Source organism: Pseudophryne corroboree, chromosome 2, assembly GCF_028390025.1.
Source record: "Pseudophryne corroboree isolate aPseCor3 chromosome 2, aPseCor3.hap2, whole genome shotgun sequence".
NCBI lineage: Eukaryota > Metazoa > Chordata > Amphibia > Anura > Myobatrachidae > Pseudophryne > Pseudophryne corroboree.
The window spans coordinates 548,003,479-548,147,657 of NC_086445.1; the positions used below are offsets into that span (position 1 = coordinate 548,003,479).

At 44.7% G+C, this 144,179-nt stretch overlaps 1 long non-coding RNA gene across 3 annotated transcripts; it reads right to left on the reverse strand.

Moving 5' to 3' along the window:
• Nucleotides 1-26,433: 26,433 nt before the first annotated feature.
• On the reverse strand, nt 26,434-105,185 carry LOC135035180 (uncharacterized). Of its 3 annotated transcripts, none has more exons than XR_010230270.1 (6): nt 105,067-105,185; nt 74,454-74,561; nt 52,115-52,504; nt 50,226-50,404; nt 44,536-44,620; nt 26,434-26,636 (listed from the first exon to the last, which is right to left on the reverse strand). It is a non-coding gene; the product is annotated as an uncharacterized LOC135035180 (long non-coding RNA). The 3 variants fall into 3 exon arrangements; XR_010230258.1 differs by having other exon boundaries at nt 26,434-26,663; XR_010230264.1 differs by having other exon boundaries at nt 26,434-26,663; nt 50,226-50,407.
• Between the last annotated feature and the right edge of the window lie 38,994 nt (nt 105,186-144,179).

Consider the following 144,179-nt stretch of genomic DNA (forward strand, 5'->3'; position numbering starts at 1 on the left):
GCATAGCAGGGCTGCGTACGCTTGTGCAGCCCTGCTATGCAAAAAGGATTTTGTGTAAAAGAAGACCAGGGTAAGAGTTACTTACCCTGTGGGATCGATCCAGCACTGCAGGTCCCAGAATTGATGTCAGACATCCGCCCTCCAAACGCCTGGACACGCCTGCGTTGTACTCACCACTCCCCGAAAATGGTGAGTTGCCGCCTGGTTCCACCTTCCTCCTGTCAATCTTCTTGCAGTCACCGCTGCGACCGCTTTCCTCACTAGCGGCGTCGCTGCCTGGTGACGGTCGTCGCCGGGCAACGATGCCCCTACGCAATCCGGTCGCCGCGCATGCACAGTTCTGAACCGATCGCACGGCTGCGAGGAAGCACAGCATGCGATCGGGTCAGAATGACCCCCAAAGTATGTTAAATAGCAGTGCCAGCAATTTACCATTCAAAATTATGTTAAACCCTAAAACTCGCTGATAAATGTGACCCTTAATATGTTTTTCCAAAATTGTAAACTTTCTTCAGGCCATCATCTGTACGGTGATTCACCAGCAGTAAAACACCAAAATAAGTAGAAACTCCAAATTTATATTTTATACTGCATATTTTTTCTTTGTTAATAGTATACAGTACTGTAGGTAAACAGAGAAAAATATAACATCAACATTACCTACAATTTGCCTTTGAACCACATACGTTATTTAGCATGTATTTATGTCCTAATAATACTGGCAGTTTGTTTATATGGTTACCAATTTTAAGAACTGGCACTGCGGGATGTAAACTCACAGAGAAACCATACATAATGTATTATGCAAATAACAGCTTATATCACTATTATTTCATGGCTTACAAAGGCTGCATGCCTCTCTTCCCGTTGAAAATCCCACAGCTACTGAATGACAAATTCATCTTTGGAAAAGCAGATTTTGGTCTTTTTGGACTGTGTACAATGCCAGATGCTAACTTTTGCTTGTTTACTGGTTTATGTTTCAAGCTACTGTTCTTTTGACTGTCATCCCACTAAAATACAGTCTAGTAAATCTTGTGAAAATCTACTTGCAAGCTAATACGTTAATGGCTTTGTAAAATTTTTGTTGGGTCAGTAGGTGTGTTCTGTATCGCTAAATATTGCAGCCATAAAATTTTTGGCGCCTTTTGATGGGATAAACTTCTTAAAGGAACAGCAAGCGCCTTCCACAAAAAGGTGAGTGCTCTCACAAGAAAGGGGCATGGCCAGACAACTTTACTCCAATCTGCAGTGACAGATATATAGGGGCGTGGCCAGATAATCTGCAGTGCCATATACCCCAAGCGCCAGATACACATATGTCCCCAGTGCCAGATACATATATGCCCCCAGTGCCAGATACATATATGCCCCCAGTGCCAGAAACACATATGCCTCCAGCGCCAGATACACATATGCCCCCAGCGCCAGATACACATGTGCCCCCAGCGCCAGATACACATATGCCCCCAGCGCCAGATACACATATAACTCCAGCGCCAGATCACATATTCAGAAATGGATAACACAGTTAGATATTTCGCGCTCACTATTACCAAAGTTCACATATATATTACATCCGCAGTCCTTGTTCAGGATAATCCGAAGAATATGTGAAATTTTCGATTTTCTCTGGGAATGTCAAATGTTCAGAAATATTCCAGAAGGATACATCCTCAATATGGTGCAATAAAAAGAACAAAAAGAAAAAGAACGATATAATGTAGTATGTTCAAAAATCTAAATCGGATCTTGCAAAGAGATAGGCAGAGGTGATCTATGAGAGACTTCTCCAGCAATAGTTGAATTAATAGAGTATTGTACCATACTCACACCCAAGTGAAGTAGGGTACACACATAAAGGATTTTTTATGGTCCATCACAGCAGGTGTTCGCTATAAACCGCTCTTTTCTGTAGAAACTGTGCCGAAGAATAGATGGTCAAAAAAGGGGGCGTCCCAACTTACAACGTAATCAGCTGTAAGCTGCTCATCTAGGTTTCTTTTCTATGGCGAGGATACTCCTCTATACTTTTTCAATAATCCCTTTGTAGATTCCCGTGTAAACAATGGGATATGTAAGGATAAATGAAGGTCCCAATCACTATATGACTTCTAAAAACTTGATTTATTGCTGACACGCAGTATATAAAAAAACATAAAAAAGATTTTTGGGTGATATACACACTATTATCACAACCTGGTGTCAAAGAGCTGATGGCAACAAAAAGTCTTTAAAAACCCAACCTGATGGGGTACAAAGTGCGGACTAGGCCCCTGGAGTGGTAAGTATGAAGTCTTTGGTAAAGATTAAACAGATGTGCATCACCCTATCCACCAACACGTTTCGACAATGTGTCTTACTCAGGATGTCGCCAGATATGCATATGCCCCCACTGCCAGATACACATATGACCCCAGCACTAGATACACATATGACCCCAGCGCCAGATACACATATACCCCCAGCACCAGATACACATATGCCCTCAGTGTCAAATACACATTTGCCCCACTGCCAGATACACATATGCCCCCACTGCCAGATACACATATGCCCCCAGCCCCAGCAGTGCTGCTTACTGCTGCTCACCAACGCCGCCGCCCAACGGGCTCTGCTGTTCCCATTGCTGGGCTCTGCTGTTGCTGCTCTGCTGAGAGGGTCCAGTCTCTGGAGTCGGGTAAGGTGCCAGTTTGTAAGCCAATCAGAAGCCGCTGCGATGTCTGACTCCTGCTACCGGGTGGCCTCCTCAATGTGGGGCCTTACTCAGCCGCATACCCCGATTATGCGTCGGGCTGGCCCTGATTGCACCAATACAAAACCCAGTTTCTCTATAATTTATCAATTTGTAATGAAGTGTTCTTCATTACTAGTTATAGTGTATATCGTGGCTACATGGTTGTACTGGTAAGTATTAATACTGAAGTTTTTTTAATATGATGGTCCTTTGATATTTTTGATGTCACGGTCTATAATGATTACATTTTTGTGGTATTTTTCTTATGTAAGACAATGGAATTGCTATTTTTTTATTCTGTTCAGTTTTTTCTGGAAAATGCTGCCATTTACATTTTAGATTAATCCTACAGCCTAATACTATCAGTTTGTCTGTGCGATCAAATATTTCAGAACACCACTATTTCTCCATGTTTTTATTGAAATTTAGGCAATTGAAGTCCAATGAATAAATCCAATGAACCTGAAATGGTACAAAAATAATCGTTAAACTGCTAGAGGCTAGGGTGTAGCTACCATAGGTGCAGGGAGTGCAGCTGCTATGGAGCCTAGAGCTGAGCGGTACCCACCTTCCCTGTCACAGTTACATGTGTTTATATACATATTTCACCATTGGGTGGTATATAGGGGCCCTTGCAAACTTTTCCTTGGGGCCTACAATACATCTAGGTATACCCCTGGACCTGCTCATTGTAATGTAGGGATGTGCACTTAAAATTTTTCGGGTTTTGTGTTTCGGTTTTGGGTTCGGTTCCGTGGCCGTGTTTTGGGTTCGAACGCGTTTTGGCAAAACCTCACCAAATTTTTTTTGTCGGATTCGGGTGTGTTTTGGATTCGGGTGTGTTTTGGATTCGGGTGTTTTTTTCAAAAAACCCTAAAAAACAGCTTAAATCATAGAATTTGGGGGTCATTTTGATCCCATAGTATTATTAACCTCAATAACCATAATTTCCACTCATTTTCAGTCTATTCTGAACACCTCACACCTCACAATATTATTTTTAGTCCTAAAATTTGCACCGAGGTCGATGTATGGCTAAGCTAAGCGACCCAAGTGGCCGACACAAACACCTGGCCCATCTAGGAGTGGCACTGCAGTGTCAGGCAGGATGGCCCTTCCAAAAAATACTCCCCAAACAGCACATGACGTAAAGAAAAAAAGAGGCGCAATGAGTTAGTTGTGTGAGTAAGCTAAGCGACCCTAGTGGCCGACACAAACACCTGGCCCATCTAGGAGTGGCACTGCAGTGTCAGGCAGGATGTCCCTTCCAAAAAATACTCCCCAAACAGCACATGACGCAAAGAAAAAAAGAGGCGCAATGAGGTAGCTGTGTGAGTAAGCTAAGCGACCCTAGTGGCCGACACAAACACCTGGCCCATCTAGGAGTGGCACTGCAGTGTCAGGCAGGATGGCCCTTCCAAAAAATACTCCCCAAACAGCACATGACGCAAAGAAAAAAAGAGGCGCAATGAGGTAGCTGTGTGAGTAAGCTAAGCGACCCTAGTGGCCGACACAAACACCTGGCCCATCTAGGAGTGGCACTGCAGTGTCAGGCAGGATGGCCCTTCCAAAAAATACTCCCCAAACAGCACATGACGCAAAGAAGAAAAAAAGAAAAAAGAGGTGCAATATGGAATTGTCCTTGGGCCCTCCCACCCACCCTTATGTTGTATAAACAGGACATGCACACTTTAACCAACCCATCATTTCAGCGACAGGGTCTGCCACACGACTGTGACTGAAATGACTGGTTGGTTTGGGCCCCCACCAAAAAAGAAGCAATCTCTCCTTGCACAAACTGGCTCTACAGAGGCAAGATGTCCACCTCATCATCATCATCGTCCGATTCATCACCCCTTTCACTGTGTACATCCCCCTCCTCACAGATTATTAATTCGTCCCCACTGGAATCCACCATCTCAGATCCCCGTGTACTTTGTGGAGGCAATTGCTGCTGGTGAATGTCTCCATGGAGTAATTGATTATAATTCATTTTAATGAACATCATCTTCTCCACATTTTCTGGAAGTAACCTCGTACGCCGATTGCTGACAAGGTGAGCGGCGGCACTAAACACTCTTTCGGAGTACACACTGGAGGGAGGGCAACTTATGTAGAATAAAGCCAGTTTGTGCAAGGGCCTCCAAATTGCCTCTTTTCCCTGCCAGTATACGTACGGACTGTCTGACGTGCCTACTTGGATGCGGTCACTCATATAATCCTCCACCATTCTTTCAATGGTGAGAGAATCATATGCAGTGACAGTAGACGACATGTGAGTAATCGTTGGCAGGTCCTTCAGTCCGGACCAGATGTCAGCATCAGCAGTCGCTCCAGACTGCCCTGCATCACTGCCAGCGGGTGGGCTCGGAATTCGTAGCCTTTTCCTCGCACCCCCAGTTGCGGGAGAATGTGAAGGAGGAGATGTTGACAGGTCGCGTTCCGCTTGACTTGACAATTTTCTCACCAGCAGTTCTTGAACCCCTGCAGACTTGTGTCTGCCGGAAAGAGAGATCCAACGTAGGTTTTAAATCTAGGATCGAGCACGGTGGCCAAAATGTAGTGCTCTGATTTCAACAGATTGACCACACGTGAATCCTGGTTAAGCGAATGAAGGGCTCCATCCACAAGTCCCACATGCCTAGCGGAATCGCTCTGTTTTAGCTCCTCCTTCAATGCCTCCAGCTTCTTCTGCAAAAGCCTGATGAGGGGAATGACCTGACTCAGGCTGGCAGTGTCTGAACTGACTTCACGTGTGGCAAGTTCAAAGGGCAGCAGAACCTTGCACAACGTTGAAATCATTCTCCACTGCGCTTGAGTCAGGTGCATTCCCCCTCCTTTGCCTATATCGTGGGCAGATGTATAGGCTTGAATGGCCTTTTGCTGCTCCTCCATCCTCTGAAGCATATAGAGGGTTGAATTCCACCTCGTTACCACCTCTTGCTTCAGATGATGGCAGGGCAGGTTCAGGTTTTTTTGGTGGTGCTCCAGTCTTCTGTACGCGGTGCCTGCACGCCGAAAGTGGCCCACAATTCTTCGGGCCACCGACAGCATCTCTTGCACGCCCCTTTCGTTTTTTAAATAATTCTGCACCACCAAATTCAAGGTATGTGCAAAATATGGGACGTGCTGGAATTTGCCCAGATTTAATGCGCGCACAATATTGCTGGCGTTGTCCGATGCCACAAATCCCCAGTAGAGTCCAATTGGGGTAAGCCATTCTGCGATGATCTTCCTCAGTTGCCGTAAGAGATTTTCAGCTGTGTGCCTCTTCTGGAAAGCGGTGATACAAAGCGTAGCCTGCCTAGGAACGAGTTGGCGTTTGCGAGATCCTGCTACTGGTGCCGTCGCTGCTGTTCTTGCAGCGGGAGGCAATACATCTACCCAGTGGGCTGTCACAGTCATGTAGTCCTGAGTCTGCCCTGCTCCACTTGTCCACATGTCCGTGGTTAAGTGGACATTGGGTACAACTGCATTTTTTAGGACACTGGTGAGTCTTTTTCTGACGTCCGTGTACATTCTCGGTATCGCCTGCCTAGAGAAGTGGAACCTAGATGGTATTTGGTAACGGAGGCACACTGCCTCAATAAATTGTCTAGTTCCCTGTGAACTAACGGCGGATACCGGACGCACGTCTAACACCAACATAGTTGTCAAGGCCTCAGTTATCCGCTTTGCAGCAGGATGACTGCTGTGATATTTCATCTTCCTCGCAAAGGACTGTTGGACAGTCAATTGCTTACTGGAAGTAGTACAAGTGGTCTTCCGACTTCCCCTCTGGGATGACGATCGACTCCCAGCAGCAACAACAGCAGCACCAGCAGCAGTAGGCGTTACACTCAAGGATGCATCGGAGGAATCCCAGGCAGGAGAGGACTCGTCAGACTTGCCAGTGACATGGCCTGCAGGACTATTGGCTTTCCTGGGTAAGGAGGAAATTGACACTGAGGGAGTTGGTGGTGTGGTTTGCGCGAGCTTGGTTACAAGAGGAAGGGATTTACTGGTCAGTGGACTGCTTCCGCTGTCGCCCAAAGTTTTTGAACTTGTCACTGACTTATTATGAATGCGCTGCAGGTGACGTATAAGGGAGGATGTTCCGAGGTGGTTAACGTCCTTACCCCTACTTATTACAGCTTGACAAAGGCAACACACGGCTTGACACCTGTTGTCCGCATTTCTGTTGAAATACTTCCAAACTGAAGAGCTGATTTTTTTGGTATTTTCACCAGGCATGTCAATGGCCATATTCCTCCCACGGACAACAGGTGTCTCCCCGGGTGCCTGACTTAAACAAACCACCTCACCATCAGAATCCTCCTTGTCAATTTCCTCCCCAGCCCAAGCAACACCCATATCCTCATCCTGGTGTACTTCAACACTGACATCTTCAATTTCACTATCAGGAACTGGACTGCGGGTGCTCCTTTCAACACTTGCAGGGGGCGTGCAAATGGTGGAAGGCGCATGCTCTTCCCGTCCAGTGTTGGGAAGGTCAGGCATCGCAACCGACACAATTGGACTCTCTTTTGGGATTTGGGATTTCGAAGAACGCACAGTTCTTTGCTGTGCTTTTGCCGCAAGTCTTTTCTTTTTTCTAGCGAGAGGATGAGTGCTTCCATCCTCATGTGAAGCTGAACCACTAGCCATGAACATAGGCCAGGGCCTCAGCCGTTCCTTGCCACTCCGTGTCGTAAATGGCATATTGGCAAGTTTACGCTTCTCCTCAGACGCTTTTAATTTTGATTTTTGGGTCATTTTTTTACTGATCTTTTGTGTTTTGGATTTTACATGCTCTGTACTATGACATTGGGCATCGGCCTTGGCAGACGACGTTGATGGCATTTCATCGTCTCGGCCATGACTAGTGGCAGCAGCTTCAGCACGAGGTGGAAGTGGATCTTGATCTTTCCCTATTTTTTTAACCTCCACATTTTTGTTCTCCATATTTTGCGCACAACTAAAAGCCACCACAGGTATACAATGTAGATGGATGGATAGTATAGTATTACTTATACTTATGGACGACGAGTGACGACACAGAGGTAGGTACAGCCGTGGCCTACCGTACTGCTGCTTAGTGCTTATATATAAATATAATATACTGTATAACGGACCTGGTGGACAGTGTCAGCAGCAGACTGCTAAACTAGTATGAAGAAAGAAAAAAAACACACCACAGGTATACAATGTAGATGGATGGATAGTATTACTTATACTTATGGACGACGAGTGACGAGTCGACACAGAGGTAGGTATAGCCGTGGCCTACCGTACTGCTGCTTAAGTGCTTATATATAAATATAATATACTGTATAACGGACCTGGTGGACAGTGTCAGCAGCAGACTGCTAAACTAGTATGAAGAAAGAAAAAAAAAACACCACAGGTATACAATGTAGATGGATGGATAGTATTACTTATACTTATGGACGACGAGTGACGAGTCGACACAGAGGTAGGTACAGCCGTGGCCTACCGTACTGCTGCTTAAGTGCTTATATATAAATATAATATACTGTATAACGGACCTGGTGGACAGTGTCAGCAGACTGGTAAACTAGTATAAAGAAAGAAAAAAAAAAACACCACAGTGTTTTTCAGGCAGACAAACGTATACTGGACTGGTGGTCACTGTCAGCAAAACTGTGCAGTGTGCACTGACTGTACTCCTGCTATACCTGCTCCCCAGTCCCCACAATTAGGCAGTGTGAGCAGTGCACTCAGCACAGATATATCATGCAGCAGTGCAGCACACTGAGTGAGCACAGATATGGATTGGTGGAGCGTTTTTTTTCAGGCAGAGAAACAACGGATTAAACTCAAAACCCTGCACTGTACTCCCTAACAGCTGCTCCCCGTCCCCAATCCTCCCCACAATTTATAACTAACTAAGTTCTACTATAACGGAGAGGACGCCAGCCACGTCCTCTCCCTATCAATCTCAATGCACGTGTGAAAATGGCGGCGACGCGCGGCTCCTTATATAGAATCCGAGTCTCGCGAGAATCCGACAGCGGGATGATGACGTTCGGGCACGCTCGGGTTAACCGAGCAAGGCGGGAGGATCCGAGTCTGCTCGGACCCGTGCAAAAAAGGGTGAAGTTCGGGCGGGTTCGGATTCCGAGGAACCGAACCCGCTCATCACTATTGTAATGTTGTATAAAATGAACTGGAAGGCATTATAAGTTACATAATATGAACAGGGGCACTGTATGTGGCACAATATGAAGTGGAGGCACTATAATTTTAACTAGGGGGCACTGTGTGGCATAATGTTTACTGGCAGACCTACAATGTGACAAATTAGGGAACTACTATGATTCGGAAAATAAACTAGGGCACTATTATTGGGCATAACATTAACTAAGGCACTAGTATGCTTCAGAAAATGAACTAGGGCATTACAGTGTTATGGGGCATAAAATGAACAACTGCTGCGAAGCGGTGTCTTTCTAGAAGTATAACGACCCACAAAGTTCTGGCTACACCCCTCTCTAGAGGTTAAAAAAAAAATTGTCTAGCAAAATCTGAAAAATACATTTTAGAGTTTTAAATAAAGGCCTTTTTCCTCAAACAAGTAATAGATTGAGAACCTATAATTGTTATACAGCATGCCTGGGCCATTAAGCACCGCCAGTTGACTACTGAAAACGTGAAGAAGGTCTTATCATATGGATCAGGGCCGGCTCAGGGTCTTTGAGCGCCCCGGGCGGCCATAGGGGGCGTGGCTTCATACAGGGGGCGTGGTCAGTTACGCCCCCTGTACAGTAGTAGCGCCGCTGAAACGATGTGCGGTGCGCAATGATGTCATCGCGCACAGCAAAGGTCCTCTCCATGAAGGAAAACTAGACGCTATGCGCCTAGTTCCCTTCGTGGAGAGGACCTTTGCTGTGCGGTGCGCGATGACGTCAACGCGTACCGCACATCATTACAGAAAAGGTCCTCTCCACGAAGGGAAACTAGACGCATAGCGTCTAGTTTCCCTTCACAGCGGGTAGCCCACGAAGGGAAATTTCCCTTCACAGCGGGGCAGCGGGGACAGCGGGCAGCAGGGGGCACAGCAGCAGCGGATCTTGCCCTGGTGCGGCGCCTTCCGGCGCCCCGGGCAAAAGTCCTGCTTGCCCGTGGCAAGATCCGCTACTGATATGGATCGATAAATCCAAAAATCTTTCATTAATTTTAGTAAACATACCACTGTGACAACAATTGCAAATATGGAGGAGGAAACATAATGGTATAAGGCTCTTACACAGAGTGAATGGCAGCCTAAATCAAAAGAGATACCATAGCATTTTGCAATGCCATATACCCTCTAATGTATGCCTCATCCTACGGTGAGATAATAACACAAAACATTCTTCCAGTCTATGTTAGAATAGGTATGGGACTCAGGGTCGACAGTGTCTAGGTCGACACCCATTAGGTCGACATCTATTGGTCTACAGTGGCTAGGTCGACACTAGAAATAGGTTGACATGGCCATTAGGTCTACATAAACAAGGTCGACATGAAAAAGGTCGACATGAGTTTTCATGTTTTTTTGGTGTCGTTTTCTTCGTGAAGTGACCAGGAACCCCAATTAGTGCACTGTCCCCTTGCATGGCGAGCGAGCTTCGGGCAAGGTGCCTTGCTCCGCTACCACTGTGCTCGTCACAGGTTACCATTCCCAGTCGTAGTCCACGTGGATCGTAAAGTATGAAAAAGTTCAAAAAAACAATAAAAAACAACTCACGTCGACCTATTTGCATGTCTACCTTGTTCATGTCGACATAATGGCAGTGTCGACCTATTTCTAGTGTCTACCTAGTCACTGTCGACCAATGGGTGTCGACCTAATGGGTGTCAACCTAAGTGGTGTCGACCCAGAGTCCGGATACCGTTAGAACTGCTTTTGAGTAATCAAGCTGGTTAGGGATGACCTGAACAGTCATTAATGAGTCATTAATTCCAGGCAGAGCGGCCTTAGCTATAGGCAGGCTAGGAATTTGCCTAGGGCATTCAAGCATGTCAAGGGGCATCCAAGCATGTCCCTGCAGTATCTCATGCTGAGAGGGACAGTCCGCAAACTAACTGTTACTTTCCAAATGTATTCAATCAGTACTTGTATACACTGCTGTTTACATTTGTCAAAAAAAATGCACACTGTGCCTTAAACTTCCTCTGACATGCTTGAATGCCCCTGACTTGTGAGACCTCAGACAGACAGCAGAAGCCCAGTAAATGCAATTCCTGGACCTGTGACATTTTTACTGACTATATAAGGTTATTACTGGATGGCTTCTTATGATAACACATGTGTATTTTGGAAGACTGCTTCACAGAAACCTGACATCACCTATACTGCTTGTGCACATGGGGGAGGGGGACCCTGCCATCCTGTGTGTGTCCCTTATCCCTGTGCAAACCCCAGGTGTCTGCAGGGACATAACATGGGCAGTGTTCTCCCCACACTTTATTTCCTAGTCAGTCCATACCGTAAAATTCCCCTGCCTTCTAGCACTGTAACGTGGTCAGTAAGTTGCGTTGTGCTATTTCTAAACATCAGTGCAGCGTGACTTTCGGACACATCAGACTGGAGGGCAGAGCATTTAGCTCCCACAGCATAAAGTAAAGGGCATGCAGTTAACGTACAGACACCAGCAAACACACTGAATAGTGAAGAGAATGGACAGTTTCTACATGTTTGATACTGATCTTTTTGTATAACCAGCAAGTGTGGCAGTATATGTGTATTATGGGCATTACTAATGTGGGGCATATGTGTAAGGTGCATTACTGTGTGGCATTATATGTGTATTATGGGCATTACTAATGTGGGGCATATGTGTAAGGTGCATTGCTGTGTGGCATTATGTGTATTATGGGCATTACTAATGTGGGGCATATGTGTAAGGTTCCTTTACTGTGTGGAATTATATGTATTATGGTCATTACTGTGTGGCATTGTGCAGAGTTGAACTGGCCCACAGGGTAACCCCCCGGTGAGCCCCACTACCTGAGCGTTGCAGGTACAGATGCAGAACTAGCGGCGGAGCTAGGGGGCACCAGACAAAATTTTGCCTAGGGCATCAAATTAGCTAGGGCCGGCTCTGATTCCAGGCATTGCCGATTCTGCCCAGTGAGGTCCTATGTAGTGCAATTAAAATGGCTGCCTCATCTGGATCCTTCAGGGGTAAGATGATCATCCTTGGAACTGATGAACCAAAATGGCTGTCTCACCTTTGAATTATATTCTTGGTTTCTGTATTTTATGCAGATCTAAACTTATGTAGTATGTTTTATTATTATTATTATTATTATTATGTCGGTCACTGTGATGTTCTCTGTACAATATTATAATCTGGGCATGAACAGAGGGCCTAATTCATATATTGTATGCAAATTCAATGGTTTGAGTATAAATACAATGTTTGGGGGTCTGCACAGGTGCATGTGCAGAACAGGTCTTGCGATGTCGCTTGCAGACCCCCATCAGCCACAGCATGTTTGATAAGTTTTGGATGGTGATAAAGTGGATGGAGATAAAGTACCAGCCAATCAGGAGCTGATTGGCTGGTACTTTATCTCCATTCACTTTATCTCAGTCCAAGGCTTAGTAAATAGCCCCCAATAGATATGTCTCATTTGATACCACTAATGGTTACATTTGCAGTGCCAAGTGTAGCACATGTTTTTCTTTATTTCATCCTCATTACATTCTGGTCCTTCTATCTCTTTTTGCTGTAGAATGTATCAGCCATATATACAGTAATCAAATACTATTTAAAACTTGATAGACAGCAACAGTGTTAGTAAACTGCCAATTCAGAAGTTACTATATATTATTTCACAGCACATTGAAACACAAACTCTAGTTTCAGCTTCTGAGGAACAATCTGGTGCCTTCTGTTACTAGCTTGCATTTATTTTCAATACCATTTTTATTTTATTCCCCCCCACCCCCCCCTTTCCTCAATCCCCCGAACTTGGAAATGTTCACTCTTGGATCACAACGCAACAAAACTGCCTTTTTGTCAGCTTTGATGAGTGTCAGCCAATCGTAAGCCAGTGGGTGGGTGGAAGCAGATACAAATGCCTATTCATGATGCAAGCTGCCTCCCCCACAGAATCAAGCATGATCAGCTTAAAACAGGCAATGTAGCTTTTCCCTTACATATGCTTCAATTTCTATTGTGTTTCTCAGTACTTATTTTTCTTCAGAGATGGAACAGCTCTGCATAACACACACGACAGTCTCTTGCATTGTATGGAAGGTCTGTCCCTCCCTGAGCTCAGCAGTGCTGCCACTGGTTATGTGCTGTAGGTTATACCATAAACTCTCCATAACACATGTACAGTAAGGCTGGCAGCTTGCTTCTTTAAGCAAAAAGTTGCAGTTAAACATATATAACAGAATAACTTAAGTATAGTAATTACCTTTTGTGTTGATATTATATACAGTAATTTCTCTCAGCAGATTGCAAAGAATAGTGTTATTAATTAGTCTCTACTCCACTGGCGTATTTATAATGGATGCGGTGTGTATGGTCAACACGGGCCCCCGGGGTCCAAGGGGGCCCACACAGCAAACCCTGCACTCATTATTTTTAATACTTACCCTCCGGAGTCCAGTGGTGCAGCAGCAGTGCTCCAGAAATCATTGGGAAAATGTTGTGGTGCCATTTTCCCGGTGTTTCGCGCATGCGCAGTAGAAAAATCACTGGGAAAATGGCCACTGTGTCATTTTACCAGAGATCTGCTACCGGCTAGAGAGGGGGGGGCTCTGACGTAGCCTGCACGCGGGCTTCCTCCTCTCTAGAAATGCCCCTGCTCTAAACAACTCATCCCAATGCAGCTAAATCACCCATATGTGCTCCATGGACTGGTTATAGTTATTGAGGTCTTGCGCCATGTTGTAGTCAAGCACTACACAATAAGTGTAATTTATGAATGCAAAATTGCAGACATGCACAGCAAATATAGTTTCTTTATTTATTACTAATGTCAAGATGGTGGCAACTGCAGGCAAAATGATAACAGTCTGATTAGAGTAGCTTGGCAGTTTAGGTGATTTCTTGCTGAATGAAAGTTCAATTATGCAGGTAACCAGTGGTGAATTACCCATTAGGCACCTGAGGCACCTGACTAGGGATACCACTTGCTAGGGAGCGGCACTTGGATGCTTGTTTTTTTACTGTCAGTCTGAAATTTCCCAGTTATCGTACACCATCTTGAGTGAAGTGTTGACACACAGGACATGAGCAGACTGCACCTGTAACTATCACCCTTAGTAAATATGTATACATAATTAAAAATAAAATTGAAGTGTCATAGCTGATGGTTTGTTTTATTATATACTAGACTAGCTGAAGTATCCGGCATTGGCCGGGTTTAAATTTTCAAGTTCTTAAGTTATCAATGAGTTGGATGTAACTGTCATCATTTTAAAAAATGATTTGCAGTTTAGCAGCTCTTCCAACACACAGGTGGAGCTGGAGCCTGTAGATGAAGGGGAGAGGGTGACAGGTAGGCAGTGGTTGACAGAAAGTTGCAGAGGGTGATGGGAGAGGCAGATGGTAATAGATGAATGCAGTGACTGGAGGAGGCAGAGGGTGACAGGGAGAGAGACTCCCTGTCTGGCCCTTACTATGGTGATGCATGTATCCCCTGTGCCACCTGAGGCAGCCCTGGACGGCATGGACCCACCAGGTGATGCCTACATATCTTCTTACCAGTTGCAGAACACAGATGCTGGAAGCCCTAATAGCATTCTGCTGTAGAGCTATTCTCTACTGTCATCCTTCCCACTGCCTTGACCATACTCCTGACTCCACCCCTTGTCTCTGACTTCAGAGGGACATACTGGCGGCTCCCTACTCGTTGTCTATTGTATCCTGTGGAAATGGTCAGGCAATTTGGGCCAGGGTAAACAGATTTCTGATCGATGCAGCGGCGCTGGCCGGCCCCTTAATTCCCACCTGCTGCAGCGCCAGTAGTTCCGCCCCTGCCTACTGCTGCCTGCATCATCAGGCAACATAAGTGGCTGGCCCTGGGGAAGGTCCTGACAGTTGTTAGCCAAACAGTCTTACATGCCACTTATGCCAGGAACTGCCAGTGCCAACCCCTGATCTAGCTGTCAGTAATCACCACCCTTTTAACAATGACAACCTGCTGTAGAACAGTCAGAGAGAATAGTGGATATATTCAGTTATGTATAAACACACTACTTACTGTATTTCAGGTACAATATTTATCTCAGTAATGCACAGTATTTCATATATATTAATGTTATGTATTGGATTTGCTTACTCGTTACAGTGAGTCTTTAAAGCTGGAGGGTATGGTGGCAAGAGCCAGAGATTGGATGTGACATTTATTACTTTATTCAAAGAAAATTTGGAGGCTTGTAGATATCATCAACTGTACTGTCATGGAGTACAACTAGGATGCATCATACACCTTATGCACACAGCCTGAATGTCATTTATTTTTACAATAATTTATTATTTTAGTAATTTTGTGCATGAAACACACATACATTGAACCCTCAGAAAGCAAAGGTGTCACTTTCCCAGTCATTCTCCAAACATTTTGGATTTTGGATATTGGCTTTTCTTATATGGGAGACGCAACCTATATACAGGTGAAACTCAGAAAATAAGAATATTGTGCAAAAGTTCATTTATTTCAGTAATTCAACTTAAAAGGTGAAACTAATATATAGAATCATTACATGCAAAGTGAGATGTTGCAAGACTTTATATATTATAATTTTGATGTTTGTGATTTACAGCTTAAGTAAACCCCAAATCCAAAATCTCTGAAAATTAGAATATTACATAAAATCAATAAAAAAAAAGGATTTTAAATACAGAAATGTCGGCCCTCTGAAAAGTATAATCATGCATATGTACTCAGTACGTGGTTTGGGCCCCTTTTGCATGAATTACTGCCTCAATGCGGCGTGGCATGGATTCTATCAGCCTGTGGCACTGCTGAGGTGTTATGGAAGACTGGGATGCTTCAATAGCGGCCTTCAGCTCTTCTGCATTGTTCGGTCTCATGTCTCTCATCTTTCTCTTGGCATTCACTGAAAGCCCTTTTTGTCTCTTCTACTTTCCAACTCACAGCCACCCCCCCTTCCTTTCAATGTCCACCTCACAGCACCACCTTGCACCTTTAATAAACATCTCACAGCACCCCCGGCCCCTTCAATATCTACCTCATAGCACTAACCTCATCCCACAGTTTACTAGCACCCATGCGCAGCACCTGCAGTGGCTGCAGCCTCAGTGTCTGGTGCTTCACAGGGTGAAGTGGCAGGTGATTGTTAGGTTCCTGGTGCTCAGAACAAGGGAGATGTTGCGTAGTGAGTCCAGAGCATCAGAACGTGACGCTGAAATAAGGTGTGGTGTGGAAATAGCCCCTAGCACCCTACCTCCACTGTTTCACCCGTGTGGTCAGTTCACGCCTGAGTGACTATGGTTTCTTGGGCCCACGGCAGCCGCGTTTGAAGGGCGGATTAGGTCTACCCAACTTCAATGCCCCCAGGTCTTATAGTGAGACAAGGCGTGAACCGAGACAGGATAATAACAAGGGGACCTCTTACTAAAGCAAACAGAAGGCTAGGGGCTACTAACAACCCTAAAACTAAATATATGTGCGGCACGCCGCCAAAGGAAAAGAACAACAAAGGAAATGCTGTCCACACGCCGACACAATACTGTTGTGTACCGGCGGTGACAGCATAAGCAGAACCCTCTGCAAAACACCAGTAACAAAATATAACCAAAGAATACTGCGGCCTAGGCCGACGGACGCGGCAAAGCCACTACACACGGAACCGGTACAAATACTGGCAAACTGACAGGAACCCCCAATGCAGCCGACACAGACTCTCAGAACCGGAGGACACGCAGAATCCCAAACGACAGACCGGTGGACACCAAGAAGCCAGACACTCGACCAGGCACAGACAAAGCCACAGGACTTCTGGACAGGAACGCTTCACGGCAGGACACGGGATCCAACACTGGAACCGACACTGGAACCGACACTGGAACCGACACTGGAACCGACACTGGAAGCAGCTAGACAGACACTGCTAGACAGGAGCTCAGGAACTGGCAGGGACTAGCTCAGAACTCAAGAACTCTGGAACTATCACCAGCATCTGTGTATTGCACTCAGCCAGAATATAACAGAGAGTCCTAATTAATTATGTCGTGCAGCTGCCCTGCTGCACAACTGAGAGGTGCAATTAACAGACAGGTGAGTCTGAACACATGGGAACAAGCTGCAATTACGCAGTCTCACCACCGGCAGCAAACAAGAGTCTTCTTAAACCAGAGCAACGGGAAATCCTGGCCTGCAAGACAACTATAAACATAAAATAGGAATGAACCACTACCTGTGGTTCATAACAGTACCCTCTCCTTAAGGGTGGGCTCCGAACACCCCATGACACCCACGGGGAACAGAAACAGAAGTAAAACATAAAATACATAACCAAAATGCAAAACAGGAATGAGCCACAGCCGTGGCTCATAACAGTGATAAGGTGAGAGAATTTGTGGTGCAGGTCTGGAGGGTGATAGGGTGAGAAAATCTGTAGTGCAGGTCTTGTGGGTGACTAGGTAAAAGAGTCTGTAGGGCAGATGTGGTGGGTGACAGGGTGATTGAGCATGTGGGGACAGGAATGGTGGGTGACAGGGTGAGGGTCTAGAGGGGCAGGTGTGGTGGGTGACAGGATGAGAGCGTCTGTGGAAAAGATGTGGTGAGTGATAGGTTAAGAGAGTCTGCGTGGCAGATGTGGTGGGAAACAGGGTAGAGTCTATGTGGGCAGATGTGGTGTGTGACAGAGTAGAGTCTGTGGGGCAGGTCTGGTACAAAACCCCCAGCCTTTTCAATTACCACCTCCCACAGCACTACTCCCCCTTCAATAACCACATCATAGCACCCCTGCCAACAAACGTACCTTCTTTATTTTTGTCAGTCCCTTGGCATTGGCTTTCTACCCTACAGTGGTGCGGCCATGAAGCAGCTTGTCCTGACATGACATAATGTCATGATCGCTCATGTGCACAAGAGAGAAGAGCTCAAGCAGGTGTTATAGCACATAGCGGCTGTAGACTCGAGTATCCTTCCGGATTGCCTGCCTACCCCAGTCGGCCATGTGCATCCGTCTGCAGGGATGGCCCTGGAGCACTAAAATTGTACCGTCCTTGGGAACAAGGTGCTATCTGCCAGCCCACCATTGCTTGTGCCCAAGCTCTCAGATTCTGATTCTCATGTTGCTGCCTTCTAAGCACTTCTCTTCCCAAAAGCAATACTTGCTCTGCCACTGCATTTGACTTTGCTCAGTTCTTTCTACTCTCTATTTCCTCTATATGTAGTAAAAAATATTTAAATTGCTATAAATTAATTAAAAAAGAATCAGCAATTTTCAGAATAAAGTGTGACACCTTGCTTGCAACCTGGAACCCTATTGTCAGCACCAACCCTGAGGATAGGCAGACTCCTCTGCCTATGATTTCTTGAGCGCAATAAAATACTTTCATTTACAGTTTGAAATAGAACGGCATACGCCAAACTATTATAAAATCACATTAGCACCAATTGTAAAAATCACAGAGCTTAATAGATGGAATAACAACTTCAAGAGCCACAGTTACAAGGCTCATTACACATCTTGATACAATGCTGATTTGTACATAATTCAATTCAACTTCATTTAAGATCCTTAAGTGACTACCAGTCACATGTAAACACAGCTCCAGTTTCATCGTTATTAACTTGGGTCATTCTCATGCAGTCACTGCAGTGCAGAAAAGCTCTCTTTCTTCTTTGCATATTATACTGGAAGTTATGAAGGAGATTCAATTCATTCTGAGGTCAAGTTACATGTTTGACATTTGTGGGTCTAATACACTTAAAAATATGCATTCTTCAAAATAAATAAAGTCAGATGCTTTGTAGAACTTATCAGTAGTAAATAAATTAAGTTTAATACTATATACTTGCATCAATAGCTGGATGTAATGCCACCCGAGTTCGGCGGCTGTGCGACTTGGACCTTGTAGGTGATTGCCCATTTAAAAAAATGTCCGAGTTCAGTTTAGCCCTGTAGGCTTTAAAAAAAAGTCTGCGTACTGCCGGCATCCTGCACAGCCACCAGACCCGGGCGGCATTACATCCAGTCATAGTGTTGATACTGTGTGTTGGGTATGCATGACTGGCGGTCAGGAGACCGCTGGTCTCCATACCGACAGCGGGATCCCGGCAACGGTATGCCAGAATCTACTTGCTGCTGGAGTGGAGGGGGCCCGCAAAAGAGGCTGCACGCGGGCCCCTTCCTCTCTTAAAACGCCCCTGGACTTATGTATAAACAAGTGAAAATGTGAAGACTACATATATAGAAAGCGGATCATTTTTATGCATCTTTTGTTACACTTTCAGGATCCAGGAAGCTCTTAGGTCTTATGTGTGCAACTATGCTGAGGTGAGCAGCAGAGTGAAGGCATAGGTAGAGTTTCTAATAGACTGATAACAACGGATTTAAAAGAAGACCTGGAAAAATCGTTTGCTTTTTTTATTCTTTTCGAAAATCTGATCAGAATTTAAACATTTGACATTTTAAATGCAGTCAATGGAATTTTGATCTGTGGAGACTGTTACATAGAATTAGCTCCTGCTAATAAATGTTGCCAATCTTAAGGCTCATCACATTCGGTATCATAATATCTCTCGAGGGCTGAACTGATGCCGGAAGCATGCACAAGAATGAACTTTGCCAATTGTTGGCACTGTAAGCAGATGGCTCCTGTGGCTACATCGGGTGGTCTACTGTATGCCGAATGTCGGGATCCCGGCGCACAGTATACCGGTGCCGGAATCCCGACACTCGGCATACCGACAAGTATTCTCCCTCGTGGGGGTCCACGACCCCCCTGGAGGGAGAATAAAATAGTGTGGCGCGCGTAGCGCGCCACCATGCCCATAGCGTGGTGAGCGCAGCGAGCCCGCAAGGGGCTCCTTTGTGCTCGCCACACTGTCGGTATGCCGGCGGTCGGGCTCCCGGCGCCGGTATGCTGGTCGCTGGGAGCCCGAGCGCCGGCATACCATACTACACCCGCTACATCAGAGGTGCTAACTTCTGTGAAGAAATATTGGGGCAGATGTATTACCTGGAGAAGACATAAGGAAGTGATAAACCAGTGATAGGTGCAAGGTGATAAAGGAACCAGCCAATCAGATCCTAAGTGTTAATTTACATATTGGAGCTGATTGACTGGTGCCTTTATCACCTTGCACATATCACTGGTTTATCACTTCCTTATGTCTTCTCCAGGTTAATACATCTGCCCCATTGTTTTGTGTCTGGATGAGCAGGACAGACAAAAAGGTAAAAATGATAAGAAAAAATCTCCCTTGGTTTTCACAGAACAGCTATTACGATTGGCGGTTATCCAGGTCAAAATATGATGGTTGCTGCTACTGTAAAGAAGTATTGTATAGATTGCGTAGTATAAGTAACAAATCCAAAGAAATGTTGGAAGCCTTATAGTATTGGTTTGCAGTATTGGTTTGGTCATTATTGTTACATACAGATTAGTGAAACAATTATAATAAAGGATGAACTTGATGGACATTTTGACTTTTTTCAACCTCATTAACTATGTAACTATGTAATTCTGTTTTGTTTCACACAATAAATTACCATAATTTTCACTGCAGTTTCATAATACAGAAATGCCACAGTAAAATACAGATAATATTTGTTTGAGAAGACAAAAGTTTGAGTAATGTAAAATCCCTTCTAGGCCCAAAATTCCTGGTCTCGTTGGCAAGGTTGCACTTTTTTGCACAATACAAAGATAAGTCTAGTAACCAGCAATATTGTTTTGCCTCGGGATTTCCCACTTGCATAGGCTGTTCACATAATTGCACATAATTAGATAAGCTTCTGTAACTCACAGAATTTAGGAGAGCAAGGCTCATTGCATGGCCACTGCTTTTGAAGTAGTTCACTCTAGCAAGTGCAGAGCAATAGCTGTAAAAGATTAGTACATTTATTCAAATCTGACAACAAATAATTTCTGAAAAGAAAAGCTGTAAAGATCTATATAATTAAAATTTTCATAGAATATGTTGATAGATATTTTGATGCTTTTTGCAGAAAATGTATTTCTTTGCATCATAATGCTAGAACTACTAAATCACATGGCTCAACAGTAGTTGAACAACCAAGGCCAGTGGCTGTCTGGGTGACAGGTACATACATTTCATATCCATTTACATATTATAAGGGGGTGTATGAAACTATATGGGGATGTTTCTCTATACAGGTAAAGTATTAACAACCTGAAAGCTTGTGACACATTGGCTATCTAGTTACTATTAGATTCTAGTAGAATGTGAGACATTGCAGGCATATTGATTACTTGCAAGTGAGGATACATGGAAGTATATTAACTATTTGGGGCATATATGGGGCAATTCATGTGTTTTTTGGGACGCCCAGATCAATTCAATTTTTGCTCTAATCAGACGCCCATTAGTTATGCACCCATAAGTGCTGGCTTTAACCGCGCAAACTGGCAAAACCCGACTAAAATACTGTCCGCAGCGTGAAAGGTCCTGTTACACTTTTTGCTAATTTCATCTTGCCATTTTAGGAGGGAGGGATCTCAAATGTGTCATCCTCACCCCCACAATTGAATTGTGGCAGCTATGTGGTCAAACAAGTGAATCGCTCCAACTGACCCAATAACTATATAATTGAATGATTCCAATAAAGGGACACTTGTTTGGCATGTACATGGTACAGTATTTCATTTGTTTTTATCATGTGTATTAAATTAAATTTTCACTCTACTAAATTAAAAATAATTTGTACAGGAATGATTACGTCTGTTAATAAGTGTTCCCCTATATACCGTAATGCTCAAATAAACATTTTATTGTCAGTTAATACAGAGGCGGAACTACCGCCAGTGCAACCAGTGCATTGCCCTGGGGCCCGCCACTGTCCAGGGGCCCAAAGCATGTAATGAGTCAAACTGACTCATTACATGCCGCTGTGTGCTGCGGGCAACCTCTGCCCACAGCACACAGCCGCCCGGACAGAGAGGAGAGGAGCGCAGCGGTACGGGGGAGAAGGAGGAGGAGGGAAGTGGAGGAGGGAGCCGCAGCAGCGCTTTACTACTGGTTGAGGAGATGCTGCTGCTGTCCCTCTGCTTCACTATAGGCTGTCTTCCGAGAACAGCCTATAGTGAAGCAGAGGGGCAGCAGCAGCAGCGCCTCCACCAATAACACAGCGCAGCTGCGGCTCCCTCCTTCACCTATCTCCTCCTCCTCCCTCTCTCGTTCCCGGGAATCGTGATCAGAAGCTGCACCAAGGAGCCTGAGCCAGCGGAGAGGGTAAGTATAATTCTTTCTTTCTTTCTTTCTTTCTTTCTTTCTTTCTTTCTTTCTTTCTTTCTTTCTTTCTTTCTTTCTTTCTTTCTTTCCTTCCATGTACAAAAAGGGGGACTGCCTGCCGCAATGTGTAAAAAGGGGGAATCTGCCTGCCGCAATGTGTAAAAAGGGGGAATCTGCCTGCCGCAATGTGTAAAAAGGGGGAATCTGCTTGCCGCAATGTGTAAAAAGGGGGAATCTGCCTGCCGCAATGTGTAAAAAGGGGGAATCTGCCTGACGCAATGTGTAAAAAGGGGGAATCTGCCTGACGCAATGTGTAAAAAGGGGGAATCTGCCTGCCATAATGTGTAAAAAGGGGGAATCTGCCTGACGCGATGTGTAAAAAGGGGGAATCTGCCTGACGTGATGTGTAAAAAGGGGGAATCTGTCTGCCGTGATGTGTAAAAAGTGTACGCTGTCTTCCGCTATGTGTAACAAGGGCACGCTGTCTGCCGTTATGTGTAACACACTGAGGAAGCCGCCGAAGATATACCAAGGCGGAGAAACGCGTATGTGGACAAGTGAGTTTATAGCCGGCCGGCTAAATCATTCATCAAGTGATTGCCAGACATACTCTGCATGCTGTCTCACTAACTTACTAACGTACTCAGTACCCGGACATCCGGACCCCAGTGCTAAGGGGGAATAGGGAGCACGCTCTCGCACCTGAGTATTATTACATCTTATCCAGAGGCAGCTTTGACACCCTAGTGCTAAAGGGAAGGACATATTACAAGCTTGTCATAATTGCACTAACAATACTGCTTTGCTGACTTACGATCTATGGGACAGTTCATAACCAGTGACTGGAGCAACATTTCGTAAATTCTTTGCTGCCATAGAAATAAACGGACATTATACAAAATACCTCACATTGCAGGGACGCCTGCAATGCTATAGGAGTCACCTAACGGCAGTTATTATAGTCAGTGGAACGACCACATGTGCACTAATTTCTTAATGTATGTTTTTAGGAGAAATTTTCTCTTTGCATAATAGCTAGGTGTTATAGAGGCATTAAATGTTATATTCTTGATCCGTGCAATATATGAAATCTGGCCGGTGATTGTATAATCATATACATTTTATATATATTTTTATTGTGGGAATGAATAAAATCTTTAATTGAATGCTAAGCGCAGTTCCAGTTTCTGTTTTTTTTTGTTGCTGTATTTAAGTGGTGGCAGAGGAACCAAGCCCCAGGAACGTGCGGCTAACATTCGATTTAAACATTAGCGCCCAATTCTGTGTTTTTTTCTTTGCTACATAAAAAAAGGGGACGCTGTCTGCCGCTATGTGTAACAAGGGCACGCTGTCTGCCATTATGTGTAAAAAGGGGACGCTGTCTGCCGCTATGTGTAACAAGGGCACACTGTCTGCCGTTATGTGTAAAAAGTGCATGCTGTCTGCCGCTATGTGTAAAAAGGGCACGCTGTCTGCCGTTATGTGTAAAAAGGGGGACGCTGTCTGCCGTTATGTGTAAAAAGGGGACACTGTCTGTTGTAATGTGTAAAAAGAGGAATCTGTCCGCCGTAAGGTGTAAAAGGGGCTCTACTTGGTGTAGTGGTGCTACTGTGCGGCGTAATTTGAATAATGGAGACTACTGTGCACCGTTTTATGAATTGGTATTATTTTGTGGCCACACCCCTTCCCCACGAAGCCACGCCACTATGTAATTTTGCGCGCACCTACAGCGCCCACTGCCCCTGTTTTGCATGCAGGGGTGGGGCTCCAATGCCGTTTCTTGCACACAGTGCTAAAATGTCTAGTTACGGCACTGCTGCTAGGTATCTATTTCTCTGGCCCTGAGCAGGTCCCCCTCACCAGATCCTCTCCAGGGGTGAGGGGTTGGACTTGGATGGGATGGGGGGCCCAAAGCATTTTGTCGCACCTGGGCCCACCACTCGCTAGTTCCGCCACTGCATGTCCGGTATATAACATTGCAATGTATTTCTGTAATCAGTGCAGTATATATAGTGCCTTAAAAAGTATTCACACTTAAAAATCTCACAGACCACAATTTTTCTCTATTCATACAGAGAATTGTTCCTGGGTTACAAATTCATTTTTCAATCCTTGCAAAAAATAGCTAGTAGTAGACCATACAGTTTTAAATGTTTTTACAGGTATATATCCAGGGGTCACCTTATGAGAGGACAGGGCTGTTTCTAGCCAATTTGGCTCCCAGTGCGAGATTTAAAAATGCGCCCCCCATGACATAAAAAATGTGTCCCCCCCCCCCCCCCACACACCTAGATGAAAAAAAAAATTGTGCGTGCACCCGGCAAGGGGGCGTGGCCTCATCTGAATGGGTGTGGCCTCATTTAAATGGGCATGGCCTCGTCTGAAAAGACTACCTCACAATCCAGTTTTTGACCCTGCTCCAACAGATCACGACCACCACAGGAAAAAAAAATTCTACCATATTAAGCCCCACGCAGTAATGCACCCTGCACCATATTATGCCACACACCGCAATGCCCTTGATACATTAAATCCCCACACTACGGCAGGCAAGAGTCCCCATTTCACACATTACGGCAGGTGTCCCCATTTTACACATTGAGAGAGAGAATACTTACAGAGGCGATTACCGCTCTTCGGCCCACCTCACCAGTCCCTCTTCCTAACTTGGATCCCCCTCTGTACTCCGCTCGGGGGGGGGGGAGTTTCGTGGAGTGACGGGGTTGCGTCGTGACGTAACGACGCAACCGCGTCATTCCGTGAAACTCCGCCCCCTGAGCGAGTAACTCGGGGAGAAATACGAGGGGGAAGCAGGGAGCCACAGTTAGTGCCGCGGCGGGCGCCCAGTGCGGTTGCACTGCTCGTCTGCCCCAAGAAACGGCCCTGTGAGAGGAGATGGCCCATGTGCAAACTCCAAACACCTCCCCCCTGCACCAGTGCATGCACAGTGTAGATTATGACAATGCTTGAGCATGGGCGCAGGGCATGAGTGGAGAGGAGCCCAGTGCATCCTGGGAGGCTAACAAGCTTAGCTGGTCAGTGCCGCTCCTTGTCTCCACCCAGCATTCCCTGAAGAAGAAAATGTGTTTATCTCATCTAGATCTTACTCTTTTGACGCCCTTGTTGTGAAATTACTTTGAGGTTGTATTTTGTCTTTCATTCCATTATCATATCAGCAACCTGATCTAGGCAGTGTGTCTGTATTTAGTTATTTTTACACTGTTTAAACAACCGCACTAATCTTTGAGAGATGCTACTAATTTATTATTGTTTGCTTGTATAATGCCACGATATTTTGTACTTTTTAGACAATATTTACTTATTCAGTTCAGTCCCTGCTTGCAGTCTCAGTTTTCTACCGCACAAACACACACTACAGATCTTGTGACAAGTCAGATGTCACCTGCCAGGTGTTAGTTAACACATCATAAGTCAATGCAGGGAGCTAGGAGGGAATAAACACCTGGCATGTGCACTAAGTGAGGTGCAGCAAAGGGATGTGAGGGATTGGTTCAGCCAACCACGGCTACATGGTGAAACTAACAGAACACCAGCTGGCCGGGAAAGCAAGGTGTGGTTCTGGCTGCAGGATGGTACACTTTCCAAAAGTCAGGGGACCAGCTGGGGCCTTATGGAGTTATGGGCAGATGTACGCTGCACAATTTTGTATTGAAACAACACCAGACAATTAGACTTTTGCTTCATTGTGTAACTTGCATCCTCATTAAAATGAATTGATGATGAGCTAAGGGTATGGGTCACTCGGTCGACCCAACTTAGGTTGACACTCATTAGGTCGACCAGTGAAGGTCGACATGTGTGTTAGGTCGACATGTACTAGGTCGACAGGTCAAAAGGTCGACATGAGGTTTTTGACTGTTTTTGGTGTCGTTTTCTCCGTAAAGTGACGAGGAACCTAAATTAGTGCACCGTGTTCCCTCACATGGCTCGCTTCGTTCCAATCGAAGTCGACATGAATCATTAAGTATGAAAAAATCCAAAAAAATTAAAAAACAATGTGAAAAACTCATGTCGACCTTTTGACCTGTCCACCTAATGCATGTCGACATAATGGCATTGTCGCCCTTCAGTGGTCGACCTAATGAGTGTCGACCTAAGCTGTGTCGACCTAACGACCATAACACACGAGCTGATATGATTTGCACATTTGAGTTACGTTTAAAAAAAAATGATCAATAGATTTTCAAGAAAGCACATATGACATTGCTTTATTTATAGTTTTACTATATACAGTATATATATTTATTTACTTCAAAATAAGAATATTTGACATAAAAAAAACAGGACTCATTATTGAAAACTTATGATGATTGGCAGAGAACAGGAAATAGAATACTTTTTGCTAAGATTGATTATCCTTGAATACATAAAACATATTTGTCACAGAAAAAGAGGTCAGCCTTCTTCATTTGCACTACATGTGATCACCATCTGCAGGATTGATCCTTGGTTCTCGAAGAGTTAAGGCTGTCATGCTCTAGAAGAACAAAAAGAACCAGGAGTCCTGGAATGATAGCAGTACAATCTTATAGTTTAAAAATGCAAGTAGAGCTCGGAACATATGCATTGCAAGATGTGCCGTGGACATTAACAAATCCCCAGTATACAGATACCTACAGAGAGAAAGACCCTATTTATTTTAACAGATGCACTCTCCTAATACAGGCTCTGGGATTTCTGTCTCATTTCCATGACACATGAGCATTACTATAGGGTAAGAAAGTAATATAACATGATATAATATCTCTGCACCTCATCAAACTCTCCAGCTCCCACCACTTTCCCCCCTGATTTACAGTTGAGATCGTGCACTTCTATCAGACTGTGATGTCAGGAGAAGTGATTATTTTTCTCTAGCTATAAAAAAATGTTAAGGAGCCAGAGGGTGGGGGGGAGAAATCATTTTAAACATAAGTTTAGTAGGTGCATATTTTTTGAGATCACAGCATATAAGCTAACGATGGCTACTGCATGTTAAAACACTGGTCTGTTGTCCTCTTAATTGAGTTAATCTTACTAACCGCTTCATGGAAGCAAAATTATTTAATAAAACATTACAGCTAGTTGTGATTCCTATGAAACAAAAATCCCATAAGAAAGCTTTTCATACAGTCAAAGTATGTATTAGGCATAGCGTACGTGGAACAGAACAAATCATCAATAAATTGGAAAATGTAAATCCCTACCTGAGTACAGTGGTTATCTAATACCCCTTTCAGACATCCTCCAAAATTCCAGATTGTGCACATGAACGCACATCAACCTAGGATTTTGGCATGTCTGAAAGGCCTCAACCCAGGGTTTATCCCGAGATTTAAGTCCCGGGTAGACAACCCGGCTTAGGTCTGAATGGTGCAACCTGGGAATTTACTCCCATGTCGCACCTTGATGCCTCTGATTGGCGTGTGTACTGCTGGATGGGGCGGGGCTGTCTGGAGGGGGCGTGCACCGGCTGCTGCAGTCCATGTTGTAGTGAGTAGCCTAACAGAGAGGCGGCTTGTTGTGGTGAGGTCTTGGCTGGTGTGTGTGTTTGTGTGTGTGTGAGTTTGGCGTGTGTGTGTGCGTGTGTGTATGAATTTGGCATGTGTGTGTATATTACATGTATTCTGTGTGTTTGAGTGTGACGTGTGTATGTGTAAGATGTGTGTGTGTACGTAAGACATTTATGAGTATGACGTGTGTGTGTGTGTGTGTGTGTGTATGTGACATGAGAGTAGCCTGGTCTGCCCTGGCTGCCAGGGCATAACAGGCTTATGTCTGAAAGGGGTTCACCCAGGAATTTCCCAGGTCTCAGGTTAAGTGTGAAAGGGGGTCTCCAGCAAAAACCCAGCAATTTTCAGATATGAAAACCCGGGACTGAGCAGGGAAATACGCGGGTCATATGTCTGAAAGGGGTATTAGTAGATATACAGCAAGCTCTTAGGCAGAATTTATACTGTATGGTTGAAAGAGGAAACATACTATAGATTTTCCAGAGGCAACTTAAGTGGAGGATATAACAAGTTGTCAGAGGAGTTCAGTTCATCTATGTCACAAAACAAATAATTTGTCAAGACTACCATTTAGTCTTAGATTACTAAACCACACTCATTATTTTTCACCTTTTGGCTATGATCAGGTTTAAAGGCCAGCTACCTAAAGATCAAGGTGCTATGTGCTCCTGCTGCTACCTGAGCAAGTGGTGCCCAACAAGTAACAGATGATGGTGTCCCTTTTGACATGCAGTTAAATTATATAAGCTGTCTTTACAGTGAGTGCTATTGTGCATGACTCATTAGCCACAATAACATCACATGTCTAAGTCAAGGACAGGCTGATAAGACTACAGGTGCATGTTGTTTACATGGGTCTATAAAAGGGTCTGGATATGTCCAAGCCTCTCACTGTGCTATTGGAGTGTCCCAGTGCTGTACAGCTGTAGAATACTTAGCCCAGGAGAGATTGATACCATATCATATTGACTGCTATTTATCTTCTATCACCTGTATCCTGTTACCTTTAATAAAATTTACTCTGGTTTAGTATCAACTTGTAGACTAACCTCCACTACAATGGGAGATTGAAGCACGAACCTAAGGCTTTAATAAAAAATAAACAAATGGTTGATGGGTTCATTGAAATCTTAATATTTTTTTAAACCTTACCTTCCGTCTTAGCACTCAGTAAGAAAAGGTGGCAGTAATTGGGGAAATGAGGACACATATTTATCTATCAAGAATTTAAAAGATGGACAGTCCCTGCATTGCATTTAAAGGCAACAGCCAACTCCACCTAAAATAATGTGTACAGAGGACCTTCCTTGACACAATCTGAATGGAAACCACCCCCTTGGTTAGGCATTGTACTTGTCCCTCCACAACGTAAATGCCTATGGTGGCAAGCTTGCCCTGGTTTTAAAGGAAATAACCCGCAACAATCATTTTTATTTATTTTTTGGCCACTGAAGTAGCAGTAGCAAACAGAAAAGATGTTGCATAAAGATAAGCCCAAATCCCCTTCATTAAGTGCACTCTGTTGAGCCTACAGAGTACAGTAATTTTCCAATAGCAGCGTGCATTACCATTCACAGCCTGCAGAGTGCACAACTAACATCACTCTGTATTACCATTCACAGCCTGCAGAGTGCACATCCAATATCACTCTGTATTACCATTCACAGCCTGCAGAGTACACATCCAATATCACTCTGTATAACCATTCACAGCCTGCAGAGTGCACATCCAATATCACTCTGTATTGCCATTCACAGCCTGCAGAGTGCACATCCAATATCACTCTGTATTACCATTCACAGCCTGCAGAGCGCACATCCAATATCACTCTGTATTACCATTCACAGCCTGCAGAGCGCACATCCAGTATCACTCTGTATTACCATTCACACCCTGCAGTGCGCACATCCAATATCACTCTGTATTACCATTCACACCCTGCAAAGTGCACATCCAATATCACTCTGTATTACTATTCACAGCCTGCAGAGTGCACATCTAATATCACTCTGTATTACCATTCACAGCCTGCAGAGCGCACATCTAATATCACTCTGTATTACCATTCACAGCCTGCAGAGCGCACATCCAATATCACTCTGTATTACCATTCACAGCCTGCAGAGTGCACATCCAATATCACTCTGTATTACCATTCACAGCCTGCAGAGCGCACATCCAATATCACTCTGTATTACCATTCACAGCCTGCAGAGTGCACATCCAATATCACTCTGTATTACCATTCACAGCCTGCAGAGCGCACATCCAATATCACTCTGTATTACCATACACAACCTGCAGAGTGCACATCCAATATCACTCTGTATTACCATTCACAGCCTGCAGAGTGCACAAACATTCCAGTGTGCGTTTCCACTCATTATCAGCAGTACACATACCTGTGTTTTGCTGACACACTTCACCTACAGAGAGCACTTCTGTTACACCTGTATTCAACACTTTCGGCTAGTGCCTGCTACAACTGCAGGGCAGGAAACCAGTTCTTCAGCCTAATATTTATATCAGGTCTCCTTCCTGTTCAGTTATCTAACTATCCAGAAGGTACAGTACTGAAAAATCAACCTTAATCCACACCCCGACCCACTTCATAAACATAGCGCTGCCTTCGCTATACTTTACTGGTATTTAGTAACAACAAAACCAGCCCCTGGTACCTTGTGGGCTTACACTTAAGAAAATGGCAATTAATATAAGTGGATAAATGCTAGGGGACCACTTCAATGAAATCCAAAGACCTTTGGCCAACCACTTTGTGGATCTTATATAACATAAACTGGTCTTATACTAAGTTATTGTCATTTATTAAGATAAAAGCAAGATGGAAGAGTCTAAAAAAGCTCATTAATCGAAAAATCTCCAAAGGATATGGAAAAAGCAAGCTAAAACCCTTCCACAGCCACCTTGGCTGCTGTCTCAATGACTGAGTGCAAGAGAGCAGTATATACTGTATAGGCCTTCCTGTGTGTCCAACTCTGCAACAACATCGACAGTAATATCCTGCTTGGTTAGATCCACCCTGCCATAACTTCATCAGTAAAAACAACTTGATTGGATCCTCTCTGTGGTACAGATTTGAAAAAGCAGCTGACATTGAGGCATTATACCACCCTTTATGATCAATTAAAAGATAACAATTACTGCTGCACTTCCTTATGTAATTGTTTGTGCTTCTCAAAATAATTCTCCCATTCAAGTATGAAAAGCTCCATCCCCAAATCCCATTACAATACAAAGAGTCTTGTCAAAAAACTGGTAAATGAATTGACAGTCAGTCAAACAAAAACTTTGGTTATTATTATTATTATTAACAGTTTCTTATATAGTGCAGCAAATTCCGTTGCGCTTTACAATTGGAAATAACAATGATATAATAAACTGGGTGATAACAAACAGTCATAGAGGTAGGAAGACCCTGCTCGCAAGCTTACAATCTATAGGGAAATAGGCATGGATACACAAGGAAATGTGCTATCTATTGCATAGTGCGCCAGATTGAAAAGGTTCTTGGTGGGCTGTATGATATGGTCACACAGCAATGATGAACCGGGTTTGAGAGGAAGGGAAAGTGAAGAATGAGAAGATATGTGAGGATATGTGTGGACTGTACAGAGTGGATGCAATTTGATAGGAAGGTTTATGAAAGTTACTGTATGTGGGCGGTTCTGGAATTTGATAAGCTTGCCTAAAAGAGGTGAGTTTTCAGGGAACACTTGAAGGTTTGGAGACTAGAGGAGAGTCTTATTGTGCGTGGTAGGCATTCCACAGAGTGGGTGCAGCTCGATGAAAGTCCTGCAATCGTGAGTGAGAGCGAGTAATGAGTGTGGATGAGAGACGCAGGTCTTGTGGAGAGCGAAGAGGTCTGGTTGGGAGATATTTTGAGATAAGTGATGTACGTTGGTGTAGTTTGGTTAATGGCTTTGTGTCAATGGCCTTGGTTAATGGTGATAAACAACAGGTGATTTTCTTAGTAGCAGCGCTAAGTGGGGAAATGCAGAGACTCTCAATTGTCAGGTAAACAAAAGTGTCACATACTGTATACACTATAAACACACTTTGACCTTTCCCTTGCATGCAACCACTCTCGGCAGATGGTGTGCCCTCTATTCTACAATACAACCTGGTGTTAACCTTGTTGAGATTGGAGAGGAGGTCAGGGTAGGGGTTCAGGGTGTATATCATAAAATATTTGAGCCCCAAACTTAAGCAGGAAAAGTGTATATGAGCATATCCTCAGCTTGACCCATCAGAAGATGCATCCAGCTCTTATGCACTAGCATATGTGTCACATTCATAGTAAAGAGTATGCTTACTCACCACTATAGTGAAAAGAAAGCAGAAGGATAACATATTGATAAAGATAATGTAGACACAGGGTAGATATGTGGCGTCAAAGCGTTTTGTAGTTTATGCTAAAGTAATATTACCTTATTTGTACACAAAGTAATAATAATGTAATGATGTATCAAATACACAAGAAATATAGGGGATATTTCAGACCTGATCGCTAGGCTGCGTTTTCTCACAGCAATGCATAGGCGCGTCCGACTGCACCGGGCATCGGTGCAAAGCAACTGGATGGTGCGAAAAAAGCGATCGCACGGTCAATCGCAAGAAGATTGACAGGCAGAGAGTGTTTGTGGGTGGAAACTGACTGTTTTCAGGGAGTGTCTGGAAAAACGCAGGCGTGTCCAAGCGTTTTCAGGGAGGGTGTCTGACGTCAAATCCGGTCCCGGACCGCCTGAAGTGATCGCAGCGGCTGAGTAAGTCCTGTGCTGCACAGAGACTGCACAAAATCAGTTTGTGCAGCTCTGATACACATGCAATCGCACACTTGCACAGCTCAAATACTCTCCCCCTGTAGGCGGCGACTATCTGATCGCAGGACAGCAAAAATCGCTGCATAGCGATCAGATCTGAATTAGGCCCTTAGTACCTTGAAGAGGTATTAAATGTGAAAATCACATTTAAAAATCACATTTAACATATAAATTATCACTGAAAACTAGCACCAATGCAAAAACAAATACAAAATACAGTTGAATAATATATACATACCTTGTGTTCTCTCCTATAATATTCAAATTGAACCTTCTTTTCTGATTTCAGTACTATCAATGGTACTTTTATGACATATCTGTCTATTCATGAAGCAGTGAAAAGTGTGAAGAAGTGAGGCCCATGACAACCAATCAGCTGCTACATATATTTTTATAGAATGCACTTTATAAATGTTACCTCAACACTGACTGGTTGCCATGGGCAACTTCTCCACTGACTCACTTCTTCCCTCTTTTCACTGCTTCATGAACAAACCCCATAATCAGAAAATCTGAAGTGGCTAGCTAGCGTTGCCGTAAGTGATACGCCTCATTTGGTGCACTTATGTGAAAACACGATCACTGTTCTTAATTTGCCCTTTCCCAACCTTTCCCACTTTCTGTCTGGCCTGCCGGACCACATCCTGTGGCATCCTTTGGGAAGAGCAAGTAAAGGGTTGGGAATCAGATAACTATACAGAATTATGCACTGCATTTTTAGTGTGCTTTTGCCGTGTGGAAAAAGCGTATTTTATGCAAAAAACAAACAAACAAACAAACAAACAAACAGATGTATGTACTCTCTACCCCTAGGTGTTTCTAGATGCAATCATATAATAAAAATTAATAAGAATCATGTAAAAATATTGTGTTATTAAGTTTTGGCTCCTTCAGTTCCCAATGTATCATGTTAGTTTCAGAAACTTATACCTAGAAACATATTTAACTGAAACCTTTCTAGGAGACTACAATATATTTACGAAGTGCAAACTGATACACTGGGACATACAATTTGTAAATAGAATTAGGAGAAAATTACATATATTTCCCCATGGTACCCTGACTCAGTACTCATCACTAACTGCTCCGATTTGGAACATTATCCTGAATTACTGGATTTTACATAGCTGGAGCATACACATTAGGAACCATTCATAAATGAAATAATACAATGGATTATTCAGATATTGTTATAGTATGGTGGGAATTCCTTGAGCTACTTAGATGACAAGATGTATGTTCTTTGTACTAAAGTAAAATATGCTTTTTAATGTACAGTACTGAGATATTATCATTTATTTCCGGAATAATTTTTTTTATCTGATATAACAGTAAGAGTTTATTTTACTTAACATTTGTTATAATAACAGTGATAGAGGTTGAAAAACTGTAAATACATGTATTTTTTGTGTGCGATTTGTTGTACTGACTTTCTGGTGCTACAGATTCCTGTGGCTTGCCCTAATATCCCTCTAATCCGGGGCACCAATTCAAGCCTGCATTTTACCTGGTTTTAACCAGCCATAGAACCTTTGTACATCATAGGTGTTCCGGATTAAAGTTATATTATGGCAAGCCTACTTACTGTATAAATAAAAGTGATGATGATGATGATGAAGAGCAATTAAGGTTTTAATAAAATGCTAATATATGAATTAGGTAGTTTTGGTTATGCTATAACTTCTATCTGCTCTGAAAACTTTCCTGACATCATTAGCAAACTGGTACAAGAATATCCCACTGTGGTGGGTGTGGAGAGTTAATGCATGGGAGGGGTCAATGAAGTAATTTGAGCTGAAGGGTAATGGCCATCTGCCAGAGGAGGTGTGTCAAGCAAACAGGAAGCCATTTCCAACCACCAGAGTGGTCATGGTCAGCCCATGGTAGTCATGTAACAATTAAGAAACTACAGCACATGACGAATAACAGAAAAAGCCAACATACTGTATGTGCACTGTAGATGGGACTCAAGTCTACAATAGACTTAATTATGGACCAACATGTCTTCCCGCAGAAGTACACACCAGGAGTGAAAACCCCCCAACAATATTAAGGTAGGGGGATATCCAATTAGCTCCAGTAATTTACTGGGGCTAATTGTCGCACCGGGGGCTATCTAACTAGCCCCGATAAGCGAGCACAAGACCTGGTTAATCAGGGATTTTGTTTCACCTGCGAAGCAATATCCCCTGAAAACAGCACCGTTTTCGTGCTTAAACGGGGCTGTTTCATCCGAAAACACACAGGTTTTACTGAACCAGTGTGTTTTCAGGAGATCAGCTTTTTTTTTGATGGGTGATCCATTTTGGATAGCCTGTCAAAAAAAAAATTGGTGAAACATCAGAAAAAAGTACAAAAAACGCCCGTTTTCGGCCGTTTTTCTGACCCAATGTTTTACTAGGGATATTTGGATATCCCCCGTAGTCTGCATTCCTAAATACAAATTAAACTTTAGCATAAATAAATCTTATTATTTTGATATTAAAATGTGTCTTCCTGTATCAGTAATTCTATACATTAGTCAAAATCTAAAAATATCCTGACGTTTATTATGTACAGACAATTACAACACTAAAATATGGGTTTCCAATGACCCATTAATTGTCAAGCTATCACCTCCCATATGTTATGTTTTAGATTATTAGGAGGTATATTAAAAAGGATAAGATCACACAATTCAACACACAGTTTATACTTTATTAAATAATCTAAAAAATGCCCTCTCTTCCCTTTCCGCAATAAATTAAATTGGTGTTTTGTCGCAATGAACCTTAATATTATATTAACAAAGATCTAAGATATACTATCTCACTCAGTAGAACAGTATCATTCTTTGAGAACTTCCTACAAATTAAACATTGTAACTATATTGTTAATAAATGAGATTATTTATAAAGAATAACTGTTACAATGTCAATATATCTCATTAAATTATTAGCTCAGAGGTTCAGTTATTTCCTCTTTCATTAACATCTTTCTAATTATAGCTTGTAATTTAAGTGTCAATACCACCTCGGGAGAGGAGAAGGGAATGCGTATTGCCAGTAAGCCTTATGGGGAATCTGTGCACAGCGCAGGCCAATACTTACATTGTACAGTTTCATTAAGCTGTATTAATAAAGGGGATCATGCTAAGTTGGGCACAATTTGCACCTGATCGCAAACCTAAAAATTATTTTGTCAAAAATGTGTTTTGTTACCCATAAAGAGCGCAAACGTGACATGTGGCCATCTTAGCATGTCTGACAAATGTGCCTCCTTAATCCTGCAAGCAACAGGAGCAAATGTAACTGGAATATAACAGGAGAGGTAACTTCACAGTGATAGGAAATGTACGCTCAAAAATCAGTAGACAATGCATACGGATTAAAGTGAATGGACAGCCAGTGTAATTATTAAATAATAAAGCAGTAGAGAGCAGCCTTTATAATGAAAGGCTAACGCAGCTCCTCACCCCTATAGGGGGAATTCAAGTGTTTGCATACTGGTAGCCACTAGATGGTGCCTGATGAAGCAATTCAAGTATTGCTATATTACTGTTATGTTGTTTATTCATTTTGACAGGCTGGTAACTAGTGTAAAATAAAAGTAGAAGAAACGTGTCTAAAAAAGTTTCACTGTAATTCAGTGAATTGCACCAGCCATATTATAGTACTTGAATATTAGTATGATTCAGAGCAGTGGATGATTTTACCTATGGGCTGTAGGACTGCAGACCCCCCAGGTATAATCTTCCCCACAGCTCAGTGTCAGTGAAGTCAGATGCAGTCCGTGACTGCACTGGCTTCACTGTGACTGGCAGTGACTTCCTATTGGAAGTCCTACTTGTCAGTCACATACACACATGGCAGTCCCATTGGGAGCGGTTTCCCCCCTCCAGGACTGCCAGACTGGGCTGTGATAAGCAGAGAGCTGGCTTCTTATAGGAAGCCACTCCCTGCCTTTCGCACAGCTCAATGAAGCTTCTATGGGCTGCAGTTGGTGCAGTCCATAGAAGTTGGGGGTTTGGCATGCACAGTCGCACCACTGCATCTGTGCATGCCCCATTGTGCAGGTGCAGGAACCCAAACATAAGTAAGAGCCACCGCTGATTCAGAGAGATTATGGGGTCTATTTACTAAGCCTTGGATGGAGATAAAGTGAATGGAGATAAAGTACCAGCCAATCAGGTCCTAACTGCATTGTTACAGGCTGTGTTTGTAAAATTACAGTTAGGAGCTGATTGGTTAGTACTTTATCTCCATCCACTTTATGTCCATCCAGGGCTTAGTAAATAGACCCCATAGACATATACAGCCTAGCAGATGCAGTCACCAGTCATTATCATTAGTTTCAGCTTGTATCAGGGGTCCAGCACTGGCAAATGATAAGTCTCCAACAGAGTTATACGGGTCTGTTTGGTACTCACCATTGGGTGCTCTTTGTATGAACACAACCTTTCTGCTACTCATGCACTCTCCCACCTCCTTTGTACAAATGGTAATCATAAGTGCATATGTGTTTCGGTTGGCAATGCATATAGCAACATGGAGCATATGTGCAATGCGAAAAAATTAATCTTATGGATAAAAAAAAGCAAAATTCTCTACATGTGGTCCTAAGTGTATAGTGGATAGCTATTGCCAATGTATACATTCTCCTTATACTGTATTTGTTCTTTATAGTGGCTCAGGCTAAAACTGGTGGCTGACTATACTTTTGATAAAATGCCCTACAAAGGTGTTATTTAATGCAATAACACCATGTATTATTCTACCGTAATATCTGTCATAGTTCACACACATAAGCTGGTTCCTGTGTTGCTGTTAGCTCCCATCTGATCATGATTTGAAAGTTTCATTACTATCACTGGAATAGAGTTTAAAAATCAAGAGAGAGTATACCCTGTGTATAATCTCCTGACAGCTGCGTTATATAACTAGTGGCAAAGGCTACTGAGGGTGTGGATTATTAGATCTACACTAAAATGGTGTACAATCAATAGGTCTACCACTAATGGTAGACATGCATTAGGTTGATAGGGTCAAAAGGTCGACGGGGTCAAAATGTTGACATGGAAATGGTTGACGCAAAAAAGGTAGACACAATTTTTTTGGTGTGTTTTGTCACTTTTCTGCCACAAACAAGTCCTATTAGTGTACCACGTTCCCTTGCATGGTACCTCACTCCGCTACCGCTGCGCTCGCCATAGGTTGCTATTCCCAATAGTAGTCCACGTGGATGGTAAAGTATGAAGAAGTTGAAAAAAAAAGTGTGGCTATCATATGTGTGTTGACCATTGTCATGTCGACCTTTTGACCCTGTTGACCTAATGCAAATGCAAGTGGATTGGTATAGAATTTGGCGCTGGGATTTTAAGTGATGAAAGAGGAGTATTGATAGCACCCTTACCTGAATGATTAGTGTTTGGTAGCCATGAGGATATGATGAAAAGAGTGTGTATTATAATAATAACAAACAAAAAAAGGTTATATTTATCCCATGGTTGATCAATGTGTTTTTATTGTTTTCCTCTTTTTATCTGTGATGGTGGTGCTATTTCCTCACAATGTTGTCAGTACATGAAATTAAATTGCAAAAAATGGTAGTGGTTTAACGTGGATTCTTTAGGTCCCCAAATATGGTATTAATCACTTTTTGCAATTCTGTTGGAGTTTTGATGGTATTGATTAATCTTCCTAGCTTACATAATAAAAGGTGTAAAAAAAAACTCATCACGGTTTCTTTTGACTTTAAAAATACCAGTGTTAATGCATGTCTACCATTAGTGGTAGACCTATTGACTGTAGACCTTTCTAGTGTAGCTCTATAGTCCAGATACTGCCTAGGGATCTGTTACAATGGGGGTCATTGTGACCCGATCGCACTCTGCAGTTTATCGCACTGACATGCGGGGCGGGATAGCCCTGTGCTGGGCGTCCCTCCGCATGTCTATGGTCATGATCGTAGCCCTGCAAAATTTTGCAGGGCTACGATCAACTCGGAATCACCCCCAATGTTCTAAGGCAGTGGTTCCCAAACTTTTTTGAATCATGGCGCCCTAGACTATCTGAATTTTTTTCACGACACCCCTAGGCCTAAAGTTTCTAATTCAGAAATTTAGAAATAAATATTAAATTAAGTAAATTGTCTTTACATGTCATCCTTAGGTTCAAATATGTTGTGAGGGACAAAATTCACTTCTGTTTGTCCACATAGTTTATGATTGACAGCCACCAGCACTGGTTTTGCCTATTACATTGACCATAAATAATTTGAATTGCTCCTGGACCTCCAATCCAAGGCCCCCTTGCACACAGTTTGAGAACCACTGTTCTAAGGTAAAGAAAGAGACAACATTCTATATCTGGGCAGCTGAAAGCTTAAGCATGCTCTAATACTGGAGATGGATGTTGTCGAAGTGGGCTGTAGCTATGGTCAGGTCATATGTTGTTTCAACAAGCTATGTGCTGCTGCTGCTGCTGCTGCTGAGGAAGGAGTATGTGGCTGCATTATATACACATAAATGCTCAATAGAGGCAACATATTATAATTTTATGTGAAAAAGAATGCTTAACAAAGAACAACTTGTCAATAGGGGTTGGGTACAAAATCCTGTCAGTCAGGACGCTGAGAGTCAGGAGACTGATAGCGGGATCCCGACAGCCAGAATCCCAACACATCCTGGTAAGTATTTTCTCCATACCCATACCTGCCCCTAACCCCATCCTACATCTTCCACAGCTTACTCTAACTGCTCCCTCCAACAGCCGCCCATCCCCCTACAGCTTAACACTATCCCCCACCCCTGCAGACAAAGCCAAACTCCCCCTAGTGCGTAACCCTAACCCCGACCCCTGTACTTACATCTGGAATGTGTTGGGATTCATGTCGTCGGGATCCCGCTATTGGTCTCCTAACTGTCTGGATCCCAACTGACGGTATTTTGACCGCATCCCACCAAAATCATTATGTAGTACCAAAACCCACAGTGGAATACACATGCCAGCTATACCATTTCATCAGCAGGGAGTTAATTGAGGCAGAGTAGGGGCAATTGAGCATCTCCATCAAGAAGCTGTAGTTAATTTTGGTTATTATTTATGATAGTGGCAGAGTTGTAGCTTGCTTCCAAAATTAGGCAATATTTGCCTTCTGGCTGCACCACCTTGTTTTTGTCTTAGAGGCCTATTTATCATTATTTCAAAGTTATCCCTCTTTATTAGTATTCCTTATTGCCATTTATCACGGCAATAAAGAATGTATTTTCATACCTACAGTATTTAAAAATCTCTTGCCAACACAGCAGCTTTGGACTGGAGGGGAGGAGGAAGTTGGCGATAATACCTCCATTGCCAAAAAGTGTCTGCCACACAAACTGAAGATTGTATTAGCTAATGAGGGCCAAGCTCCAAAAAGATAAGCTTTTCATAGCTTAGTAAATATTGCCATATTCATATCCTTTGTATTAGGTTATTTAATAGTGAATATACCTAAATCATGCAGAAAAAGCTGTTTGCACATGACTTTAAGTTGGAAGCTGCTAAGACCTAATAGGCTGTAAACCAAACCTATGGGCACAACAAGAAATGCATCTATAAGATGTCAGTTAGAATCTGTAATGGTAATACAATTATCGCTCTATTGCACTAATAATAGTGCCCTTCCGGATCCAACTGTTTAGATTTGAGAAATCTGACATCTTCAGTGTCTTCCTACAGAAAAATGTAGGTATTTCTTGCAGGGCAATTCAGTTTTGTGTGGTCGTGATGTGCACCTATACACATCACCGGGAATTATAATTCCCCAACATTGAACATTTCCCTGTACACCGATATGGATGGTGAGGAAAATGTGCTATACTGGTGGCCACGTGTGATTTTTTTCTCCAGCACTTTGTGGCCAACGCTGATAACTGAATTGCCTCCTTACAATCCAGGTTTGTAAACTGTTATTCTGACATTTCATAATAGCAAGAGAAGATTGAAGAACCAGCATAATGTATACTATTCTTATGAACAATAATTTAGGAGGTTAAGCTATAAATATTCAGTTATTGATTTTGTTCCAAGTTCTACGCTTTCTCATAAGCTCAAAATTGTTAATGTAACAGGAGGAAGTTTACATTAGTTCTTACAGCATAAGTTATTTATAAGTTCCAAGCTGTCTTCTCTGATCATTTTATATTCCAGCTGACACCTTCAGTATTTTGGCGATGAGACAGCAGTGGCTTCTGGCCGAGGAAACTTCTCTCACTGAGCTTCATTCTTCTAAACACGCTGTGTGTTTATTAGGTTGGTGCAATGGGCCTGATTCATGTTTGTAAGTAAAGCAAAAAAGCAAGCAACTGGGCAAACCCATGTTGCACTGCAAGTGGGCCAGATGTAACTTGTGCAGAGAGCTTTAGATTTGGGTGGGGTGTGTTCAAAATGTAATCTAAATTGCTGTGTAAAAATAAAGCTGTTTAACATTAGAGGGCTACATGCAAAAGCAGCCAGTATATAACCATTATAGGAAAAATCTAGTATTACTCGGTGGTATAATCTTGTGACAGGTGCTCAAACCCCCAAGAAATTCACATCACAGGTCAAATGGGAAGTTGATCTAGCTTGTACTTTTTTAGACGAGTACTGGAAATCGATATTTCATACCAGTTTTCGACTGTCGAGATGCTTGTCCCATGCTGAACTCGATTATAAACTTCTTCACCGTTTATATTTAACACCTGCTCGCCCACATGCCATGAAGCCCTCTTCCTCTAGCCTAAGTTGGAGAAATTGTGGCAATGGGGGTAATTCCAAGTTGATCGCAACAGGAAATTTTTTAGCAGTTGGGCAAAACCATGTGCACTGCAGGGGAGGCAGATATAACATTTGCAGAGAGAGTTAGATTTGGGTGGATTATTTTGTTTCTGTGCAGGGTAAATATTGGCTGCTTTATTTTTACACTGCAATTTAGATTGCAGATTGAACTCACCACACCCAAATCTATCTCTCTCTGCACATGTTATATCTGCCCCCCCTCCTGCAGTGCACATGGTTTTTCCCAACTGCTAAAAAAATTTTCCTGCTGCGATCAACTTGGAATTACCCCCAATGTGGGAGCATTGTTACATATTTTCTGGTCATGCCCCGCAATTAATAACCTATGGATCACAGTATTTTCTCTTATCACAAGAGTACTAGGTTTTCCAGTATCCCCTCATCCACAGTTAGCTCTTCTCCATGTATATTTTGGCGACCTTACATCAAACGACCGGTACATAATGGGTCATATACTCATTGCAACTAAGCTACTGTCCCCACTATTGAAGCTATAGAAAATATGGTCCAATCCCACTGTGTGTTTGAAACAACAGAGGCTACCTATTACTCCTCAGACACTTGTCCCTGGCTGCGCTGGTCCCTGTGGAGCAATTATTGGCAAGTAAGAACCCATGTGCCAACAGGTGGAACTTCCTCACTGAATATGAACCCGGAATTGTTTATTTTCTGTGTATGCTTGAGATCAAGCCAGTAACTTAACTTGACTTTTTCTTGTATTATCATAGTGTTATACTTTTATGTTACTACGTGAAATGTTTTAGATGTATTTTCTTGTGATTTTCATCTTAGAGCTGGACGCATTGTGTATGTTCTTTGCTCATTTATGTGTACCTCCCATTTCCTACCCACTATGTACCCCCTTTTTTCTGTACCCCCCCCCCCCCCCACCTTATCCATTACTGTTAAAACTTAGTAAAAATATAATATGAAAATAAAAAACTACAAAGGACAGCTCTTCCAATAAGAGCTTTCCTTTGCAGTTTGAGGACTTTGGGAGCTGCGAGGTACACTAGGAGGAATCCTACTGGATCCCTCTCCAGCATGTTTGCAGTAACAAGCCCATAGGTTTCTATTAGGCAACGCCATCTATTGAAAGTCTCTTTCAGTTAAAGGATCTTACTTTCACTGGCACAAATAACTCAGGGGCACATTTATTAACATTATTTTTACTAAAATAATGTGAAAAAGGGTGTTTTCACACCCTTTTCACATTATTTTAGCATCACTCCAATGTATTAAAGGGCTTTTGGAGCAGTTTTCGTGAAAAACTGCTCCAAACCATTTAATTGTAATTTTTTTAGTAACCCACATCGCATTCCCCATACATAATGGCAAATGCGGTGTGGCTGAATTTACAAAATAAAAATGTAAAAAAATACCGCAGTGTGCACTGTAATAATTACGCCAGCTCAGGCTGGCGAAATCACAGGGCAGCACTGCGAGATACCTATTTCTGCCCAGCTTTCTCTGCCCCCCCCCCCCCCCTCACAGAGAAACTGTGCGGGGACCGGCCAGTGTTATCAGCTCTGTGTGTCTGATGGACACACAAGGTGATCGCTTGTAAAAAAAAAAGTAAAAAAAGAAAACATACTTACCAGTCCAGGGAGCCAGTGATCAGTGCTTCGGTGTGGGCTGCCGGGTGCCTTGTCCTCCATGTGCTGTGCTGTGACCCCCGGTGCAGGAAAGTGATGCTGCAAAATAGCAGCTCACTTTACATCACCGGGGTCACAGCAGCGCACAGGATCCAGCGCCTGGCAGCCCTGCAGGAGCAGCGATCACCAGCTCCCTGGACTGGAGAGTATATTTATCATGCAGGCGGGTATGTCAGGAGGGGTCAGAGGCATGGGGGAGGGGGTAGACACAATGGGGGGTCAACCCAGCGGCAGTGATGTCTGCGGTGGCGGTGCATGCGCAGTAGGGAATCGGGGTATTTTGCCAAAAAAATACCTCGATGATGCTGCGGACAGGTGTGGTACACTAAACCCTGGTTGTACCTACCTATGCTGAAATCTAAGATAAATATATATATATATATATATATGTAAAGATATGTATAGGTTTATACATATATAGTTTATATATATATATTGGTAATTTTCATATTGATGTTGTTTATTGTGTTGGGGAGGAGTAAGTGATGGAGTGCTGAGCCAGCAGAAAGTCACATGACATAGACACTGCTAGAACAAGCTGCAGCTGGCTGAGGTGGACAGTTGTCAGTCAGAGTCTATAAATATCAGCTTTACCCAACTGCCAGTGGGCAGTCTGAGGTAACTTTCTGAGGGAGTGGACCTGCTTTGCTGAGTACCAGCATTCCACAGTGAGTGGGGGGGAAGCGATGGTACTGTATTGAAGAACCGAGCAGTGGTACTTTTCAGCAGCATTTATCGGACCCAGCATCCTATGGCAGGTGCTGTGAAGTAAAGGCGGGCAGTGTGTAGCCAGAGAGAGAGACAGTGATTCCCCTTAGAGAGACTGCCATGTAAAGAGAGATAGTGAAAGCGACAGAAAGGTCTGTAATTACACACCATGCACAGTACTACACCTTGTCACCATGCTCCAGCTGATAGCTTCCGATAATTACTAGTGACTGGCTTTGAGGAGTGCAGGATAGCTCCAACCACAGTGCATGCCTCAGCCCTTCTCATTACAGCATCCCTGTTTACCCAGTTACTGCATGCCTTCATAGAAGTCACATTACTAACTAGAAGCAGCTAGGAACTGTCTGTTAGTGAGTGGCTGGTCACATAAGGAGCCAGGCCTCTGGAAGACTGACAATTACTTCTGGAGGGGCACCTAACAGATAACAGCATAGATAACCACTATTGCTCCTGAGTGGATTCATTTACCTGTCCAGTGCCTCATTCAGAAAAACAAACTACACACATTCATCAAAGCAGCTAACCACTTTTCAGCAGCAACAAAGACTCATGAGTATAAATTCTCCACACACTGATTTGTATATATGTCTCACGAGGTTACAAAGTTTAGCGGACAGTGGAAAAGGAATTACAAGTGTAACCAGCACCTACAGGAATGAATACATTTAGACGTCACAGAGGTTCTAAGAATATAGAAATCTTAAAACCAATTTTTTTTCAAGGATATTTTCACTTTGGACAGCAACACAAGAAAGCGGAACTTTGCAAATACTTTAGCAACTATGAATTGAGTACAGTTTAATCTATGATTTCAAAGTGCAAGCAATGCAGTAATTCACCCTTTTACATGTAACTCACCCGGAGCAGCAACTTGCAGCATTTCAGCATGTGGCCACATAGCTAGTTAAACTGGAACTAAACAGCAATTTCATATGTGCACCGACTGTAAAGACACAAGTTAACTTTATTACTGCAAATATAGTTTGGTGTTAATCGTAGTGTTATCTACAGACATTAGTGGTTCATTCTTATTCTCATAGATGAATATATAGAAATATACTGTTAACAGTACAGTATTATTCTGTGTATCATTTCTGATGAAATATTTATGGCAATGCATTTGGTAACATATTTCTATTTTGTATAAATATCTAATTATGTGATGAAAAGCAGATTTGTGTTACCAGGTCCAGGTAAATGCTATTGGTTTGGAATGATAGGAACATCAATCTATGCAGAGTTCCAGTAAAGTAAAATTATTAATTCTGTTGGAAGTGTGTAATACTTCTAAATATAATTAGTTTGAATGTATACCCATTGTTGAGAAACTTTACATATAACTGTATTGAATCCAATTCATTTTCAGAAAATAGCATTTTTGAGTAAATTTGATTTATTTTGTTTAATAAATAATCCCAGCTATAACCCTTTGTGCCTGAAGAAAAATCTCCTTACCTCTCTGGTGAAACAGGAGGAAAAGGTAAACCCAGAAACACACCTGTTGGGGTATCACATTTGGCGTCACGAACAGGATTCTTACTGATTCCAAAGATAAGTTTTAACTAATTAGTTAAATCAAGATGTCTCAAGGGGAAGCACCCAATAGGGAGGGTTCCATTATGCACACTTCCTCTGCCATTACAATGTCATACTATTTTGGTACACCATGGATCCCTACTTATTCAGGAGATAGGCAAACTGCAGGGACAACCAAATTCAAAGAATTTAAGGAAAAACCTCAGGCTGTGTTTAGGCTATACCCACTAAATAAAACAAAAAGTGGAAATATTGGACAACTGAAGGGGACTGCTCAGCGTGAAGCAAATTCTTGGCCACAGAGTAAAAAGAGAACTGCAACATACATATTGGAAAGACTAGCAAAAATCTTTGATTCACGAAAGTTATCGGAGTTGATGTTGCATTTTTATGAAGAAAGCAGCAACCTAATGAAACTCTGCGAGAGTTTGCTCTTGGCTTACAGGAAGTGTTGGAAGACACTAAGGCTTTCAAACCAGGGGAAATAATTCAGGAAGATGACACACTTGTTAATCAATTTGTCGATGGCGTCTATGGAGAACAGATGAAAACTCATCTTAAAATGTTACGGCTGCAAGATCCAACCAGCAGTTTCTTAGATTTTAAGGAAACTGCAATCAAGAGTTTGGGAACCAGTTCCAGACAAGTACAGACTACCACATATTTGGAAGCAGCGACTCAACACATTAAGTCAGTGGCTACAGAAGATTTGTTAGTTGCTCTAAAAGAACAAATTGCAGAACTTATACAGGGCATGACAGATATGTATAAAGAAATAAAAGGCTTGAAAGAAAGACCTAGAAGAGAAGAATTAGACTGTATGTCTGGAAAGAGGCCCCATTATGCCAACCAATGGGGAGTGACAGGAAATTATAGATGAGATACTGATAAGTTTGACAAACAGGGTTGGCCAATTTGTAGGCATTGCCAGAAGAGTGGTCATGTTGAACACAATTGACGCCAACAACAAAATCTACTCAGAAGTCCTGAGGCTGAGGACCAGCCCTCAGGAAGAACAGAAAGAATAGGTCCACTCCTGGAGGAAGAACAACCTAGAGGTGTGAGTCTCAAGCCAGTAGTGCAGAACCAAATAAAAGCTGTCAGCATGCCACCTGCAGGTGATGTTACAACAGCCAATGCAGAGAAAGTTTTGGGCAAAGTCATATGGTTCCATGTAAGACATGGATATGGGTTCATAAATTGAGATGACAACAAAAGGGATATCTTTGTGCACTACACTGGAATTCAAACGAACAACCCAAGAAAATATTTTAAAAGTCTGAGAAATGGAGAGACTGTAGAATTCAATGTAGTCAAAGGAGAAAAGGGTGCAGAAGCAGTTAATGTAACCGGTCTTGGTGGTGCTCCTATCCAAAGCAGCAAAGAGAAAGCATATTGCAACCATTATCACCGCTATTCATGTTGCAGAGATTCTCTACGTAACTGTCAGCAAGACTGCCAACACAGTCATGGTAAAGAAAAGTCAGTAGAAGTTGGAAGTGCGGCAGAGGAAGAGAGGGTCTTTCATCAACAACAGCCTGACTGGAGGTGTCGCTACCCACCATACTGTCCAAGGAGACCATATGTATGCAGCCAACAGTATCCTGATGTTCAATTGCAGAGTGAACTATTGGATGTGGATGGTGATAAATAGGCTAGGCCCCTCGGTCGTTTCCAAATTGTGTCTCACTTGCACTTTGCACAAATACAGTAGCTCAGTATCTAATGTCCCAACAGTGTTAAAGCAGGAGGATGGCTGTTTTTACGGACCCCTAAACAGTGCTTGACTTGTGGAGATGGTGCTATGCTGTCTGCACCCTTTACACTGCACAGTGCGTGACTTGGATACTTGGTCTGGGTGTCTGGTCTGCCCCTGGCTTAGGTCACAATCAGTCTTAATTTACTGAATCAGAACTCTAGGACAGAGGCATTCACTTGCTGGACATGTTTCATTGGCTCCTCACTGTTACTAGATGACCACGGCGTCTGCGCATTTCACTAGGCCTGGTGGTATCCGATCTCTGGCTGCGATGTCTCACACTCGCTCAGCCTGCTCTCAGTCACTGGTACCACCCAGCTGTTTCTACACTGCAGCGTTGCTCTCACAACCCAGCATGAGTTCTCAGCTCCTGCCCTGCTTTTTGCTCAGCATGCGCCCAGCACCTCTCATCACTCCACCCGACTCATCCTTCTTATTCTTCCCCGCAAGGTTCCTCTGCTCCCAGATAGCCCTGCCTAATCAGAAATCAGTATCCAGACCATGTGATCGGACCATGGTACACACTTAACTCCTGCTGTGCCACTGCTTCCCCATTCTGCTGCGGACCTGTAAGTAAAATTTTAAAGGGGCACACACACAACATTTTCTAGGGTGCCACATAGGTATCACACAGCACCTACACTTTCCAATATACCAAAGGTCATTTACAAATGCAAAAATTGCATGCATAAAAGCTATTTATTTATTCTTTATTGTGTGATATGCTTAATGCTATGCCGGCGTAATAATCAGTGATGTGCAGTGAGGTGAGGCATGTGAGGAAGACCCTTTCCTGTCATACTAACATATATGCCAGTGTTTTGACTATATAAAGTACAGTATATGAAAAATACAAAGAATACATTAGAATTATCTTCTTTGTATTATTCTAATCATTTTTATAGTCAAAACTCTGGAATATGGCAGGTGATGCAGTGCCTCCCCTGCCTATCATTTCCGCACATCTCTGATCAAAACTCACCAATTTCTAGCAGTATATCCTGCCCACAAGCACCCTTTGGCTCATATATTGTGTGTAAATCTGGCTCTGGTACTAGACGGTGCCTCCTCAGCCATTTACCTCACCGCACGTCCCTGGTAATAATGTGTGTGATTGTGTTTAGAACAACATGTATATATCTTTAACAAAGCTGTAGTGAAAACCATGGAAGGACAGCCAGGTTTACTTATACCCCTTTTCCCCCAAAGTCCCGGTCTGACCCAGGATTAGGATCATGATTCCAATCCAGATCAGACCCGGGACAGACTCTATTCCTACTGCGGATACGACCTGGATTATTCTCATGTCAGCGCCATTTACACTGTACATGGGTCCAGTGTCTCCTCTGCTGGCTCTTGTAGATGATATCATCTCCAAGTGCGGGGAAATCCAGCAGATCAACACCCCAGGGCATGGCCTCATTCATGTTAGGCCACGTACCCACATTCATGCCAGTTTTAAGGGCCTGGCCGCATGTCAAACCCACGTTTTTACATCACACTGTGTTCAAGCCAAGCACTCTGATAGCTGCTGGGCTGCCCCCAGCCTCCTCTGTGCTCTGAATGGAAACCGCCTGCATTCACCTTAACCGGGCACCGCTGCTCAGTCTGCATAGCAGGGCAGAAAGTGTCCCCCCCAACCTCCCGACCTTCCAACCCTACCGTGAGACACTGTGGGTGGGAGATATGGGCTCTGCTCTCCCCATGCTGTAAACAGGACCCAGTTTGAATGACCCGGATTACCCGTTTGCACTACACCCTTACCCGGGTCCTTCACGGCTCTAACCCTGTTTGGAATTCTGGGTCACCCGACCCGTTTTTTTTTGGAGGGAGCCCTTTCCACTGAGCAAAGACCTTGGGCAGTCATGTGCAAAAACCTGGGTTTTTGAAGGCAGTGTAAAAGAGGTATTACATAGAGATGAGTGGGTCCTGTTCTTGGAGAACCGGACCAACCCGAACTTCCTGATCCGAGTGTGAATCCGAGTCCAGCTGGGGGTTTCCCGCCAGACTTGGATCTCAAAATGAGGCAAAATGTCATCATCCCACTGTCGGATTCTTGCAGGATTTTGGATTCTATAAAGGTCCTTGGGATCAGCTACATTTTCACTCTGAAAAAAAAAACCAATATATACAGCGCTAGGAAAACTGGATAAGGAAATAACAATATGTATTTTATTGTATGAGAGGTGTTGCAACACTTAATTTAAAAACATCATAGATGTACATAAATAAAAAGAAATTTTATAGATCTATATAAAATTATATATGCATATATATATATCCTATAAATATGGGCAAGCACAGCACAGCAATTCGTCTGGTATATTACCATGCAAGAAGAGGAGCAATCAATTGGTATATGTGTACTCCAAGGAACTCATGCCACAGTCCTGGGGGCAATTTGCAATGCTGACAGATGAGAGTCCACAAATTTCTTAGGACCGACCTTTGCTTGGTTTCCGAGCAGCAACTCAGTCCAGTTTGAAGCTTGGTCTCCTGTGTTGTTAGTGGATAGCTGTCAAATCCCCGTTTTAGCTTGTGCGGACTTCTAGGCTTGTTCCTGATGCAGAGTGGTGGAGTTGGTGATGCCCTCCTTCTCTTAACCAACGCGTTTCGCTGTACCAACAGCTTTCTCAAGGTATACCTTGAGAAAGCTGTTGGTACAGCGAAACGCGTTGGTTAAGAGAAGGAGCGCATCACCAACTCCACCACTCTGCATCAGGAACAAGCCTAGAAGTCCGCACAAGCTAAAACGGGGATTTGACAGCTATCCACTAACAACACAGGAGACCAAGCTTCAAACTGGACTGAGTTGCTGCTCGGAAACCAAGCAAAGGTCGGTCCTAAGAAATTTGTGGACTCTCATCTGTCAGCATTGCAAATTGCCCCCAGGACTGTGGCATGAGTTCCTTGGAGTACACATATACCAATTGATTGCTCCTCTTCTTGCATGGTAATATACCAGACGAATTGCTGTGCTGTGCTTGCCCATATTTATAGGATATATATATATGCATATATAATTTTATATAGATCTATAAAATTTCTTTTTATTTATGTACATCTATGATGTTTTTAAATTAAGTGTTGCAACACCTCTCATACAATAAAATACATATTGTTATTTCCTTATCCAGTTTTCCTAGCGCTGTATATATTGTTTTTTTTTGTTACTCATAGGGGCCAACTACCCCTTATCTAACAGCAGCTCCAAACGAAAAGCACCTTAGCCTCATAAGCGCTGAACTATTACCTTGGTAATTCCTCCTCCGCACATTTTCACTCTGGCCTGCTCCAATATACGCCCAAAACATCTATGTGCAATGGTAAACAAGTCAAACACTGCATGAAATCTTCTGACAAGCTCTCCACACTCAAATAGCGAATCTTCTTCAGGTCAAAGATATCTTTCAGGAACAGAAGAACTTGATCCTACTTTGAAAATAATTTTAGCGGATGATTAGCAAACCTTTTCCAGGTCGTAGATATATTTCAGGAACAGAAGAATTTGATCCTACTTTAAAAATAATTTTAACAGGTGATTACAGCATTTAAAATATATTGTTAACTACAGTGGCGTAAGTTTGCCCCAGTTGACCGGAGGCAAGATAAATGTTGGTGCCCCTTCCCCCCCAATAGCCTGTGGACATCTGTGAATCTTCATTATTTGGGCGATGAAAATCTGTGAATGCCACCATTTCTATGCATACAATATATATTATATATATTTTTAACAGTTTATGTAGCCCCCAGTACAGCTGTAAGGCCATAGGCAACCTTAACCCTGCCCTACAATAACCACACTAGTAGCTGACACATTTTGAAACAGTGTTTCGCCTATTTGAAAAAAAACAGTTACACAAACCTCTTTTATTTACAAACGCGCGCACACACACCTCTTTTATTTACAAACGCACACACCCCTCTTTTATTTACAAATGCACACACACACACACACACACACACACACACACACACACACACACACACACACACCCTTTTATTTACAAACGCACATCACCTCTTTTATTTAGGAATATTACCAATGTCATTATCATACAAGAGGTTCAACCAGACTTGTGTTACCTCCTGTCCTGTGTCTCTAAGCCACACCATCATCTCCCCGAACATCTCTCAGCCACACCATCATCTCCCCCCAACATCTCTCAGCCACACCATCATCTCCCCGCCACGTCTTGCAGCCACATCATCATCTCCCCTGCATCTCTCAGCCACATCATAATCTCCCCCCGTGTCTCTCAGCCACAGCATCATCTCCCTCCGCGTATCTCAGCCATGCCATCATCTCTGTCCTACGTCTTTCAGCCACACCATCATCTCCGTCCTGCGTCTCTCAGCCACACCATCATCTCCGTCCTGCGTCTCTCAGCCACACCATTATCTCCGTCCTGCGTCTCTCATCCATAACATCATCTCTTCTCTTCACTCACTCCCCAATTCTAACAGCACACCACCATCTCTGCCCTCATGCCAGCCTCCTCTCATACTCCTGATGCCAACAGCATTCAGCATACTCCTGTCAGCCTCCTCTCACTTCATGCACCCCATATCAGTCTCCTCATCCCATCACTCCCCTTAAACCAGCAGCATCCTCCTTTCACCCCATGTCAGCCTCCTCTCTTATTTCCAGCCTCCATCTCACCCACCCCTCATATAAGCCTCCTGACCCACTCCCCTTAAACCAGCCTGAGCCTCCTCACCAACTCCACTCATTCCGCAGCATTCAGTCTCCCCTCTTATTCCCCTCATGCCATCAGCATCCTCTCCCTTCATGCCAGTCTGCTTCCTCCTTTCATGCATCCCTAATATCAGTCTCACCCACTCCCCTTAAGCCAGCATCCTCCCCCTCTTCCCCCTCATGCCAACATTTTCCTCCTGCACTCCTTTCAGTCCAGTCAGTCATCCACTGCCACCCTCAGCCGCAAACCAGCAGACCAGTCATCCGCTTCCCTCCCCTCAGCAACAGCAGCAGCCTAGTCACCCACCCCACTCCCCTCACCAGTCCTGGTCCCTCTCAGCCTCAGAGTGGAATGTAACAGGCCAGTTTTACGTAGGGGGAAGTCTGTGCAGCTGCCACTGAATGCAGCTACTACTAAACTCGGACTCGCAGTGAATACTCACCTTACAAGTGCGGCATCCTCCCGCTGGCGTGGCCTCGTGATGGTGGCTGGCCTGGCAGGGTGAGTCCATAGACTGCAGTTACCTCTGAGTGGCAGCTGTGGGCTCTGTGTCACTCTGCTCTGTGTGGTCCTTCGTCGGCGCTGGGTGTCCGCCTCCCGGTCTTCCGCTGAGGAGTGTCAGGGAGAAGGCGCGATCTCGGCGGCTGCTGGGATCCTCTGCACCGCACAGCGTCACATACGTGCAGCAGAGAGCAAATGATGCTCAGGACAGTAGAGGGGGGCGGAGCTTGGCTGCATGTATGGCATCCCAGGGGAAGACAGACAAGCTGACTGACAGCATCCAGCAGACTTTCCTGGCGCGGTGGGCGGGCAGATGGATGGGCGTGTGCTGCTACAGAAAGAAAAAAAATAAAATAAATAAAAATCTCATAAATGACAGGAGAGGGAGACAACTGAGGAGAGGTGCCCCCTGCAGGACAGGAGCCCAGCGGCAGCCGACTCCTTTGACTCCGGGAGTTCCGCCTCTTGTTATCTACCAAGTGTTTGCTGCCCGCTGCTGTTACTTAGCTTAGTCAGCCAGCTACAGTAGCTTGGTGCAAGCTTTTGGCTTAAAGTAAACTGGGTGAAATGAATATTGTGAGCTGCGAAATAGTCAGAATAGAGAGGAATTGCCTGGAAATAAATGTTATTGAGGTTAATAAAACTGTAGGAACAAAAACAGGCTCAACATCTGTGATTTTAGCTGTTTTTTTTTTTTATTTAAAAAAAAAGTACAAACCCAAATCAAAACCTGCAAGGGCAATTTTGGCAAAACTAAGGCCCTCATTCCGAGTTGTTCGCTCGCAAGCTGCTTTTAGCAGCTTTGCACATGCTAAGCCGCCGCCTACTGGGAGTGAATCTTAGCATAGTAAAATTGCGAACGAAAGATTCTCAAAATTGCGATTACACACCTCTTAGCAGTTTCTGAGTAGTTTCAACCTTACTCGGCATCTGCGATCAGTTCAGTGCTTGTCGTTCCTGGTTTGACATCACAAACACACCCAGCGTTCGCCCAGACACTCCTCCGTTTCTTCAGCCACTCCCGCGTTTTTCCCAGAAACGGTAGCGTTTTTTCGCACACACCCATAAAACGGCCTGTTTCCGCCCAGAAACACCCACTTCCTGTCAATCACATTACGATTACCAGAACGAAGAAAAAACCGTGAGTAAAATTCCTAACTGCATAGCAAATTTACTTGGCGCAGTCGCACTGCGGACATTGCGCATGCGCATTCGCGACTAATCGCTCCGTTGCGAAAAAAAAATAACGAGCGAACAACTCGGAATGACCCCCTAAATACAGATCCAAAACATGAAGAAAATACAGATCCAACACCAAAACCCAAAACCCAAGATGTGGGCCGGCGCACATCTCTAGTATTACAGTAAATGCTTTATAAATGGAATAGACAAATTTAGGGTTAGCAATTGTTTAACATTTTTTCCCTCTATCGCAGCTAAACTGCCAGCAGTTATTTCTGAAACAATTTTGCACTGAAGTTAGTTTATCCACTGAAATGAAATTATCCTTCTCTCTCACTACAACTTTCTGTGACCTTATAGATAACAACATATAAGCATTCAAGAATAAATAGTTTCTAGCAAACTTATTTGAATCGGTAGTTTGTTAATACATGATAAAACATATATATACTCCAGGCTCTCAAATTAGTAGCAAAAACTTGTTTAGGCTCTTATTCTCCTAAATTTAAGGTAAATTATAATGTGCTTTTTTATTTTTTCTAAGGGCATTTAACTTAACTGAACTGCAATCATATTTATGCTAATAGTCAGAAAATAACAAAGCAAGCAAAATATGCAGAGTGGCTTACAGTAATTGGTAGAATTTATTTATTATGTTTTGTAAATAGTACAGCATTGAAATTAGACTTTCATTCAAGGACCTTTATACAGAATCTTTTTTTTTTTAATGGTGAAGACTGTTCAGACATTCCCAAGGGAAAAAAACAAGGATGCTTCCATGTTTGGAAATATTGTGTATACAGTATGTTTTGTCCTTTACATGCAATGGTCATTGTCCTTAATAATCTAACAAATACTTTTCTCAGTATTCATTGTCATTTAAGAAGACTCCAAAGTGCAAATAATATTTTGTGATGCAATCATTTTTCAGGTAAACAACAGTTTGTGAACCAAGATTGCCGGGTCTAGTACGTTTTGCCGACGCTTGGGATCCCGGCGCCCTGTATACCGACCGCCAGCATGCAGGAAGTGGGGTGAGCACAAAAGGGCCACTTGCGAGCTTGCTGTGCTCGCCACGCTATTTATTCTCCCTCCAGGGGTGTCATGGACACCCCAAGCGGGAGAATAGTGGTCAGTATGCCGGCTGTCAGGATTCCGGCGTCGGTATGGCATATCAAATGCCTCCCAAGATTGTCATGTCAGCAAAATGCAATAGGTTGCCCTTTCTAATGGAAGATGTTATATTGATTAGGATGTTTCTTGAAGTCTACTCACCCAAGTACACCTACTTACAGTTAGAGATGAGCGCCTGAAATTTTTCGGGTTTTGTGTTTTGGTTTTGGGTTCGGTTCCGCGGCCGTGTTTTGGGTTCGACCGCGTTTTGGCAAAACCTCACCGAATTTTTTTTGTCGGATTCGGGTGTGTTTTGGATTCGGGTGTTTTTTTCAAAAAACCCTAAAAAACAGCTTAAATCATAGAATTTGGGGGTCATTTTGATCCCATATTATTATTAACCTCAAAAACCATAATTTCCACTTATTTTCAGTCTATTCTGAATACCTCACACCTCACAATATTATTTTTAGTCCTAAAATTTGCACCGAGGTCGCTGGATGACTAAGCTAAGCGACCCTAGTGGCCGACACAAACACCTGGCCCATCAAGGAGTGGCACTGCAGTGTCACGCAGGATGTCCCTTCCAAAAAACTCTCCCCAAACAGCACATGACGCAAAGAAAAAAAGAGGCGCAATGAGGTAGCTGACTGTGTGAGTAAGATAAGCGACCCTAGTGGCCGACACAAACACCGGGCCCATTTAGGAGTGGCACTGCAGTGTCACGCAGGATGTCCCTTCCAAAAAACCCTCCCCAATCAGCACATGACGCAAAGAAAAAAAGAGGCGCAATGAGGTAGCTGTGTGAGTAAGATTAGCGACCCTAGTGGCCGACACAAACACCGGGCCCATTTAGGAGTGGCACTGCAGTGTCACGCAGGATGTCCCTTCCAAAAAACCCTCCCCAATCAGCACATGACGCAAAGAAAAAAAGAGGCGCAATGAGGTAGCTGTGTGAGTAAGATTAGCGACCCTAGTGGCCGACACAAACACCGGGCCCATTTAGGAGTGGCACTGCAGTGTCACGCAGGATGTCCCTTCCAAAAAACCCTCCCCAATCAGCACATATAGACATATAGCTAATATAGACTGGTTGATAAAGAGATGTCGTAGTATGTATGTATAAAGAAGAAAGAAAAAAAAACCACGGTTAGGTGGTATACAATTATGGACGGACTGCCGAGTGCCGACACAGAGGTAGCCACAGCCGTGAACTACCGTACTGTACTGTGTCTGCTGCTAATATAGACTGGTTGATAAAGAGATGTCGTAGTATGTACGTATAAAGAAGAAAGAAAAAAAAACCACGGTTAGGTGGTATACAATTATGGACGGACTGCCGAGTGCCGACACAGAGGTAGCCACAGCCGTGAACTACCGTACTGTACTGTGTCTGCTGCTAATATAGACTGGTTGATAAAGAGATGTCGTAGTATGTATGTATAAAGAAGAAAGAAAAAAAAAACACGGTTAGGTGGTATACAATTATGGACGGACTGCCGAGTGCCGACACAGAGGTAGCCACAGCCGTGAACTACCGTACTGTACTGTGTCTGCTGCTAATATAGACTGGTTGATAAAGAGATGTCGTAGTATGTACGTATAAAGAAGAAAGAAAAAAAAACCACGGTTAGGTGGTATACAATTATGGACGGACTGCCGAGTGCCGACACAGAGGTAGCCACAGCCGTGAACTACCGTACTGTACTGTGTCTGCTGCTAATATAGACTGGTTGATAAAGAGATGTCGTAGTATGTACGTATAAAGAAGAAAGAAAAAAAAACCACGGTTAGGTGGTATACAATTATGGACGGACTGCCGAGTGCCGACACAGAGGTAGCCACAGCCGTGAACTACCGTACTGTACTGTGTCTGCTGCTAATATAGACTGGTTGATAAAGAGATGTCGTAGTATGTATGTATAAAGAAGAAAGAAAAAAAAACCACGGTTAGGTGGTATACAATTATGGACGGACTGCCGAGTGCCGACACAGAGGTAGCTACAGCCGTGAACTACCGTACTGTGTCTGCTGCGACTGGATGATAAATAATGATATAAAAAATGTATATATATCACTACTGCAGCCGGACAGGTATATATATATTATATAATGATGGACCTGCTGGACACTGTCTGTCAGCAGAATGAGTTTTTTATAGAATAAAAAAAAAAACACCACACAAGTGAAGTCACACGACGAGTGTTTAACTTTTTCAGGCAATCACAATATAGTATACTACTAACTATACTGGTGGTCAGTGTGGTCAGGTCACTGGTCAGTCACACTGGCAGTGGCACTCCTGCAGCAAAAGTGTGCACTGTTTAATTAATTTTAATATAATATGTACTCCTGGCTCCTGCTATAACCTATAACTGGCACTGCAGTGCTCCCCAGTCTCCCCCACAATTATAAGCTGTGTGAGCTGAGCACAGTCAGATATATAATATATACATAGATGATGCAGCACACTGGGCTGAGCAGTGCACACAGATATGGTATGTGACTGTCTTGTACTCCTGGCTCCTGCTATAACCTATAACTGGCACTGCAGTGCTCCCCAGTCTCCCCCACAATTATAAGCTGTGTGAGCTGAGCACAGTCAGATATATAATATATACATAGATGATGCAGCACACTGGGCTGAGCAGTGCACACAGATATGGTATGTGACTGAGTCACTGTGTGTATCGTTTTTTTCAGGCAGAGAACGGATATATTAAATAAAACTGCACTGTCTGGTGGTCACTGTGGTCAGTCACTAGTAAACTCTGCACTCTCTTCTACAGTACTCCTAAGCTCCAGTAAATCAGGTCAATCTCTCTCTCTCTCTCTCTCCTAATCTAAATCACTGTACTCCCTAACAGCTGCTCCCCGTCCCCAATCCTCCCCACAATTATAACTAAGTCACTCAGTCTTTACTCTTTTTTACTATAACGGAGAGGACGCAAGCCACGTCCTCTCCCTATCAATCTCAATGCACGTGTGAAAATGGCGGCGACGCGCGGCTCCTTATATAGAATCCGAGTCTCGCGAGAATCCGACAGCGTCATGATGACGTTCGGGCGCGCTCGGGTTAACCGAGCAAGGCGGGAAGATCCGAGTCGCTCGGACCCGTGAAAAAAAACATGAAGTTCGTGCGGGTTCGGATTCAGAGAAACCGAACCCGCTCATCTCTACTTACAGTACAAACCCAGATGCAAACTCCATGTACTCCATACAGTTTGTGATAAGGAAAGCACATTTAGGGTGGTATGTCTGCCTCGCAGAGTGTTTCTTTTCACAGAAGGGCTTCACATTTTATGCTTTTTATCGTTGACGTGCGGTGGGGTGAGGCAGAGCCTTTCCTGTCATACTAATGTTTGCACCAGAGTTTTGACTTTATAAAGTATATGAAAAATACATATAATATATTACTGTATTATTCTAATAATTTTTATAGTCAAAATGCTAATCTAATAATTTTTATAGTCAAAACGCTAGAGCAAAAAGTCTATAGCGGGTGAGGCAGTGTCTATCTTTTCCGCACATCTATGGTCAAAACCCACCAAATTTCCAGGAGATTATACTGCTGCACCTTTACATAATGCCCACGTGAACCCTTTGGCTCATATATTGTGTGTAAATCTGGCACTAGTACTAACCAGTGCCTCCTGAGCCATTTACTGTAGCTCATCACACGTCCCTGCTCATTATAGTGGATGATTGGGTCTTGTACTATGCTTCATAACACTGAGGACATTGGTTCTTCTGACAAGGGCACTATATTTGTTGAGTTTGTATGTTCTCCTTATGTTTGGGTAGATTTTCCTTCACTTGCTAGAGTTACCACCATGGATGAGTTGTACTGTCAGGAAGTGGTGGTGGGTGAGTGATGGTGCCAGGGAGTGGTGGTGAGTGAGATGATATCAGTAGTTGAGTTGCATTGTCAGTGAGTGGTGGTTGGTGAGGAGTATTTCTGTCAGTGAGGGATGCTATCTGTGAATAGTAGTGAGCAAGTAGTACTGTAAAGGGATAACTGAGAGGTATTTGGGGGGAGGTAAGTGTAATGGGTAAGATGGTGTAGTACAGGAAGCGTTACATATCGCTAAGTCCTGAGACAGTGGGATCTACACATATTATTTGTTTGGGTCTCTACAGCTCACTCCTTCATGCATGCTCCATTGAAAAGTGATCTGCTTGCTGTTGACGCTGATGGTGCATGATCTGAGTTTGAAGTCGGTTGGCTTTTCCCATGGCATTCAATGGGGCTTTCCTAATTTCAGATTGGTTGATTCGTCTATAACGTTGGAGTCTAATTTGCTCTGTGGTGAAGTACTCGTGGAAGAGAGACAGTGCAGTTCTTTGTCGACTGCTGCACTCCAAGACCGGTCAGCTTGGCAGGGGTCTCTTTCCAAGTTATCCTGAGTGAGATGCTTTTAAAAACAGTGATCAGCTGATCAGCATGTCATCCCATTAAACAAAGACACACAACTAAGGCTCTATAAATACTGTATGTTTCCTTTCCATAATAATAATTAGTGCCAGAGCATCTTTGTCATCTTGTAGATTTTAGGGTTAATATCTGCATAGCTGCTGTTTCATTACAAACATACCTTGTATCCTGTATAGTTAGCCTGAAGCATAGTTGGTTCTTCCAGTAGTGTTCCCATGCTCTGGCAGTCTAATGATTTATAGCTCTGTTTAAGTAAAGGCCACATTGACTCCCAGCACAGCCATTTGTCTCTTTCTCATTTCTTAAAGGTGTATGCCCCACTTGGCAAATAAATACTACAGGTACATTTCACTGAAAAGGACATTCATGTCTGGTATTATAATATTGGAAACAATAGCTATTGCCCCTTAGACTTCTGTTTAAAAATAGCATTACATATAATGAATGAACCTTTGATGTGAGTTAACCCATCATTATCAGTATAAACTGTCTATAAAATGGTAAAGCATTATACATTATGACATACAAACAGGCATATAAGTATTTTTTTTAGATTATTATAATGTTAAGCACTAACTGAAAGGGTTGGGTACGATATCCCGGCAGCGTCATCTCGATGGTCAAAATCCCGACACATTTTGGTGAGTATTGTAAATCTAACCCTATCCCATGCCTCATGTAGCCCAGCCCTAACTGTCCCCTTTGGCAGCCTAAACATAACCATCCTCTTCGGCAGCCTAAGCCTAATATATTCTGTCAGGATTTGTCTGGATTTTTGGGATGACGTTGCTGGGATTGGGACCACTGGGTTGGTGACTGCTGGGATCCTGACTGCAACCCAACTAAAAGTATGTCAGACTCTACTTCACAAGGGCTTTTTTTTTGCACTATTGGACCATACATGCACACAGAGTCTCGTGCTCATGTCCAAATGCAGATTCTGCTGCATCTTATGGTCACAACTTCTTACACTTAGAGATGCAGACTAGAGCCAGTGGCGGATTTAGGGGGGGGCGATTAGGGCGAACGCCCCCCTACACATACCGGCGCCGGGATGGATGTCCGGGTCATGCCGTGCCGATCATCAGTGCAGTTCTGGCCCGACGCATACGCGTGGTATGCGGCTGCATTATGCTTCAGACTCAGGAGGGCTCAGTGAGTGACATCATGCACTCTCTGCTGCGGCTACCCGTTCGCCCGACACAGGCTGCTCTCCGCAGGGGACCCCATTACAGGGCAGTTTAACATGTGACCTGGCGCCACTGTTCCGGCCCGGGCCCTGGCAGACTCTGAGCACTTTGGACAGCCGCCGGGTGCCGGACCTCCAGCGTATTCACCTACGTCTCCTCTCCTGCACCATCACTGTGGTGTGCTGGGAGAGGAGCCGAATGAGAATAAGGCAGGATGGAGGCACGGACATTTAAATTAGGTAGATATTGCAGATGCTGACATCGCAGTGGGGTAATCACAACTGTGCACCTCCGGAGCAGAGCTGAATAGCTTACCCCTGCCGCAGGACGAAAGAAGATAAGAAAGTATCATTTCTTTCATCCAGCAGCAGGGGTAAGCTATTCAGCTCTGCTCCGGAGGTGCACAGTTGTGATTACCCCACTGCGATGCCGGCACCTGCAATCTCTACCTCAGTCACAGATGTGACTGGAGGCAGGGGAGCAACTAAGCCGCATTGCGGGAGGTACTGTGCAGGCAATGCTGCAGGGGGCGGGACGGTATCGGTCTCTGCAGGCACTACTGGAATTAGGCAACAAAAGTGCCTGGCAGGTCACTGGGGGGCCTGCAGCAGAACTGTGGTGATAGGGGCACATTGGGCCACCAGGCGGGAGATCAGGGCACTTCCCATCAGCAGCTGCTGTCACACAGATTCTATGTCTGTATTGGGGCCTGGCCAGAGTTCAACTTCTCCCTGAGCATCAATGACCCTGATCTTCCTGCCTGGTGGCTGGCCCTTCCCTCAAGACCAGCAGCCACTGTTCAAGATTCAGCCGCGGATCGTCCCGTTAGACTTCCTCCCTCCCCAGCTGCCAGCTCCCTCCCAGGGTGAGTACATTCTAGATTTTATTCTAACTCTAAAAATACATAGTTTATCAAATATAGGTCTCAGTCAGATGTAATGTCCCCCCCCCCTTCCTTTCCCTCTCCACCCTTCCCTCTCTTTCTCCCCCCTCTTGCTATCTCCCCCCCCATTTCCCTCTGCACCCTTCCTCGTCTCTTTCTTTCTTTCCCTCTCCGACCCCCCCTTTCCCTCCACCCTTACCTCTCTTCATCCCACCCTCTCTCTCTCTCTCTCTCTCTCTTTCTCCCTGTCCCTATGTCCCTGCTATCACTCTCCCTGAATTTTGTCTCATTCCATGTGGCATAATGTGAATTTTGGCTCATTCCATGTGCTATAATGTGAATTTCGGCTCATACCGTGTGCTATAATGTGATTTTCGGCTCATACCGTGTGCTATAATGTGAATATTGTCTCATTCTGTGTGATATAATGTGAATTTTGTCTCATTCTGTGTGCTATAATGTGAATTTCAGCTCATACTGTGTGCTATAATGTGAATTTTGGCTCATTCTGCTTGCTATAATGTGAATTTCGGCTCATACTGTGTGCTATAATGTGAATTTTGGCTCATACTGTGTGCTATAATGTTAATTTCGGCTCATACCGTGTGCTATAATGTGAATATCGGCACATATTAAGTGCTATAATGTGAATTTTGGCTCATTCTGCATGCTATAATGTGAATTTCGGCTCATACTTTGTGCTATAATGTGAATTTCGGCTCATACCGTGTGCTATAATGTAAATTTGGCTCATTCTGTGTGCTATCATGTGAATTTCGGCTCATTCCGTGTGCTATAATGTGAATTTCGGCTCATTCTGTGTGCTATAATGTGAATTTTGGCTCATTCTGTGTGCTATAATGTAAATTTTGTCTCATTCTGTGTGCTATAATGTAAATTTTGGCTCATAGAGTGTGCTGTAATGTGAATTTCGGCTCATTCTGCGTGCTATAATGTGAATTTCGGCTCATACTGTGTACTATAATGTAAATTTCGGCTCATACCGTATGCTATAATGTGAATTTCAGCTCATTCTGTGTGCTATAATGTGAATTTCGGCTCATTCTGTGTGCTATAATGTGAATTTCAGGCTCATTCTGTGTGCTATAATATGAATTTTGACTCATTCTGTGTGCTATAATGTGAATTTCGGCTCATACTGTGTGCTATAATGTGAATTTCGGCTCATACCGTGTGCTATAATGGGAATTTGGCTCATTCTGTGTGCTATCATGTGAATTTCGGCTCATTCCGTGTGCTATAATGTGAATTTCGGCTCATTCTGTGTGCTATAATGTGAATTTTGGCTCATTCTGTGTGCTATAATGTAAATTTCGTCTCATTCTGTGTGTTATAATGTGAATTTTGGCTCATAGAGTGTGCTGTAATGTGAATTTCGGCTCATTCTGCGTGCTATAATGTGAATTTCGGCTCATACTGTGTACTATAATGTAAATTTCGCCTCATACCGTATGCTATAATGTGAATTTCGGCTCATTCTGTGTGCTATAATGTGAATTTCGGCTCATTCTGTGTGCTATAATGTGAATTTCAGGCTCATTCTGTGTGCTATAATATGAATTTTGACTCATTCTGTGTGCTATAATGTGAATTTCGGCTCATACTGTGTGCTATAATGTGAATTTCGGCTCATACCGTGTGCTATAATGTGAATTTTGGCTCATAGAGTGTGCTGTAATGTGAATTTCGGCTCATACTGTGTGTATAATGTGTACCATTGTTGTCCTATTACTTATGCCATCACAGGATCTATTAAAAGAAATGAGTATTTATATAAAGCATTTTTTCCTGCTAAAATAAATGTATTTCACTTTTTTCTCTCTAAAAGTGGGCTGGTAGCCCAAATCTGGGCTGCATGATTGTGCATGTGTGATCTACGAATGTACAGATGCATGCAGGAATGGCGACTCGCCAGTCTGTATCACCAGTGCGCAGGGTTCTCTCCACTAACTGGCAACATTTTATTAGTAATGGCAACAATAGGAAATTTTAGAAGCGAATGGGAGGGGCATTTCTAAGTGGGAAGAGCTATGATTGGGGGGAGGAGTCATAATTCTTAAACCGCCCCCCCCTAAAAGTTAAGCCTAGATCCACCACTGACTAGAGCTGGGAAGGGACATGTAAGCTTAGGTCAAGAAGGGGTTATTCTTCCAGATATGATCATACCTGGTGGTATATTTCCTAAGGTTCCAATTTTGTCCGAGTTTGATATTTTTTCCTAAGTGTCATCTCGAGAATTTACTAAGCACAACAATCAGCAGTGTTGGGACTATTCGTAATGGTTTTAACTAGAGATGAGCGGGTTCGGTTTCTCTGAATCCGAACCCGCCAGAACTTCATGTTTTTTTTCACGGGTCCGAGCGACTCGGATCTTCCCGCCTTGCTCGGTTAACCCGAGCGCGCCCGAACGTCATCATGACGCTGTCGGATTCTCGCGAGGCTCGGATTCTATCGCGAGACTCGGATTCTATATAAGGAGCCGCGCGTCGCCGCCATTTTCACACGTGCATTGAGATTGATAGGGAGAGGACGTGGCTGGCGTCCTCTCCGTTTAGAATAGATTAGAGAGACACTTGATTTACTAATTTTGGGGAGCATTAGGAGTACTCAGTACAGTGCAGAGTTTTTTGCTGATAGTGACCAGTGACCACCAGTTTTATTTATAATCCGTTCTCTGCCTGAAAAAAGCGATACACAGCACACAGTGACTCAGTCACATACCATATCTGTGTGCACTGCTCAGGCTCAGGCCAGTGTGCTGCATCATCTATTATCTATATATAATATTATATATATCTGTCTGACTGCTCAGCTCACACAGCTTATAATTGTGGGGGAGACTGGGGAGCACTACTGCAGTGCCAGTTATAGGTTATAGCAGGAGCCAGGAGTACATAATATATTATATAGTGAGTGACCACCAGACACACAGTGCAGTTTATTTAATATATCCGTTCTCTGCCTGAAAAAAGCGATACACACAGTGACTCAGTCAGTCACATACCATATCTGTGTGCACTGCTCAGGCTCAGGCCAGTGTGCTGCATCATCTATATATATTATATATCTGTCTGACTGCTCAGCTCACACAGCTTATAATTGTGGGGGAGACTGGGGAGCACTACTGCAGTGCCAGTTATAGGTTATAGCAGGAGCCAGGAGTACATAATATTATATTAAAATTAAACAGTGCACACTTTTGCTGCAGGAGTGCCACTGCCAGTGTGACTAGTGACCAGTGACCTGACCACCAGTATATATAATATTAGTAGTATACTATCTCTTTATCAACCAGTCTATATTAGCAGCAGACACAGTACAGTGCGGTAGTTCACGGCTGTGGCTACCTCTGTGTCGGCACTCGGCAGCCCGTCCATAATTGTATATACCACCTAACCGTGGTTTTTTTTTCTTTCTTTATACATACATACTAGTTACGAGTATACTATCTCTTTATCAACCAGTCTATATATTAGCAGCAGACACAGTACAGTGCGGTAGTTCACGGCTGTGGCTACCTCTGTGTCGGCACTCGGCAGCCCGTCCATAATTGTATATACCACCTAACCGTGGTTTTTTTTTCTTTCTTTATACATACATACTAGTTACGAGTATACTATCTCTTTATCAACCAGTCTATATATTAGCAGCAGACACAGTACAGTGCGGTAGTTCACGGCTGTGGCTACCTCTGTGTCGGCACTCGGCAGCCCGTCCATAATTGTATATACCACCTAACCGTGGTTTTTTTTTCTTTCTTTATACATACATACTAGTTACGAGTATACTATCTCTTTATCAACCAGTCTATATATTAGCAGCAGACACAGTACAGTGCGGTAGTTCACGGCTGTGGCTACCTCTGTGTCGGCACTCGGCAGCCCGTCCATAATTGTATACTAGTATCCAATCCATCCATCTCCATTGTTTACCTGAGGTGCCTTTTAGTTGTGCCTATTAAAATATGGAGAACAAAAATGTTGAGGTTCCAAAATTAGGGAAAGATCAAGATCCACTTCCACCTCGTGCTGAAGCTGCTGCCACTAGTCATGGCCGAGACGATGAAATGCCAGCAACGTCGTCTGCCAAGGCCGATGCCCAATGTCATAGTACAGAGCATGTCAAATCCAAAACACCAAATATCAGTAAAAAAAGGACTCCAAAACCTAAAATAAAATTGTCGGAGGAGAAGCGTAAACTTGCCAATATGCCATTTACCACACGGAGTGGCAAGGAACGGCTGAGGCCCTGGCCTATGTTCATGGCTAGTGGTTCAGCTTCACATGAGGATGGAAGCACTCAGCCTCTCGCTAGAAAAATGAAAAGACTCAAGCTGGCAAAAGCAGCACAGCAAAGAACTGTGCATTCTTCGAAATCCCAAATCCACAAGGAGAGTCCAATTGTGTCGGTTGCGATGCCTGACCTTCCCAACACTGGACGTGAAGAGCATGCGCCTTCCACCATTTGCACGCCCCCTGCAAGTGCTGGAAGGAGCACCCGCAGTCCAGTTCCTGATAGTCAGATTGAAGATGTCAGTGTTGAAGTACACCAGGATGAGGAGGATATGGGTGTTGCTGGCGCTGGGGAGGAAATTGACCAGGAGGATTCTGATGGTGAGGTGGTTTGTTTAAGTCAGGCACCCGGGGAGACACCTGTTGTCCGTGGGAGGAATATGGCCGTTGACATGCCAGGTGAAAATACCAAAAAAATCAGCTCTTCGGTGTGGAGGTATTTCACCAGAAATGCGGACAACAGGTGTCAAGCCGTGTGTTCCCTTTGTCAAGCTGTAATAAGTAGGGGTAAGGACGTTAACCACCTCGGAACATCCTCCCTTATACGTCACCTGCAGCGCATTCATAATAAGTCAGTGACAAGTTCAAAAACTTTGGGTGACAGCGGAAGCAGTCCACTGACCAGTAAATCCCTTCCTCTTGTAACCAAGCTCACGCAAACCACCCCACCAACTCCCTCAGTGTCAATTTCCTCCTTCCCCAGGAATGCCAATAGTCCTGCAGGCCATGTCACTGGCAATTCTGACGAGTCCTCTCCTGCCTGGGATTCCTCCGATGCATCCTTGCGTGTAACGCCTACTGCTGCTGGTGCTGCTGTTGTTGCCGCTGGGAGTCGATGGTCATCCCAGAGGGGAAGTCGTAAGCCCACTTGTACTACTTCCAGTAAGCAATTGACTGTTCAACAGTCCTTTGCGAGGAAGATGAAATATCACAGCAGTCATCCTACTGCAAAGCGGATAACTGAGTCCTTGACAACTATGTTGGTGTTAGACATGCGTCCGGTATCCGCCGTTAGTTCACTGGGAACTAGACAATTTATTGAGGCAGTGTGCCCCCGTTACCAAATACCATCTAGGTTCCACTTCTCTAGGCAGGCGATACCGAGAATGTACACGGACGTCAGAAAAAGACTCACCAGTGTCCTAAAAAATGCAGTTGTACCCAATGTCCACTTAACCACGGACATGTGGACAAGTGGAGCAGGGCAGGGTCTGGACTATATGACTGTGACAGCCCACTGGGTAGATGTATGGACTCCCGCCACAAGAACAGCAGCGGCGGCACCAGTAGCAGCATCTCGCAAACGCCAACTCTTTCCTAGGCAGGCTACGCTTTGTATCACCGCTTTCCAGAATACGCACACAGCTGAAAACCTCTTACGGCAACTGAGGAAGATCATCGCGGAATGGCTTACCCCAATTGGACTCTCCTGTGGATTTGTGGCATCGGACAACGCCAGCAATATTGTGTGTGCATTAAATATGGGCAAATTCCAGCACGTCCCATGTTTTGCACATACCTTGAATTTGGTGGTGCAGAATTTTTTAAAAAACGACAGGGGCGTGCAAGAGATGCTGTCGGTGGCCAGAAAAATTGCGGGACACTTTCGGCGTACAGGCACCACGTACAGAAGACTGGAGCACCACCAAAAACTACTGAACCTGCCCTGCCATCATCTGAAGCAAGAAGTGGTAACGAGGTGGAATTCAACCCTCTATATGCTTCAGAGGTTGGAGGAGCAGCAAAAGGCCATTCAAGCCTATACAATTGAGCACGATATAGTAGGTGGAATGCACCTGTCTCAAGTGCAGTGGAGAATGATTTCAACGTTGTGCAAGGTTCTGATGCCCTTTGAACTTGCCACACGTGAAGTCAGTTCAGACACTGCCAGCCTGAGTCAGGTCATTCCCCTCATCAGGCTTTTGCAGAAGAAGCTGGAGGCATTGAAGAAGGAGCTAAAAGGGAGCGATTCCGCTAGGCATGTGGGACTTGTGGATGCAGCCCTTAATTCGCTTAACAAGGATTCACGGGTGGTCAATCTGTTGAAATCAGAGCACTACATTTTGGCCACCGTGCTCGATCCTAGATTTAAAGCCTACCTTGGATCTCTCTTTCCGGCAGACACAGGTCTGCTGGGGTTGAAAGACCTGCTGGTGACAAAATTGTCAAGTCAAGCGGAACGCGACCTGTCAACATCTCCTCCTTCACATTCTCCCGCAACTGGGGGTGCGAGGAAAAGGCTCAGAATTCCGAGCCCACCCGCTGGCGGTGATGCAGGGCAGTCTGGAGCGACTGCTGATGCTGACATCTGGTCCGGACTGAAGGACCTGACAACGATTACGGACATGTCGTCTACTGTCACTGCATATGATTCTCTCAACATTGATAGAATGGTGGAGGATTATATGAGTGACCGCATCCAAGTAGGCACGTCACACAGTCCGTACTTATACTGGCAGGAAAAAGAGGCAATTTGGAGGCCCTTGCACAAACTGGCTTTATTCTACCTAAGTTGCCCTCCCACAAGTGTGTACTCCGAAAGAGTGTTTAGTGCCGCCGCTCACCTTGTCAGCAATCGGCGTACGAGGTTACATCCAGAAAATGTGGAGAAGATGATGTTCATTAAAATGAATTATAATATATTCCTCCGCGGAGACATTGACCAGCAGCAATTGCCTCCACAAAGTACACAGGGAGCTGAGATGGTGGATTCCAGTGGGGACGAATTGATAATCTGTGAGGAGGGGGATGTACACGGTGATATATCGGAGGGTGAAGATGAGGTGGACATCTTGCCTCTGTAGAGCCAGTTTGTGCAAGGAGAGATTAATTGCTTCTTTTTTGGGGGGGGTCCAAACCAACCCGTCATATCAGTCAAAGTCGTGTGGCAGACCCTGTCACTGAAATGATGGGTTGGTTAAAGTGTGCATGTCCTGTTTTGTTTATACAACATAAGGGTGGGTGGGAGGGCCCAAGGACAATTCCATCTTGCACCTCTTTTTTCTTTTCTTTTTCTTTGCATCATGTGCTGATTGGGGAGGGTTTTTTGGAAGGGACATCCTGCGTGACACTGCAGTGCCACTCCTAGATGGGCCCGGTGTTTGTGTCGGCCACTAGGGTCGCTAATCTTACTCACACAGTCAGCTACCTCATTGCGCCTCTTTTTTTCTTTGCGTCATGTGCTGTTTGGGGAGGGTTTTTTGGAAGGGACATCCTGCGTGACACTGCAGTGCCACTCCTAGATGGGCCCGGTGTTTGTGTCGGCCACTAGGGTCGCTAATCTTACTCACACAGCTACCTCATTGCGCCTCTTTTTTTCTTTGCGTCATGTGCTGTTTGGGGAGGGTTTTTTGGAAGGGACATCCTGCGTGACACTGCAGTGCCACTCCTAGATGGGCCCGGTGTTTGTGTCGGCCACTAGGGTCGCTAATCTTACTCACACAGCTACCTCATTGCGCCTCTTTTTTTCTTTGCGTCATGTGCTGTTTGGGGAGGGTTTTTTGGAAGGGCCATCCTGCGTGACACTGCAGTGCCACTCCTAGATGGGCCCGGTGTTTGTGTCGGCCACTAGGGTCGCTAATCTTACTCACACAGCTACCTCATTGCGCCTCTTTTTTTCTTTGCGTCATGTGCTGTTTGGGGAGGGTTTTTTGGAAGGGACATCCTGCGTGACACTGCAGTGCCACTCCTAGATGGGCCCGGTGTTTGTGTCGGCCACTAGGGTCGCTTATCTTACTCACACAGCGACCTCGGTGCAAATTTTAGGACTAAAAATAATATTGTGAGGTGTGAGGTATTCAGAATAGACTGAAAATGAGTGTAAATTATGGTTTTTGAGGTTAATAATACTTTGGGATCAAAATGACCCCCAAATTCTATGATTTAAGCTGTTTTTTAGTGTTTTTTGAAAAAAACACCCGAATCCAAAACACACCCGAATCCGACAAAAAAAATTCGGTGAGGTTTTGCCAAAACGCGTTCGAACCCAAAACACGGCCGCGGAACCGAACCCAAAACCAAAACACAAAACCCGAAAAATTTCAGGCGCTCATCTCTAGTTTTAACGGCAGAGGGCAGAAATACGAATGAATACACCATCGGTCAAACGCGGCTGTTTGTTCATACAACACGGGAATTTATATTCATTCGTATTTTGGTGTTTGTCCCTGAATGTTTAATTGCGGTTGTATTTTTTTGCTAATCGTAAAAAAAAGCAGCAAAAAAATAGACCTGCTTTTTCCTGGCGTGTTTTGATAGTCATGCATGGATCAGTGAGATCCGTGCATGCTTATCTGTGGGAAAGGGTCTGTTTAGATTAAAAATAAAAAATAAATTGCGTGGGGTGCCCCCTGCTAAGCATAACCAGCCTCGGGCTCTTTGAGCCGGTCCTGGTTGTAAAAATACAGGGGAAAAAAATGACTGGGGTCCCCCCATATTTAAACAACCAGCACCGGGCTCTGATTCCGGTCCTGGTTCAAAAAATACGGGGGACAAAAGATGTAGGGGTCCCCCGTATTTTTCAAACCAGCACCGGGCTCCACTAGCCAGAGAGATAATGCCACAGCCGGGGGACACTTTTAAATAGGTCCCTGCGGCCGTGGCATTACCCCCAAATAGCCACCCCTGGCTGGGGTACCCTGGAGGAGTGGGGACCCCTTAAATCAAGGGGTCCCCCCCTCCAACCACCCAAGGGCCAGGGGTGAAGCCCGAGGCTGCCCCCCCCCCATCCGTGGGCGGTTGATGGGAGGCTGATAGCCTTTGTGTAAAAAATAGAATAAAAATAGAATAGAAAATTCCCCAGCATGCGGGGAAAGAACGGGCCCGCTGGTACCTGTAGTTCTACTACAAAAAAATACCCCCAAAAAAACACAACACACACACACACACACACACACACACACACACACACACACACACACACCGTGAAAGTAAAGCTTTATTTTACATACATGCACACTTACACACTCACATACTTACCTATTATCCAATGGTGCACCTTGGTCCCCTTGCCCTGTAGAATCCACAGTTGACCTGTTAAAAGATGCCCAAAATACTCACCTATTATCCGGTGAAGATCTGTCCTCTTCAGTCCATGTAACCAGTGCTGTATATGACCCACACTGTATCCGACCCACACTGTATCCGACCCACATTGTATTTGACCTGCACTGAAACCCGTGCTGTATAAAACTCACACTGTATCCGACCCGCATTGTATTTGACCCGCACTGTATCCAACCCACTCTCTATTTGACCTGCGCTGTATCAAACCCACACTGTATCCAACCCACACTGTGTCGGACCTGCGCTGTATCCAACCCACACCTTATTTGACCTGCACTGCAACTTGCACTTTATCCGGCCCACGCTGTATCTAACCCAAAATATATACAACTCACAGTGTATGCAACCCTTACTGTATCTAACCTGCACTGTATCTCGCACTGTATCTGACCTGCACTGTATCTGACCTTGCACTGTAGCCAACCCTCACTGTATCCGACATGCACTGTATCCAACCTGCACTGTAGCCTACACTGTATCCAACCCACACTGTATCCAACCCGCATTCTGACCTGCACTGTATCTGACCCGAACTGTATCCCACATTGTATCCTAACTGCACTGTATCTCGCACTGTATCGGACCTTGCACTGTTGCCAACACGCACTATATCCAACCCGCACTCCGACCTGCACTGTATCCAACCCACACTGTATCCAACCAGCACTGTAACCTGCATTGTATCCGACCTACACTGTATCCAACCCACACTGTTTCTGACCCGCACTGTATGCGATCTGCACTATATACAACCCGCAATAAATTACACCTACACTGTATCCAACCTGCCCTGTATCCACCTGCACTGTATCTGACCCACATTGTATCCGACCCGCTTTGTATCCAACCTGCACTGTATCCCGTACTGTGTCTGAACTGCACTGTATCCGACCAGCACTGTAACCTGGTCAATATTTAACTGTCTGTCCCAAAGTATTTTGCACTGTACTACGCAGGTACAGAATGCTGTTTTTTGTGATTGGGGAGATCTTGGGGATCTGCTCGACAAAATGGCTGATTGATCGGGGCTTTACATGGGCACAGAGTGCCAGACATCAGTGACCTATGGCCCTCAGGAGGGAGGTACAGACTGGGCACTGAGAATAAGCATGTGCTGGGGGTATGTGCACTTGTTTAAGGGGCATCAATATCTGCTGTTGCTATTTTACACATGGTTTCAGGTTTTTGGTTTTTTTTGCTGTTTGGTAACTACTTTAGAGCAATGATATTGTACACACTATTCTCAGGAAATTTCTGTGTTGGATTATTTTCTATTGATAGTACTTGTGAGTTGGTTTGATTGGTTACTGCTAATACAGTACTAATTTGTAAAACATTTTTAAACAGAAATAACTGCCGTGTGTTTGTGCCGCTGCTCTTTTGCTTAGTTTAGCCAGCCAGGCTTTGGCCTATGTTGGTGAACAATATTGTGAGCAGTGAGATGGTCAAAATTGACTGGAAATTAGTGGAAATGAATGTCATTGAGGTTAATAATACTGTAGGAACAAAAACACCCCCACCCCCCACTCCCCCCGCCAATTTTTTTTTTATTTTTATAGCTGTTGTGATGATTTTTTCAAAAAAATCCAGATACAAAACAAAAACCCGCAAGGGTGGTTTTGGCAAAACCAATACAGATCTAAAACACGAAAGGAGGTCCAGATCCAAAACCAAAACACAAAATACAAAAAGTGTCAGGTGCACATCTCTAATTTTTATTTACCACACACTCTCCACCCATACCTCGCAATTTTCTTTTCTGGTACTTTTGATTAAGTACGCAACTGCAGGCAAATTCACAAACGCAGTTCGCATGTGCGCAGTAAGGGGTTCTGAGGATATTCGCACATGTGCAGTAGCAAAACATTGGCCATTTCCGAAAACTTTGACATTGCCTACAAAACGTAATCAGGCCCTGAGTCCCCCCTATTTATTTATAGCAGACTTAGGTACACCTAGTAGCGACAAGCCTGTGTGTATCCTGAACACAGCTCAGTGAGTAGCAGCTCCAGTCACTGTTACCATCCAGTCTGTGGCTCACACACAAAGCAAACACCAATAGCAGAACCACAGAGCCACCTCCTCCCTCTGCGAATGTGTGACATCAATATGCTGGGTGGGTCTACAGTACAGTACGAGCTACATGGGCTGCTCTATATATAATGGCCTGCTAAGGAGGTGGTGCTGTGTCTTTGGGCTGAGCAGGGCCCTCGACCTGCTGGGACACGAGACATGTGTCCCCTCTGACCCCCCACCCCGCCAATAGGCAGTCCTTTGCATTTATAACCAAAGCAATCATCTAGATTAACTAGAAATGTAACAACCGCTAGATGTAGTACCAGAGCTATACAAAACAAGAAGGGATGGGCGATGTTTGGTGCCAGATGATGTCTGCATGGGTTGGCCAGTTCCATATGAAATAAATGACAGTTGTTCCCCTAAATGAGTACTTCTGCTGATGACTGGTAATCTCTAAAGGACAGGTACAGTGAGCATAAGGTTCCACTGCAGAAGCTGCACCTAGAGATGTTTAAGAATTTTTAATTGATTTGAAACTCAACAGAAATCCAGCAGATCCATGGGCAAAATATTGTCTTTACTGAACATATATACTGTACTGTAATTTTAAATTTGCAGCTTGTGTTCTTATTTGCCACTCACACGGTTCACCATTTCTGTTCACCATTCACATTTAGGGTAAATAAAAATGTATTCATTTAACCTCAACTGTATTCATGCATATCTGTGAGCAAACTTAAACAGTTTTTAACAGGCTTGAACATGATCTATTTTATTAAACAGGTTTTTGTACAGATTTGATGAACTGGGTGTGGTATGCGTGACTGGTGGTCAGGAGACCGGCGGTTAGCATTCCGACGAATCCCTGCTGGGGGTGGCGAGTGCAGCAAGCCCCTTGCGGGCTCGCTGCACTCGCCACGTTGTGGGCGCGGTTCTATTCCTACTCTATGGGTTTCGTGGACACCCACGAGTGGGAATAGTCCCTGTTGGTTGGCATGTGAGGTGGCGGGATGTAGGGAGAGGTTATGTGACAGTCGGTCTCCTCACCGTCGGTCACATAACTACATCCCGATGAACTGGTTTGAGAAACAGTTTAGAGTTGTTTAATAAACATGGACAAGAATTCACTAGGGAAATTAAGCTCACGAAAACTATATAACTCTGTATCAGGGACAAACTACCCCTATACTGAATCCCACTGGTGCTCTTCCTGGCATCCCTTTGATGGTGGGTGCCAGGGTAATAGTTTATAACACAGTGGACATTAAGAACTGTTGTGGAAAAACAAGTATTGGCAAGCCCTTCCCATGGCAGTCATTCAGCATGTCCATAACTACTGTAGTATACTGGAGCTTGTGGAACTTGTATATGGACAGTTTAGAGTTACTGTATATTTAATATAGGTGCACAAATATGTCGGCAAACATTCAGTCTTACATGTGTATTTTTAGTTAGACATATTGTTCAGATACGTCTGGTATATTTATGCGTTTGGGATGTAGATACGGCCAAGTAAAAACACATTGTACAAATTTAACTGTCATGTAGATGCATCCTCATGTTTCACTAGACAACTGTCAGTGTAATACAGTATTATGTGTTGTGCATCATCAGTTATTTCTTATACTTATCTGATGCATTATGAATCATGTATTTAAAATAAGCAAAATGATACAGATTTTGTATAAAATTGGAAAATGTATTAACAAACAAAATATAAAAAATAATATTAGCAAGGTGGGGGTTGTTAATGCAATGCAACATGTCATATACTAGGGTACATAATTACTGTAGGAGCTGCAGTACCAGGAAAGGAGTCCAAACTTTCACATTAGAGTATGGAAGAGATATGTTTTATATATATATATATATATATATATATATATATATATATAGTAACAGCAATCACGGGCGGCACTCTCCAGACTTTAGATATTTTAAAATTTAGTCCTTTATTCCTACGTCACGTTTCGGGCTCACTCCCGTCATCAGGGACAATCACAATCATACACAAAATGACATACATTTAAAACATATTTATACCCCATCCAACTTATTTACAAATTACTAAGCGGCCTCACCTGCTCCACACCCCTCGGTGCCTCTGGGTCCACGCGCAGGGAACTGATGTCACGGTTTCCCAACGTCATCAAGCAGCGCCAAGCCTAGCTCGTCTCACCGCCAGTTGCCTGGCAACATAATAACAAATGATGACATGTACATTTAAAAACAAAGCACTCAGAAGTACCTGTATGGATTTTAACAAAGCATTAATAGTATATAATTTATGGGATCCAGTCCTATTGTTTAGATCCATGTACCACAGTTACCATCGATCCCTTGTAATTACAATGATACTTGCTAACTATTAATCTAACCAGTGTATTATAAACAATGGCTAACAATTTGCTGTTATGATGTGGCTCACAGAAAATATCCCTTAGTCTATGTGTTAGTACTTATATGAAAAGTTCTCCTAGTAATATTGTTGCTTTAGAGATAACACTGCATACCTAAGGTTTCATTTAACCCTTTTGGTGCCAACGTATTGAGCATGAAGATCGATCTACACTCCCGCTTTAACAGAATTTTTGCCCGGTTACCACCTCTTGGTATGTGGTCAATTATTATACTTCGCAATCTAGCAATACTATGCTTTGCCTTGGCAAAGTGCCTTTCAACAGGTTGATCACTGGTACCGGTTTCTAGTGTCTGTCTTATTGCCATGCGATGCATGGCCATTCGTCCGCGGAATTGTCGTTGGGTTTTGCCAACATATGACAACCCGCAAGGGCAAGTTAGTATGTGTATGACAAACTTTGTGGTACATGTAACCGCATGTCGTATTTGAAACTTTTTACCTGTATGTGGGTGGTTGAATGTGGCACTGGCTACCATAGACCTATACGTGGTACAGCCGAGGCACCTAAAGCACCCCGGTTTTCTACTTAAAAAGTGTGTTGGTTTCTTTTTTTCAAAACCCGTGATATCCAGTTTAACCACTCTATCTTTTAAGTTTCGATTTCTCAAATAGCAAGGCATTAGTTTAGCACCTTGGAGTGTTGGTAATTCCTTATCGGTATTAACTATAGGCCACCATTTTTGCATTTTTAGTCAATGTTTCGCTATGACTAGTATAACGATTAGGCCATGGTATAATAGATGCTTGCAATGGTTGTTTTGCTTTGGGTGTTAAGAGTACAGACCTTGGGGTATCCCTTATTCTAGTTTTTATCTGGTCTAATTTGTTCTTTCTATATCCCCTCTGTGTGATCCTCTGTATCATTGTGTTTAGTGCAGGTTTAACCTGTTCAGGGTTAGATGTTATTCTCTTCACCATTAAAATCTGTAAATAGGGTAAAATTTTTCTTAACGAAACTGGATGGAAACTCTCGTATATGAGGAGGGTAATCCTACCCGTTTCTTTTCTATACAAAGATGTCATAGTCACATTTTCCTCAATATGTATATCCACATCCTAAAATTGGATATTGCTGGCACTGATCTTGTACATGAGTTTTACATTACTCAAAGATCTGTTATTTTTTTCCAACAATTCCACCAGGTCCATCTCCGTACCTGTCCAAAACAATAACAGGTCATCTATGAATCTATGATACATCAATATTTGAGGATTCAGATCATTGCCAACATTAAAAAATTGCTTTTCCACTGCATACATAAATGCGTTGGTGTGCGATGGGGCCACTGAAGACCCCATCGCACACCCTAAGCGCTGAAGAAAGAATTGGCCATTATATAAAAAATAATTTCTTGTTAATGCTAGCCACAGCAATCGTAACACAAAATCAATTGTTGGACCCTTATACAAAGAGTTATCCATGAACTCGGGAGCCGGAGAGCTGAGATTGTCCCCGCCAAGAAGGTGTCCCCCCGGATGTGGCTGGGCAGGCTCTCGTTGCTCTTGCACCACATGTCCGACTGCAAGAAGAAGTCTGAAAACTGTCTGAATCTGAGGTACAGTGCAGGGATCCAGGTGAGCAGCATCAGCCACCTTTGGTAGGAGCCCAGCCCGCCCAGGAAGAGCATAACCAAGCATCAAGAGCTGCCGCTGCCGGTCCACGAGCTCTGATTAGCTTACGAACCGGCGGCTGGTTTGAGATACACGCCGCCGACGGACTGAGAACTGATGGGCAGGAGAGGCACACACTGCAATCTCCTCCCCTGAAACACACAGCAGTGGCTGTAAGCAACGTGGACGGACGGCGGTACTGTGTACTGGCTGTCAATTTCTTAGCAATATACAGTACCACACCATACCGCCATACTTGACGCACTGTTCATAGCATATATTTTGGCAGTTGGATCCTCAAATCCTTTGTTGGTGCATCGTTTAATAGTTCTACAGTTCAGCCCTTAGGTTAGAACCAATTGGAACCATAAAAAGATATCTCAATTCTCAATTCAGGCTGCACTCGCCTCACTTGTACATTTTAACATAGATTTTCACCTCTTGTTTTTATTTACTGTATGGTTATAGCTTGTCAACAATAACATCATAACAAACATGCTTCTAGTTCAGCATAGCTGCTATCAGGGGTGGGTTGGTACGCCAGGACGCCGGAACGGATTCCGTTTGGCCGGTCTGGGCATCCCCTCAGCAGCCGCCTGTCGTCCCCCATGCTGGCCGGCTGCCGCGATCAGTGGTGGTCTGTGGGGCTCCTGAGCATTGGCGCTGCCACCGGCGGGCCCGCGGCTATGCACTAGCTGCCTGTATGATCTGAGAGTCCCGATCAGTCGACAGCTCAGCCCACACAGCTGAGCTGAGCCGGAAGCGGGAGCGCCGGAGAGGGAGCAGAAGCAGCAGAAGCAGCCAATACTGAAAATGCCAATATCAACTATTGCGGCCACTGATCCTGGAGGAGGGTTGCTGCACACTACCAGCCAAAGCAGCTCTTCCTCCCATGGGTCTCCATCTGCCAGCACCCCCCACCCCTTCCCTTCACAGCCCACCACAGAACAGCACCTGCAGGGGCGTACCTACAGTGCCTTAAATAGACTTTTAAAGTAACTTTTTTTTTAAATGTTTCACCTTTGATTACAGTCAGCTCAGCTTGTATTTAGAGGTGCTGAACAGCTGTGAGGGGAGCTGGCCTGAGGTGCTGTGTGCTGTAACATCTAGTGGTACCAGTGGTACTCACAGGGAGGGTTTGCGGCACTGCTCATTACAGTATATTATTTTTTTTTTAGTGCAACTGAAAGCTTTGGCTCCGTCTCATCATGCCGCCCTCAAAGTTTTCAGCAAGGTCATGATTGGAGATGGAGCTGCCAAAGAACGCAGAATGTATTGTTGAAGTCCTGGTGCACAGGAAGTGCCATGCGTTCCACTGTGAATGCATGTGTACATGCACCTTTTTTCCTCTGTGCCAGCCTCTCTTCCCTTGCGCTGCACCAGCCTTTCTGACTTTCCTCTATCTTTCTTTTTGCCAATCCTCTGCCTGCCCCAGGCTCTCTTCTATGGTGGCCAATCCCGGGATCGGGATCGGGAAACATGTCCTCATAGATAGCAAACTAAGCAGTAGTACCCAAAGTAGGACTGCAGCAAAGAAGGCTAATAAGATATTAGCATGCATAAAACGGGGTATTGATGCTAGGGACGAGAGTATTATACTCCCGTTATATAAATCACTAGTGAGGCCAGACCTTGAATACTGTGTACAATTCTGGGCACCGTACTACAAAAAGGATATCCTGGAGCTAGAAAAGGTACAGAGGAGGGCGACCAAACTAATTAAGGGCATGGAGACGATGGAATACAAGGAAAGGCTTGAAAAACTAGGCATGTTTATATTGGAAAAGCGGAGACTAAGAGGGGATATGATCAACTTCTACAAATATATAAGGGGACAATACACAGAGCTTGCGCGGGACCTGTTTTTGGTTAGATCAACACAGAGGACTCGTGGACACTCGCTCAGGTTAGAGGAGAGGAGATTCCGCACAATACGGCGTAAAGGCTTTTTCACGGTAAGGACAATACGTGTTTGGAATTCCCTGCCTGAGGGAGTTGTAATGGCGGAATCTGTCAACACCTTTAAGTATGGGTTAGATAAATTCCTAATGGATAAGGATATCCAGGGTTATGGTGCATAGTCATGCATTATAGTTACTATAAATAGGGATAAAATGCAACGGCTGACAGCAGCATCAGTCAGAAATTTTAGTCAAATCATCATGCATAGGAGACCACAAATAGGTTGAACTCGATGGACAATAGTCTTTTTCAACCTCAGATACTATGTTACTATGTTACTATGAACAATGTTGACATGATAAAAGGTTGACATAAGGTTTTTGTGTTTTTTTGGTGTCGTTTTCTTCGTAGAGTGACCGGGAACCCCAATTAGTGCACCGTGTCCCCTTGCATGGCTCGCTTCGCTCGCCATGCTTCGGGCAAGATGCCTCGCTCCGATACCGCTGCACTCAGCACAGGTTACAGTTCCCAGTGGATCCACAGTCCACGTGGATCGTAAAGTATGAAAAAGTTTCAAAAATAAAAAAAATGTGAAAAAATCATGTCGACCTTTTTCCATGTCGACCTTTTGTCCATGTCGACCTATTGTAGGTGTCGAACTAAGGCATGTCAACCAATTGGTGCTGACCTAAGGTATGTCGACCTTTTTGGTGTCGACCTGGTGTCCGGATACCGTTGCACATTCCTGGGCAGTTACAGGAGGTTGGCTAATCAGACGCAGATGTAGCATAGTAATGAACATGTTACTGATAGTGGATGGGTACAGAGACACTGCATTGCTTACACTGGAGGCCATTCTCAGACGGATGAGCTGCACCTAGCATAGGGATGGTGAAAGTCTCAATGATGCGACTGATGGTGGCATCTAAAGACACACAAAGCATGATTGCAGCAACTGTATACACTGCATCTCAATACTTGAACAGTCGGATGCATGGATGTAGACCAGGGAGGGCTGTGTAGTGGTACTAGCATCCAGACGCAACAGCAGCAAAAGACACAAGGAGGCCGCAACTTTGTCCAACTTGGAATCAAGCCATGAGAAGAGTGATCCTGCCCTCTTGACAAACTCCACCCACTTGACAGACCCTGCCCTCATTAGGGCTGCTTCCATACATTTCCCGGGCTGGTTTTCAAACCCAGTCCGCCCCTGGCTGTTATCACAGCTTGGATGCAAGTCCCTTAGTACCACAGGATCAGCAGGGAGTTGTAGTCTAGCTCTGGGATTTGCACTCTGTAAATAGGGTGAAACATGTATTCGTTTTAAACTACTATTCCTGAGTCAGGAATTGTAGTTTAAAATATATACAGAGTTCACGTTATTTACAGAGCGCAAATCACAGCGCTAGACTACTACTCCCAGCAGCTCCTGGACCAATGTTGCCCTATTGTTGCTGGTTACGAAGGGGCCCTCATAACAATTCAAGCTTCAGTGTCCCAAATGTAGGTCCGCCACTTGGTACTGCCCATATGAGACCTCTTAAAAAAACTTGTGAGCCACTTTACGCTCCCTTACCACCGCTAGTACATCAGTGTCAACAAGGGACTTACCCTTTCTGTTCCTTATTGTTGATTGATTCAGAAAATTGGTATAATTAATTATTAAATCCAATATAGGTCTTTTCCACTTGGACACATTTCCCTGAATATCGTTCAGATGACTAAAATGTACTATGGAAAAATTGTTCTTCCGCAGTTTTGTTAAATAAAAAAAAAAAAATGAAATACACTTTACTTACATTACAGTAGGCTGAGTATCTCAAATACTGTATATTATTATGTTCTAATAAGTTCCTGAGTCTATTACATATCTGTTGGTCTTAGGAGCAGTTCCTACTGTACTTATAAAGCAACTTACATTTTAAAATTACTGAAGATATAAAGTGGGCTGGCTGCTGCCAAACATAGTTTTCTTAACGTTTCCTCTTTACCTGATCTGAGTGTAAATAATAGAATAGGTGGTAATCAGGTAATATGTTATTGAGAAAATTATTATTATACAGTTTTCTGCTGAATGTTCTGCTTCATTACAAATAGCCTTCTAAAGCACAACTAATGTCAAAGGGGTTAATAAGTGCGATCAGGAAACACATGTATTAATGGTGATAATGTGTCAGTTGTGAACCAAGTGAGTTTGCACTGCTTTGTCTTGATCTGAAGCTGGCTTCTAGCAATACAATGGTTTTCTGTGAGATTTTGTGTCAGATCTAATACTGGTTACAAAGGAAACTGAATTCATTATGCTGCTTTCCCAGTTGCTCAGTCCACCTGTGCTGACCTTTCTATTTCCTTGGGTCAGATGGCAGTGTCATTTGATGTCTTTCATGCCAGTCCATGGGCATCCGCCAAAGCTTCTTTCTATCTTCCAGACACCGGCACAAAGTCTCCGAGGACGGAACTGCAAACTTTAATGTTGACTTTTACTGTTAGAAGTACACAGGTTTTCCGCTTTGCTAATCAGTCTGTAGGTGAACCTATTCATCAAGCGAAGCTTTAGCCACTGGCAGTGCATACCATTGTTCTCTGGGACTAATGATTGGTTATCCAAAGCAAAGAACAAGTATTAAAATACACTAGCAAAATATGCCTTTCCCTGAGTCTTGCATTAAGAATACCCAATGTCCCTGATCCAGGTCTGATTATTTAATGAATGCAAGTTCTTCCTTAACATTTTAAAATATTTTTTTTACTAAGTTGACATAAAAAAATATGTTGAAAGATAAAATGTATCCCAAAAACTGTTCAGAGCAACATGCAAAGTGGCCACACCTCTGGCTGCATTACGTCATTGAAAATAGTCACTGATTTTTGATCGTATTCAAAGTCGCATCTCTATACCCCTTACACATTCCTGTATGCATGCTTAGTGCTAAAATTGCAGACACCACTCTGTGTGTGGCTCATAATCAGGCCAGAGACATTGCAGACAGACCATAGCAAAATCTTGAAATGGCACCCCTCCCCCCTTCTCCACACCCTTCTTTAGCACAGAGAGTTAAAAAAACATGCATTTGCAACCACATAGATTAAAGGCATACCCAGCAATGCAGGCTCAGTCCCTCTCTGCACTACACCCCTCTGATCTGCTCTGTACCCCCTAAACTGCTTTGCATCCCTTTTGTACTTCTATACACCCTTATTTGCTTCTCTGCTTCACTCTGTAATGCTCTGCAGACTGCACCCCTCTGTGCCCCTCTGCACTGCTCTGGTGAATCAATTGATGGCGTTTTTGCTAGGGTGTCTCCTCTGTGCTGAGAAGCCCGGACCTTACAACTGCTGAGCGAGCTCCCCAGCAGGAGAGTTCTCCCAAGTAGACCCATGCCTTCGCAGGCAGCTGTCATGGACTGAAGGCTGGTTGCTTGTGCCCAACGTACGGGGATCACTTGGTGGTGGCCTGCATCATTGCACACATATTTCCATTCTTATTGAATACATCTTAGGAATGTTTAATATTAGTGATGAGCGGGTTCGGTTTTACTCGGTTTTACTCGGTTCTCAAAACAGAACCTTATGGGCTATCCAAAACACGTGACATCCGTGAGCCAATAAGATGCCGTCTTGAGAACCGAGTAAAACCGAGTAAAACCGAACCCGCTCATCACTATTTAATATGCACATGTACTTTTTTTTATAAATTTTATTTATGTCAACAATTATTTACTAATGTTTTTTATTATACACTGCTTATTTTAATACATTTATTCTAATCTTGCACCATTTAACATGTATATCTATTCTTATGATTTTTCACAACCTCCCTTCTGTTGATACTTCTGCCATTTCTTTATATCTTTTCTATAACTGTCTGTCCTACTTGACCCTGGAGTGTCGTGGCTGCTGTCCTCTTTCCTGACAGGGAGTGGGCATGGGGCTGTGCACTGCCTCTTTTGGGCTGAGGTCACTCCCAGTCCTCCGTGGTCCTCCTGGTGGGGATCATGCATCTCCCAATGTTCCGAATCCTGTGGTGGCAGCATGGACAGTCAGTCTGTTGACTGGCTCCAGCTGTGCACATCTTTGTGGAGGGCTCAATGGCCTCATGGAATTTGTAGTTTATCTTTAACTGCTCAGAGCCTGAGCAGTGAAGGATAAACTATAAATCCCATGTGCCCATTTTCTTACTTTTCTGGCCAGCTAGGTTACTCATTATTAAGCTGATGGGGAGCTGACTGGTGTAGATGGGGCTGACATGGAGCCCGGGTGGTGGACTGAATTCTGGTAACCCAATCTGTGAATAACTGGGTGCAGGCCTTGAAGGCAGGCCGGGCCCCATGGCAGCCGCATCCCCTGCACACACAGTAGTTAGTCCACTGTATTCTGTTACTGTTTTAATATCAAACTAACATAATGCCATTTTTATTCTTCTTAGGATAGAAACAGCTTTGGCTCTACATTATATGTTTGTGTGTGTTCAAACCTGGACAGCACTAGTGTTTGAGATCCCGGCGCACAGGATCCCGACGTTCAAAATACCTATGCCGGGATCCCACTGATAAAAAGCCGATAGGGGTGAGTAAAGGGTGTTCTCCTCTCTACCCACCTCCCTAACCCTCCCTACCTGCAGCTTAACCCTAACCTCCCCCTTAATGCCTAACCTTAACCAACCCCCGGTGGTACCTAACCCTAACCCCCTATCTCCACTGCTTAAACCTATTCCTCCCCACCCATAGCCTAACTCTAATTCTCTGAGAGAGGTGCCGAACACTTACTCCCCTCACTGCAGCCTAAACCTACCCCCAACCTCTCCAGGGCCGCGGTGTCTCTTCGTTCGGCATCCGGTTCCGAGGCTGGGATGGTGCTCCCATTCTGGATGCCAGTGTCAGCATTCAGAATGGTGTCAGGATTCCGGCATTAGGATTTTGACTGCCGGTATCCAGACAGCTAGGATCCTGACTGCTTCACTTCAGGTGGTACTAAAATAATGTGAAAAGGATGTGAAAACATCCTTCTTCACATTATTTTAGTAAAAAAAAAAAGTTAATCAAAATGCCTGTTAATGTGATAATCTAATTGCTCATACGTTTGGTTTCATGATTGTCCATTATTTTAAAACCTGGACTAGATATTTTATATTTTATGCATATTTTTTATTATATTTTTATTTATATTTTCTTTAAGAGAAAACTATTTAAGATCTCTGGCAGTAGGTACAAGAAAATCTTTTATTCCATTCATACAGTAAAATGCATGATAAATAATTTGGTTAAAGGGAAAAACACCAAAAATATAGAGTCCTCTCTGTGGATCTATGTTTAGTAAACAGGGTACGCATTCGGCTTACAGAAAGTGACATCGCAGAGAGGGTCAGAAAGTTGCAGCTCTGACCTTTTGACTTGAGAGGGTCTGCCACAGTCTATCCATCACTATTGCTGGCGCATTCACAAAAAAAAAGAAAAAGAAAAAGTCAAACAAAACCTGCAAACAAAAACAGTTTCCAGGAACTGCATTGGTTATAGTAACCAACACCGGTAGTAACCAAAAAGGAGGACTGGATTGTAGGAAATCTGTTGCAGAAATCTAGGCTCACACTAAGAATGATGATAGCAGTAGAAAAGGTTCATAGAATGTCAGGTAAAATGTCCCACAGGTTTGTATTCTCCCACAATGCACTTATAGAAAGGCAGCATCACGTTTGCTGGACTCACTTTTAACTAACGGTTTCCAAAGCAAACAACTGTTGCTTGCAGAGCTTTTGTCCACAGTTCTTCACTTACCATTCAGGCAGACAGGCTACAAATCCCCAACCTTGGCTTTACTTTACCCCATTCAGACATAAGTAAAAACCTGGGAATTTGCCGGGGGAACGGCGAGTAGACCCAGGTGCTGCTAATGTCTGAAAAGGTCAAACCTGGGTTGGCAGTCCCGGGACCATGACCCTGCAATTGACCATGGTTGTTCCCAGGACTTGCAACCCGGGTCAGCGACCCATCTTATGTATGACCCGGGTCTGGATGACCCAGGTCATGCGTAAAAGGACTTAATTGGCGACCATAGTAGCACTTGGAGATTACATATTCTCCTAGCGTCCACTGCTAGATGGAAGATCCAGGTCACTGGAAGACCCAGGTCCTGTGTGAAGGGTGACTATCACCCAGGTATGAACGGTGGTAAGTACCGAAACCCCGGCTTCAATCCCTGTTCTGTGTCCAGAGTCCAAGCCATGTTAAAGCCGGGGTTTATATTTGAAAGGGGTATAAATCTCCTGACCCCTCCCTGTCCATAATCTTTTATCACCCCAGACATTCCAATTGTACCTTGGGGAAGTTTGAAGAAATGGAGATAGTAAAACAGTTAAGGAGAGGTAAGCAGTCTGGATAAAATAGTGTGGTTAGGAGCATGCTTGCACAGATGTGTTTAACACTTTAGTGGATTTTGTACTTTAGGCCCACAGTAATGACAAAAGCATATGGAGGAGTAGAAGAGTAATATTTTGGGAAGGTCACACTTTGGATGAATTTGGTATAAAACTGCATGGGAATCTATTTTTGACTTGTGTAACTGTGGCAATCTTGGACAATACATGTCTGAATATAAATATATAGCTGGGCCAATCTATAGTGCTGCTGTTCCTAAGAGTAATCAATGATGTTACTGCCCCAAAAATAAGGAGCCCCCAGTTTTCTGGAGGTGCTGAAGGGAGCTGAAGAGGAAGAGCTGGAAGGACATTCAGCAAGTCAGCAGCTTCAAAACTTTCAGTGGATCCGAAAGTGACCATTGATGGGTAGAGTCCTGGTGCTAATCTGATGATGCATTTGGCCTGAAGAGTGGGACCCTTCAGGGGAAGAATGGTCTGGAGGCACTGTATGGAGGGAGCAGAGGCTGCAGCCCGGGAGGATAGTAATGTGCCAGCTGCCCCCAGAAACCTCTTACCTGCGAGTCTCACTAATGAAAAACCCCTGTGCATCACCTAGGAAATTGCTTGGGAAGATTGCAGGCTTCACTTAAGAGAGAACACCATCCAGTAGACAAGGAGACTGCAAGCAAATGCCAGGGAGAGGTCCAGAGTGCACATCATCAGCACATCTTTTGAGGCTCTCAGGAAGCAAGTATAATGCCCCCATGGCCGTGGCCCACTATGTACATGTCATATAGTCCCACTGAGCAGCAGAACTGAAAGTCCATTTTTTGCTCATACTGTAGGCTACAGAAAAGGGACTGCATCAAGATGGCGAATCTGTGTGTTTCCTTAACCAGTTGTGTCTGTGCCAATGAGGTACGTTACTAAAAAAAAAAGAAAAAACAGACACATTGCATAAATAGTGGCAGCAGTTTATCCACAGGACATGAAACCCCTGATTTTAGAAATGCCACTTTCAGTTTGTTGAACTGCGCGTAAAACCTGCCTGGGTAACACCTGGCATAGACTTTATTTATGCGCTAGGTTAAAGATGCTGTTCTCAGGTGTATTTTCATAAATGATACACACTCTCTCTCTCTCTCTCTCTCTCTCTCTCTCTCTCCAGTACTCTCCCTGACACACTCTCTCTCTATCCCCCTGACACTGTCTCTCTCTCCCTGTTCAGCCTCTTACTAAGCTACAGAACTTGAAGCGTATTCAAAGCCTACAGTATAACTGCCTTTTACTTTTCAATAATCCTTTCAGAAGTGATGTCTGAAGAACGGTGTTTATTATTTAGTAAAAGGAATTATAAGAGTATGTGATAAACGATGAGATGATGTAATACAATTGTGATGAAAGTGGTAAAACTATAAATAAAACAATAAGATGCAATTACAATATGCATGTGAAAAGAGCAGACAGGAATATACAGTATATGTGACATGGATACACAAACATAACTGGTATTACATGTACAAACATAAATTGCAGTGCTACCAATATAGCTAGCATGCCTGACTGATTAAACAAGCCTATGATGACACAATTAAAGCCATTAACTCACCATCTAATATGATAGCCAGCTGAACAATGTGTACCTAGTCTGTCTATGTCCATGTGTGAATAGAAAATGGCTACTCACAGCCCCCTTGGCTCAGCATGCATTGCTAACTTAACTACAACAAGTTAGGAGGGACAAAAGAGAATAGACAACTTTGAGATATTTCTGTGCCGACCACTGTAGGTAGTTGATTATACAGGTTACTGTGTCACAGAAACAAAATGAGTCTAAAAACTATGCTGGAAGGCATGACACTCCCTCTCTCCGTGACTCTCTCTCCCTGATACTCTCTCTCTCTCTCTCTCCCTAACACTCTCTCATCTCTATTCCTCTCATTCTCTCTTTCTCCCTCTCGGTCTCTCCCTGACACTCTCTCTTGCCCCCCTGTTTCTCTCTCCCTCCCCCTTCTCTCTCTCTGATACCCTCTCTCTTCAAAATCCTCTCTCTCACTGATGTCCTCTCTCTCTCTTTCCCCATTCATCCCTTTCTCTCTCCACGCCACCCTCTATCTTTATTATCATTCCCTCTTTTTCCATTAAACCCTCTCTCTACCTGACCCCCCCTCTCTCTCTCTCTCTTTGCTCATCTCTCTCTATCTCTCCCCCCCCACCCTTTTTGTCCCTCACTATCTCTCCTCTGCTACTTAAGGGGCATTATAATGACAATGGCAAGGGTGGGGTGGGGGGGCCCTTTCCAAATTTTCTTATGGGGCCCACAACATTCTAGTTATGCCCCTTGATAAAGGGCTTATTATAATTGCATGCATTTTGGCTACAATTGCACTTGCATTGCATGCACATAACTAAGGGCCTAATGGGCAAAACCATGTGCACTGCAGGTGGGGCAGATGTAACGTGCAGAGAGATTAGATTTGGGTAGGGCGTGTTCAAACGGAAATCTAAATTGCAGTGTAAAAATAAAGCAGCCAGTATTTACCCTGCTGCACAGTAACAAAATAACCAACTCAAATCTAACTCTCTCTGCACATGTTATATCTGCCCCACCTGCAGTGCACATGGATTTACCCATTAGAGAAAGATTTTGCTTTTACGATCAGGTCTGAATTAGGCCCTAAATGTGGCTATTCACCCATATGTAGAGTTGTGCTCATCTACAGCATGTGACCACACTGGCCCTATCCGCATGCTTAGTTTCACAGATCTCATCATTATCAGTGTACACTAATATCAGGCCTATACATGGTGTAAGAAATCCAGCTGAAAACAGATGCATCTTTATGTATGCACAAGAACTCTGTGTAGCCTGTAGTTCTGTTAACATGATCTCGGCACCCCTTCAGTGATCTATGTAACGCATATGACTATGAACTGTCTTGAGATACATACACTTCGCTCAGTAGCAGTAATAGCAACTCCAACTACATCTGAATTAGCCCCATTATTTTTTTGCATATGTGAGTGTGACACTTGGCCTGTTCAACTAAGATGAAATTAAAAATCCTGCTCAGTTTTTAATGACACAAACTTCCCATTAGCTAAACTGTCTTTAAAGATAGTTCTGTGTTTATCTTGTCTAGGCAAAGACTTTTCTCACATTTTTTTTCTTTTTGAATTCATAATGAATTATCATAATATCCCCAAAAGACGTTAAAGGTAAATCTCATAAAAGACCCATCAATCTTCTTGGCAAAAGAATGGCAAACATAATGAGTGGCCGTGCGTGATGCCATCCGAACTCAGACTTTTTTAAAGGGGCAATCACTTACAAGGCATAATTTTGTCTTCTAAGATATTGCCCATTTAAAAAAATCTGAGTTCGGCTGGCATTCCGCATGGCCACACAGGAGAGACACTCAGGGGCACATTCTTCCACAATGGAGTGCGGAGATGGTAGACAGTAGCACATTTAGTAGCGTATTATGTTAGGGTCGGAGGCCTCGCTGACGTCAGTGCACCTCCGTCTCTAAGGAACAGAGGGGTAAAAGTACTATTGTAGCACAGATCGTGCAGCAATAGTTCTCCAAGCTTTGCCTCCTTACCTAGTATTGCTGAGATGTATTAATATCTCAGCTGCCAGAGAGGGGCAGTGAAAAACTGCCCCCTCCAGCACTGCCTGTCAGACTTCCCACAGCGCATCAACCTAATGTTACTGTTGTGCCTAGGGACACCCTCACCCTTAAATCCGCCCCTGGTGAATAGGTAATGACACCTGTAGCTGTCAAAATCGATAGCTGCAGGTGTGGGAATGGTTAGGGCCACTGACCATTCATACATTGCCCCTGCACCTCGGTCTGCTATCTTGTATATAGCAGTGCTGATATAAACACGGGGACATAGCAGCACACACCGCCACATTAATACATGATATAACATACTGTCTGCTAATGCCACTTTCCCCCTCATATCGAATCATCATACATTTACCCCAGAGTCACGGGCCCGGTGGTAACAGAGGGAGAGACAGTGCAGCACGCACTCCCCTCTCAACAACTACAAGCATTCAATTTTACAAGTAACTTGGCACCAGGCTAGAAATCAGTATACATTAGTTATTTATCTTTATTTATGCATAGCCACTTATTTTAGTAATGAGATTGCACAATAGTTTTAGAATATGAAATACGTATTAGAAGCAGTACTGTTTTATAAGGGTTTTAAGAAGTACATATCAAAGCCTTTGTCAACCACAACTCAATTTTGTATTTAGATGTTTTTTCACATTTTGCATCCTTTCCAAGGGTTAGAGTTGAATCCTTTCCACAATTACCTAGCGTTTAATCTGTTTTTCCTGTATTGTTTTGGCTCCACAAGGCCTATGAGACGGTTGATATATTTCTACAGAGTCTAATAATAAATGATACAGTAGCAGCAGGTAGCGCTAATTTTATAACCTGTATTATTTGAAGCTCAGGCATTCCTGCATCTCTGGAAAAGCACAGTTGATTTATGATGAGCCAAACACACTGCTAATTTGCCTTGCTTCGTCCACAGATCCCATCACTGCAGCCAACATGGATCTGGCTCTAGGCAACATCTTTAACAAGTCTCTATCCAGCTGGATAAGCGGCACCCCATCGGTTTTGTCTGTGAGTTGCCAACTACTGACTGTTGCTGATGAACAAGTTGTTCTAAAATATCCCCAAGTGGAGCGGAGACATAACCTGGTGGGGAATTGGGAACTAGTGACCGTAAGTCTCTGTTTGACCCTTTTATATTGAAATATATTATTATAAAATATACATTGTAATGTACGTGTCAGCTTGTTATGCTAATAAATATTTCCCCAGCTGCAAACCTTTGTATAGGAGCAGATATCACATATTGTATCAACTTTTCTAATGTGCTTTTGATACCTCTCAGTTGAATGTATGTAAAATGTACATTTCCTGACTATTCTTTTCTCCAAGCCGGAAGCTTTAAGCTATGCAGTTTTTCCCTCAGGCTGATGACAAGAGATACACAGTATGTAGCAGTTGTGTAACAGAAACAGTTAACAGCTTTATCCTTTTTTGCTAACAGGATTCAACATCTAATCTATGAAACACTGACGTGTTACATCACACACCACAAAATGTACAACTGCATTTCACTTTATAAGCATGTAGGTATGTGCTTATTTAGCTAAACATATAATGAACTAATCTTTGTATCTCTACAGGCACAAGGAAAAGCCAACCTTGGGGTCATCTGCAGTGTCGGATTGGGGCATGAAGGGCCCACCGGGGGAATGCGGTGATAGGGGCCCATACTTAAGGGTGTGGCCAGCCTACAAAGGGGGTGTGGCCAGCCTCCACATAGGCTTGAAATACACAATAGTTTAGAGCAGTGTAATGCAACATATCTACCATGTATATTACAAGTGCACAGTCTGGAACCTAATCCCTAGAGGAAGGAGTGGGCACTCATGCAGTGGGGCCTACCGGTGATTTCCCTGGTACCCCTGTGGCCAGTCCGACCCTGGTCATCTGCACTGGCACCATTCTTGTCTGATAGTCAGCATGCACAGTGCTACTTCCCTATATTAGAAAAGCATCTGTCAAGATAGAATAACTTTCAGCAATATAAGGTCCTTGGAAGATAACTCCAGCAAGAGTATTATGTCTACCCTCTGGTCTCCCAAAACTATCACTCATGTGATACCCACGGCTTGCTTTAAAAGCCTATGGACATTATAATACCCCAGGTAGGCACTTGGTGGTGCTGTGAACTGCAAGAAAGGCATGCTGGCAAAAGGAATAAGACTTTTTGGGGAAACAACAGTGAGCGGAGTTAAAGGGTACAGTAGGTAACAGGGCCGGATTAAGGCTGGTGGGGGCCAAGGGGAAACGATGTTGTGGGGCCCTCACTGAAAAAAGCAAACCCTGTGATGGTAAACCCTGAGATCCCCCTCCCCCACACGTTAACACACACACACACACACACACACACACACACACACACACACACACACACACACACACACACACATTACCTTACACAGTGTGTAACAGCACAGCCAGCTGACTCACACGCACACAATACCTTACACACATATTATCTTACAGCGCACCGCAGCATCAGCACACCCGGGCCGGCTCACACATACATACTACCTTACACACACACACTACCTGACAGAGAGCCGCAGCACAGCCGGCCAGCTCACACACACACTACCTTACATACATTCGCACTACCTGACAGCGTGCTGCAACAACAGTACACCCGGCTGGCTCAGCATCAGTGTCTCGTAGGATTTCACTTCACAATTCCTCGAGCCTGACTGCTGTATGCTGGAGTGCTCAGCTCCTCGGTGGCCATCGCTGGAGGGGGACTACTCTGCTCTGCTTCTGAGAGCAGAGTGTGAAGGCCTCTAATTTGTAGGGGCCCCATGATAACCGCCCCTGTCGCCCCTCCCTTTATCCAGCCCTGGTAGGTGAGGTTACTCAGGTCTGAGGAGAGACTGGGCAAGCAACATCACTGAAGTGGTCAGTGACTGGCCATCGAGTGTTCACTGAAAAGAGCACTGGGAACCACAGCAGAGCTAGAGTGTGAGGAGACATTTGACAGAAAGTGTGGCAGTGCTGAGGCCTACAGCAGACTGCGTAGAGGCTGACTGTGAGTTGTATTGAGCAGGGGAGATGTCCCTCTTGTAAGTGAGCTGCAATATAACATTTGTTTATTTACTATAGAGGAGTTATTCATATACATATGCCAACTGAGTTAAACATACAGTATGCCAAAAGACTGGGGGGGAAGGGGGGGTTCCTATAAAAAGCCTTGGAGAAAGATAAAATGGTAAAGTGGATAGAGATAAAGGGGGTAATTCAGACCTGATTGCTTGCTAGCATTTTTTGCAGCTCTGCGATCAGGTCAGAACTGCACATGCATATTAGAGATGAGCGGGTTCGGTTTCTTTGAATCCGAACCCGCACGAACTTCACTTTTTTTTTCACGGGTCCGAGCGACTCGGATCTTCCCGCCTTGCTCGGTTAACCCGAGCGCGCCCGAACGTCATCATGACGCTGTCGGATTCTCGCGAGACTCGGATTCTATATAAGGAGCCGCGCGTCGCCGCCATTTTCACACGTGCATTGAGATTGATAGGGAGAGGACGTGGCTGGCGTCCTCTCCATTAGAATAGATTAGAAGAGAGAGAGAGAGAGAGAGATTGTGCAGACAGAGTTTACCACAGTGACCAGTGCAGTTGTTGTTAAGTTAACTTTTATTTAATATATCCGTTCTCTGCTATATCCGTTCTCTGCCTGAAAAAAACGATACACAGCAGTCACACAGTGTGACTCAGTCTGTGTGCACTCAGCTCAGCCCAGTGTGCTGCACATCAATGTATAAAAGCTTATAATAATTGTGGGGGAGACTGGGGAGCACTGCAGGTTGTTATAGCAGGAGCCAGGAGTACATAATATTATATTAATTTAAAATTAAACAGTGCACACTTTTGCTGCAGGAGTGCCACTGCCAGTGTGACTAGTGGTGACCAGTGCCTGACCACCAGTATAGTAGTATATTGTTGTATACTATCTCTTTATCAACCAGTCTATATTAGCAGCAGACACAGTACAGTGCGGTAGTTCACGGCTGTGGCTACCTCTGTGTCGGCAGTCGGCAGGCAGTCCGTCCATCCATAATTGTATTATAATATATACCACCTAACCGTGGTTTTTTTTTCATTCTTTATACCGTCATAGTGTCATACTAGTTGTTACGAGTATACTACTATCTCTTTATCAACCAGTGTACAGTGCGGTAGTTCACGGCTGTGGCTACCTCTGTGTCGGCAGTCGGCAGGCAGTCCGTCCATCCATAATTGTATTATAATATATACCACCTAACCGTGGTTTTTTTTTCATTCTTTATACCGTCATAGTGTCATACTAGTTGTTACGAGTATACTACTATCTCTTTATCAACCAGTGTACAGTGCGGTAGTTCACGGCTGTGGCTACCTCTGTGTCGGCAGTCGGCAGGCAGTCCGTCCATCCATAATTGTATTATAATATATACCACCTAACCGTGGTTTTTTTTTCATTCTTTATACCGTCATAGTCAGTCATACTAGTTGTTACGAGTATACTACTATCTCTTTATCAACCAGTGTACAGTGCGGTAGTTCACGGCTGTGGCTACCTCTGTGTCGGCACTCGGCAGGCAGTCCGTCCATCCAAAATTGTATTATAATATATACCACCTAACCGTGGTTTTTTTTTCATTCTTTATACCGTCATAGTGTCATACTAGTTGTTACGAGTATACTACTATCTCTTTATCAACCAGTGTACAGTGCGGTAGTTCACGGCTGTGGCTACCTCTGTGTCGGCAGTCGGCAGGCAGTCCGTCCATCCATAATTGTATTATAATATATACCACCTAACCGTGGTTTTTTTTTCATTCTTTATACCGTCATAGTGTCATACTAGTTGTTACGAGTATACTACTATCTCTTTATCAACCAGTGTACAGTGCGGTAGTTCACGGCTGTGGCTACCTCTGTGTCGGAACTCGGCAGGCAGTCCGTCCATCCATAATTGTATTACAATATATACCACCTAACCGTGGTTTTTTTTTCATTCTTTATACCGTCATAGTCAGTCATACTAGTTGTTACGAGTATACTACTATCTCTTTATCAACCAGTGTACAGTGCGGTAGTTCACGGCTGTGGCTACCTCTGTGTCGGAACTCGGCAGGCAGTCCGTCCATCCATAATTGTATTATTATAATATATACCACCTAACCGTGGTTTTTTTTTCATTCTTTATACCGTCATAGTGTCATACTAGTTGTTACGAGTATACTACTATCTCTTTATCAACCAGTGTACAGTGCGGTAGTTCACGGCTGTGGCTACCTCTGTGTCGGCAGTCGGCAGGCAGTCCGTCCATCCATAATTGTATTATAATATATACCACCTAACCGTGGTTTTTTTTTCATTCTTTATACCGTCATAGTCAGTCATACTAGTTGTTACGAGTATACTACTATCTCTTTATCAACCAGTGTACAGTGCGGTAGTTCACGGCTGTGGCTACCTCTGTGTCGGAACTCGGCAGGCAGTCCGTCCATCCATAATTGTATTACAATATATACCACCTAACCGTGGTTTTTTTTTCATTCTTTATACCGTCATAGTCAGTCATACTAGTTGTTACGAGTATACTACTATCTCTTTATCAACCAGTGTACAGTGCGGTAGTTCACGGCTGTGGCTACCTCTGTGTCGGCACTCGGCAGGCAGTCCGTCCATCCATAATTGTATTACAATATATACCACCTAACCGTGGTTTTTTTATACCACCTAACCGTGGCAGTCCGTCCATAATTGTATACTAGTATCCAATCCATCCATCTCCATTGTTTACCTGAGGTGCCTTTTAGTTCTGCCTATAAAATATGGAGAACAAAAAAGTTGAGGTTCCAAAATTAGGGAAAGATCAAGATCCACTTCCACCTCGTGCTGAAGCTGCTGCCACTAGTCATGGCCGAGACGATGAAATGCCAGCAACGTCGTCTGCCAAGGCCGATGCCCAATGTCATAGTACAGAGCATGTCAAATCCAAAACACCAAATATCAGAAAAAAAAGGACTCCAAAACCTAAAATAAAATTGTCGGAGGAGAAGCGTAAACTTGCCAATATGCCATTTACCACACGGAGTGGCAAGGAACGGCTGAGGCCCTGGCCTATGTTCATGGCTAGTGGTTCAGCTTCACATGAGGATGGAAGCACTCAGCCTCTCGCTAGAAAACTGAAAAGACTCAAGCTGGCAAAAGCACCGCAAAGAACTGTGCGTTCTTTGAAATCCCAAATCCACAAGGAGAGTCCAATTGTGTCGGTTGCGATGCCTGACCTTCCCAACACTGGACGTGAAGAGCATGCGCCTTCCACTATTTGCATGCCCCCTGCAAGTGCTGGAAGGAGCACCCGCAGTCCAGTTCCTGATAGTCAGATTGAAGATGTCAGTGTTGAAGTACACCAGGATGAGGAGGATATGGGTGTTGCTGGCGCTGGGGAGGAAATTGACCAGAAGGATTCTGATGGTGAGGTGGTTTGTTTAAGTCAGGCACCCGGGGAGACACCTGTTGTCCGTGGGAGGAATATGGCCGTTGACATGCCAGGTGAAAATACCAAAAAAATCAGCTCTTCGGTGTGGAGGTATTTCACCAGAAATGCGGACAACAGGTGTCAAGCCGTGTGTTCCCTTTGTCAAGCTGTAATAAGTAGGGGTAAGGACGTTAACCACCTCGGAACATCCTCCCTTATACGTCACCTGCAGCGCATTCATAATAAGTCAGTGACAAGTTCAAAAACTTTGGGTGACAGCGGAAGCAGTCCACTGACCAGTAAATCCCTTCCTCTTGTAACCAAGCTCACGCAAACCACCCCACCAACTCCCTCAGTGTCAATTTCCTCCTTCCCCAGGAATGCCAATAGTCCTGCAGGCCATGTCACTGGCAAGTCTGACGAGTCCTCTCCTGCCTGGGATTCCTCCGATGCATCCTTGCGTGTAACGCCTACTGCTGCTGGCGCTGCTGTTGTTGCCGCTGGGAGTCGATGGTCATCCCAGAGGGGAAGTCGTAAGCCCACTTGTACTACTTCCAGTAAGCAATTGACTGTTCAACAGTCCTTTGCGAGGAAGATGAAATATCACAGCAGTCATCCTACTGCAAAGCGGATAACTGAGTCCTTGACAACTATGTTGGTGTTAGACGTGCGTCCGGTATCCGCCGTTAGTTCACAGGGAACTAGACAATTTATTGAGGCAGTGTGCCCCCGTTACCAAATACCATCTAGGTTCCACTTCTCTAGGCAGGCGATACCGAGAATGTACACGGACGTCAGAAAAAGACTCACCAGTGTCCTAAAAAATGCAGTTGTACCCAATGTCCACTTAACCACGGACATGTGGACAAGTGGAGCAGGGCAGGGTCAGGACTATATGACTGTGACAGCCCACTGGGTAGATGTATGGACTCCCGCCGCAAGAACAGCAGCGGCGGCACCAGTAGCAGCATCTCGCAAACGCCAACTCTTTCCTAGGCAGGCTACGCTTTGTATCACCGCTTTCCAGAATACGCACACAGCTGAAAACCTCTTACGGCAACTGTGGAAGATCATCGCGGAATGGCTTACCCCAATTGGACTCTCCTGTGGATTTGTGGCATCGGACAACGCCAGCAATATTGTGTGTGCATTAAATATGGGCAAATTCCAGCACGTCCCATGTTTTGCACATACCTTGAATTTGGTGGTGCAGAATTTTTTAAAAAACGACAGGGGCGTGCAAGAGATGCTGTCGGTGGCCAGAAAAATTGCGGGACACTTTCGGCGTACAGGCACCACGTACAGAAGACTGGAGCACCACCAAAAACTACTGAACCTGCCCTGCCATCATCTGAAGCAAGAAGTGGTAACGAGGTGGAATTCAACCCTCTATATGCTTCAGAGGTTGGAGGAGCAGCAAAAGGCCATTCAAGCCTATACAATTGAGCACGATATAGGAGATGGAATGCACCTGTCTCAAGTGCAGTGGAGAATGATTTCAACGTTGTGCAAGGTTCTGATGCCCTTTGAACTTGCCACACGTGAAGTCAGTTCAGACACTGCCAGCCTGAGTCAGGTCATTCCCCTCATCAGGCTTTTGCAGAAGAAGCTGGAGGCATTGAAGAAGGAGCTAACACGGAGCAATTCCGCTAGGCATGTGGGACTTGTGGATGCAGCCCTTAATTCGCTTAACAAGGATTCACGGGTGGTCAATCTGTTGAAATCAGAGCACTACATTTTGGCCACCGTGCTCGATCCTAGATTTAAAGCCTACCTTGGATCTCTCTTTCCGGCAGACACAGGTCTGCTGGGGTTGAAAGACCTGCTGGTGACAAAATTGTCAAGTCAAGCGGAACGCGACCTGTCAACATCTCCTCCTTCACATTCTCCCGCAACTGGGGGTGCGAGGAAAAGGCTCAGAATTCCGAGCCCACCCGCTGGCGGTGATGCAGGGCAGTCTGGAGCGACTGCTGATGCTGACATCTGGTCCGGACTGAAGGACCTGACAACGATTACGGACATGTCGTCTACTGTCACTGCATATGATTCTCTCAACATTGATAGAATGGTGGAGGATTATATGAGTGACCGCATCCAAGTAGGCACGTCACACAGTCCGTACTTATACTGGCAGGAAAAAGAGGCAATTTGGAGGCCCTTGCACAAACTGGCTTTATTCTACCTAAGTTGCCCTCCCACAAGTGTGTACTCCGAAAGAGTGTTTAGTGCCGCCGCTCACCTTGTCAGCAATCGGCGTACGAGGTTACATCCAGAAAATGTGGAGAAGATGATGTTCATTAAAATGAATTATAATCAATTCCTCCGCGGAGACATTGACCAGCAGCAATTGCCTCCACAAAGTACACAGGGAGCTGAGATGGTGGATTCCAGTGGGGACGAATTGATAATCTGTGAGGAGGGGGATGTACACGGTGATATATCGGAGGGTGAAGATGAGGTGGACATCTTGCCTCTGTAGAGCCAGTTTGTGCAAGGAGAGATTAATTGCTTCTTTTTTGGGGGGGGTCCAAACCAACCCGTCATATCAGTCACAGTCGTGTGGCAGACCCTGTCACTGAAATGATGGGTTGGTTAAAGTGTGCATGTCCTGTTTTGTTTATACAACATAAGGGAGGGTGGGAGGGCCCAAGGATAATTCCATCTTGCACCTCTTTTTTCTTTTCTTTTTCTTTGCATCATGTGCTGATTGGGGAGGGTTTTTTGGAAGGGACATCCTGCGTGACACTGCAGTGCCACTCCTAGATGGGCCCGGTGTTTGTGTCGGCCACTAGGGTCGCTAATCTTACTCACACAGCTACCTCATTGCGCCTCTTTTTTTCTTTGCATCATGTGCTGTTTGGGGAGGGTTTTTTGGAAGGGACATCCTGCGTGACACTGCAGTGCCACTCCTAGATGGGCCCGGTGTTTGTGTCGGCCACTAGGGTCGCTAATCTTACTCACACAGTCAGCTACCTCATTGCGCCTCTTTTTTTCTTTGCGTCATGTGCTGTTTGGGGAGGGTTTTTTGGAAGGGCCATCCTGCGTGACACTGCAGTGCCACTCCTAGATGGGCCCGGTGTTTGTGTCGGCCACTAGGGTCGCTAATCTTACTCACACAGCTACCTCATTGCGCCTCTTTTTTTCTTTGCGTCATGTGCTGTTTGGGGAGGGTTTTTTGGAAGGGCCATCCTGCGTGACACTGCAGTGCCACTCCTAGATGGGCCCGGTGTTTGTGTCGGCCACTAGGGTCGCTAATCTTACTCACACAGCTACCTCATTGCGCCTCTTTTTTTCTTTGCGTCATGTGCTGTTTGGGGAGGGTTTTTTGGAAGGGACATCCTGCGTGACACTGCAGTGCCACTCCTAGATGGGCCCGGTGTTTGTGTCGGCCACTAGGGTCGCTTATCTTACTCACACAGCGACCTCGGTGCAAATTTTAGGACTAAAAATAATATTGTGAGGTGTGAGGTATTCAGAATAGACTGAAAATGAGTGTAAATTATGGTTTTTGAGGTTAATAATACTTTGGGATCAAAATGACCCCCAAATTCTATGATTTAAGCTGTTTTTTAGTGTTTTTGGAAAAAAACACCCGAATCCAAAACACACCCGAATCCGACAAAAATAATTCGGTGAGGTTTTGCCAAAACGCGTTCGAACCCAAAACACGGCCGCGGAACCGAACCCAAAACCAAAACACAAAACCCGAAAAATTTCAGGCGCTCATCTCTAATGCATATGCACAGCAATGCACAGGCATGTCACACAGGAACAAAGCGGTTTGTTGCTCTGTGATGGGCTTGTGCGAAGAATCCATTCGCACGGGCGATCGCAAGGTGATTGACAGGAAGAAGGCATTTGTGGGTGTCAACTGACCGTTTTCTGGGAGTGTTTGGAAAAACGCAGGCGTTTCCAAGCGTTTGCAGGGTGGGTGTCTGACATCAAGTCTGGTCCTGAACGGGTTGAAGTGATCGCAGCGGCTGAGTAAGTCCTGGGTTACTCATAAACTGCACAAAATCTTTTTGTACCGCTCGGCTGCACATACGATCGCACACTTGCACAGCTAAAATACACTCCCCGGTGGGCGGCGACTATGTGAACGCAGGACTGCAAAAAACAGCTAGCGAGCGATCAGGTCTGAATTACCCCCATTGGGGGTCATTCCAAGTAGATCGCACGTAGCAACTTTTTGCTGCGATCAACAAGACCAGGGTCAGACCTACTTACCCTGTGCGACGGATACAGCGATGAAAGTCCCGGGATTGACGTCAGACATCTGCCCTCCAAACACCTGGACACGCCTGCGTTCACCTCACCACGCCTGGAAAACGGTCAGTTGACACCCCGGAACACCTCTCGCCTGTCAGTCTTCATGCGATCGCCGCTGCGATCACTTTCTGCATTAGCGGCGGCGCTGCCCGGCGACCAACGTTGCTGCCCGGCAACCACTGTCACCGGGCAATGACACGTGTTCCCATTGAGTGCGCCGTGCAGCCGTAGTCCCGACCCATTCGCACCGCAGTGAAGAACTTCTGCGTGCGAACGGGTTGGAGTGACCCCCATAGTACCAGCCAATCAGCTTATAACTTTTACAGGCTAGGGGGACATGTATTAAGCAGTGATAAAAGTGGAGAAATGAGCCAGTGGAGAAGTTGCCCATGGCAACCAATGTCACCTCTTGTCACCCTCCCAGGTGTTTTCCCTAGGCAAACACCTGCTGAGTTTGATTTTGGAAGGATGCTTGTAAAACAAATAACCTCCTTGTTTCAAGACAATGGGAGTGTAAATACCTTAGGGACCTATGTACTAAGCCTTGGGGGCATATGTAATAGGGTGCTGGAGTTGTGGGAAGCCGGCCAATCTCGACCGTTTTTTTAAAGTGGCAATCATTTACAAGGCATGGTTTTGCCTCGTTAAAGATTGCCCCTTATAAAAAGGTCAAACTCGGACCCTATTACAGGTGCCCCTTGAAGAGACATAAAGTGGTCGTAGCTAAAGTGCCAACCAATCAGCTCCTAACTGTTATTTTTCAAACATAGCCTGTAACATGGTAGTTAGGAGCTGATTGGCTGGTACTTTGTCTCTGTCCACTTTTTCTCTCTCCAAGGTTTAGTACATAGACCCTTTATCGCTATCTCCAGCAGAAGGGAAGTTTCACAGTTTTCCTGCTACAGTATTTATGCATGAATCTCCCTTCAGACAACAATAATTTCCTGACCCAGAAATGGCCACCATGGCTACTGCAGATCACCTGTATTTATACCATAGCTGCCTACTCTCCCTCCTTCTGCAGGAGACTCCCTGAAATAGCAGCAATCTCCCAGACTCCCTGAATAGTCCATCAATCTCCCTGATTGCACCTTATCCCCATTATGTAGTTGTTACATTCTCGGGGGAAAAATAAATCTGAGATACATACATTCAAATGGGATCATTAGTGCCAATTTCCCTGCATTGGTTATAAGGCATAATGATCCCTATGGCTATATGCATTATGGTTTCTCGTGGCCACTTAGAGTATATGGAACGTCTTGTAAAACACAATACATGAACAAATCCTGAAAAATATCAGTGACTTTTCTTCAACAAGTAGATCTTACTAACTTTGGGGCTCATTTACATTTGGGTGTAAGTCATTTTTATGATACGCCTCTCAGATGTAGAATCACATCTGCGCTGATAGGTGTTACTTTCACATTCTCCCTGAAATGCTTTTTCAAAAGTAGGCAAGTCTGACTTATACATAACTAGCTGGAGTACCCGGCGTTGCCCGGGATTTTAAGAATGTCTGTTTACAAAAATAAATGGAAATACTAAACACACAGTATAAATAACATAGTAGATAGCTGAATACCCGTGCTTCGCTACGGGATGAGGATGGTAAATTAGAATGATAGTTGTTCGTTAATTTACTTTGGTTGGAGATCTAGTATACAGGCATATCTTGCTTCCCTGACGCACTTTGTGTAGTGGCCAGACCCCTTTTTGGTCCCCCAAGGCACCCTGCTCTTCCCACTATACAACTCTCAGTCTGTGGCTTCCTGCTTCCTCCATTACCCTCCTCACATCATGTCAGTGGCCCTGTGAAATGATCGATTTATTTACAGTTTCTTATATAGCGTAGCACATTATGAATCTCCTGATGTACTCTGTACTGCTGGGGGGCTGTGCTACTTCCACTATATAACTCTCAGTGTGTGGCTTCGTGCTACCTCCATTCCTCTCCTCACATCATGTCACTGGCCCTGTCACATGCAGCCCTGTCATCACTGACATATCATGCATGTCCTGATATAGTCTGTGCTGCTGTCCCACCCCTAGGGGTGCTTACCCCCACAGTGTTTGTTCCCAGCTTGTAAGTCATATGTGTACCAAGTTTGTTGTAAATTGGTCCAGGCATTCGGGAGGTTATCTTCTAAAATACTCTGTGCTGCTGTCCCACCCCTAGAGGTGCTAGGGGTGTCTAATCCCCACAGAGTTTGTTTCCAGATTGTAAGTCAGATGTGTACCAAGTTTGGTGTAAATTGTTCCAGGCCTTCCACAGTTATGCTGTCTGCTGACATACCATGTGCTGCTGTCCCACCCCTAGGGGTGCTAGGGGTGTCTGACTCCCACAGTGTTTGTTTCCAGAGTGTAAGTCAGATGTGTACCAAGTTTTTTGTAAATTGCTGCAGGCATTCCAGAGTTATGCTGTCTACTGAAATACTCAGTGCTGCTGCCTCACCCCTAGGGGTGCTAGGGGTGTCTCCCCCCCCCCCCACAGTGTTTGTTTCCAGATTGTAAGGCATGTATGTACCAATTTGTCTGTACATTGCTCCAGCAATTCCGGAGTTATGCTGTCTCCTGATATTCTCTGTACTGCTGTCTCTGTTTTAGTTGCCTCGGCCACGTTTTAATACACTCCTATTTAAATTTCACGATCTTCGCTTGTAAACTGTGGATTTGTATAGAAAGACAGAAGGACAAATTTTCGCTTTTATGTAGTAGATGTACATCAAATATTATATAGTATAGTATAGTATAAAGACATAAACTTGCATACCATAGTAACAGGTTACACATTACATATGTCAATAACACCCACCCATTTGTACATAGTGCCCCCCAGCATTCATCCTGGAGGTATTGGCATTCATTTTATATTTGAATTCAACGTTGGAGGAATATGATTATGGTACTGTAAGATTTGTTGAATGTAGTAATATGTATGTGTGGGAGGAAGTTTGGGCAGTGCTTGGGCCCTATGTAGATGAGCTTATCAAAATGACATCATAAAAACTTAATTAGGCATTACTCATTTTTTGCCTTATAAAAGGTTATGAATCCTTTTTATAGCTTATAATCAAAATATTGCTGATAGTGTACAGTACATATAATAGTTCTTTGTTGTCTTGGATATTCTACAGTAACGATACTGTAATATTGTTTTAGTCATCTTCCACCCCCTTATTTCCTCTGTCACTATTTTACCTGGTTTTGTCTTTGAAAAATATAATCTAGCAGCTTAAATTGCCAAAATCTTGCCAATTGATGCAACTTGCAGACTATTACATTTGATCCACTGACGTACTTGGAAACATAGCCCACCAATACTGTAGGTAGGCAATTGTTGATTTCCATTTTCGACCAGCCTGTTAAAAACCTAACTACATTTTCTTCTTACCAGCAATTTCTGGTTGTGCTGAGGTACCCAGATACTAAAAAGACTGCCTAATGATTGCCCAAAATATGTTGACTGTGTTTGATCATGCTGTAATAAACATATGCAGAAGCCCTGTGGGTGCTTTCCTATATTTCTTTTTCTGCACTGAGACCTGTTTGAAGGCCTGAGTACTTCTGTTTCTGTCTGAACATGGTCTTGCACACACATGTGCTTTGGTCTTTGCTCTGCTTCATGGCAGTTATCACAGTAGCTGTGCTGCTGGGAGAGGGCACTACATACTAGGGTGGTTTATAGACATTTTACTAGTTGCAGTATAAAAGGGCATTTATTGCGAGTGCTGATCCAGAGCATATTAATGTATGGACAAACTGAGCGGCTGCCCGGGCCCCAATCACTCTAGGGGCCTTCGAGCAGAGGCAGGCTTGGCTGCCCCCGATCACCACCTTTACCCCCCTCCCCACACTGCCTCAGGAGCTTCTTGGAAGACAGATAGAGATTGCTGCCCAGCTGCTCTGATTGTGAATTACACACAATCAGAGCGGCCAGGCAGCATTATCTACTGGCCTTCCTGCCTGCAGCCAGACAGTGAACGGCTGTCAGCATGCTGATTGGTAGATGGCTAGAGCTAGCCACTAAACAGAGTGCAGTATCCTCCACCTGCCTCCCAGCCTGCAGCCAGTAGTGAATGGCATCAGCATGCTGATTAGTGGAGCTATCCACCAATCAGAGTGTTGACATTCATTGACTGTATAAAGGCATGTGGTGAGGAGGCGTTGGACTGCAGGAGGGTTAAGCTATGATTTTTTTTACATTTACTGTATTCCAGTGAATGGGTACTTAGGAGCTCCAGTGCATTGCTTTGCCCAGGGACTACTGTGCAGTTAAGACCTGTGCTGAACCATAAATAAAATAAGTTCTAAAGCCTTGCTAGAGTTCCTGTATTTGTAGATTGCATTTGAAGGTATTCAAATCTTCTACTGTACATCCACCTTACACCATGAAGAATATAACATTTGTTAACTTCTAAAATGGATGAAACTGAGATTTATATTGTCTACTGTATACATCTGTCAAGTGGTCCCTCGAATTTCCTCAAACTGCACTATTCTCTCTCTACAGGACATTTCTCCATGACAGCAACTCTGTCTCACCATCGTAACATTGGCTGTGCCCCATGTAATGAATGCAAAGCTTCAGAGAGTAAGCAAAATTTAGGCTGTTAACTTGTCTATAAAGTCCAACACTGCATTTGATACTGACCCAATATAACTAGAGATGGAAGGAGGCACACCAGTACCCAAGTGAGAAAGCTGTCTATGGGCGGTATCCAACTACCCGTGATCAAGAAGGTGTTGCTAAAAATGGGTGTTTATTGCATGGGTTTTTTTCCACCCTTTTCCAGACCAACCAATTCCAGATAAGTGCTGCATCGGGAGATAAGCGCCAGTTATCGGCGCTAATAGGATAGCCTCCGGCGAACCAATTAGCTGCTGTAATACCGCAGCTAATTGAATACTTCCCTATAAGTAGTCAGAAAATAGTGACTAAAACTGTGTGGAAGGAGAGAAGTGAGAGTTACAGAGACATGTCTACTACTAGAGAATGTCAGCTGTTGTGTCAAGTTACTGTATTGCCTTTGCTTTTACCGGAGAGTTAAATGTTATTGAGTGAATAGACCTACAGCTCTTGCAAGGCATGCAGGGGCTTCACCAGTCTCATCATATTAAGCATGCCAGTTTAATGCCACACAATGTGGGTGGCAAAGGAGTGGCAAAGGACAAAGAGGAGAACCCTTTTTCTGGTCTTCGAGCCACAATACCCTTTGTGCTCAGCCGCTGAGACCCTTTGTGCTCAGCCGCTGAGATGTGCAAGACACCGGTGGGTGTCTCAATACAAATCCCAGCGACTGCAACATTTTCATATTTTCGCAGAGCAGCTGCATACAGGATCACACTGCGAATGAATTCACGTACAACCCTGAATCAGGCCCATGTTATTTGCTTAACTGTGCCTAGAACTAGGGAATATCTAAATGTTTTCCTTTTGCATGGGCTATAGGGACTTTATCCGCCCCGTCTGCCTGTTCTCTGTCAGTTATAGCAATAAAATTGGATCTTGTATCCAGATAGCATAGGACTTGGAATTTTCAGGATAATAGTTTTGTTGCCGTAAATCGTAGGCATGGTGCTCCAAATTACAATTTCATCATTAACGTGTAGCTGAGCTTCTTACAGTAACTGTGGGATGCGGCACTTGATCATACCTGTTTATATGACCTTATCACTAAGCAGCAGCAATTTTTACTTTGTGGATGTCGTGTCTCAGGATAAAAGATTCCATACTTGTATGTTTATTTGTTAATATTGACATAAAATAAATACAGTACAAAGCAAAACAAAAAAATTAGTATAGAGGTAATAAAATGACCCCATAAGTAATGTTCATATTAATGCAAGATATTCCTTTCATTTATCAGAACTCTGTATTGGTGTTGACATTGTCAAAGAATATGAGAAATAGCCGGAAAACATTACAGTTTGCACTAGATGTCCTTGTCAAAGGAACATTAATGTGGCTCTCTTACAGATAAGCGTTTGATGATCACCAGCAGAAGAATACGAGTCCTTTTCATAATTACCGATGTTTTGCTGACAGCTTCTCATGCTCCTCACTCCCGTCTCTCTTGCATACTTTTGCTCTCTCAGTCAGTCACTTGATGCAGCAACGCAGGGGGTAATGGCCTGTCCTTTGGTTCTGATGACCTTTTAAGCTGCAGTGTGACAAAGGTTAACGGCGCGCCTCATGTATTACACATTGTTTGGCACATAGTCAGCCTTAGAAAAGGTTATCCATCAGCATTATGCAGCTGTGCTGACAAAATATTTTGAAGCTTAGTTTAGAAGTCACAAAGTTTATAAAGGATGCTCAGCAATTCATCTGAGATTGATTTTCATATGTACTATCTATTGCTATTCTACTTATCATCTATACTATTCTGAAATATATTTGATTACTCATTAAGGATCATTTACAAAAGTGCAAAATGTACTTCTTTCATGCACCTAATTTTATTAAACATGCAAAATGCATGTAAACATGGTGGCACCTGGCAGAGGGGAAGGGGTGGGGTGTGTGTGTGTGTGTGTGGGGGGGGGGGGGGGGGGGTACAAGGTGTGATATCTCCTGATTGGAGGATATAGGCTTATCAGAGAGACACTTGCTGACTGTGGACTAAGGACAGTTACGGTATGGTAATATATAGAATAATTAGATTTTCTTTTTGCTGATTGAGATGAAAATGAGATACAAGAGAAAGAAATGTCACATCCGGGCATAGGTATTTTTGGGGGATATTCTTTGTTTAGTGGATGAACTAAGGGCATTTATCTTCCTACAAAAGCACTTATTTTATTCTTTAGTCCCAGAGATCTTGCAATGGTCTATTTACTAAGCCTTGGAAGGAGATAAAGTGGACGGAGATAAAGTACCATCCAATCAGCTCCTAACTGCCATGTAACAGGCTGGTAGTTTGAAAAATGGCATTTTGGAGCTGGTTGGCTGGGACTTTATCTTTGTCAACTTTATCTCCATCCAAGGCTTAGTAAATAGACCCCCAATTCACTATAGTGTACTTTAAGTTTCAATGGGTTTACTTTTGTATCTAGTAGGTTAACTTTGCAGCAATACACATGCAGTCATTCTCTAACAGAAGCAATTGCGCACACAGGGGGGGTTTCTGAGTACTTAGACACCACCACCCGATCCCAATGGGCCAATTTTTTTAAAATCTCAGCTATGGTCCAGCGGCCGGCGATTGGAGCCCTGCCCCCTCATGGCTACAGATAAGTACTGGATCATCTGTGCAACTATTCATGGCAAACGAGACACGTTTTCTGCGAATAGTGTGCCAGCAGCTGTGCGTGGGCATGTGCATACACACCTGCTTCCACAGAAATGCATTGTGTGTATACATCCTGTAACTAGTCTTACCCGGGTGTGAATAGTCACTGCCGTGATCTGTTTGCATGTGCAAATGGATTGTGGAAAAGATGAGGGAGGACACATCTGTATAAGCCGTGATTCACAGGTTTGTGGGGGGCTCAGCCTATATGACGTGATGCTCATAGAATTGCACTATATTGGCTCCGCCCCCTCTCTGCTGATCCATGATTCGCAGTATTATGCTGTGGAGTTGGAACCTAATTAGAGATGTGCGCCGACCCCGTATTTTGGCTTTGGCATTGGTTTTGGATCTGTATCTCCTTCGTGTTTTGGAGCTGTATTTGGTGTTGCTAAAACCGCCATTGCGTGATTGGGTTTTGGATCTGTATTTTTTTTTTTCAATTATAAAAACAGCTAAAATCACATCATTTGGACCTGTTTTTGTTCCTACAGTATTATTAACGTCAATAACATTAATTTCCAGTCATTTTCATTCCAGTTTGACCAATTCACAGCTCACAATATTATTTTTATCCAGTTTGGGCCAAAAGGTTGCACCGAGGTAAATCTATGACTACGCTACGTGAAAGCAGTGGGCAGCACAAACGTGTGGCAGTTCAACTTCTAACATGGCGCATTCAGGAAACAGAGTGGCACTGCGGTGGCAGACAGGGTGGCAGTTTAATAAGCTATAAAAATGTTTGTGGTCTACACAAGAAGACAGTCAACATAGCTCCAAACAGTGCATAATGCAAAGTAAAGAGGTGCTAGATGGAATTGTCCTTGGGCCCGCCCACCCACCCTTATGTTGTATGTATTATACAGGACATGCACAGTTTAACAAACCAATCACTTCAGCGACAGGGACTGGACTGCCACTTGTGGCTGAAATGATTGATTTATAGGGCCCCCACAAAACAAACAACCAATGGGCAGTGGACATTGCTGTAATGATCTCTATGTACAAAAAACTGGTGGCGGCACCATCATCATCTTATTCCTCACCCTCATCAGTGTGTACATCATCTTCTTCACACAATATTAATTAGTCACCACTGGAATACACCATTACAGGTGCTTCTGTATTTTTTTGACGTAATTGATGGTAAGGGTCTTCCTCATGGAATTTGTCATTCATTTTGATGAACATCATCTTTTCCACAATAATAGAACATTTGTACTCTCCCCTCTCTAGAGGGTGAACCTGTAAGAATAAGCTAGTACACACCCCGAATAGAAGGGCCTAGAAGGATCCCAGGAGGAAGTTATACACTGAAGTAGCCCATGAAGGACCCACTCTGAACATTTGCATACATTGTTTTTTCTTCACATATCTGCATTTGAAATTGAATCATCATATGGACTGCCTATGAAAATACCGATGAACTCTTGACCCTAACGGGTAATATTTAAGAATTTTTGTTTGTTTGCGCCAGTAAAGGAATCTGTCCAATTCTTTTGTTATATGTATATGTTAAATGTGTTTGGTGACACATTAGGATAGAATCTTGTGTTTGGCTGCATTCAGAGTGCGCAGGAGGATATCTTGAATTTTTGCTGTTCCTATATTGTCTATTGTGACCATTCAAATGCGGCCGCGTGTCAGGAGCTGCTGACTTCCGGTCCGGACATGCCGGAACCGGAAGTGACGTCATATCCTCTTTGTGGTTCAGCCGAGCTTGCGTTCCACACGCCGGAAGTAGCGGGTATGGCACCTAGCGTAGGACATAGCCGGGAGTTAGACATGTATAGGAAGTGATGTAGTATCTTCCATACGTTCCAGATGAGCTTGTGCTCCAAACTCCGGAAGTGGCGGGTACAGCACTTAGTAATGGACAGAACCAGGAGTTAAAGATGTATAGCATTGTAGTGATCGATGGTCAATTCCAAAAGGTGCATGTTCTGATATATTTGGTAGTAGTGTTGGTACATTCTCAAACAGGTGGACATAGAAGGAAAAATAGGGAATTAATAGCTGAACCATAATATGAAATAAATCATAAAGCTGAAAATCGTAAAAATAATGGTAGTATAAAAATAGGAGTAAATTAATAATATTATGAAGTGGTAAGTGGGAACATGAATATTCTGTGTTTTTTTTTTGATGATTATAAAAAAAACCATTTAATTTCAAAGTCCTGGTTTAGACCGGAGGGGCGAAGTGTCTTAAGATTAAAAATGGTTTTCATTTCCGCTTTAGCAAGATTTGTCTCTAGATTCCTATTCCTCCAAGAGGCTTTAATGTGGATAAGTCCCACAAATTCTTTAATAGCACTGGTTGAACATTGGTGCTCCTGTCTGAAATGTTCGGATAGATGATGTGAGGTAAGACCTTTACAGATGTTTCACAGGTGTTCCCCAATGCGGGTTTTCAGCGACCTTGACGTTCTACTGAAATAGGATTATCCGCAGATACAGGTGATGAGATAAATGACGTTGGTGGTACTGCATGTAATGAAATTCTGAATTTTTTAGGTAATGCCATTTACGATTACTTCGGTGTACTTGGATTTATTGGTTGTCACCTGTCGACTTCCCAGGCAGGTGCCACACCGGTGAAAACCTTCTGTTCTGATCGTGTTTATACTCTTTGTGGGTAGGGCACTGCATACTAAACGATTTTTTAAATTGGGTGCTCTGCAGTAGATGAAGTTAGGTTTTTCTGGGATTATATTTTTCAGTGTTGGATCCCCTTGTAGGATACGCCAGTGCTTTCGAATGATTCTCTGAAAGTGTTTGTGATCGGAGTCATAGCTTGTAAAAAAGGCCCAATTCGTATCCATCTTGGAAGTTGCCGGAATATTTGTTGGTCTGCAATTAAATTGTCCCTCTCAATAGACATAGTATCTTGTATTGCTGTTTCCACAGTCTCTTGTTTGTACCCCTTATTCAGAAAGGATTTTTTTAGAAGTTGAATTTGATTTTCACATACTGTCGTCTCACTCCAATTCCTTTTAATTCTAATGAATTGGCTTTTAGGGATTCCCTTAAGCCAATTATTGTGGTATTGACTATCAGTTGCTATGTAATTCTGAGTATCAGTTGGTTTGCAGTAGAATTTGGTGTAGAACTTTACATTTTTTTTGGTAAATCGTTAAGTCAAGAATATTGACCTCCAATTTGCTGATGGTGAAAATTAACTGTAAATTGAAACACTGTTATTGAGAGTAGAGTAGAAATGGTCGAGGTCTTTTCTCTCTCCTGTCCAAGTGAAGATGATGTCATCTATGTAGTGGCCCCAATTTTGCAGTTGTGTGCCCTAAGTTACATCGGAGAAGATGGTTTTATGCTCCCAAAATGCCATAAACAAATTGGCGTAACTTGGGGAAAAATGGTTGCCCATAGCGGTCCCCTTCCACTGTAGGTAGTAGTCGCCATTAAAAAAGAAAAAATTGTTGGTTAATATTAATTTGATGGAGTCTTTTATGAATGCTTTTCTTTCTCGGCTCATATCCATCTGTTCTAGAAACCATTCTGTAGCTTCGAGGCCATCTCTATGGTCGATCATCATATACAGTGAGGATACGTCAGCGGTGACTAATGGTCTCATTTGAACTGTTGTATTCTTTTGATGACATCTTTTGTATCTTTTAAAAAAGATGGTGTTTTGATAACTAGTGGTTGAAGTTAGTGGTCTATCAAGGCAGATAAGTTGGAAGTGAGGCTGCCAGTTCCTGTAATAATAGGTCGTAGGACATATATAGTAAGTGTAACTGGATCTTCTATATTAAGGAAGCCAAATTCATTTTCTGTGATGCCCCCCGCCATCAGATGTTCATTAAGGAGTTTGACAAAGTTATTCTTGATACGAGTGGATGGATCAATTTTTGATATGTGTCTGTATCTTCTAGTTGTCTTGATATTTCCATGATGTAATTTTCAATGTTGAGAATAGCGATCCCACCTTCCTCTGTAAGTGCTTGTCGTTCCTTTTTTGTTAGATTTGATCTTGGTTTCTTTTAATTGTTCTCTATTTTTCTGAAATATTCTGCTGTCAATTTTTGGAAGGTATCTATCAATGAAGCTTCCCTTGATGTGGGTAGGATAGAATTGTGATTTCTTTTTGAAATGTGTGATGTCACTATTGATTGTTGAAGAGTCCCCTGGGGGGTTTGGATTAGCTATTGTTTTTTTCATCTCAAAGAACTTTCTCAATGTGATTTTTCTCGTGAACTTTTGTAAGTCAACAAACTTATCAAAGGCATTGGAAGAGGATGATGGGGCATATTTTAGACCTTTTTGAGGACTTTCTCTTCTATATTCGTCAATGGTCTCCTGCTTAGATTATAAATAGTTCTTTTTTCCTCTTGTTTTTCTTTCTCCGTTTCTGTGATGTCTTCTGATGGCTTTTTGTATTGCTTTTTTTGTTTCCTTCCTGCCTTCTTTCCCCTTTTTCTTGTTTGTGGTGTTCTGTTTAGATGTTAGTTTCTCCTTGGGCCTTTCCTTTCTTCTTGAAAAGGAGGTTCCTTTGGATTGACATCAATGGGATGCCTATTTCGTCTTCTTGTTGATGGTTCATTATTTTCATTATGTAATTCTCTGTATTCTCTTCTGGGGTCCTGGTGGCCCTTAAATGGAGGGGTGGGCCAGCAGTCTATGGTCCATTCTTTATCATATGACATGGGTCTTCTTCTTCTTGGGATACTTCTCTGGTCCCTCTCGTTTGGGGGTAGATGTTCTAGTATCCTTCTCTTTTTGCCCCTTCTTTTTGGAGTGTGATTGGATTTTTATCGGTGGGCAATTGTGGTACTGTAGTGACCTCTGCTTGGATAATCTCTTGATGGATATCTTCTCCTGAAGTTCCCTGTATGGTATTAAGAGGGATGGATTTCATCTCTCAATGTTGATCTTCTTACGAAGCCATTTCTATGTTCTCTTGTGGGATACTGGTTCCTCCTTCTTCTCCTGGTTTGTTCCGGACGATGCCTGTCTGTTTTATAATCTTCTCTCCACTGTTGTTTCAGTGTTCTTTCCGGCGTGAAGTGTCTTTCTTTGTCCCCGTCTAACCTCTCTTCCTCCCACAGCTTGATGTGAAGTGGTCTCGTCTGATAGAGTGTCTGTGGGTGGTTGTCGGGATTTCTTTGGCTTTGTTATCCCAAACCTGTAGAAATTGCAATCCCTTTGTAGTTTTTTCTGGGGTTTTTCTTAATAAGCTCTTTTGTGTTGTGCTCCATATTGGTGGTTAATTATTTTTCCAATTCCTGAATCCTTGGAGTTTTCCATGTTTTGGGGAAGTAACCTACTACTCCTATCGCTGACAAGGTTCCCGACTGTGCCTTGAGTACACACCGGAGAGTGGGCAACTTAAAGAGGGCAAAACCAGTTTGTGCAAGGTCCTCCAAATTGCCCTTTTTTCTGCCAGTAGTGCAATGGACTGTCTGCAGGGTCGGACTGGCCCACAGGGGTACCAGGGAAACCACCGGTAGGCCCCCCTACCTGAGTGCCCACTCCTTCCTCTAGGGATCAGGTTCCAGACTGTGCACTTGTATTATACATGGTAGGTATGTTGCATTACACTGCACTAGACTATTGTGTATTTCAAGCCTCTGTGGAGGCTGGCCACACCCCCTTTGTAGGCTGGCCACACCCTTAAGTATGAGCCCCTAACACTGCATTCCCCCGGTGGGCCCTTTATGTCCCAGTCCGACACTGACTGTCTGTCATGCCTATTTGGATGCTATGCACAAAATTAAACAGAGAAGGATTGGACTTGAAGTGGCGCACTTAAACATTAAATTGATACATAAATTATAACTTTTATTAGAGTATATTTGTTAAAAAGACCTGTAGCTGTGAAATATTAAAACCAAAAACATATAAATTGACAAAACAAAGTGTGATATGTGTGAATAAAAACACACACTGTGCTGTGTAGTGCTACACATATATAATATATTATAGGTACTATGACCCTTGAATCAAATTATATGTGTTGTTAGGCTGAGTGCCCAATGGCGCTTTGAAGTCACTGATCAGTTGTACTAGATAGGCTTACTGAGGGTACTGTAAAGTGCAATATTCCAATAGAAAGCTCCCCCTCAGTTTGGGCGCTATGTCCCCTCACTTATGTGCAATCATATGCTTGTACAGCTATGAGTCAGTGTTTATCCTCACTAGTGATCTCAATGTAATTAGCTGTTCTCAATCAGTTTACAGCAGGTAATATCTGAAGTCAGTATCACTTTAAGTGAATAATCTGTTTGGGTGCTATGACCCAGAGCCGGCCCTAACCAATATGATGCCCTAGGCAAGATTTTGGCTGGTGCCCCCTAGCACTGCCACTAGTTCTGCAGGAGATGCCTGGCATGAGTCAGCTGGCAGCTCTGCTAACGTCGGGCGCTTTTGTTTATGAAAATGCATCTTATTTGCATTACTATGTGGCTAAGATGCACAAGCAGCTTCTGCTGATTAAAATGATATGCTGCATGCATTTATTCTGTGTTCAACTGCAGCTGTATCTGCATACGAAATGCTACATTACAGTAATTTCCAGGAATACACTGCAACGTAGCATTTCGTATGCAGATACAGCCAGAGTCATACACAGACTATAGGCATGCCGCATATCATTTTAATCAGCAGAAGCTGCTGGTGCCCCTAAGCATACCAAATGCCCTAGGCATTTGCCTAGTTTGCCTATGCCTAAGGCCGGCTCTGCTATGACCCCTCACTTGTATGCATTCATATGCTTATACAGCTATGAATCCGTGTTTCTCCTCACTAGTGATCTCAATATAATTGGCTGTTCATTAATCAATTTACAGCAGGTAATACCTGAAGTCAGTGTCACTTTAAGTGAATGATAATTGATGTTCACTTATATGCTTATACAGCTATAGATCAGTGCTTCTCCCCACTAGTGATCTCAATATAATTAGCTGTTCTCAGCTGATTTACAGCAGGTAATTAATAAAGTCAATATCACTTTAAGTGAGTAATCACAATGTTCATTAGTGATATTGTTAATGAGAGACACTGTAATGTCCAAGAATGCATATAAACTGACAGTTTTCCACAATATTCACTACTATTATAGTGGAATATAGATCATAGCTGTGAGGCACAGGGTTTAGTGAGCTGTTTGAATATTGCACTAATGCAGTACACTGGAACACTCCATCAGCTGTTAATAGCAGTATATCCTAACTAGCTGTTTACAAAACAGCTAGTTACGTAGGATATACTGCTATTAACAGCTGATGGAGTGTTCCAGTGTACTGCATTAGTGCAATATTCAAACAGCTCACTAAACCCTGTGCCTCACAGCTATGATCTATATTCCACTATAATAGTAGTGAATATTGTGGAAAACTGTCAGTTTATATGCATTCTTGGACATTACAGTGTCTCTCATTAACAATATCACTAATGAACATTGTGATTACTCACTTAAAGTGATATTGACTTTATTAATTACCTGCTGTAAATCGACTGAGAACAGCTAATTATATTGAGATCACTAGTGGGGAGAAGCACTGATCTATAGCTGTATAAGCATATAAGTGAACATCAATTATCATTCACTTAAAGTGACACTGACTTCAGGTATTACCTGCTGTAAATTGATTAATAAACAGCCAATTATATTGAGATCACTAGTGAGGAGAAACACGGATTCATAGCTGTATAAGCATATGAATGCATACAAGTGAGGGGTCATAGCACCCAAACAGATTATTCACTTAAAGTGATACTGACTTCAGATATTACCTGCTGTAAACTGATTGAGAACAGCTAATTACATTGAGATCACTAGTGAGGATAAACACTGACTCATAGCTGTACAAGCATATGATTGCACATAAGTGAGGGGTCATAGCGCCCAAACTGAGGGGGAGCTTTCTATTGGAATATTGCACTTTACAGTACCCTCAGTAAGCCTATCTAGTACAACTGATCAGTGACTTCAAAGCGCCATTGGGCACTCAGCCTAACAACACATATAATTTGATTCAAGGGTCATAGTACCTATAATATATTATATATGTGTAGCACTACACAGCACAGTGTGTGTTTTTATTCACACATATCACACTTTGTTTTGTCAATTTATATGTTTTTGGTTTTAATATTTCACAGCTACAGGTCTTTTTAACAATTATACTCTAATAAAAGTTATAATTTATGTATCAATTTAATGTTTAAGTGCGCCACTTCAAGTCCAATCCTTCTCTGTTTCTTTTTGTGCATAACTATATATTGGCAACAATATATTCAGTGGCAGCACCCCCTATATAATTCAAATATCTGATATAGAATATAACTAGGGGTTTCCTTTGTTCTAATTTGGAACTTTTCTATAATATGCTAGTGCAGTAGTATCCCTCTCCCTTTCCCTGCTAACGTACTATTTGGATGCTATCACGGAAATAATCATCTATGAATATTACACTGCGGTATGGTCTGTGGCGTCACAGTAATTGTACAAAATATTACACTAGTGTACGGCTTGCAGCATCACAGTAATTGTATGAATATTACACTGCAGTATGGCCTGCAGCATCACAGTATTGGAATATTACAATGGGGTACGGCTTGCAGCATCACAGTATTGTATGAATATGACAGGGCAGAAAAACCTATAGTGTCACAATACTTTTATAAATTGGGGTACGACCTATAGCATCACAATACGTGTATGAATATTAAGCTACAGTACTACCTGCAGCGTCACAATGCGTGTATGAATATTATACTGCAGTATGGCCTGCAGCATCACAATATTTGTACAGTATGAATATTAAGCTGCGGTACAACCTGCAGCGTCATAGTACTTGTTTGAATATGACACTGGGGTGCAGCACAAAAAAAAATGTTTAACTTTTTTTTTTTACACTGAAGCAAAGCCCCTGAACGAATACAGAAAAGCCCCTGACTGGATACAGAAGAGCCCATGAACGGATAAAGAAGAGCCTCTGGATGGACACAGCAGTTCCTGGATTGACAGAGCATCCCTGAACAGACACAGCACCCCTGGACAGACACAGCGCCCCTGGATGGATATAGCAGCCCCTGGAGGACAAAACAGCCCCTGGATGGAAAACACAGCACCTCTGGACGGACACAGCACCCCTGGATGAATTGCAGTATAGAGGGCCTAATTCAGACCTGATTGCAGCAGCAAAATCTTTCTCTAATGGGCAAAACCATTGGCCTAATTCAGACCAGATCGCTGCTGTGCGTTTTCACACAGCAGCCGATCAGGTCTGAACTGCACATGCCAGACAGCCAACAGCCATCTCAGCCCAGCGATCGCCTCTGCCTGATTGACAGGCAGAGACGGTTGCTGGGCGGGAGGGGGTGGGCCGGCGGCGTTTGGCCGCCGTTTTAGGGGCGCGGTCCGGGCAACTCAGGTGTGCCTGGACCGTGCATGGGGTGGGCCATGGCGGCTGCGTGACGTCACGCGCAGCCACTGTGACATGGACAACGACTAGTAGCTCCCTGCCAGCACGCAGGAGCTGCGCTGGTAGGGAGCTACTCGTAAAGTACAAAAGCATTGCCACTGTGCGATGCTTTTGTACTTGTGCAGTGGGGCAGAGCCAGACATGCGATGGACGTCCCAACCACATGTCTGGGCAACTGATCGTAGCCGTGCAAGCTACGATCAAGTCTGAATTAGGCCCAATGTGCACTGCAGGTGGGGTAGATAACGTGCAGAGAGAGTTAGATTTGTTTTTTGTTTCTGTGCAGAGTAAATACTGGCTGCTTTATTTATAAACTTCAATTCAGTTTGAACACACCCCACACAAATCTAACTCTCTCTGCACATGTTATATCTGCTCCACCTGCACTTAAGATGGTTTTGCCCATTAAAGAAAAATGTTGCTGTGTGATCAGGTATGAATTAGGCCCTGAAGCTCCAACGCTGGAGTGCAGTTGCACACTGATCACTGAGACATTTATGCAATCCAAAACCCGCGAGAATCCGATAGTGGGAGGATTACGTTTGCCTCATTTTGGGATCCATGTCAGACGGGAAACCCTGAGCTGGACTCGGATCCTGGCTCGGATCGGTAAGTTTGGGTGGGTTCGGTCCTCTGAGAACTGGACCCACTCATCTCTAGACCTAATGATGAAAAAATGCCCTTGTCCAGCTGCCCATCATTAGAGATGTGCACCGGAAATTTTTCGGGTTTTGTGTTTTGGTTTTGGATTCGGTTCCGTGGTCGTGTTTTGGATTCGGACGCGTTTTGGCAAAACCTCCCTGAATTTTTTTTGGCGGATTCGGGTGTGTTTTGGATTCGGGTGTTTTTTTTACAAAAAACCCTCAAAAACAACTTAAATCATAGAATTTGGGGGTCATTTTGATCCCATAGTATTATTAACCTCAATAACCATAATTTACACTCATTTTCAGTCTATTCTGAACACCTCACACCTCACAATATTATTTTTAGTCCTAAAATTTGCACCGAGGTCGCTGGATGGCTAAACTAAGCGACACAAGTGGCCGACACAAACACCTGGCCCATCTAGGAGTGGCACTGCAGTGTCAGGCAGGATGGCACTTCAAAAAAATAGTCCCCAAACAGCACATGATGCAAAGAAAAAAAGAGGCGCACCAAGGTCGCTGTGTGACTAAGCTAAGCGACACAAGTGGCCGACACAAACACCTGGCCCATCTAGGAGTGGCACTGCAGTGTCAGACAGGATGGCACTTCAAAAAAATAGTCCCCAAACAGCACATGATACAAAGAAAAAAAGAGGCGCACCAAGGTCGCTGTGTGACTAAGCTAAGCGACACAAGTGGCTGACACAAACACCTGGCCCATCTAGGAGTGGCACTGCAGTGTCAGACAGGATGGCACTTCAAAAAAATAGTCCCCAAACAGCACATGATGCCAAGAAAAAAAGAGGCGCACCAAGGTCGCTGTGTGACTAAGCTAAGCGACACAAGTGGCTGACACAAACACCTGGCCCATCTAGGAGTGGCACTGCAGTGTCAGACAGGATGGCACTTCAAAAAAATTGTTCCCAAACAGCACATGATGCAAAGAAAAAAAGAGGCGCACCAAGGTCGCTGTGTGACTAAGCTAAGCGACACAAGTGGCCGACACAAACACCTGGCCCATCTAGGAGTGGCACTGCAGTGTCAGACAGGATGGCACTTCAAAAAAATTGTCCCCAAACAGCACATGATGCAAAGAAAAAAAGAGGCGCACCAAGGTCGACGTGTGACTAAGCTAAGCGACACAAGTGGCCGACACAAACCCCTGGCCCATCTAGGAGTGGCACTGCAGTGTCAGACAGGATGGCACTTCAAAAAAATTGTCCCCAAACAGCACATGTTGCAAAGAAAAAAAGAGGTGCACCAAGGTCGCTGTGTGACTAAGCTAAGCGACACAAGTGGCCGACACAAACACCTGGACCATCTAGGAGTGGCACTGCAGTGTCAGACAGGATGGCACTTCAAAAAAATTGTCCCCAAACAGCACATGATGCAAAGAAAAAAAGAGGCGCACCAAGGTCGCTGTGTGACTAAGCTAAGTGACACAAGTGGCCGACACAAACACCTGGCCCATCTAGGAGTGGCACTGCAGTGTCAGACAGGATGGCACTTCAAAAAAATTGTCCCCAAACAGCACATGATGCAAAGAAAAAAAGAGGCGCACCAAGGTCGCTGTGTGACTAAGCTAAGTGACACAAGTGGCCGACACAAACACCTGGCCCATCTAGGAGTGGCACTGCAGTGTCAGACAGGATGGCACTTCAAAAAAATTGTCCCCAAACAGCACATGATGCAAAGAAAAAAAGAGGCGCACCAAGGTCGCTGTGTGACTAAGCTAAGCGACACAAGTGGCCGACACAAACACCTGGCCCATCTAGGAGTGGCACCAGGGCCGTCTTTTCGTATGGGCTCAATGGGCTCTTGCCCAAGGGCCCCTGGAGTAAAAGGGCCTTAGGCTGATAGCTGAGGGTCTCCTCTTTCCAGCGGTACCAGTTTTTTTAAAATCGGCCCTGGCGAACCGGAGATATCCGACTTCAAAGGTCCGCATCCAAGCCTGTTAATTGTTCTACCAGCCATATATCTTGGGTTCTTTTTGACTTAGAGTTTTTCTGAGGGTTCTCTCCAAAAGCTGGGACTCCCCCTTTTCAGTGGACACTGGCAGCTTGTCTCTACTATGCCCAGAACCAGAGATATCAGCCTTCAAGCAGCTGGTCCCTGCTCCAGCTCCACACGTTTAATATGCTGTTTTATAATTTTGTTGGTGGATTGCTCTGGCTCCTAAACTCTGATCCCCAAGTCCCCAGTATATCCTGAAAGGTGGGACTCTCTAGTGTTTTATCCCATTGAAAGCTAAGAAATCTATTTCCAGAATCTGGAGATATCTGCAGTAAAACAAGCTGCCCTGACCCTCGGAAAATGATGAATATTAAGACCACTCCACTATCCACCCCTCCTCTGTGTATTCAACATCCCCTACCACCCTGGAAGTCATGTACCGGGGCCCCTTCATTCAGCCCAATGCCCCCTTCTACAGTTTAGTTTAATTATTTCTCCAGGTCCTACATGCTGAGCGAAAGATAGAACAACACCTACCGCCCGCGGGACATCTAAGCTGCCGCTGATAGCAACTCCAACCCCTACCGCTGATGGGTGGGTAGGGGCCCCAGTGCATTGCTGTGCCCAGGGGCCTACACTGCTGTTAAGACGGCTCTGAGTGGCACTGCAGTTTTCTAGCGAGAGGATGAGTGCTTCCATCCTCATGTGAAGCTGAACCACTAGCCACGAACATAGGCCAGGGCCTCAGCCGTTCCTTGCCACTCCGTGTCGTAAATGGCATATTGGCAAGTTTACGCTTCTCCTCAGACGCTTTTAATTTATATTTTTGGGTCATTTTACTGAACTTTTGTTTTTTGGATTTTACATGCTCTCTACTATGACATTGGGCATCGGCCTTGGCAGACGACGTTGATGGCATTTCATCATCTCGGCCATGACTAGTGGCAGCAGCTTCAGCACGAGGTGGAAGTGGATCTTGATCTTTCCCTATTTTACCCTCCACATTTTTGTTCTCCATTTTTTAATGTGTGGAATTATATGCCAGTATCAATAGCAATGGCCTACTACTATATATACTGCGCACAACTGAAATGCACCACAGGTATGGATGGATAGTATACTTGACAACACAGAGGTAGGTAGAGCAGTGGCCTTCCGTACCGTACTGCTATATATACTGGTGGTCACTGTCAGCAAACTGCAAAACTAAAATGCACCACAGGTATAGAATCTAGATGGATAGTATACTTGACGACACAGAGGTAGGTAGAGCATACCGTACTGTACTGCTATATATACTGGTGGTCACTGTCAGCAAACTGCAAAACTAAAATGCACCACAGGTATAGAATCTAGATGGATAGTATACTTGACGACACAGAGGTAGGTAGAGCAGTGGCCTTCCGTACCGTACTGCTATATATACTGGTGGTCACTGTCAGCAAACTGCAAAACTAAAATGCACCACAGGTATAGAATCTAGATGGATAGTATACTTGACGACACAGAGGTAGGTAGAGCAGTGGCCTTCCGTACCATACTGCTATATATACTGGTGGTCACTGTCAGCAAACTGCAAAACTGAAATGTACCACAGGTATAGAATCTAGATAGATAGTATACTTGACGACACAGAGGTAGGTAGAGCAGTGGCCTTCCGTACCGTACTGCTATATATACTGGTGGTCACTGTCAGCAAACTGCAAAACTAAAATGCACCACAGGTATAGAATCTAGATGGATAGTATACTTGACGACACAGAGGTAGGTAGAGCAGTGGCCTTCCGTACCGTACTGCTATATATACTGGTGGTCACTGTCAGCAAAACTCTGCACTGTACATCTCCTATATAATACTGCTGGTCCCCAGTCCCCACAATAAAGCAGTGTGAGCACAGATATATGCAGCACACTGAGCACAGATATGGAGCGTTTTTCAGGCAGACAACGTATAATACTGGTGGTCACTGGTCAGCAAAACTCTGCACTGTACTCCTCCTATATAATACTGCTGGTCCCCAGTCCCCACAATAAAGCAGTGTGAGCACAGATATATGCAGCACACTGAGCACAGAAATGGAGCGTTTTTCAGGCAGAGAACGGATAAAACTGGTGGTCACTGATCAGCAAAACTCAGCACTGTACTCCTCCTATATAATACTGCTGGTCCCCAGTCCCCACAATAAAGCAGTGTGAGCACAGATATATGCAGCACACTGAGCACAGATATGGAGCGTTTTTCAGGCAGACAACGTATACTGGTGGTCACTGATCAGCAAAACTCTGCACTGTACTCCTCCTATATAATACAGCTGCTCACCAGTCCCCACAATTAAGCAATAAGCACAAATATTTGCAGCAACATTAATAAACGGAGAGGACGCCAGCCACGTCCTCTCCCTAACATTTCCAATGCACGAGTGAAAATGGCGGTGACGCGCGGCTCCTTATATTGAATCCGAATCTCGCGAGAATCCGACAGCGGGATGATGACGTTCGGGCGCGCTCGGATTAACCGAGCCATATGGGAGAATCCGAGTATGCCTCGGACCCGTGTAAAATGGGTGAAGTTTGGGGGGGTTCGGTTTCCGAGGAACCGAACCCGCTCATCACTACCATCAATGACCTTCTGCAGCATACTTCCCAACCATCCAGAATTCAGCAGGAAAGTCATGGTTTTCAGCCACTGTCCGACCCACAAGCCACAGTGTCCCAGAGTCGCAGAGCAATGGTGAATAGTGCGTATCATCCACACAGTGCAGGAGCATTGGGCAAGCCCCCTGGCATGACGAAAAACAAGGGCGTGACATGTATGGCCCCACAAACCTGAGATTGTGCACCCTTTCAAGTCACACTGGCCAACTTTCAAAAGTTGATAGGTATACTGCAGTGGCCTCTTCCCTCAAGGCAGGCTTCAAAAGTAAGTGTTATGTATATCTGCCCTTTGTGAGAGTGTTTGTATATGTACAAACAAATGATGGCTGCTAGTGCTTACTGGGAACATTAGTGTCGTATACTAAAATATTATTTTTGCAAATTTTTTCATTATTATCTTTACATTCCTGATCATGGGGGTGGGGTGGCTTGTACGGCGTGACTTGTTCACCATATTTCACTAGGGCTGTGGGTCTCAATTAATACAGGCCTGCATGTTTGTGGGCCGAGCCTTGCGCTGCGTGTTAGCCTTATGCTTGCAGGAAGGCTCACGCTAGCAGTGGACGAGTCTAGGTGGGTGGACATTATGGAAGGTCAGATTAATAGTTTTAATTTAAAAAAAAAAGAAACAACCTTCATTCCATAGCTAAAACAGGTAGCCAGGAAGTATTACTCTGTGCTGCTTATCTCTGCATAATCTCATGTAGTGTATGTGTAGAGATGTGCCCTGTGGGCACATCTCTGGTGGTGTCCCTAGCTGGGGACAGCGCTGGGGCAGCTTGTCTGTCCCCAGCGCTGGGTGCGTGGCGGCGGGTGTCCGGTGCAGGGATTACCCTTTTCCCTGCACCGGACCAGAGGCGTTTGAATCTTGGCGCCCTCCGGGAGCCAATCGCGGCTCCCGGAGCGGCGGCCAATCAGGGAGAGATGCGGCGAGCCAATCGGCGCTCGCCGCGTCATAGGCCCCGCCCCCGGCGTCTGACGTCAGACGCCGGGCGGGAGCCTGAAGAAAAGGCCGCGCCGAAGAGCGGCAGAAGAGACGGGCGGAAGAAGAGGAAAGAAGACGCCGCGCGGAGGAGAGGAGAAGAGCTCCGGTGGCCGCTGAAGAGGCCTGAAGACTCCAGCCCTCGGAAAGAAGATGTCCAGCGGCGGCTGGACGCGGCGCGACGACGGCTGCGCCGCTGGCCAGGACGGGCCAGCGGCCGAAGATTAAAGAAGAGCGCCGGAGGGGTCACCAGGGGTGGGAAGCAAAGGGCTGCCGAAGCTCCCCCCTGGTGCCTCTCCCAGCGGGTCAGGTAGGCCCTTCTCAGGTGCCCCTGTACCCGCCCCTCCCTAGACCACCGGGTGTTCGGGCATTAGGCCCGTGGGCAGAGTCAGGCCCTCTCGGCCTGTGGGCATTCAGTCGGGCCCTCTCGGCCCGTGGGCACATAGTCGGGCCCTCCTGGCCCGTGGCCAAGTAGGGACACATTAAGGTGACCCTGGGCATTAGGCCCAGGTCACCCAACGGGCACCAGTTAGGCGGGCACTAGGCCCGGGGCACAATCCAGGCACTAGGCCTGTGGGACAGATAGAGGGCATTAGGCCCTAGTGTATTTTGGCCGAATAGGTATATATAAGGTGACCCTGGGCACAAGGCCCAGGTCACCCAACGGGCAGCGAGTTAGGCGGGCGCTAGGCCCGTGGGCGAAATCAGGCCTCCGGCCTGTGTGCAGTTAGGGGGCGCTAGGCCCAGTGAATTAGAGCCCCCGGGGTGAATACAGGTGGCCCTGGGCGCTAGGCCCAGGCCACCCCGAAGTATTTAGGAAGGCAGATCTGAGGCCCACCTAAGGGAAGGCACAGGAGGTGGGTAGGCCGTGCGGTGCCCACCCCCTTCCAGCGGCAGGTAGGGATTTAAAGGGACAACACCGTGTGATATTGCATTCCGATATTGTGATGTATGTTGTTACCGTGCAGGGCAAAGTGTCTGTGTTTGCATAGTTTTGTTGCACCACACCCACAGAGCTAGTTTGAGGGCTCTGCTGTTGTATTTAGTATAGGGTGTGACACTAGGGTAGAGTTAGGCCCTGCACGGCTGTTTCTCTTTGCCTCCTTACAGGGACCTGTAAGTGGAGAAGATCGGAGTGCAAGACTTGTGACGGTGAGTAGCATCCGTGTACGTTTGTCCCTTGTTTGTCCCCGAGCGCCGGAGTCGGGATTGCTCACGGACGTGAGAATCCTTTTCATCACACTACGTGCGAAAGCGCGAGTGTGTGAAATCTGGGTGGCTGAGGCTTTGTGCCGGTGATGACCATTCACCCAACCGGTGAAGGTCGCGGCCACCCCTGGGGTATCCCCTGTTCCAGTGGAAGAAGGGTCGATACCCCCTTTAATGTAAACCATTCTCTCCTCAGCTCGGTCGTCGGTCAGCTCCGAAAGGGAATCGCCGTGTCCGGATCCGAGTGAAGATTTCCAGGTCCGTTGAGGGTTCCGGTACCTGAAGGTGAGAGAGAGCGGCGCCTAGTGAGTACCGAGTCTACACCTGCACGGCAGCAGGCACCACACGCACCGCCGCCCCACCTCTCACACTTGGCGTAGTCGGCAGGATCAAAGAGACCGGACCACGGACACGATGTGGAACGCCACCAAGAAGACCTCCCTGCGGACGGCTCCGGAGAAGACTCACCCCCGGTCGTGTGCGGACCAGAGCGACTGGGTGACGGTGTCTGGGGCAGACATCCTGAAGTTGGTGCAGCGGTCGGTCCAGCGTGGAAAAGAAGAGCGCCGGGAGAAGGGGCGCAAGAAAGCCGCTGTGACGCCCTGCAAGAAATGTCGGCAAACAGGTCACTTTGCCAGCGAGTGTACTTGGCAAGAGACGTCCCCAAGGAAGGTGGTCCAGGAAGCGGGCCGAAGACGTCAGAAGGGCCAAGCGAAGAACGAGTCCTTGTGTTTGCTCTGCGGAAACTACGGGCATGAGCACAACAGTTGTCCCTGGGACGAAGAGTTGAGCCAAGACGAGGTTGATTCCTGGTGTGAAAACTGTGGAGATCCCCGACATCGGCTCCTGGAATGTCCATGGACGGAAGACAGGACGTACTATGAGGCCACGGTGAAGCAGATGACGGAGTCTCGTCAGCAGCTTTGGGACCGGGTGGCTGCAGAGCCTGTGTGTGCGCTCTGCGAGGCGAGAGGACATGCGCTTCCCGATTGTCCGTGGGATGAAGACCGGATGATTGCAGATGGTCGCGCCCAGAGATGGGAGGAGGAAACCAGGGAAATGGAGCGGAAGGCCTTGCTTGAAGTTAGTTCGCAGGTGCCCATTTCCTCTGAGCCGGAACCAACGGGTGAAGATTCCCCAGTGAAGGAGGTGGACCAGAAACCCGTCTTGGAGAAGGTGGCAGTGGCCCTCCCTTGTTGGAAGTGTCGGCGACCAGGACATGCGGCCAGTGAGTGCCCCTGGGAAGATGCCGCGGACCTACTCTGTCCCAAGAAAGTGACCCCAGTAACGAAGGATCCTTTCCCGCAGCAGGCGGAGGTGGACGACTGGGAGGAGAAGAGACCACGCTGCGAAGAAAAGCGTGAAGACCCAGTGACTGGGACGTCCGGGATCTCCCCGCGATGGAACCGTCCACGTCCAAGACGTGCGGAACAGATGTGTCCTGGGTACCTAGAGATGCCAGCGGAAGCGAAGGAGTACGCTGAGGAAGTAACGATGCCAGCGGAAGCGAAGGAGTACGCTGAGGAAGTAACGATGCCAGCGGAAACGAAGGAGTACGCTGAGGACGCAGAGGTACCAGCGGAAGAGACTAAGTACGCTGAGGAGGAAAACGAGACCCCAGTACAGATATCGGAGGAGGACTCGGACTACGGTGAGCTGTCCGCCGACGAATCTCTCCCAGGACAGATGGAGGACGACTCTGGCATCGGAAGCGCCGACGAGAGTGACTGGCAAGATCGGGTGGAGTCATGCTCCCAGTTGAATGCCCTCCGTGAAGAGGAGGAGATAGTCCTGGAGCAAGAGTACCTGCCGGGAGTGCAGAGATGGACGGACGTACGGGGAGAGGATCGCGATGCCGTGGGAGGACCCGTTCCAGAGGAAGACACAGGACCTTTGGAGATGCCCCACGAGGAAATGCGACATGTGGTGGCTGTTGCCCGGGAGGAAACGGATGCCTCGGAGGATTCCGCTGTTGGGTGGTGGTCGATACCACACCCGGAAGACAGGGACGAAGCCACAGACTATATCGAAGGTCAAGAGTGGGTGACCGTTGTCCCCGTGGAGGAAGATTCCCCTTGGTGGCCAACGTCGAGCGACCGTGAGGAGATGCCACTCCCCCAGAGGATCCGCCGATGGAGGTCAGGACGTAAGAGGAACCCGGAGCTGGAGGAGGAAGGGTGTGGGGTCACGGCCGGTCCAGGCTGGGCCCCCGAATGCACCTTCGCCGGAAGGACCTTGGAATTCCCTGACCCGCGGACCATGGACGCCGTGAGGAACTTTGTAGGGACTACAAAGGAAAAAGGGGGGGGGAAATGTAGAGATGTGCCCTGTGGGCACATCTCTGGTGGTGTCCCTAGCTGGGGACAGCGCTGGGGCAGCTTGTCTGTCCCCAGCGCTGGGTGCGTGGCGGCGGGTGTCCGGTGCAGGGATTACCCTTTTCCCTGCACCGGACCAGAGGCGTTTGAATCTTGGCGCCCTCCGGGAGCCAATCGCTGCTCCCGGAGCGGCGGCCAATCAGGGAGAGACGCGGCGAGCCAATCGGCGCTCGCCGCGTCATAGGCCCCGGCGTCTGACGTCAGACGCCGGGCGGGAGCCTGAAGAAAAGGCCGCGCCGAAGAGCGGCAGAAGAGACGGGCGGAAGAAGAGGAAAGAAGACGCCGCGCGGAGGAGAGGAGAAGAGCTCCGGTGGCCACTGAAGAGGCCTGAAGACTCCAGCCCTCGGAAAGAAGATGTCCAGCGGCGGCTGGACGCGGCGCGACAACGGCGGCGCCGCTGGCCAGGACGGGCCAGCGGCCGAAGATTAAAGAAGAGCGCCGGAGGAGTCACCAGGGGTGGGAAGCAAAGGGCTGCCGAAGCTCCCCCCTGGTGCCTCTCCCAGCGGGTCAGGTAGGCCCTTCTCAGGTGCCCCTGTACCCGCCCCTCCCTAGACCACCAGGTGTTCGGGCATTAGGCCCGTGGGCAGAGTCAGGCCCTCTCGGCCTGTGGGCATTCAGTCGGGCCCTCTCGGCCCGTGGGCACATAGTCGGGCCCTCCTGGCCCGTGGCCAAGTAGGGACACATTAAGGTGACCCTGGGCATTAGGCCCAGGTCACCCAATGGGCACCAGTTAGGCGGGCACTAGGCCCGGGGCACAATCCAGGCACTAGGCCTGTGGGACAGATAGAGGGCATTAGGCCCTAGTGTATTTTGGCCGAATAGGTATATATAAGGTGACCCTGGGCACAAGGCCCAGGTCACCCAACGGGCAGCGAGTTAGGTGGGCGCTAGGCCCGTGGGCGAAATCAGGCCTCCGGCCTGTGTGCAGTTAGGGGGCGCTAGGCCCAGTGAATTAGAGCCCCCGGGGTGAATACAGGTGGCCCTGGGCGCTAGGCCCAGGCCACCCCGAAGTATTTAGGAAGGCAGATCTGAGGCCCACCTAAGGGAAGGCACAGGAGGTGGGTAGGCCGTGCGGTGCCTACCCCCTTCCAGCGGCAGGTAGGGATTTAAAGGGACAACACCGTGTGATATTGCATTCCGATATTGTGATGTATGTTGTTACCGTGCAGGGCAAAGTGTCTGTGTTTGCATAGTTTTGTTGCACCACACCCACAGAGCTAGTTTGAGGGCTCTGCTGTTGTATTTAGTATAGGGTGTGACACTAGGGTAGAGTTAGGCCCTGCACGGCTGTTTCTCTTTGCCTCCTTACAGGGACCTGTAAGTGGAGAAGATCGGAGTGCAAGACTTGTGACGGTGAGTAGCATCCGTGTACGTTTGTCCCTTGTTTGTCCCTGAGCGTCGGAGTCGGGATTGCTCACGGACGTGAGAATCCTTTTCATCACACTACGTGCGAAAGCGCGAGTGTGTGAAATCTGGGTGGCTGAGGCTTTGTGCCGGTGATGACCATTCACCCAACCGGTGAAGGTCGCGGCCACCCCTGGGGTATCCCCTGTTCCAGTGGAAGAAGGGTCGATACCCCCTTTAATGTAAACCATTCTCTCCTCAGCTCGGTCGTCGGTCAGCTCCGAGAGGGAATCGCCGTGTCCGGATCCGAGTGAAGATTTCCAGGTCCGTTGAGGGTTCCGGTACCTGAAGGTGAGAGAGAGCGGCGCCTGGTGAGTACCGAGTCTACACCTGCACGGCAGCAGGCACCACACGCACCGCCGCCCCACCTCTCACATATGTATGGTGAAATAAAACCCATGGAAACCTTTCATACTGAATTGCTGATCCTCAACCCACCAACTGATATGTAATAAGCTAGATCCTGTCACACTAGCATTTCAGACATGTGAATGGAGGAGGGATTCAACTTGGTATAATGGGACAGATGTATTAAGCCAGGAGAAGGGATAAAGAAGTGATAAAGCAGTGATAAGTGGAAGATGATAACGCACCAGCCAGTCAGCTTCTAAGGGGTCTATTTACTAAGCCTTGGATGGAGATAAAGTCACTGGAGATAAAGTACCAGCCAATCGGCTCCTAACTGCTATGCCACAGGCTGTGTTTGAAAAATGACAGTTAGGAGCTGATTGGCTGGCACTTTATCACCTTCCACTTTATCACTTCACCAGGCTTAATAAATCTGCCCCTTTATCTCCAGTGACTTTGGGGTCTATTCATGAAGCAGTGAAAAGAGTGGAGAAGTGAAACAGTGGAGAAGTTGCCCATGGCAACCAATCAGCTGCTCCGTACAATTGTATAATATACAAATTATAAATGTTACTTCAATGCTGATTGGTTGCCATGGACAACTTCTCCATTGGCTCATTTCTCCACCCTTTTCGCTGCTTCATGAATAGGCCCCTTTATTTCCTTCCAAGGCTTAGTAAATAGTCCCTTAACTGTCATTTTTAAAATCCGTAATGATTGGCAGGTGCGTTATAACCTTTCACTTATTTCTGCTTTATCAATTCTTTATCCCATCTCCAGGCTTAATACATCTGCCCAAGTGTTTGTACAATCTTATTTGTGACAGAAGCACACAAAGATGATCAGTGCCGTTGTCATTTACCATCTCATTGCTCATATGAGCTTTTCCTGTTTATGTCGTTTATTGTCGCTAGTTAAATCTTCCCCTTGATTTTGGAGTGCAAATAAAAAATTGCCACACACCTTGATGAAATGAGACGCCTTGTAAACCACTCCCTTAGGGAATTCAGCCTCCTGCAGGATAGTCCACCCTAGCATGGAAGACCACAATGTGAGTTTCCCTTTTATAGTGGGAACAGTCAGCCTGTCATAGCCAGGATTTTGTGGGGGAAACGGCTTTTTTCCACATGTTTTTTAATTTTTATTTATCTATTTTATTTTAGTTTTTACAATTTTGAAGTGCTAAAATAACTCAAAATAACCAAGTAAGAGCGCAATTTTGAGGCTATCACTTTGAAGGTCCTTTTGTTCTGCGTATTGCAATATACACAGTATGTGCAAATACTATAACTAAAGCTTTAATTATGCTCTTCAAAATAAGGAAAGATCGGAGCTTTTCATAAGCCATGTACTGTATATCTGATGCGTACAGAAGAAATAATTTAGGAGCATTTTCCTGTGTTTAGAAGTGTATGGTTTTTTTCCACTGCCGGGAAAAATTCTGTTTTTATACTTCAATAGTTTTATTTTAGTGTATGTGTATGTTACAGCCTAGAGCATTTTATTTGTTTCTTTGGAATTGGACTTTAGCAGCTTTTCTATCTGTTACATGTAACGTTCATGAGTGTTAGAAGCTTTGGATACATCTGGTGTGACAGCAAAGAGCACATCGAGTAATGATAAGACTAAACTGTAATATATGCTGCTTATCACTGACACATAGAACCCTTCTAATATACAGGTGTGACACTAGTTGGTATCCAGATGTTAGATAGGCAGTGTCTAGTTAGTCAATAGATAGACACATGTAGACAGACATTAGGACACTATCATCTAGAGATGAGCGGGTTCGGTTTCTCTGAATCCGAACCCGCCAGAACTTCATGTTTTTTTTCACGGGTCCGAGCGACTCGGATCTTCCCGCCTTGCTCGGTTAACCCGAGCGCGCCCGAACGTCATCATGACGCTGTCGGATTCTCGCGAGGCTCGGATTCTATCGCGAGACTCGGATTCTATATAAGGAGCCGCGCGTCGCCGCCATTTTCACACGTGCATTGAGATTGATAGGGAGAGGACGTGGCTGGCGTCCTCTCCGTTTAGAATAGATTAGAGAGAGACTTGATTTACTAATTTTGGGGAGCATTAGGAGTACTCAGTACAGTGCAGAGTTTTGCTGATAGTGACCACCAGTTTTATTTATAATCCGTTCTCTGCCTGAAAAAAGCGATACACAGCACACAGTGACTCAGTCACATACCATATCTGTGTGCACTGCTCAGGCTCAGGCCAGTGTGCTACATCATCTATTATCTATATATAATATTATATATATCTGTCTGACTGCTCAGCTCACACAGCTTATAATTGTGGGGGAGACTGGGGAGCACTACTGCAGTGCCAGTTATAGGTTATAGCAGGAGCCAGGAGTACATAATATATTATATAGTGAGTGACCACCAGACACACAGTGCAGTTTATTTAATATATCCGTTCTCTGCCTGAAAAAAGCGATACACACAGTGACTCAGTCAGTCACATACCATATCTGTGTGCACTGCTCAGGCTCAGGCCAGTGTGCTGCATCATCTATATAATATATATTATATATCTGTCTGACTGCTCAGCTCACACAGCTTATAATTGTGGGGGAGACTGGGGAGCACTACTGCAGTGCCAGTTATAGGTTATAGCAGGAGCCAGGAGTACATAATATTATATTAAAACAGTGCACACTTTTGCTGCAGGAGTGCCACTGCCAGTGTGACTAGTGACCAGTGACCTGACCACCAGTATATATAATATTAGTAGTATACTATCTCTTTATCAACCAGTCTATATTAGCAGCAGACACAGTACAGTGCGGTAGTTCACGGCTGTGGCTACCTCTGTGTCGGCACTCGGCAGCCCGTCCATAATTGTATATACCACCTAACCGTGGTTTTTTTTTCTTTCTTTATACATACATACTAGTTACGAGTATACTATCTCTTTATCAACCAGTCTATATATTAGCAGCAGACACAGTACAGTGCGGTAGTTCACGGCTGTGGCTACCTCTGTGTCGGCACTCGGCAGCCCGTCCATAATTGTATATACCACCTAACCGTGGTTTTTTTTTCTTTCTTTATACATACATACTAGTTACGAGTATACTATCTCTTTATCAACCAGTCTATATATTAGCAGCAGACACAGTACAGTGCGGTAGTTCACGGCTGTGGCTACCTCTGTGTCGGCACTCGGCAGCCCGTCCATAATTGTATATACCACCTAACCGTGGTTTTTTTTTCTTTCTTTATACATACATACTAGTTACGAGTATACTATCTCTTTATCAACCAGTCTATATATTAGCAGCAGACACAGTACAGTGCGGTAGTTCACGGCTGTGGCTACCTCTGTGTCGGCACTCGGCAGCCCGTCCATAATTGTATATACCACCTAACCGTGGTTTTTTTTTCTTTCTTTATACATACATACTAGTTACGAGTATACTATCTCTTTATCAACCAGTCTATATATTAGTAGCAGACACAGTACAGTGCGGTAGTTCACGGCTGTGGCTACCTCTGTGTCGGCACTCGGCAGCCCGTCCATAATTGTATATACCACCTAACCGTGGTTTTTTTTTCTTTCTTTATACATACATACTAGTTACGAGTATACTATCTCTTTATCAACCAGTCTATATATTAGCAGCAGACACAGTACAGTGCGGTAGTTCACGGCTGTGGCTACCTCTGTGTCGGCACTCGGCAGCCCGTCCATAATTGTATATACCACCTAACCGTGGTTTTTTTTTCTTTCTTTATACATACATACTAGTTACGAGTATACTATCTCTTTATCAACCAGTCTATATATTAGCAGCAGACACAGTACAGTGCGGTAGTTCACGGCTGTGGCTACCTCTGTGTCGGCACTCGGCAGCCCGTCCATAATTGTATATACCACCTAACCGTGGTTTTTTTTTCTTTCTTTATACATACATACTAGTTACGAGTATACTATCTCTTTATCAACCAGTCTATATATTAGCAGCAGACACAGTACAGTGCGGTAGTTCACGGCTGTGGCTACCTCTGTGTCGGCACTCGGCAGCCCGTCCATAATTGTATATACCACCTAACCGTGGTTTTTTTTTCTTTCTTTATACATACATACTAGTTACGAGTATACTATCTCTTTATCAACCAGTCTATATATTAGCAGCAGACACAGTACAGTGCGGTAGTTCACGGCTGTGGCTACCTCTGTGTCGGCACTCGGCAGCCCGTCCATAATTGTATATACCACCTAACCGTGTTTTTTTTTTCTTTCTTTATACATACATACTAGTTACGAGTATACTATCTCTTTATCAACCAGTCTATATATTAGCAGCAGACACAGTACAGTGCGGTAGTTCGCGGCTGTGGCTACCTCTGTGTCGGCACTCGGCAGCCCGTCCATAATTGTATATACCACCTAACCGTGGTTTTTTTTTCTTTCTTTATACATACATACTAGTTACGAGTATACTATCTCTTTATCAACCAGTCTATATATTAGCAGCAGACACAGTACAGTGCGGTAGTTCACGGCTGTGGCTACCTCTGTGTCGGCACTCGGCAGCCCGTCCATAATTGTATATACCACCTAACCGTGGTTTTTTTTTCTTTCTTTATACATACATACTAGTTACGAGTATACTATCTCTTTATCAACCAGTCTATATATTAGCAGCAGACACAGTACAGTGCAGTTGTTCACGGCTGTGGCTACCTCTGTGTCGGCACTCGGCAGCCCGTCCATAATTGTATACTAGTATCCAATCCATCCATCTCCATTGTTTACCTGAGGTGCCTTTTAGTTGTGCCTATTAAAATATGGAGAACAAAAATGTTGAGGTTCCAAAATTAGGGAAAGATCAAGATCCACTTCCACCTCGTGCTGAAGCTGCTGCCACTAGTCATGGCCGAGACGATGAAATGCCAGCAACGTCGTCTGCCAAGGCCGATGCCCAATGGCATAGTACAGAGCATGTCAAAACCAAAACACCAAATATCAGTAAAAAAAGGACTCCAAAACCTAAAATAAAATTGTCGGAGGAGAAGCGTAAACTTGCCAATATGCCATTTACCACACGGAGTGGCAAGGAACGGCTGAGGCCCTGGCCTATGTTCATGGCTAGTGGTTCAGCTTCACATGAGGATGGAAGCACTCAGCCTCTCGCTAGAAAACTGAAAAGACTCAAGCTGGCAAAAGCACCGCAAAGAACTGTGCGTTCTTTGAAATCCCAAATCCACAAGGAGAGTCCAATTGTGTCGGTTGCGATGCCTGACCTTCCCAACACTGGACGTGAAGAGCATGCGCCTTCCACCATTTGCACGCCCCCTGCAAGTGCTGGAAGGAGCACCCGCAGTCCAGTTCCTGATAGTCAGATTGAAGATGTCAGTGTTGAAGTACACCAGGATGAGGAGGATATGGGTGTTGCTGGCGCTGGGGAGGAAATTGACCAGGAGGATTCTGATGGTGAGGTGGTTTGTTTAAGTCAGGCACCCGGGGAGACACCTGTTGTCCGTGGGAGGAATATGGCCGTTGACATGCCAGGTGAAAATACCAAAAAAATCAGCTCTTCGGTGTGGAGGTATTTCACCAGAAATGCGGACAACAGGTGTCAAGCCATGTGTTCCCTTTGTCAAGCTGTAATAAGTAGGGGTAAGGACGTTAACCACCTCGGAACATCCTCCCTTATACGTCACCTGCAGCGCATTCATAATAAGTCAGTGACAAGTTCAAAAACTTTGGGTGACAGCGGAAGCAGTCCACTGACCAGTAAATCCCTTCCTCTTGTAACCAAGCTCACGCAAACCACCCCACCAACTCCCTCAGTGTCAATTTCCTCCTTCCCCAGGAATGCCAATAGTCCTGCAGGCCATGTCACTGGCAATTCTGACGAGTCCTCTCCTGCCTGGGATTCCTCCGATGCATCCTTGCGTGTAACGCCTACTGCTGCTGGCGCTGCTGTTGTTGCTGCTGGGAGTCGATGGTCATCCCAGAGGGGAAGTCGTAAGCCCACTTGTACTACTTCCAGTAAGCAATTGACTGTTCAACAGTCCTTTGCGAGGAAGATGAAATATCACAGCAGTCATCCTACTGCAAAGCGGATAACTGAGTCCTTGACAACTATGTTGGTGTTAGACGTGCGTCCGGTATCCGCCGTTAGTTCACAGGGAACTAGACAATTTATTGAGGCAGTGTGCCCCCGTTACCAAATACCATCTAGGTTCCACTTCTCTAGGCAGGCGATACCGAGAATGTACACGGACGTCAGAAAAAGACTCACCAGTGTCCTAAAAAATGCAGTTGTACCCAATGTCCACTTAACCACGGACATGTGGACAAGTGGAGCAGGGCAGGGTCAGGACTATATGACTGTGACAGCCCACTGGGTAGATGTATGGACTCCCGCCGCAAGAACAGCAGCGGCGGCACCAGTAGCAGCATCTCGCAAACGCCAACTCTTTCCTAGGCAGGCTACGCTTTGTATCACCGCTTTCCAGAATACGCACACAGCTGAAAACCTCTTACGGCAACTGAGGAAGATCATCGCGGAATGGCTTACCCCAATTGGACTCTCCTGTGGATTTGTGGCATCGGACAACGCCAGCAATATTGTGTGTGCATTAAATATGGGCAAATTCCAGCACGTCCCATGTTTTGCACATACCTTGAATTTGGTGGTGCAGAATTTTTTAAAAAACGACAGGGGCGTGCAAGAGATGCTGTCGGTGGCCAGAAGAATTGCGGGACACTTTCGGCGTACAGGCACCACGTACAGAAGACTGGAGCACCACCAAAAACTACTGAACCTGCCCTGCCATCATCTGAAGCAAGAAGTGGTAACGAGGTGGAATTCAACCCTCTATATGCTTCAGAGGTTGGAGGAGCAGCAAAAGGCCATTCAAGCCTATACAATTGAGCACGATATAGTAGGTGGAATGCACCTGTCTCAAGTGCAGTGGAGAATGATTTCAACGTTGTGCAAGGTTCTGATGCCCTTTGAACTTGCCACACGTGAAGTCAGTTCAGACACTGCCAGCCTGAGTCAGGTCATTCCCCTCATCAGGCTTTTGCAGAAGAAGCTGGAGGCATTGAAGAAGGAGCTAAAAGGGAGCGATTCCGCTAGGCATGTGGGACTTGTGGATGCAGCCCTTAATTCGCTTAACAAGGATTCACGGGTGGTCAATCTGTTGAAATCAGAGCACTACATTTTGGCCACCGTGCTCGATCCTAGATTTAAAGCCTACCTTGGATCTCTCTTTCCGGCAGACACAGGTCTGCTGGGGTTGAAAGACCTGCTGGTGACAAAATTGTCAAGTCAAGCGGAACGCGACCTGTCAACATCTCCTCCTTCACATTCTCCCGCAACTGGGGGTGCGAGGAAAAGGCTCAGAATTCCGAGCCCACCCGCTGGCGGTGATGCAGGGCAGTCTGGAGCGACTGCTGATGCTGACATCTGGTCCGGACTGAAGGACCTGACAACGATTACGGACATGTCGTCTACTGTCACTGCATATGATTCTCTCAACATTGATAGAATGGTGGAGGATTATATGAGTGACCGCATCCAAGTAGGCACGTCACACAGTCCGTACTTATACTGGCAGGAAAAAGAGGCAATTTGGAGGCCCTTGCACAAACTGGCTTTATTCTACCTAAGTTGCCCTCCCACAAGTGTGTACTCCGAAAGAGTGTTTAGTGCCGCCGCTCACCTTGTCAGCAATCGGCGTACGAGGTTACATCCAGAAAATGTGGAGAAGATGATGTTCATTAAAATGAATTATAATCAATTCCTCCGCGGAGACATTGACCAGCAGCAATTGCCTCCACAAAGTACACAGGGAGCTGAGATGGTGGATTCCAGTGGGGACGAATTGATAATCTGTGAGGAGGGGGATGTACACGGTGATATATCGGAGGGTGAAGATGAGGTGGACATCTTGCCTCTGTAGAGCCAGTTTGTGCAAGGAGAGATTAATTGCTTCTTTTTTGGGGGGGGTCCAAACCAACCCGTCATATCAGTCACAGTCGTGTGGCAGACCCTGTCACTGAAATGATGGGTTGGTTAAAGTGTGCATGTCCTGTTTTGTTTATACAACATAAGGGTGGGTGGGAGGGCCCAAGGACAATTCCATCTTGCACCTCTTTTTTCTTTTCTTTTTCTTTGCATCATGTGCTGATTGGGGAGGGTTTTTTGGAAGGGACATCCTGCGTGACACTGCAGTGCCACTCCTAGATGGGCCCGGTGTTTGTGTCGGCCACTAGGGTCGCTAATCTTACTCACACAGTCAGCTACCTCATTGCGCCTCTTTTTTTCTTTGCGTCATGTGCTGTTTGGGGAGGGTTTTTTGGAAGGGACATCCTGCGTGACACTGCAGTGCCACTCCTAGATGGGCCCGGTGTTTGTGTCGGCCACTAGGGTCGCTAATCTTACTCACACAGCTACCTCATTGCGCCTCTTTTTTTCTTTGCGTCATGTGCTGTTTGGGGAGGGTTTTTTGGAAGGGACATCCTGCGTGACACTGCAGTGCCACTCCTAGATGGGCCCGGTGTTTGTGTCGGCCACTAGGGTCGCTTATCTTACTCACACAGCGACCTCGGTGCAAATTTTAGGACTAAAAATAATATTGTGAGGTGTGAGGTATTCAGAATAGACTGAAAATGAGTGTAAATTATGGTTTTTGAGGTTAATAATACTTTGGGATCAAAATGACCCCCAAATTCTATGATTTAAGCTGTTTTTTAGTGTTTTTTGAAAAAAACACCCGAATCCAAAACACACCCGAATCCGACAAAAAAAATTCGGTGAGGTTTTGCCAAAACGCGTTCGAACCCAAAACACGGCCGCGGAACCGAACCCAAAACCAAAACACAAAACCCGAAAAATTTCAGGCACTCATCTCTACTATCATCCCACACCCCCACTGGGTGAATGCAGTGGTAAGGACCCATGCTTAAGGGGTGTGGCCCAGGGGTGTAACTCCCAGAGGTAGTTGAGACACTTACCTTTGGGCATCAAGCCCTGAAGGGGCTCCTGCATGTACAGCAGTACCTGTGTGGTTCACAGCAGAATCCAAGTGTGACCACTGCTGCTCCAATAGAACTCTACAGTGCACCTGCTGCTGCTGCTGCTGCTGCATAGATAATTGGCTCTATCCCAGGAGCCCTGCTAACACCTGCAATAGGGGACCAGATGGCTCCCACCTTGTACTGCTCAGCCTGTGCTGCAACAAGCGACGGTGCATCCACCCCTGCTGCTGGACAGTGAGATGGGACCCACGGTGATCACTGATTCTGCATGCTGCAGATGGCTGAATCTCTTGAGTCTGACCAAGATCCCCCGGCTGTTTGTCACACAGCATAGCTTGAGCCCTGCAAATTCACTGCAAGCTCTGGTCTACTCCAGTCTATATGCTACAGTAAACACTTAAAAACAATATTTGTTTTCCCTTATTGTTCTTAAGGGAGGAGGGAGGAGGGGAATTCCAACTTGCCTCTGGGCGACTGGGATGAACTTAAGCTTCTGGTGTGGCCAGTAACCACGAGGTGAGATCAGCCCGCACAGAGGCTTGAACAACAATTAGAGACTAAGGGGGACATGTACTAAGCAGTGATAAAAGTGGACATGTGAGCCAGTGGAGAAGTTGCCCATGGCAACCAATCAGCTGCTCTGTATACTTTTATAGTATGCAAATTATAAATGTTACGTCAATGCTAATTGGTTGCCATGGGCAACTTCTCCACTGGCTCACTTCTCCACTTTTATCACTGCTTAGTATATCTCCCCCTATGTATCTGATCCTCTACCAGAGTAACAATGTATAATTTGAGTGCACTGTCTGGAACCTGACATTAGAGGAAGGGGTAAGGCCCTCAGTCACTGTGGACCACCGGTGATTTTCCTGGTGCCCCAGTGGGCCAGTACAACCCTGGGCACACATGTGTAATGGAATATTTTGATGTGAAATTCAATTTGCTCTACATTTTGCAGCAACTTTGCTCATTTCTGATCATAGCCTTGTAAACAGTAATATGAACAGTATGTAAAGATTAAGGGGCACATTTCTTATTATCAAGCTTTAGACACGATAATTGGAATTTCTTATGGCCGCTATTTGTGGCCATGAGAAATTAGCATTTGCAGGAATGTACTAAGAATCACATGCAGGTAGAGGGGGTCCAAAAGGAGCACATCGCTGTGATGTCAAAAGAAGTGAAATGGTCGTAAAAGCAGTCATTTCACTTCAACATCGTGGAAGCGGCCATTACCAGGCTCAGGGACCCTATCTTTGTAATTTTTGTGAAATAGTATCTCACAGGCAACTATAGGGTAACATGCATCCAGGGGCTCATCTAGAAAGTAGGAGGGCCGTGTGTAGGCTCCGACTGGGCCGCATCCTCTCTAGCCGGCAACGCCGAAGCTCCGGGTGACCCTAGCGCTATCCCAGAGTCTAGCGTGCATGCGCAGGTCTTTGGGAACATGGGGGGGTCATTCCGAGTTGATCACTAGCTGCCGTTGTTCGCAGCGCAGCGATCAGGCAAAAAAATCTGCATTTCTGCGCATGCGTATGGTGCACAATGCGCACGCGCGTAGTACTTTCACAAAAGCCGACGTAGTTTTACACAAGGTATAGCGACGCTTTTCAGTCGTACTGCTCGCCGCAGAGTGACAGGAAGTGGGTGTTTCTGGGTGTCAACTGACCGTTTTCAGGGCGTGTGCTGGAAAACGCAGGCGTGCCAGATAAAAACGCAGGCGTGGCGTGGGAAACGGAGGTGTCGTTGGCCGAACGCAGGGCGTGTTTGTGATGTCAAAAAAGGAACTAAACAGTCTGAAGTGATCGCTAGCTAGGAGTAAGTGTCGAGCTACTCTGAAACTGTACAATCTTTTTTTGTAGCAGCGTCTCGATCCTTTCGTTCGCACTTCTGGTAAGCTAAGATACACTCCCAGAGGGCGGCGGCTTAGCGTTTGCACTGCTGCTAAAAGCAGCTAGCGAGCGAACAACTCGGAATAAGGGCCATGGAGCGATGGCCATTTTCCCAGTGATTCCTTACTGCACATGCACGAAACACCAGGAAAATGGCGCCGCGCCCTTTTCCTAGTAATTTCTGAAGTGCTGCTGCTGCAACATAGCACTCCAGAGAATAAGTGTTGAAAAAAATAGATGCAGAGTGTGCGGTGAGGGCCCCCTGGACTCCGGGGGCACATGTGCACTGCACACACTGCCCCCATTATAAATACACCAGTGCATGCATCATCTTATCAGAGCCAAGCTCTGGTGTGATGCCTTAAGGGGGCAATGGCAGATATGGGGAATATACCTCCATAGTACTTCTGGTGGTGGTGGGGGGGTCCGTTCAATTTGCCATCTGTCTGGATCCCAGCGGTCAGGATAACGACGCCGGAATCCCGTCAGCCGGCAAAACAGAACTAGTCCCACTCATAGGTGTCTACGACCGCCGGTAAATCGTATGTAATCTTCCTGGGGAATACAAAATATTTGCGGGTATCCTCGGAAAATGGCTTATTAATAGGCCCCTTACACTGTAGGTTTCAAGCAGCAAATTAAAACAGTAATAGATTAGAGATATTTTTTTGTGTGTAATTCTTATTTTATGTTCAAATTGTTTCAGTTTCCTTCTAAATAAAAAAAATTACTGTTAGCTATAGAGTATTATGGAGCTTTTTGCAAATAAGTGAGGTTTACAGATTCTGTAGAGAGAAGTCTTTATAGTAAGGAATGCTACAAACGTACACAATACAGTGATATATTTGATGTAGTTTATTTTTTTTTATTTTTTTCAGAATCGTTCATGTTATTAAAGACAGTTATGGAATTCCAGGGTTTATGTGTCTATCATAAAGGTTGTAGAATCAGAGAAAGTGGAGCTACTCAATATGCATTCAAGCATATGACGTACTAGGGGAAAACGGGTCAGTGGTCCATTCCGCAGCCAGCTTTTGTGTGAGCTCTGGGAATAGGAAGGCGCGCATCTTGTCAGCCTATTTAGGTGTTGCATTTGCAGCCTTCTTCTCAGGTAGACAATGAATTCCAAGAGTTAGCACTTATCATGGCTGGTGATTAATGTGCGATTTAACCCATTGTGTGCCCACCAATTATCTTTCCAGTCCCAAATAATGTCTCAAATAGAAGCTTTGAAACATAATTTAACAAGTATTAATATTTTTGTTAAGATTTGCTTCCATCTTATCCCTTATAGGTTGCTTTGGTTCTTATACAACTAGAAGAACAATACAAAAAAGAACTGATGTAGGAGTCTGTTTAACAGGTAGTCACAGAAGTAAAGATTTTCTATCATCTTAATTTACCATTGGAACTTCTGTCCGGAAACTGAGTGATGGTCAGCTCCCTGGTGACGCTTGCTGGCAGCGTTATGGCTAAACCTACTGCTTTGCCAGGCTACTACTGTATAGAGGCAAATGCGAATCAGTGGCAAACGCAGGATTTGCATGGGGGGTTTCCAGAACTGGGTGGAACCAATCACGGGGGTGGGGACTGGGGTGACCCAGTATATGCTGGGTCCGTAAAACTAGTGTGTGTGTGTGTGTGTGTGTGTGTGTGTGTATGTATATATATATATATATATATATATATATCCCATGTAAAGAAGGTGGCACTCAGAGACTTGAAGGTGCAAAAGAATATTTAGTAAACAAGCTGCAGAGTTACATCAACGTTTCGGGGCGCGCAGCCTCAGGATGATGAAGGGGCTGCGCACCCCGAAACGTTGATGTAACTCTGCAGCTTGTTTACTAAATATTCTTTTGCACCTTCAAGTCTCTGAGTGCCACCTTCTTTACATGGGATAGTGATGGAGGTGGAAACCTCATAGGATGGCACCTGAGCCAGAAAGCCCACGGAGGCCTTCCGAGTGCCGGCTACTACAAGGGTATCTATATATATATATATATATAAATATATATATACATACACACACATACATAAACACATATACATAGCATATTAAACATGCATACATATATATATATATATATATATATATATATACACATACAGTACACGTATATACACACATGTATATATCATTTGTTTGTGTGTTATATGTATGTATGTATGTATATACATGTGTATATATGTATGCACATGGATATATATGTACTATAATTAAAATAAAGTAAACTTTTACTGCACTTACAAGTGCCACCAGGAGGACAGCAGGCTGCAGAGGACGCTAGACAGCCATTAATAATACTCATGCAGCTAAAAAAAAAAAAAAAAAAAATTGTGGAGGGGGGTTTCTGGGTGCTCGGAAACCCCCCCCTGGGTGCGCCCCTGATGCGAATGCATGCATGAGCTGGTATGCTCAGTAAACTGGATGTCTGGACTGAAGCTTTCAGGGCACTGCTGATTAAAAAAAAGATGAATACATTTTAAAAATAGTAACAGACAAACAAACAGAAAAATATGAGTGAGCCTGTTATTAGTTTAAGAAAAATGTTTTATTGAAATACTGTAATTGAATAAAGCATTTCTCCGCTGTTCAACCCTGCTATTGCCATCCTAAGATGGTGATAGCTGTAAGAAGATTGCAGCCTTGATGCTTTTTAAATAGGCTTTTCATGGGGCAGTTATACAGTAGCTGGAGGAGAGACTTGTTACATAGGGAGAAGCTCTAGGTCCAGTAAAAACACCTATTCTCTTTATAAAAAAAAATAACCACCATAATCTTCTAATGTACAGTATGTAACTACTATATACTGTTCTGCAAACAGTTTTTAATCATTATTTAATCTTCCATTCCATTAACATTCTATATAATTATTTTATTCTCTCAATGATAATGATTCTCAAATAGAAATATACCTAGATTTTCCGTTCCATTTAAGGGGTTGGGGTATTTTTTTGGGAAAACATATTATTGTACATGTGCTAGGTAGATTATTCCTGTGCACTCTTCTAAAGTTCTAAGTTTGCTTGTAAACACACTAATGTTCTTAAAGGTGTGAAAGCTTGACCACTAACCCAACAATATAAACATAGGATAAGATTAGTAGTATAGTACAGTAAAGCATTATACAAACGGAATTGTGTCAAGTTTCTGTCAAGGTGCCCAGGACAGAACTCCTTGAGACTCAATTCACTTAGCTTTGAGAGGATGAGTTGTGAATGTCAAAGCTGAAGGTGAAGGGTTGTAGAAGGTAGAATTGTGAAGACCAGAACCAAGTTATTAGTACCCCTCTCACACAGAGTTTTTGACCTAGGATATTGTCGGGCAAACCTGGGGACTTGTCTTGGAGTGAAAGGACAACCCAAGTTACATGCACTGGGTCAGACACCTTTGTCATTGTTAGGATTATTCCCAAGACCGACCAGTATATGCCGCAGTGTGAAAGGAGTGACCTGGTTTATTTGACCTGGGTTACGCTAAAAGGAGATCATTGGCCAATCGGGAGCACTGTTTGATTGTGCTATCAAGAAGTTGCTGTAGAGCAGAGACGGTGAATTGGAAAGATACAGAGGTGAGAGACCTCCTGATAATTAGGGGGGTAGGAGGAGATAAAGAAGCAGATTACTGGAACTGTAAAGGATGCTACTGTGTACAGCAACATAGCTGAAATACTCAGTGACAGTGGGACCAAGTGTTCACAATAGCAATTAGTGAATAAATTGAAGGTTCTCTGTAAACAGTTTAGTAAAGTGCATGACCACAACAGCAACAAAAGTGTTGTGGCCATATTACGATATATGCAACGTGGTGTCTGGGAAGTCTGCCCTATCCAACGCCATCTCCATATCATCTTCAAGCTATGGTGAGAGACATGCAACACCTGAAAGCAGAAGCTGCAGCTGGCCCTCATCAGAGCTGATTAATAATGAGCCAACAATAAAACTCTAGGTAGTGGTTAAAGTGGTCCTACAGAGGTGCTGGAACTCCCCCCCCCCCGGTGCCCATGCAATAAGGGTATTGCACGCGCCAAAAGGGGGGGGTCTAAAAAGAAAGGGGCGTGGTCACACAATAGTAATAATGCCCACAGTAGTAGCACCTCTAATACACATAATGCCGACAGTAGTAGCACCCCGTAATACACAATGCCCACAGCAGTAGCGTCCCTTTTACAATGCCCACAGTAGTAGTGCTCCTTATGCAATGTCCACTGTACTGGTAGTGCCCACAGTGGCAGTGTCCCTTATATAGAACCCATAGTAGTGGTGCCCCTTATGCAATGCCCCCAGCAGTAGTGCCCCTTATGTCCCCAGTAGTGATGCCCCTTACGAAGTGCCCCCTTTACAATGCCCTCATTAGTAGTTCGCCTATTAGTAATGCCCATAATGGTAATGGCCCTGTGTAGTATTGCCCCCAGTAGTAATGTCACCTGTAGTAATGCCCCGTCATTTAGCCCCTGTAATTTAACCCCATGTAGTTTGCCCCAAGTAGTAATGTCCCCTTGTAGTTATGCCCCCCTGTAGTAATGCGCCCCTGTAGTAATTCCCCCAGTAGTAATACGCCCCTGTAGTTTAGCCTCATGTAGTTTGCCTCCAGTAGTTTGCCCCAAGTAGTAATGCCCCTGTAGTTATGCCCCCAGTAGTAATGTGCCCCTGTAGTTATGCCCCCAGTAGTAATGCGCCCCTGTAGTTTAGTCCCATGTAGTTTGCCCCCAGTAGTTTGTGCCAAGTAGTAATGCTCCCTGTAGTTTAGCCCCTGTAGTTATGCCCCCAGTAGTAATGTCCCCCAGTAGTAATGCCCCTGTAGTTATACCCCCAGTAGTAATGCGCCCCTTTAGTTATGCCCCCCTGTAGTTATGCCCTCAGTAGTAATGTGCCCTTGCAGGTTTGCCCCATGTAGTTTGCCCCAAGTAGTAATGCCCCCAGTAGCTTGCCCCCTTGTAGTTAGCCCCTGTAGTTTAGCCCCCCTGTAGTTATGCCCCCAGTAGTAGTCACACATGTTTAAAAAAAAACACCTTACTGTACTTACCAATCCCCGCTCCTGCTGTGATCTCCTGGCGTCCGCTTCACTCCGCTCCCCAGCACTATGAGAGAGACGTCATGACGTCTTTCTCATAGCGCACGTTGACAGAGCCGGGAGCCGGAAGCAGGAGCTCAGTAATGAGCTCCTGCCGCTGGCTTCCGCTGTGCAGGGAGAGCCAGGTGCCGCTGATAACACAATCTCCCTGCGGCGCCGGCACACATCGGGTTAGGTGAGCCGGAGGAGGCGGAACATCCAAGTGGAACTGGCGGAATCCAGTTCCGCCCCGTTCCGGCTCACTTATTTCCCTGACTCTAGTTGCTTAACAAGAAGAAATAACATGATACAGAGGTTTACATTTTCAAACAGTACAGTGATTAAGATCATAATATAACATAAAAAAACATGTAGGGTCATCAATTGCAGGATTATTCTTCCTACCTATGGAAGGTCCAGGCAGTTATTTTAGGTGCACTACATTGATTACAATATGAGAATAAGCTATACATGGATACAGGATGCACAAGGATAAAACGAACATTGCACTAACCGGATACTTTATTAAGACAAAAGCTAGTACAGATAACTTGTGTTTTTTATTTTTAGTTTTATATATATATATATATATATATATATATAATGCAGTCGGAACAATTGAATGTTCAGAACAGGACACGGCACTCCAGGACTAATCAATGAATACTTGTAGTTTTAATGTGACAAAAACCTGCATGAATACGTTGTCTGGGTGAGCACAACCACAGACAGCTGGGATGCAGGATAAATATTACATGGCACAGGCATGCATGACACGATGCGGCATTTCGGGACACATCAGGTCCCTTCCTCAGGTGATGCTAGTGCCCAGCTGTTCGCTGGGCACTAGCATCACCTGAGGAAGG